This window comes from Fundulus heteroclitus, unplaced genomic scaffold, assembly GCF_011125445.2.
Source record: "Fundulus heteroclitus isolate FHET01 unplaced genomic scaffold, MU-UCD_Fhet_4.1 scaffold_71, whole genome shotgun sequence".
Lineage (NCBI taxonomy): Eukaryota > Metazoa > Chordata > Actinopteri > Cyprinodontiformes > Fundulidae > Fundulus > Fundulus heteroclitus.
This window is the reverse complement of record NW_023397154.1, coordinates 169973-313296: the sequence shown is the minus strand read 5'-3', so window position 1 is coordinate 313296 and position 143324 is coordinate 169973. Positions and strand designations below refer to the sequence as shown.

At 41.8% G+C, this 143324-nt stretch overlaps 5 protein-coding genes, 1 long non-coding RNA gene and 1 other non-coding gene across 13 annotated transcripts; 3 read left to right on the top strand and 4 right to left on the bottom strand.

Annotated features, from left to right (window-relative positions):
* Nucleotides 1–1886: 1886 nt before the first annotated feature.
* Nucleotides 1887–9593, bottom strand: LOC105919323 (CD276 antigen homolog). The gene is made up of 4 exons (XM_036133985.1): nucleotides 9500–9593; nucleotides 9321–9388; nucleotides 5108–5470; nucleotides 1887–4998 (listed from the first exon to the last, which is right to left on the bottom strand). The coding sequence occupies exons 2-4, from the start codon at nucleotides 9385–9387 to the stop codon at nucleotides 4796–4798; spliced, it is 633 nt and encodes a 210-aa protein (XP_035989878.1). The 5' UTR covers nucleotide 9388; nucleotides 9500–9593; the 3' UTR covers nucleotides 1887–4795.
* Nucleotides 9594–42871: 33278 nt separating this feature from the next.
* On the top strand, nucleotides 42872–58176 carry LOC105923669 (IgGFc-binding protein). The gene is made up of 14 exons (XM_036133959.1): nucleotides 42872–42938; nucleotides 43083–43212; nucleotides 46927–47182; nucleotides 47323–47479; nucleotides 47597–47684; nucleotides 47769–47831; nucleotides 47989–48185; nucleotides 48267–48401; nucleotides 48493–48680; nucleotides 50492–50643; nucleotides 52427–52672; nucleotides 52765–52927; nucleotides 53093–53176; nucleotides 57329–58176. The coding sequence occupies exons 1-13, from the start codon at nucleotides 42872–42874 to the stop codon at nucleotides 53174–53176; spliced, it is 1926 nt and encodes a 641-aa protein (XP_035989852.1). The 3' UTR covers nucleotides 57329–58176.
* A 4818-nt stretch (nucleotides 58177–62994) lies between these two features.
* LOC105919317 (axoneme-associated protein mst101(2)) lies at nucleotides 62995–86875 on the bottom strand. 6 transcript variants are annotated; one of them, XM_036133953.1, is made up of 13 exons: nucleotides 86736–86875; nucleotides 84689–84803; nucleotides 84544–84608; nucleotides 84316–84451; nucleotides 78197–79831; nucleotides 77878–78084; nucleotides 74350–75564; nucleotides 69596–69696; nucleotides 67284–69510; nucleotides 65781–65882; nucleotides 63936–64143; nucleotides 63671–63716; nucleotides 62995–63640 (listed from the first exon to the last, which is right to left on the bottom strand). In XM_036133953.1, the coding sequence occupies exons 2-12, from the start codon at nucleotides 84770–84772 to the stop codon at nucleotides 63697–63699; spliced, it is 6000 nt and encodes a 1999-aa protein (XP_035989846.1). In that variant the 5' UTR covers nucleotides 84773–84803; nucleotides 86736–86875; the 3' UTR covers nucleotides 62995–63640; nucleotides 63671–63696. The 6 variants fall into 6 exon arrangements, with proteins under 6 accessions (XP_035989846.1, XP_035989847.1, XP_035989850.1 ...); XM_036133954.1 differs by having other exon boundaries at nucleotides 62995–63716; nucleotides 67284–67638; nucleotides 67705–69510; XM_036133957.1 differs by having other exon boundaries at nucleotides 62995–63716; nucleotides 67284–68102; nucleotides 68553–69510.
* Nucleotides 86876–91339: 4464 nt separating this feature from the next.
* LOC118561774 lies at nucleotides 91340–93950 on the bottom strand. The gene is made up of 2 exons (XR_004930246.1): nucleotides 93889–93950; nucleotides 91340–91818 (listed from the first exon to the last, which is right to left on the bottom strand). It is a non-coding gene; the product is annotated as an uncharacterized LOC118561774 (long non-coding RNA).
* On the top strand, nucleotides 92010–92115 carry LOC118561791. The gene has a single exon (XR_004930260.1). It is a non-coding gene; the product is annotated as a U6 spliceosomal RNA (small nuclear RNA).
* A 4340-nt stretch (nucleotides 93951–98290) lies between the features above and the next one.
* Nucleotides 98291–104456, bottom strand: wdr55 (WD repeat domain 55). Its single transcript, XM_012854628.3, has 4 exons — nucleotides 103889–104456; nucleotides 101338–101444; nucleotides 99021–99290; nucleotides 98291–98954 (listed from the first exon to the last, which is right to left on the bottom strand). The coding sequence occupies exons 1-4, from the start codon at nucleotides 104438–104440 to the stop codon at nucleotides 98618–98620; spliced, it is 1266 nt and encodes a 421-aa protein (XP_012710082.3). The 5' UTR covers nucleotides 104441–104456; the 3' UTR covers nucleotides 98291–98617.
* Nucleotides 104457–105737: 1281 nt separating this feature from the next.
* Nucleotides 105738–132432, top strand: LOC105919319 (coiled-coil domain-containing protein 171). Of its 2 annotated transcripts, XM_036133986.1 has the most exons (22): nucleotides 105739–105808; nucleotides 107220–107353; nucleotides 109809–110043; nucleotides 111516–111636; nucleotides 111713–111861; nucleotides 113063–113209; nucleotides 113278–113370; nucleotides 114990–115150; nucleotides 115258–115396; nucleotides 119735–119908; nucleotides 120007–120096; nucleotides 120229–120387; nucleotides 120720–120863; nucleotides 120991–121158; nucleotides 124882–125356; nucleotides 128696–128809; nucleotides 128891–129033; nucleotides 129105–129248; nucleotides 129411–129581; nucleotides 130374–130519; nucleotides 130614–130715; nucleotides 132172–132432. In XM_036133986.1, exons 2-21 carry the CDS (start codon nucleotides 107241–107243, stop codon nucleotides 130669–130671), a joined length of 3144 nt encoding a protein of 1047 aa, XP_035989879.1. In that variant the 5' UTR covers nucleotides 105739–105808; nucleotides 107220–107240; the 3' UTR covers nucleotides 130672–130715; nucleotides 132172–132432. The 2 variants fall into 2 exon arrangements, with proteins under 2 accessions (XP_035989880.1, XP_035989879.1); XM_036133987.1 differs by lacking the exon at nucleotides 129411–129581 and having other exon boundaries at nucleotides 105738–105808.
* The last annotated feature ends 10892 nt before the right edge of the window (nucleotides 132433–143324 follow it).

Genomic DNA, 143324 nt, shown 5'->3' with positions numbered 1-143324 from the left:
CTGCGGTCCTTTGCCGCATGTCTCTCCCCCTCTTCCACCTCCTTCCTGTCAGCCTTCTGTGTTAAAAAGCGAGCCACTAGAGCTGTGAAAAAGCTCCAAAAAATATGTATCTGTTAAAGGTGCATATAGATGCAATGCTAAGCATCAATATGGGTTCCATGGAGCAGAAAATCTGATGTTTGCTTAACTATAAGTATTGGTGCAAAAAGTCCAACTTCAGAGACATATTATCAATCACCTTTTACTTATTATTGGAATGTGAATGAACATCCAAGCGTAGCTACAGGAATTTATGATGTAAAATAACAAAAGTGGACATTAAAATGAGTGCATTACCCACCTTGTGCTGTCCTCACACCACGTGACCATGTGCTGCTAGACAGCCAGCGAACAAAATGAAAGAAAAAAGTTCTCCGCACAAGGCTTTCTCTTCTTGTGTTCTCAGAAGAACTTTTATTTACGAATCTGGATTCCTTTTTTTATTGTAACTGAAATATACAGAAGAAGAAAAAATCACTGACCAATATCCATATAGCTTAGCTTTAGCACAATGAGACATTTTTAGCACAATGAGACATTTTTTTTCTACACCTTTTCCAAAATACTTTCAAACCATTTTAAGAGCAAAGCAATACTTACAGTGACGAATGTTTCCCAAAGCAGAAGCGAAGAACAAATCTACAGTCCAACAGGAGCATTTTCATGAGCACATTTTTGCGGAGAAAAAATACGTCAAAGATATTTTTGGAGGTGAGAGCACTCACTATCTCACATAAATCAGAAACAGATCTAACGAAGAAGAGATGTCTCACTCGGATTAAATATAAACCCCCAAACCGTTATAACCATTTTTTTACCATGAATGGAAACTAATTTTAAACTGTAAACTTGTTTTAAATCTTATTTATGTAATTTATTCATGCCATGAATTTCTACTGTCTTTTGACAAAAGGCAGAACACTCCTATAACAATTACCCTTGTATTGCTGTCTCTATAAAGTAGACAGTGTTATCAAAACGAATGATTAAAAAAACAGATTATAACAAATAATCCTAAAAATGCAATGTTCTTCTGTGTTTGTTGGGGCATTTGGTTAACAACTTGGTGTAGAACTGCCTCCAACCACAATCAAATCACTCTGTTTGGCGCCGTTTATCTGAATATATTTTGTTTTTGCCTTTTATTGACAGGCAAGAACGACAAGACAAGCTGAAATAAAAGTAGAAGTAATGAGACTATTTTAAAAATGTAAGAAGTAAAAGTAAGCTAAAAAATAATTACACCACCAAAGCATAAATAACCAAAATTTCTACTTAAGTAAGATTATTTGTACTTACACCTCTGGAACACACATATAGTAATAAATGAGCAAGCAAGCAATTTACCCTTCAAGAAAGCTTTTATTTAACTTTTTTTTTATTTAAAATTTTTTAGTGGAACAGATGACAAAAAAGCCTTTACCTCTAAAAACACCAAAAAGAAAACCTGTCTAACCCCAACAAGAGAAAAAAAAAAACACAATAAAAAGAGTCAAGCAATTCTCTGTGTTAGATTAAGGCAATATTTCTGATATAATGAAGAATATAGCGAATAATGTCTCAGGCTTAGACGGTTGATTTAGAGAAAGATGACAACAAGCTGAGTTTACATACAAACATGAGGAAAGTCTAGATTCTGAGCAGATATAGAAAGAGAAATTGGAATTTATGAAAAAAATGTAAGGACAGTTACCAAATTTTCCTCATAATGTTAAGAATTATCCTCATGTTTAAAATATTTTTCCGTAAAAAAAAAAAAATTGTTTTAGGCTCTTTAACCATTCATGCAAGCAGCATAAAATATAATTGATTTGCCAAGTCTGATCTGATGACTCTTGTGTTTTTTTTTTTTTTTTTGGACTCTTTATTCTTATGCTTCACCATAAAAAAATATTTTGCCCAAAAAGATAAGTGATAATGAAAACATGTCTTTCTACCACAAGAGGTACTGAAATCAAACACAGGAACAACAGCAGAGGGCGCTTTACAGCAAACACACCAGAGGAAGTAATATTTTACTAAGACTATTGTGTTTTTTCCCCTGTGTTTGTTATTGTACTACTCCTGTCTGCCACAAGGGGCGAATGTCTTGAAAAGTCTCGTTTTAACTATTTTACTAAACAATTTTAACTGGTATTAAGTTATTTGGGCTTTAGTTTTGTTTGGAACATAATATCACAAATTTTATTTAAGAATTTAACAACAGAGAAAGTGAGAAAAAAGGGGTTCTGGTGAGGGGGTGGCGTTTTTCATAAAGAAGCAGGAAAAAAACTATCCTTTATCCATTTCTCAGTAACCACAGATATAACAAAATTAAATAAGAAGCTTTAACAGGTAAAAGGGAAAAAAAAAACTAAATATTCAGTAAGCCTGTGTAAAAAAAAATATCTGATGGATTTTATTTAGAAAATTGTGTTATGGCTTTTAATCTCATAACATTTTAGAAGGCCAGCATTGAGTGAAAGGTTGATGTTTAAGTCACTGCCTGTTATGGCGAAAAGTAGAAATACCAAAACAAAACTTGGAAGATTCTGGGTGAAAGAAGAAAAAATATATATATTTATAAACGTTTTTGGTTTGTTCTTTGCTTTTCTTTCAGTATTAAAAAATATTGTTTTATAAAAACAAAAAGATATTTCAGAACAAAGTAATAAAAAAATAGTCATCTTAGGAAACAGAAGGCTAGGTTAAAAAAAATGGGGATAATTATCCGTTATGTTATTATGCCGTTCAGGACTTCAGCAAACATGAGGAACAGGTTTTGTTTTTTTTTTTAACCAAGAATCTTATGCTGAGTGCAACATTGTGTGTATGCTGTGAGTGTGTGAAACCAAGGTCAGATTCCTAGTTTAAGCACATAAAGCTGATCCTGAAAGGACTTAAAAACACAAATATAGTGAATTACAAGCACCACAATGTTAAAAAAAAATAGAAATAAATAGTTTGTTTTACTTGCTTCATCAGAATCAGACATACTTTAATAATCCCAGAGGGAAATTACTTTAATTACTTCATTTCTCACCCAAGAGAAGGAACATCCAAGGCAAACAGCATGGGACCACACAAAGAACCCTGGGGAATACCCCCCATACAGAAAGGGGATTGTGACATCACACTGCGGCTCAATGCCATGTTGGCTAAGCCAGCAGAATCAGGCTTCAATTACAGATGTAGATTCAATCATAAACAGAGCGAGGACTCTTTAGCCAAATCAAAAGTGCGTCAGTCGCCATGATGATAGCTGTCCGAATAATGCAGGCCTAGGCTTTTTTAGCCTAGGAACCCCACAACATCCCTTACCGGTGCCAAGAAGCCATGATCTCCCACAATCCTTTGCATGACATGACGTGTCAGCACAGCCCCCGCTCACGGAAATCAACATAAAAATGTCTGGAGAAAAATACGAACTTTATAGTTCTTGTTCAGAAGGCTGTAGGCCCAGATTTGACTCATCATTCCTCCCCATGATAGAGTTCTCACTGTTAACCTGGTGAAAGGTGAAGGAACAGGAGCTGGGAGCTAAAATTAGGGGTATTCAGATGAGCTTAAGATCCCAGCAGTAACCATAAGACATTGTTAGGCACCAGAAATGGGAATGAAACAGAGAAAATTGCTCAACTTTAACGTTATGTGGACAGTATATATATGCAGAATTTGCAATCACAAATCACAATCTATGACACAAAGTGTTATTGATGCCCCAGGTTTGACCACGTAAGAGTGTATTCGCACCTCTTGGCTTTTTTTTGTTGTTGCCTCACAACCCTGAATTAAAATGGATTGGGCAGGTTAGGGTTAGTTGGTACGTTTGCTGTGGTACCAGGTGGTTTCATTTGAAGACAGTGATGATGCTCCAGGGGAACATTGTCCCTAACTTGTCTGGGGAGCTCCTTGGTCTTCATGCTGTGATGCCTCTTTCTTAGTGGCCTTTCAGGATTATACTAACAAGTCATGTGACACTTAAGACACACAGCTGGACTTCATTTAATTAATTATGGTCCATTTGAAGGTAATTGGTTGGACAAGAACATTTTAGGGTCTTCATAGGAATTTTCTGTTTTTGTGTTTATTTGTCTTATTTTACGTCACCAAACTAGACAGTCTTGTGCAGATTCATCCAATGAACCAAGATTGAAATCATGTAAATTACAGATGGGAATGTAACAAAATAGGTAAAAAGCCAAGAGGGTTGGAAACCTTTGCAAGGCCCTGTGTGTCCTAGAAATGTTGTAAAATGCCCCCAGATTGGGGGAACTATTATACACAAAAGCATTCAGGAATCATCTAAATGACTGTTACATTAACACGAGCTCTTTAAGCAGAAATAAGTATAAAAAAATACGGCACTAGTAACAACTGTAAACAATAGGATCCCTCCTGGTCCGGAGGCTCTTATGGATAAAATTTAGCCACAATCACGGTTCATAACATCTCTAACAATAACAGCAATCATCCTCTTTGTTCCCCTCCCTCAGGGTCTCCACCACCTATAGACTTTTACGTAGCAGAGCTGACAGTAAGACCACGTCCATCCCAGAATGCAAAGCGGTGAGACATCTGTGCCCATCCCCATCACAAAGTAATACAAACTCAACAAAACTGAGAAACACCATTTTGAAAGCTGGGGATAGAATCGTCAAAGAAGAGCTTCTAATGTACCCAGTTTAACCCTTGAGAGAAACATGTTTCACAGAAGCTGAACGTAGAATAAAAAAAGACGAGGAACTCTACAGAACAGGTTCTCCATCACTGCAGTTCACTTAGAGATGGGCCGGTAGCTCATCATCAATAAAGACCTGAGAAACCTGCACGCGGTTAAAGCCAGCAGGGGAACAGTCACCGCAACGACTGGGAGCAAAAGGGGCAGATACTGCTGAATGTCTTCACCCTCATCTTCATCTTCCTCCTGGTATCTTCTTTGGTTGATCCAGATGTCATCATCGGTATCATGGATCTGATCTGCGGACCAGAGTCGGGGGTGATTATCAGCTGTCAGAGCGCTAAACGAAGAGGAATGTACATCTTTGTTCCACTCCCACACCACCATCCTGCCACGGGACAAGCTCACCTTCGCGGACCACTCTCAGCTTGATGATCAAATTGGGCTCAGAGATCAGAACGGCTCTCTTCTGACGGCTCGACACCGCCTGGACGACCCGACACTCGTACACGCCGCTGTCGTCGGTGGTGGAGTTCTTCAGGAGCAGAGACACCTCGCCCTCCTTCATCTCTTTATCCAGCAGGTCCACTCGGTCCTTAAAGGCCCGGTCCTGGAAGTCTGGATAGACGTGCTGATCTCTGTAGAGGAAGATGTAGGCCATCTTCTGGTCAGGTCGGCTCCACTCCAAATACTTGACCGGGTCTATCCGGTTGGGAGCTCGGCATGGCAGGGTGACGGTCCGTCCCTCCAGGACTTTGATGTGGATCTCAACTGAGGAAGGTGAAGAACACAGATGTAAATAGAACAAAATGTTGTTTCGTAAGCAGTGGCAAAATCAACAAAGTAATGAATCTACATCAAGTCCTGAAAGGGCTTAATGTATTTGCTGGTTAAAAGTTTATCATTTGTAACGGTAAAAACTTTTTTTCCCCAATTCTACTGAGATACAGATTAGTTATAAGTGGAACATTTGAGAACATTTGAGTCAGGGCTTAAAAAGACTGGAAAACTGGCCGAGATGATGAACGGTAAGCTTTGTTTTTTTTTTCCTGCGCGGCGATCATGGCAGCGTCGGCCGTTTTTTTTTTTGTTGTTGTTGTTTGCAATCACCGTCCAGGAATGGGTATATGTTTAATGTTTGTCTCATTTGAAATGTTTTTGAGTAAGCTATCCTGGTAGCAGGCTATCATGTTAGCGCCTGCTACCATGATAGCCTATATGCTGTCATGGTAGCAGGCGCTATTTTATTAACATGTCGGCCACCAAAATACTCTTACCTTGACTTGATGTCGCTGGAATTGGGTCAGGATGTTCTTCGGTTGGGCCCTTTCCTCCAACAAAATGCTTGCTACATATGTACTTGAATTTGGTAACTTTTTCCGGGTTGAACTGTTGTGTAGGCCGACCGCCCCGGTGTTCCAAGCGTACACATTTCTCCTTGGCAGTCTTGAAGAAAACATCCTTCATATACGGCCGATCAGCGTAACTCGAGTCGCTGTTGCACGTTCCATAGCAACAATGTTTAAAAACCATGGTCTTAGATTTGGAAAAAGCAGTCGTTTACCGAGTAAAACCTAGGCTAACGCACGTCTCTTACAGCGAAACAACAGCGGCTTTCTGGAGTTTGCCCCACTGCGTACCACGTGATGTGACGTCATCGTGACGTTGTGTTTCTAAAAATAGCTCGCGCGCGGTACCGCATTCTGATTTTAACCAGTAGATGGAGCACCAGATCAAGTCTACCTATACACTCCTGATCAAAATCTTAGGACCAGTTAAAAAAAATTGCATAAATTTACATTTTGCACTGTTGGCTGTTAAGAAGGCTCTAAACAGAGGTTCAAAATGCAAAGAGAAGAAATGGGAACAAGAGAGACCATAAGTTGTGAGCAGACAATTTATTAAAAAAAACAATTTATCTCAAGTAGGCTGTTCATTGGCTGATCAAAAGTTGAAAAAAACTCCTTAAACAGAAATTAAAGTGTCAAAAACTGACACGGAGGGCATCCACTGTCTGGAACAGATGTCCGTTGTTGTAAAGCTTCCTTGCCATCCATCCCAAAATGTTCTCAACTGATTTAAGATCAGGGGAACACGCAGGATGGTCCAGAAGGCTGGGAAAAAGTATTGGTCAGACGGGCATTGTTGTTCTGCAGAAAAAAAAGAAAGAAAAAAAACCCGGTCATCCCCACAAAGACGAGGGCTCTTTGTCATGAGGGACGCCCGCTGTTAGGCACCCTGCACAACCTGGAGATCCATTGTTTCATTAAAGGAAAAATCTCCCCAGACCATGATGATGGTGCCCCCTCCGACTTCCAACCTCCGCAGTGACGGCACGTTGTGATAGGCCTTGTTTATGCAGCTCAACAATCCGGCCATGTTCAAAGACGGTGAGATCTTCACAGCGTGATTACTCAACAGGAAATTACATGCAATCCACATTTTTGCACAGATTTTGGCTTTTAAAGGCTGTGGTCTTAAACTTTTGACTAAAACAGCCCATTTCTGTCAAATCGGGGGGGGGGGGTTTGTTTGTTTTTCAATAAATTGTCTGCTTACAACTTTTGGTCTCTTGTTCCCATTTCTTCTTTTCCTATTTTGACACTCGACGTAGAGCCTTCTTAAGAGCCAACAGTGCAAAATGGATCCAATTTTAGACGAAAGATGCATCAAGTAAGTGCATTTCCTTATCTATAAGCGTATAAAACATCCTCTGGGTTTTTTTTTTAAAACAAATACACTTACAATGCTCCATCTTGCTGCTTGTCCTGTTTGACAGGCAGCCTTTGCACCAGTGGAAATGACAGAACACTCCCCAAACAGGCAGGGCGTGCACTGTTGTTGACAGACACCTTTGTGAGTTCAGACGTGGCGAGTTTAAACCCGTAATTAGAGTGGCCCAGTCAAAGTGCAGAGAAAAATCCAACTGAGAATCTGTGGAAAGGCTCAGAAACCAAAAAATGGGCAAAAGTTACATATTACAGATGTTCAATGCTGGTGATAAAAAAAAGCTGAAACTGCAATTAAAAGGTGGCTCTGAAGAGGAACAAATGCATGCCACACTTTTCAGTTCTCAGTATTCATGGTGCACGAACAGTTTTACAAAGAACCGCACCGTATTGGGTCACAGCTGCTCTGAAACGTGCCTAAAGACGGACGAAAGCCGCTGGAAGTGAGAACGACTCAAACAGAGCTGGCAATCACGCCGTCTGTCCAGGAAATGAATAAAACAAAGAGCTGCGGTGGACGACAAGCACGTGGGGTAAGCGCTTGCCTCAGGGCAAGAGAAGATTTCCTGGAGAGAAAAAAAGAAATCTATCTAACCAGAAAGCCATCAACAAGCAGAAGAAATAATGGAGCAAGAACTGGAAAGGCGTCCATGCTCCAGGTGTCTCCTATCACAGCAGAGGTTCAGACCGGTAGACCTCTGGACATGTTTTCGTCTTTTACAGGGGGAGAAATATCAGGATGTCAGGTAGTGCTCAGTGTTAGAGCTGCAGGACATGTTGCAGATATAATATGTCTGAAATCTAAACATCCCAAAAAAGCATTGGGAACGATGGCATTGCCGACTGCCATAGAGTTTGCATGACCATAATGGAGTCAGCCTGCAGGACGGGTCCCTCTGCAGCAGATGCTCCTTCCTGATCCAGACCACCAGGAAGCAGGAAGAGCTGGAAGCCCTGATCCTGAGATAAACACCAGGATCAACGAGTTACAGCGGAGGGCTTTTATAGCTGAAAACCTAGGTTCACTGATATCCTCGGTTTGCATTGACTCATGTTGTTATTATTATGACATGTTCATGAAACATGCAACAAACAGTATTTTTAACTAGTATCCAGCCTTTGTCATGGTTGGGATAAACGTAATTTTGTATGAAAAAGGGTAATATCTGCTATATTAGATAGAATATTCTCATCCGAGTCAAAACTGTTTGTCTTGACAAAAAGTTTATGTTAACTGGCAGAAAACCAACTATTGCTGTAAAAACCTAACTTTCCACAGTAAAATAAAATAAAGGCTAGTTTTTTCTGCTGAATAAAAAGACTGTTAGAAGTCAGTTAGATGATATTTAGTAAACAGTAAGTTTCTGAATATAATGTGAAATGGAAATGCATTTAGGTCAGAGGCGGATATAAATGACTTCAGAATACCAGCTTCTGTTTTTGGAAGCAACACACCTGATCCTGGAGGTCATTTAGGAAGAAAACTAAAGCTGTAGCTCTGCTTTAAATAGTTTACTTTGTGTACAACCCCTCTGAAAACGTACCTGACAGAATAAACTGCACTTTGGTCACATATTATCCTTAAAAAATGTTTCACACAAGTATAACCCCCTGGAAACGATCAGGGATGTTATTTATAGAAGTATAGAGTGTAAATATTGTGATATCCGCTGATCAAAAATGATTATCCTGCAGTTTTTCATTGAAAATAACAAAACTCGCTGTGTTGTGATGTTGACAGCTTCCTTGCTGATGTAATTACACACACTGGCCACTATGAGCAGCATTGCTTTCAGCTCCCACGGATTTCCCACGGATAAAATGCTTATTTTTTTTCAATTCGAGTTTCAGATTATTCCATATAAGTGTACCGGAAATCGAGCGAAACTCACAGACTAGGGCTCCTACCAGCCGGGGTCCCGTACACATCAGGAGGAGGAAAACTGCGAGGCGCACCATCCTGAGGAAACAGAGACACGTCACACAGGTGGTTTCTGAACAAGAAGCAGATCTGCTCTGAAGAAAATAAAGCATTATGGGTTAGAAACACTTGTTTTCCCCACAAACTTACCTTTATGCAACACTATGCGCCTACGGAAACCAGCCAGACAAGGTGTTCAGGTGTAAAGCACACCTGCAGAGAGGGAGGAGCTACTGCTGCTGCTTTGAATGTCCGCTCACAACTCAGGAAATGCCCCTTCTGACAAAGAACGTCTCAAAAAACGTCACTAAAAGGCATTTCTGCTTCAAAATAACTAAGATAACGGCGACAAAGATTTAAATAAACGAATAAATAAAAGCTACGTTCATTTTTACGAGTTACTTTTAAAAAATTTAAACTACAAATCATTTTTTACACCCTTAGAAGCTGAAGCACTTCAGTTAAGTTAGTCATTTGTTGGTATATAAACTTTAATTACTCGATTAGAGGCAAAAGGCTCATAATAACCTGTTGGTATACATTTTCTTTGCATCTCACCCCTGGAGGATCAGTTTTAAATGAGGAATTAGGATATCCGGGGTACAGTGAACGCAGCATGGTGTCTATGTGTCTCTCTCGCTCTCTCTGTGAACTGTGGCCCAATAAACTTGCTCCTTTTTTTTCACCTGTAAAGAGCCGCACCCGCTCAGACGCCTTACCTGAGAGATGACGTCAGCGGTCCTGACTGAGTGACTGTCTCAGGTAAAAACTGGGAAAGTAAACATTGCCTTGTTAACACCGTCAGTTTGAAATGTAAATGTCCGTTAATGTTCTATTTTATCTTATTTTATTTTTATTTTATTTCATCTTATTTTTAACAGCGTGGCGGAAATTTGTTGTGTTACTTTATGTGACCGGAAGAGGACGCTGTGGAGCTGAGGGGACAACAACTTGTTTTTCTCTGAGCGCAGATCAGCTGGTTAAACATAAAAAAGTGACATTTTAGTGTCTTTTATGGAGAAAGAAAAAAAAAAAAAAAAAAAAAAAAAACTTTATCTGTTTGGCTTCAACAGAAACTACAACCCTGAGCACCACTCTACAGCTATGAAGCCAGTACTCTGGTCTGATTTCATTCATCATTATTAACGGCCAGAACCACACCTCAAATTCAGTAACTCTTATGCACTTTGATTTGTTCATGCATCCAACCACCATATATCTAAGTTTGTAATTTGTAATAAATGTATTGGTTGTTTTAAATGCACTTGTTCTATTTTTAAGCACACATATTTAGTTCACTTTTAGGTCACATTGTCTTTTTATTAACTCAGTTCTCATTGTGGTTTGTAATTATTATTAAATCTTGTTCCTTTAACCTGTTTCATCCTCTGTGGTCCCTGGGCGTTTGCCCTGACAAAGATGGCTGCCGGGCCTCAGATTTTCTTGAAAGAGGCCTTGTTTGACTGGACCACCAGCTCCTGCTGGAGAAGGGGAATGTATATTATATTGTGTTTAAGTAGTTTTTGTATTAATCTAAAGACTTAATATTTTTGATTTGCTGTCTTGTAGGATATATTATCAACAAACTTAACTGTACTGTGTAATTGTTGTATTGTGTTTAGTTAGCCCTATTGTGTCTTAATGGTCTGATCAGCCAATGAATCTATTACCTGGTTAGGTCAGTTATATTTTGTGCCATCAGTCTGTTGGTTTGTTCACATTCTTCAAGTTAAGTTCTGTCTCTTTGGCCTCTTTTGTGAATTTAATTCTGGGTTAAAATAAACAAAAGCTATTTTTCTAATAATTCCTGTGACTCCTCCTTCCATCACAATGGTAAAGCAGACATTGGGAATTTTGCTCAAATACAAACCAAGCATGTCAATCTGATACATAAATTGAAATGTTCTGAAATACTTTATTTCATTTCTTTGTTCTACACTTAAAGATAAAAAAAAAATCGGTCACACAGAACTTTAAAGGTTCCCAAGAATACGTAGACAGAAGAGCTGAGCGATTTATTTTTCCTAAGGGCCACATCAGGAACTGGGACTGTTGCAAAGGCCCCAAGCAATCATCTCATTCTCTTACTATTGTTTGCAGATTTTTTCTTTGATAACTCATGTCTTTAATATGTTTAAAAGTGCTTCTAACACACACACACACACACACACACACACACACACACACACACACACACACACACACACACACACACACACTAAAACGCAGAAACCATGCTGTGTTCAAAGTTCCCCGGATATCCTAATTCCTCCTTTAAAACTCATCCTCCAGGGTGAGATGCAGAGAAAATTTATACTGACAGTTTAGAAGGAGCCGTTTGCCACTAAGCGAGCAATTAAAGTTTATATACCGACAAGTGACTCACTTAACTGAAGTGCTTCAGCTTCTAAGGGTGTTAAATATTTTGTTTCGTTTAGATTTATTTAAAGTAAAAATAAACTTAGCTTTTATTCATTTATTTAGATATTTGTCGCCGTTATCTTTGTTACTTTTGAAGATTAAATGACTTTTAGTGACGTTTTCTCAGATGTTCTTTGTCAGAAGGGGTATTTCCACAGTTGTGAGCGGACATTGAAAGCAGCAGCAGCAGCTCCTCCCTCTCTGCAGGTGCGCTTTACACCTGAACACTTTGTCTGACTGGTTTCCTTCGGCGCACACTGTTGCATAAAGGTAAGTTTGTGGGAAAACAACGAGTGTTTCTAACCTATAATGCTTTATTTTCTTCAGACCAGATCTGCGTCCTGGGCCCAGAAACCACCTGTGTGATGTGTGTCTCTCCGTCTCCTCAGGATGGTGCGCCTCGCAGTTTTCCTCCTCCTGATGTGGACGGGACCCCGGCTGGTAGGAGCCCTAGTCTGTGAGTTTCCTTTGATTTCTGGTCAACTTGTATGAAATAATCTGAACCATGACTAAGAAAATAAGCGTTTTATCTGCGGGGAATCCGTGTGAGCTGAAACAATGCTGCTCATAGTGGCCAGTGTGGGTAATTACATCAGCTAGATAGGCGTACTTAATCACAACAGAGGGAAGTTTTTTTTTCAATGAAAATCTGCAGGATATTCATTTTTGATTTGCAGATATGACACAGTTTACATTTTATACATTTAAAAATAACATCCTGATCGGTTCCAGAAGGTTATACGTGTGTTAAACATATTCTTAAGGATGATATTTGACCAAAGTGCAGTTTATTCTGTTAGACACGTTTTCAGAGGGGTTGTACACAAAAATAAACTATTTCAAGCAGAACTATAACTTTAGTTTTTCTGCTAATGACCTCTAATGCTAATGACCTCCAGGATCAGGTGTGTTGCTTCCAAAAACAGAAGCTGGTATTCTGAAGTCATTTATATCTGACTCTGACCTACATGTATTCCCCCTTCACATTATATTCAGAAACTGCCATTAAATAATGGATGGCTTTTTCCTGTCTGGACTAAATATCAGCTAACTGACTTATAATAGTCTCTCATTCAGCAGAAAAACTAGCCTTTTTTTTATTTTACTGTTGAGCGTTACATTTTTCCAGCAACAGTCAATTTTCTGCCAGTAAACAGAAACTTTTTATTAAGACAAACAGTGTTGGCTCAGATTAGAATATTCTACTATAGCAGATATTCAATTCAATTTTATTTATATAGCGCCAAATCATGAAACATGTCATCTCAAGGCACTTTACAAAGTCAAGTTCAATCATATTATACAGATATGATCCCTTTTCATTCATGCTGTTTTTATCTAGGACACTAGATAAAAACAGTCGGTTTAATGTTTCATGAACATGTCCTAATAAAAATAATAAATCAGCTATTTTTTTTTTTTAGGTCCGAGCTTCATACATGGTTCAATACAAACCGAGGACATCAGTGAACCAGGTTTTCAGCTATAAAAGCCCTCTGCCGTAACTCCTTAATGCAGACGAGACGCACACGATCCTGGTGTTTATCTCAGGATCAGGGCTTCCAGCTCTTCCTGCTTCCTGATGGTCTGGATCAGGAAGGAGCATCTGCTGCAGAGGGACCCGTCCTTCAGAGATGTTACAGGTAAAAGTTTCTCCATTTCTTCTTCTTTCAATGCAGGTGTCAATGGAGTTGCAGCGTAGTCGTGACGGTTATCATCTAACATGTTGCTGGGTGTAGCATTAGCCTCGTTAGCATTCTCTGATGTTAGCCTGGGTTTAGAAGTTTCCAGTTCCCTCTTTGCTGAATTACAGTTTGGCGTTCAGTTGGAAACATCTTTATCACTATTGCAGTATTTTTTATTTTTTTAAAAACATGCTGTTAGAACAAGTGTATTTTCAAGGCTTTATTGTTTCAGGAGGTTTTGTGCAGACCTCGATAGGGTTAAAAAAAAACCCTGTAAATTAACTTTGATCTTTTAATTAAGCCTGCGGTTTTTAACTTAATTTACTGCAGACCAGCAGGCCAAGAGAATCTGGGCTGGGCCTCCCTAAAAATTAGGAAGTTGAATGCCATTTCAGACGATCCCTTCACATCAGAAACAACAAATGAGTAATTCAGGACTGACTCACAGAGGTAGTTATAAAACGCACTGCATAAACCCTTTGATTGTGGAAACAAACAACAGCAAATACAGCAACCACAGTCATACACATGTGTGTTGGTTAAAGCAGAAATAATAAAAAAAAATGCTGTATATAGGTAAGCAAGTCTAAGATAAAGATACCAAGCAGCAGCATTTTAAAGGAGGTGCAGACAGGTGTGCTGATTAGGTAACGTCAGATTGTCAACATGTCAGTCAGCTTTTATCAGTCATAACCCTTGAATTTATACCAAGATCCATGTAAGGAAGGGCAATCCAACTGGTCGTCCTCAGCTTTTTTTATTGGACATTTACATTACTCATAATCTAATAACAATGTACCTAATAAGGACAATATAAAAGTTTGCTGTTAAAAATATTCTATTTTTCCGATGAGCAGGCAGAGGTCAACTGTGAGGATTTCTGAGCTGGACTCTGTTTTTTCTAATAAACTCCTGTCAGTTTTATCAGAAGCAGTAAAGCCATTTCCATGTTTTATCCATGATCCATCGTTATAGCTGCTTATCCATGCAGGGCTGCTGGTGCCTATCTCCAGCAGTCATTGAGCGAGAGGCAGGTACTTTAGTCTCAGTTATTGGTGACTAGTTATTGACCTGAAAGCACACAATCAGTCTCCAATGGGATGTTTGTGTTGTTTGGTGTAGGGCTGTCACTTGACTCGTAAGATGTGAAATTGTCATTGATTTGCTTAATGTTCCATCAGTTTTGAAGCAATATTGGTCAATTTGTTCCCTATTTTCATAACTGTCAGATACATCTGTCACACACACAAACGTTGTCAAACAATTATGAACAAAATAAGCAAGAAGAAGTAAGAAGGTCAGTGGTAACTATGGTTACAAACAGCAGCAAATACAACAAAGGTAATTAACTTGAATTTATTGTAAGGAAGGGCAATTCAACCAGTCGGAGAGAAAGCCCATCCTCTGACTGCAAGAGACAGAGTTCACCATAATATAATGTAAAATAAACACATTGTTAATGCTTTGTTATAAATACTGTCAACAAGAAGAGTAACAATGAAATAAAGTTTTACTGCAGCTCACTGGTGGATTGTGCTGTTTTTAGAACAGGCTTGATTGCCCCACATGTGATCCTCAGGGGTTACTTGGTGACCCCTGATTTATATATTAATTGACACCATTTAGAATCCATCCATTGACAGTAATAGAAAATAACATTTCACTGGTTGGTAGGAACTTCAAGGCCAGGGTAAGCCTGGGGCTTTAGGGTTTTCCTCTTTCTATCTGCCAGAGGCCATTTGTGTAAAACAACCCGGGATAAATCGAACAATAGTGGTAGCAACTACGATGGTTATATAAATACAGAAGGCCTCCAGGAGCCTACAAAAATCAACTTTATTAAAAAACAGCATGGACATAAAGGACATGCAGATGCAGGAAAAGTCAGATTCCAAGACTAACGTAAGATTTATGTAACTAAAGTTGTTACAGTTGAAAATATGAAAACCGTTTAAATGTCTGCCTTGGGAGTTGTAGTTCGTTCTCTCCGGGTACTCTGGCTTCCTCCCACAGTCCAAAAACATGACTGTTAGGTTAACTGGCTTCTCTAAATTGTCCTTAGGTGTGAATGGTTGTTTGTCCTGTCTGTCTTTGTGTTGCCCTGCGACAGACTGGCTTCCTGTCCAGGGTGAACCCCGCCTCTCACCCAGTGAACGCTGGAGATAGGCACCAGCAACCCCTCACAACCCCGGATGGATAGATGGATGGATGGATGGATGGATGGATGGATGGATGAAGTTCCAGTTTAGATCTATGTGGAATTCAGCTATATGCAGCTCAACAGGCAGGAGAACAGCTGGTAGCTCTGAAACCATTAACATCACAGCTGGTCCTTCCTTCACTTCACAGCCCTGAGAAATCCCCCGGTAGAGCAGGATATCTTCCAGTGAAGTTCATTGTGTCCGTTTACGTAAGTTCTTTTAATTAGTCTCACAGTTTCGGTCTAACATATACCCGACATGTTTCAGAGGCAGGCATTCTTCTTTACAGGGTGTGATTAGATAGAACCCTGACAGCAGTAAAGATGACAGGCTGATGCCGCCTTTTGATGCTCCACCTAGAGACGCCTCTGATGAAGCTGTCATCTATCAGACAATGATGGATGATTGACATGAGAAACCTTCTACCATAAAGATCTTAACTTTAGACCAATAATTAAAGGAATGACCTGAAATACTCACCTCCATGATCATCCTCCTCTGGTCTATAGTCAGAGCAAACCTCTTCTGCACCAGGGGACTCTCTGCATCCATGAGCTTCCCAGGACATCAGCTTCTCTACAGCCCCCCACACATGCTCTTATAAGTAAGCACCACCAAATATATACGTAACTCTTCCTGGATGCCTCTGACTCAGCTCTATGTCTCCTCAACCTCCATAGAAACCTGATTACAGTAAAGCATAGCACTACATGATAATCAACTCTGGTATTTTCTTTTATTCTCAAAGATCCCGAATTCTAAAGAACACGCCATAGTTCAGGTCCAGAGTTTCATCAGAGCACATTTTTGCACAACCTGTTCACATTCCCAAGTGCTCTTTTCAATGTTCCTTGTTCAGTCACATACATCTAGAGACAATAAATCACCTGTCAGACTAATATTTACCTGCGTTCACCTGCAGGAATGTCTTCGACTGTCAACTCCTCTCTCTGCTGAGGATAAATTCAGGGACGGCAGCAGAGACGACCAGACAGCGCAGCACCCAGCGAGCCGAGAGGCCAGGAGACAGACCCGTCAGAGATCACCTGGAACAGCCTTCATCATCCTCATCCTCCTGTAGAGGGTAAGACCAGCTGCAGTTTTTGACCTTCTGCTGATGTTCTGCCTCAGATAACAAGATTATCACAGATTACAGAAAGAGTTAAAGAGGCAGAAACTAGCTTCTCTTTAGAAATGTAGAAACAAAACTCCTTCAAAGTTTCTGTTTTTCAATGATATATTGAAATATTTCTGTCATAATATTTCTGTCATAATTCAGTCATAATTTCATCTGCCAGTTAAATCATTGGTTTTAGTTCAGAAACGTCTGTCCTGCTCGCTTCTAGCTGACTGGCCACCTCCAATCTCTGCCTGTTTACTGTATTACCAGATATCTTTGTAATTTCACAGCTCATTTAAATTTTCATACACCTAAAGGAACATTCCCATGTCACAAAAGTTCAGTTGTGACATGGAAATGTTCCTTTAGGTGCTTCTCCTCAAACATGACACAAATAACCACCTTTTCTTTTTCTGGGCTACATACCAGCTCTGCACCTTGAGGCAGTTCTGCAGACTTCTGGTGAAATACAGAGATTGGGTGTAGTTAAACTATTAAAGAAGACATATTTGCCATTCCTAAATTATGTTCTTATACGCAGTAGAAAACAATAACACGTAGAAATAACTTTAAAGCAATCATGGCGTTACACAGCAAGACAAGAATCAAACAGGGAAAGTAAATCCAGTTAATTTCTAAACCACCTAAAAGGCAATATAGAAGAAAAACAGGTCTAGATTATAATCTATATGACATCAAATGAATCTAGTAAAACAGATAAAAATTCAGGTGGAAGCCTTTCAACAGCATTTTGGTTGTAATAAAATACACTAAAAGTCATTTTTTGTGTTAGTTCATCTGACCCTTGGATGAAAAGAAAACAGAGAGCGGAAATTTGATGAGATTAAAAACTGCAGATAATCCATTGAAATGATATATTGGAGAGTAGTAGGAGAATATATAGTGAGAAAATGTGTTCCATATGTCCTACAGCAGCCTATAGTTTATAGCTGCACAACTCCACATGTAGATCAGGATAACCTAAGCACCAGGAACTACGTTTTTTTTTTTTAATCCTAGTCTTAAAAGTAGACCACCTAATTGTCAGGGTTTTGTTTACCGATGAACTCAGGACGCACACACGGGACTAAAAGTTTGAGTCTTTATTGAAGGAAGTATGCTGGGTGGTGAGTGATGAAGACCGGAGGTTCAGGACTGCAGAAGGTCAGGGATGAATGTGATGGCAGGAGCTGACGACCCGGAGTGAGAGAGAGTCACGACTATCCAGGCAGCCGGGAATGCTCAGAACTGCTCGGCTAGCAGGCCCCGTAGCCACAGCAGGTTAGCAGTTCGTTTGCAGACACCAGGACACAGAGCTGAGCTTCTCGAGGGCGGCTAGTCAGGTTAGCAGAACTTGAGAGACACCAGGACACAGAGCTGAGCTTCTCCAGGGCGGCTAGTCAGGTTAGCAGAACTTAGGAGACACCAGAGCACAGAGCAGAGCCTTTCCAGGATGGCTAGTCCAGTTAGCAGTTCTCTGGAGACACCAGGACACAGAGCAGAACCTCTCCAGGGACAAACAGCAAAGTATGAGTCCATAGAAAACTGGCAGGACTAACCTAAAACAAATCTTCCAAGGCAAAACAGGGACTGGCATGGAGAGGTGTGGAATGATGACGGCCCAGTGCTGAACTGAAGGCAGAGGGAGGTTTAAATAGAGCACTAACAGGTGAAACAAGGGTCTGACTAATTAACTGGTAAATGATTATCAGGTGTGACTGACTGCTGAGGAGGTGAAGTGAAAATTGACAGAAAATAACTGATGACTGAAAACTAACAATAAATAAAGTCAAACCTAACCCAAAAGAGATGAAAAAATGAAAGTAACAGAAAAACAAAGCCAAACCAAAACTCAACCATGACACTAATGGAGATAAATTTAGAACTGGACCCAAGCGCAGAGCATAATAAAGGTAATGAAAAAAGTTTCATTGTAAACAAAAATGAAAACTTAGATAAAAGTGTCATATAAGGACATCATACAAGAAGCACAGGAATTGGACCGGGCATGAAAAGATTGTCAAACAGAGAAACAAGGAACATGGAACAGAACTGAGTCTACATGTGAAGGTAATCAGGGAGGATGAGGAACAGCAGAGAACAAAGAAAACAAGGGAGCTGAGGGGAGGAGAGCAATGACAGGACCTGAAGGAAAACACCTGGAAGGAATCTATCAGGAAAAGCAGAAAAGATACAAAGAATGAACTAAGAACATCATCCACAGAAGTATGAACTAAAATGGTAGAAACTAGAACAACATACACAGGCAAACGTTTACTGTATTAGAAAACAGCTTTTTGATTCCAATGGTAATAAAAATGTTAATACAGATTAATATGTTTGTGCACCTCACAGATCATAAGTGTCTATACATAGCAGAACACAATGTACGGTATGAACACTGCGTTCAGCTGAAAGTTACATGACCAGGATGAAGGTTTCCGTGTTCAGTCAGTTCTTTTGTGACACAGAAATGTTCTGTTAGGCGCTTCTCCTGGAACATTGTGACACAAATAATCGGCATTTCTTTTAATGTGTTTGTGGGCTACATGCCATCTAAACCCAGTATGGCTGTTTTCAGACTTCTGGTGAAACGTGGGTGTGGTTAAACTATTAAAGTTGAAATCTTTGACATTTGTTTTTCAAAATGACATTCTTAGATGCAGTAGAAAAACAGAACATGTAGAAATAATTTAAAAATTTTCGTAATATGACACAGCAAGACAAAACAACCAAACAACAGGACATCTAGTCAAGTCAATCCAGTTAATTTCTAAAGCCAGCTGAAGGCAATATAGAAGAGAAATGGAAGTAGATTATATTCTAAATGAATCGTGGAGCACTGACACGACAAAATAAAAGCCACCCCATCTTCAGAAACCATTAATCGAGTTTGGAATTAATTAATTATCATGAAACATTCAAATGTACTTTATTTTGAAAAAAACATGACTGCCATCTCTTTCCTGTCTGGCTGAAAACTGGCTACTGCAGCCACAGACATATATACGTAGACGCCTCATTGGGCGCCGGTTCGCACGTCGACGTCACCGCCATATTGTATGTGGCAGAAAGTACTAAACGTCTATGTTCGCTGTATATATGGTTTAGGTATTTGGAAAGAAAGATATACTGTAGATGGAGCTTATGTAATCTTGTAAATAAACATTGTGGTCTTCATTATTTTATAAATCCGTGTCGCATGTGAACCTTTTAAGATCTGGTATAGACACAAATTAGGAACAGACTTTTGGGCGGAGTAACAAAGAGATAAATTACTAATATAAGAAAAAATTCATAGGAGAATAAAGTAAAAAAAAAAAAAAGTGGTAACATTATGAAAAAAACGTCCTATAATGAGAATTAAGGGGGAACATGTCCAGAATACTCACAGTTTACAAAACTATTGTAACCCTTGAGTAATTCTTTATTCTTTACGATAGTAATATCAGGGGAATGAAGTGTGTGTGTGTGTGTGTGTGTGTGTGTGTGTGTGTGTGTGTGTGTGTGTGTGTGTGTGTGTGTGTGTGTGTGTGTGTATATATTTGTGTATAAATGTGTTTGTGTATATAGTAATAAATAAACTAGAATCGTTCAACTTCTGAAGAAGTTGAAAAAGGCGCCCGCCTGGTGGTGGGCATGATCGTCAAAGGCAAAGCTTCCGAGTTCCTTGGTCGTAGTCTCTCATCGCTTGGGGATTTTAAATCAAACCTTCTGAGTGAAAAGGATTTGTCTTCATCAAAACCTGCCGACCGGGAAAACTTTGCGTCTGCAGAGCTGCAAACTGCGTACTTCGATCTGAGACGCAGCTAATGACCTAATTGGCGACAGCCGACAGTCAACGTTTCCCATTCATTTGCTACGGTAGTCCTAAACCACTACTGACATAATACACTTTTTGGCCACAAGCGTCATTTTGGGGGCGTCGTTTCCACTTCTTTTCGTAGAGCCGTTTTTAATATAAGAAAAGGCAAAAACGGTCCAAACAAAAGGTCGTAGTGTTTACATTTGTAACCTCTGCCTTACATAAACACTAGCATTAAATCTTAATAAATAAAAGTATAGACAATTATTTCAGTAACTCAATTCAGTAAGTGAAATACACTATATACAGGAGTTTGACAATGAAACTGAAACACCTCTCATTTTAGTGTGGGAGGTTTCATGGCTTAATTGGACCAGCCTGGTGGATATTCATCATTAATTGCACATTGAACCAATAAGAGCAGAGTGTGAAGGTCCAATTAGCAGGGTAAGAGCACAGTTTTGCTCAAAATATTGCAATGCACACAACATTATGGGTGACATGGGTGAGTTCAAAAGAGGACAAATTGTTGGTGCACGTCTTGCTGGATGTGTCAAAACTTTCTTCAATTGAATAAAAACAAAACTGAAGTAATAATATTTGGACCAATAGAGGAGAGATCAAAAGTTAGCACACAGCTTCAGCTGCTTCAGCTAGGAACCACTGATCAGGCCTGAAACCTGGGAGTAGTGATGGACTCAGACCTGAACCTCCAAAAGCATTTACAGACAGTGACATGGTCGGCTTTCTATCACCTGAGGAACATTTCCAGGGTTAAAGGACTAATGTCTCAAAAGGATGTGGAAAAACTAAGCCATGCATTTATATTTAGTACAACTGATTACTGCAACGGTGTTTTCACAGGTTTGTCTAAAAAGTGGATCAGACAGCTGCAGCTGATCCAGAACGCTGCTGCCCGTGTCCTCACTAAGACTAAGAAAGTAGAGCACATAACCCCAGTTCTAAAGTCCTTACACTGGCTCCCTGTATCTCAGAGAATAGACTTTAAAATACTTCTGTTGGTCTATAAATCCCTGAATGGCTTAGCACCTAAATACATCACAGACTTGTTATCAGTGTATCAACCTTCCAGACCACTAAGGTCTTCTGGCTCCAGCCTGCTCTGCAGAACCAGAACCAGAATCAGACATGGAGAAGCAGCATTTAGTTCCTATGCTCCACTCATCTGGAACAAACTTCCAGAAAACTGTAAAAGTGCGGAAAACCTGAGTTCCTTTAAATCAAGATTAAAAACACATTTGTTTAAAATTGCCTTTGACTGTTCTAGTTAAACTGTTTTACTGTTTTTAATGTTCTTCTTTGTTTCTACATTCTATCTCTACTTGCTTTTATTCTATTTTCTATCTACATTTTATTCCTACTTGCGTTTATTTTGCTATATTTTAATCATGTAAAGCACTTTGTATTGTCTCTGTACTGAATTGTGCTATATAAATAAATTTCCCTTGCCTTGCCTTGCCTTGCGTCTGTGACCAAGACAGCAAGTGTTTGTGATGTATCAAGAGCCACGGTGTCCAGGGTAATGTGGACGAACCACATCCAACAGGATTAACTGTGGACGCACGAGGAAGCTGTCTGTAAGGGATGTTCGGGTGCTAACCAAGATTGTATCCAAAAAACATAAAACCACATAACTCTACTTATAACTAACTTTCTGAAATATAAACTAAAGGTCACCAATCAGTTCTAAAACATCTTTAGATGAACTCTTGTTGACCCCTGGAGTATGGAGGACCAAGTCTTCCATATTTAAAAAATAAATACAGAAATAAATTCTCTGGTATTTTCTTTTATTCTCATAGATCCCGACTTCTAAAGAACCCGCCATAGCTCAGGCCCAGAGTTTCATCAGAGCACATTTTTGCACAACCTGTTCACATTCCCAAGTGCTCTTTTCAATGTTCCTTGTTCAGTCACATACATCTAGAGACAATAAATCACCTGTCAGACTAATATTTACCTGCGTTCACCTGCAGGAATGTCTTCGACCGTCAACTCCTCTCTCTGCTGAGGAGTTGACCCCCCCGCCAAACTAGAGCCACCTGTGGGGGAAAGGGAGAGGAAAAAAGGACAGAGCCGGCAGCGACCTGCTCTGCAGTGCCTGCTGAGTCCTGACATACAGCTCATTTAAATGTTAATACAGATAAACAGGCACACGTTTACTGTATTACAAAACTGCTTTTTAATTCCAATGTTATACAGATTATGTTAATGTTAATACAGATTAATTTGTTTGTGCATCCCACAGGTCATAAGTGTCTGTACATAGCAGAACACAATTTTACAGTATGAACACTGCATTCAGCTGAAAGTTACATGATCAGGACAAAGGTTTCCGCGTTCAGTCAGTTCTTATGTGACACAGAAATGTTCTGTTAGGCGCTCCTCCTGGAATGTTATGACACAAATAATCGGCTTTTCTTTGTATGTGTTTCTGGGTTACATGCCATCTCAACCCCCTGAGGCGGTTTTTCAGACTTCTGGTGAAATGTGGGTGTAGTTAAACTGTTAAAGATGAAATCTTTGACATTCTTTTTCTAAATGATGATCTTATACCCAGTAAACAAAAAAGAGCATGTAGAAATGATTTAAAAATAATCATAATGTGACACAGCAAGACAACAACAATACAAAATCAGGGTATCTAGTCTTGTCAATCCAGTTCATTTGTAAAGCCACCCAGAGGCAATATACAAGAAAAATGCAGATTATATTCAAAATTAATCAATCAAGCAGACAAATTCAAATTCAGTTGGAAGAATTTCACCTGGATTTTGGTTGTAACAAAATACATGAAAATTTAGTTTATTGTGCTAGTTATTAAAAAAGTTGTCAAAGGAAACCCAGCCATTGACTGCAGCAATCCTCATATAGAGAATGCAGGTTTTTGCAGTGTGTATTTCATTGTGGAACAAAGTAAAAGCTGCTACATATTCAGAATAATTTTTTTTCAAGTATATGAGATATGTATATCCTATATTGTGTAATAGCCAACATATGCGCACTTATACTAATCATAGTTTGAGTTTGAAATCAACTAAATACCATAAAACGTTAAAATGTACTTTATTTTGAAAAACCAACATTGCCAGCTCTTTCCTGTCTGGCTGAAAAGCTGGCTGCTGCAGCCATAGACATCATATACGTAGATGCGCAGGTTTGCACGTCAACGCCACCGTCATATTGTATGTGGCAAAAAAAGTTTAGTTCTGTTGTAGTGAACGTGGATCAGAGAAGATGCCTCATTCCTGTGCTGCATGGAAATGTATTCTGGCTGATTTTACTACTTGTATCTGCCTTCTATAAACTAAGGCTGCACCATGTTGCAAAACTGGACACACTAAAGCTGCAGAGTGGTAACACACAACACTATGGGGTTCCATTAGTGCCAAAATTATGTTTATGCGTCTTCTGACGTGTTCATGTGTCCATGTATGTGTCTATGTAAGGTGTATATGTATCCTGCTTATGTAATGGAAGCTGCATAAATTATGTTTATGCGTCTTCTGACGTGTCCATGTATGTGTCTATGTAAGGTGTGTATGTATTGTTTATGTAATGGAAGCTGCATAAATTATGTTTATGCGTCTTCTGACGTGTTCATGTATGTGTCTATGTAAGGTGTATATGTATCGTGTTTATGTAATGGAAGCTGCATATGTCGTGTCCATATGCTGTGAGCTTATGTATTGTGTCTACATGAGGGATCAAGTGCATGGCATTTCTTCACTTTATGTTGTTTGAGCTCGTTGTTGAACCTGTAATCACGTGATCTCGGTTTGCTAGTTTCCTCTGCTGTTATACCTGTCATTACAATCTGTCATCTTCACCGTCATCTCCCTCTGCTGTTACAACCTGTCGTCTCCTCTGCTGTTACATCTGTTGTCTTCACCGTCATCTCCCTGTGCTGTTATACCTGTCGTTGCTACCTGTTGTCCCCGTTATCGGGCCGTGTTGTCACCTGACGTCGTCATGCACTGCTTTTACAGTTGGGTGGGTTCCTGCTGCCGTCAGCCTGTGCGGTTACCTTTATTTTATTCACATTTACTTTTTAAATCTTTAATGTCACAACAGTAATAACTCCCTCATTGTTCCCAATAAGCTCCGACAAACACCTTGGTTCGTCACTTACTGATCAATGCGGTCATACTAAAACTACGTACACGCTACTTCCGGTTCAACTGAGATTTCAAAATAAGAGTCTTGACACCAACGCCTCCTTTAGCTGCAAAGTTGAGTTTCAAAGCTATTAAAATGAGCACCACCATGCGTCTTGTATTTCATTTTAGAACTCAAGAGTTTTGCATTTAAAAAGGGATTTTCAACAATCCATACCAATAACTCATTATACTTTGTAAAAATGTTTCACATTCATATATATATAAAAAAATTAAGACAATTTTCAAAAGTTTGCAATGGTTTGTTTACTTTGAAATTGACCAACAAAACATTTCAAAGTGATATAAACACAGGAATGATGATACAGCATCTGGTAAGAAAAACACCAAAACTGTATAAATCCTAACTTTTACTGCTCAACTTGTCAATAGCTATATACTCAGATTAAACCAAATATAGGGGACTGCAAGATGCCACACTCCCATGTATCCGACAAAGATGTTGTATGTAGGGTGAACAGGCAGCCGCAGGATCACGCGTCCTCGCTATGCAAGAATTAAATCATTGGAGAGGTAGAAAAGCCAAGCAGTGGGATGTTGTCCATGCAAGAAATTCAAATTTGTCCCAGTCTCACCGGCCGTGTTCCCTGTGGAAGACATTTGAGAGAAAACTGCACATAAAAGTTGTAAAATTACTGCATTTTGTGGACTTCCTGATAGTAAAGAATTACAATAGTCCAGCCTTGAAGTAACAAATGCATGGACTAGTTTTTCAGCATCACTCCTGGACAGAATGTTTCTAATTTTGGCGATATTCCTGAGGTGAAAAAAGCAAACTCTGGAAACCTGTTTAATATGGGATTTAAATGACATGTCTTAGTCGAAAACACCAATTTTTTTACTTCACAACCAGAGGCCAAGTTTATGCCATCCCGATTGAGTGATTAATTAAGAAGTTTATTTTTTTGTGGACTCTGGTCCAAAGATTACAACTTCTGTCTCTGTGGTAACCCTCAAGTGAGTTTGAAGATTTATTATTAACATGAACAAACTGGAATCTGTCCGACAGATAGGATTTAAACCAGCCGAATGCTTTCCCCTTAATCCCTACAGTATGTTCAAGTCTTTGTAGGAGAATATTGTGATCAATAACAGCTATTTTAAAAGCCTGTGGTACATATCCATTCACCAAGGATAGATTAATCATGTCCAAAATAGGGCCACTGATCAACGGGAATACCTCCTTAAATAATTTGGTTGGGATTGGGTCTAACATACAGTACAGACCAAAAGTTTGGACCCACCTTCTCATTCAAAGAGTTTTCTTTATTTTCATGACTATGTAAATTGTAGATTCACACTGAAGGCATCAAAACTATAAATCAACACATGTGGAATTATATACTTAAAAAAGTGTGAAACAACTGAAAATATGTCTTATATTCTAGGTTCTTAAAGTTGCCACCCTTTTGCTTTGATTACTGCTTCGCACACTCTTGGCATTCTCTTGATGAGCTTCAAGAGGTAGTCACCTGAAATGGTCTTCACTTCACAGGTGTCCCCTGTCAGGTTTAAAAAGTGGGATTTCTTGCCTTATAAATGGGGTTGGGACCATCAGTTGTGTTGTGCAGAAGTCAGGTGGACACACAGCTGATAGTCCTACTGAATAGACTGTTAGAATTTGTATTATGGCAAGAAAAAAGCAGCTAAGTAAAGAAAAACGAGTGGCCATCATTACTTTAAGAAATGAAGGTCAGTCGGTCTGAAAAATTGGGAAAACTTTGAAAGTGTCCCCAAATGCAGTTCCAAAAACCATCAAGCGCTACAAACAAACTGGCTCACATGAGGAGCGCCCCAGGAAAGGAAGACCAAGAGTCACCTCTGCTGTGGAGGATAAGTTCATCCGAGTCACCAGCCTCAGAAATCGCAGGTTAACAGCAGCTTAGATTAGAGACCAGGGGCCCGTTCTTCGTACGTTGCTTAAAACATCCGAGATCAAATGACACATCCAAGATGATTTCATCCGGCTAATCATGATCCAGCTAATTGGGTTCTTCCAACACACCTGTTTATGATTAGTATAGCTGGATTGAGTTATCTGAGATAAACCTTTCAAAGTAAACTAAACTTCATAATAATATGGCCTGAACAAATCTTCTTACTGAATAAGATAAAAATAAAAAGCATATTTTCTGTTGTTTCACACTTTTTTGTTAAGTATATATTTCTACATGTGTTAATTCGTAGTTTTGATGCCTTTAATGTGAATCTTCAATTTCCATAGTCATGAAAATAAAGACAACTCTTTGAATGAGAAGGTGTCATGGTTTAAGTTGTCTGGCTTCTTTCTTGTTTTGTAGTTCACCCAGCTCTCCCTCCCACAGTCATTAGTCACACCTGTTGGTAATCAGTCAGATGCATTTCACCTCCTAGTCTCCCTATTTAAGCCTCCCTCTGTCTCACTCTTGTGCCGGTCCGACTTCAGTCACCACCTCCCATGCCAATCCACGTTTGCCTTTGAAGATTTGTTCCTCTCGAGTTAAGGTTAGTCTAGCCAGTCATTCTAAGGACTGTTACCCTCTGTGTTTCCCTGGAGAAGTTTCAGCTCTGTGTCTTGGCGTCTCTTCTGGACTGCTAACCTGACTAGCCGCCCAGGAGATGCGCTGCTCTGAACCACACTGTCTCCTAAGAACTGCTACTCGCACCTCTGTGCTTCCTGGCCACTTTGGTCGTTATGGACTCTAGCTCCGGGCCGTCAGCTCCTATCGTCACCTACACCTCTGATCCTCTGCAACCCTGACCCTCCGGACTTCATCATCCACCATCCAGTACCTCTTGTTAATAAACTCTTTAAAAACCTTCAGTCCAGTGTGCGCGTCCTGAGTACACCGGTAAACAAACATGACAGAAGGTGTGTCCAAACTTTGGGTCTGCACTGTACAGGTAGGTTTAAATGAAGCTAAAATTCTAAACAGTTCAAACACAGCGCAGGTTCTAAGGATTCCTCCAATGCTGCCTCACTTACTGAGGACGAGGTAATCATGTTTGGGAGGATGCCAATTATTTTATTTTTAATGGAATCAATTTTATTTATGAAGCATCCCATAAAGTGATTACTGCTAAGAGCTAAGGGAAAGGATGGATCAACAGAGCTATGACTCTGTAAATTTGGCAACTTTAATGAAGAGAAATCTAGGATTATTTTTAATCTCTTCAATTAATGATTAAAAATATGCTGCTCTAACTCAGTGAAGGGTCTTTTTATACAACAGTAGACTGTTTTTCTAGATCAGGTAGGATTCCTCATGGTGTGTAGAGCGCTATTTTCTCTTCAATTTCCTAACAATTTTTTTTTTTTTAACAAAAAGAACGCAGCTCTAAATTAAACCAGGGAGCCAGCTTCCTGTGAATAATCGCCTTCTTTTTCAAGGGAGATACACTGTAATGCAAAACGCAACGTATATAACTATTAGAAAGAAATTTACAGTTAAATAAATGAATCATTCTCATTTGTCATCCGGGATGGAAGTAACATTCCCTATAAACGATCGGTCCTCTCCATCAACATCTTAGTAAATTTTTTCTCTTTTCAAACCTAGAGGTACGATCCAGAACTACTTTGGTTCAGACTGTAGCTTGTACTTACTTCCTGGTTCCTGAGCCAATCATTTGAGAATTCCCAAAATAGTGCGCAGCATTTGGTATTTTATTTTGGCGAAAGAGCAGCAGCCTGCAAACATGGAAACCAGCAAAAGAAGCAGACCAGATTTAGAACAGAATAAAACATCTTATACCTGTATTGTGGAAGTAAAAATTCAGTGCAGTTTTACAGCACCAATCAACTGTTGAGTTAATGGCTAGTCTCCGTGAAAGGCATAGTGTATGTGTTGTTTGGGTTTTAACCATTAAGTTACTTAAAGCTCCTTTAAGTCTTTCATACAGTAGTTATGACATACCATCCGCCTCCATCAGCCAGTCATTCCAGAAGATCATCATCATCTGGGTTTCCACCCTCCTCTTGTTACTCCCTGGCAGAGAAAGTTGCACACAAATAAGATTTAGCATGACTTAAAAAGAGACAAAACTGACTGGTTTTACTTACAAGGCAGTATCTTAGCCTGAAATGTTTAATATAAGCAATTCTGGAATGATTACATAGTTGAACTAATTAATTAGGTTCACTATTTGGCAAGAAACAGTTTTTCTTGCCCACTCTTAATTCATAAACACTTATGAATGAGTTATAAGTTGTTTACTGCTTAACCAAAGCATGGTGTTGATATCATGACAATCATGAAGCAGGCCTGCTTTATGAAAGATGTGCAAAGCCTGATTGAGATCTATCCAAAACATTATGGGCTCTTTGGAAGTCAGTAGGGAAGGTTGATTCAAATTTCAAGAATAAATTTGATTCCAATTCTCAGGATTTAGAATAGATTATTTTCAATTTGATCTCAAATTAAATCTCTGGTATTAAAAAAATGTTTTTAGCTGTTAGTTATGCATTATATTGATACTAGTATCATTGTATTAACAATTAACTGCAAATTGATAAAGTAAAAGGAGTTAATGGCGGCCTTAAGGACCAAAGCCTCTCCCTGAATGTTGAGACATTTGTTTTCACAAACATGCTGTGGAGCAGAAAACCCAAACAGATCCAGGGTTGAAAATATAGACACCTGAGAATATCTACAGCTGCTATTTCTGTTTAATTCACTAATACTTTACTAAACCAAAATGAAAATAAATGTGAACACTAACCTAGCGTAATGTTAAAATTATGACATTAAAAATTCCCCCCCCCCCGGGCTGGAGTGTGAAGGCTCCAGTGAAGTATAGTGCGTCAATGCCTCCGACCACTAGGTGGAGATTGGCGCTTTGTTTTGTTTTTGCCCTGCTGAGGTCTCAGCGCAGAAGAAGTAGTAATAGCCTAACGCCGTTGTTAGGCTAAAGTCGGTTCTCTGTGTGCTCTACTGATAAAAAAAAACACAAAGTTACAGCTCCCACATAATTGGGCGTGGCGTGCTGTGAGCTCTCTGGGGACAATAGAATTCTGTAGGAAATGATGGGAATACTTTCTGGTCCTTTTCAAACTAATAAAGCACATTCAACGGCGACCTGGAAGTTATTCTGTTTGCGCATGCGCAAAGAAGCCGATGGTACATATCAGGTAGAGAGCGCGAGCGTGTCGCAGTGATTGGCATGTGAGAAATTGATAAGACAACCACTCCAGCCACAGTACCTCAGTAAGGAGATTGTACCTCGATTGATTGTACCTCGAAGCCGATAAAGATTGTGCTATGCCATTGAATTTTACAAATAGTGACTAAGCCCGGAAAAGCAGCACAAGTCTTAATATGCCACCCGATACATCCTGCTCTAGCCAGTTAGCAACACCCCTTCAAAAAAATGTCTGTACAACGCCATACTACTGCAAACCACACTCCTATCGTACTTTCAGTAAGCAAAAAAAAAAAAAAAACATAAAATAAAAAAGTTATAATTTTAGCCACAACTTTTTAAATACATTTATGTATCCTTGTTTTTTGTAACTGCCTAAGCTAACTGGTAATTCGGCTTTTTTATACGACGTGAATTAAAACACGAATATTTACATCACCTTTAATCATCAAATAAAATAACAATTGTCTGGAAAGTTTTTCATACCCAACTTTTGGTCTGACCTTCCTCTGCTGCGAAGATGAAGTCTGTTGAACAGCTGGTCTCCTCGGAATAGCGAGCACGGCTTTTTCACCACCATGTGCCGTTGTGTGGGTCTTCTTCTTCTTCTTCTTCTTCTTCTTCTTCTTCTCTTTTTTTAATGGCGGTTGGCAAACAACTTATAGGTGCATTACCGCCACCTTCCAGAATGGAGTATGGATCAGACAATATATTAGATTCTCTCTAAACACCCGTTCTTCTTAGAAAACTAAAAATACTCCCAAAAGCTACATCCCCAGATGACCTCTCAAACAATTCCCTTGTTTCTAATTTATTTTTATTCCTGCCTAATTCTCTACACAACATCTCTCTTTCTTGAGTATATTTATTACATTCTAAATAATTCTAAAATATGTTATGGGTCCTCTTCTTCGTGTTCTTGATGTTTTCATGGCGGTTGCAAATGAACAGCTTGGTACATTACCGCCACCAACCGGAAATTAGTGTGAATTAGGATGCGCAAGTTCATTCCAAAAACAACTACATTTATAGCAAACACAGATCTCAACAAATACCTCGAGCCAATGTCAGATGTGATTGTATTTAATATTTTAAATAAAACTTGTTTCTGTGGTGCTCATTTCCTGCAGAGCTACTCACCTATTACCTCTTCTATGGGTTTATCATATAATAAGCTGTTATGTAGGAGTTTTCTGAATGTATTTATTGGAAATACTGGAGGTTTCTTTAGGTTGTGTTTTCTTCCTGAAAGTAAGGGTAGCGTTTTACTAAGTATGGTGGAGTCTAAGCATGGGTTGTTCAAACTCTCTATTTTTTTTTCAGCGATAAAATATCCATCCATTTTCTGACCCGCTTAATCTCTCATGGGGTCGTGGGGGTTGCTGATGCCTATCTCCAGTGTTCACTGGGCGAGTGGCGGGGTAAACCCTGGACAGGTCGCCACCAGTCTGTCGTAGGGCAGCATATAGACAGACAGGACAAACAACCATTCATGCACACACTCACAGAACAATTTAGAGAGACCAATTATCCTAACAGTCATGTTTTTTGGACTGTGGGAGGAAGCCGGAGTACCTGGAGAGAACTCACGCATGCACAGGGAGAACATGCAAACTCCATGCAGAAAGACCCAGGGTTGGGCGATAAAATATATGCAATTTAAAATTAAATACATTAAAGCATGGTTTGGGAGCATCAGTGCCTCAAGAGGTTGGACTTCATCCTGTAACCAGTGGGTTGCTGGTTTTATATCTCTCTTCGTGCCCTCTAAGTGCCCCACCTAAAGACAATTACAAGGTCGGCTTTCTATCACCTGAGGAACATTTCCAGGATTAAAGGACTAATGTCTCAGAAGGATCTGGAAAAACTAATTCATGAGTTTATGTTTAGTAGAATTGATTATTGCAACGGTGTTTTCACAGGTTTGCCTAAAAAGTGGATCAGACAGCTGCAGCTGATCCAGAATGCTGCTGCCCGCGTCCTCACTAAGACTAAGAAAGACTTCAAAATCCTTCTGTTAGTCTATAAATCCCTGAATGGCTTAGCACCTAAATAAATCACAGACTTGTTATCAATGTATCAACCCTCCAGACCACTCAGGTCTTCTGGCTCCAGCCTATACCTAGAACCAGAACTAAACACGGAGAAGCAGCATTTAGTTCCTATGCTCTACTTATCTTGGGGTATCTTGGGGTCTTGTTCACGAATGTTCCTACCCTCATCTATGGTCACGAGCTTTGGGTTGTGACCGAAAGAACGAGATCCCGGATACAAGCGGCTGAAATGAGTTTTCTCCGTAGTGTGTCTGGGCTCTCCCTTAGAGATAGGGTGAGGAGCTCAGTCATCCGGGGAGGACTCAGAGTAGAGCCGCTGCTCCTCCACGTCGAGAGGAGCCAGTTGAGGTGGCTCGGGCATCTGGTTAGGATGCCTCCTGGACGCCTCCCTGGTGAGGTGTTCTGGGCACGTCCCACCGGGAGGAGGCCCAGGGGAAGACCCAGGACACGCTGGAGGGACTATGTCTCCCGGCTGGCCTGGGAACGCCTTGGGATTCCTCCTGAGGAGCTGGCCCAAGTGGCTGGGGAGAGGGACGTCTGGGCCTCCCTACTGAAGCTGCTACCCCCGCGACCCGACCCCGGATAAGCGGAAGAAGACGGACGGACGGACGGCTCTACTTATCTGGAACAAACTTCCAGAAAACTGTAAAAGTGCTGAAAGCCTGAGTTCTTTTAAATCAAGATTAAAAACACATTTGTTTAAAATTGCCTTTGACTGTTCTAGTTAAACTGTTCTACTGTTTTTAAAGTTCTTCTTTGTTTCTACATCCCTACTTGCTTTTATTTTATTTTCTATCTACATTTTATTCCTACTTGCTTTTATTTTGCTATATTTTAATCATGTAAAGCACTTTGCATTGTCTTTGTACTGAATTGTGCTATATAAATAAATTTGCCTTGCCTTGCCTAAGTGGATACGTGTGCAACCTACTGCTCCCTTTAAAGGGGGTGGGTTAAAATCCAAAGACTTTTTTCACCCAGAGGGACAATATTTCTTATAATGATATTTTCTGTCCACTGTATATTTAAGCATCATCAAATAAATATGAAAAGATGAGAAATTTAAAAATTACAAATTTGGTTGCGCTCATTTTAACAGCATTGAAGCTCAACTTTGAAGCAAAAGGAGGCGTTTGTGTCAAAGACTCTTATTTTGAAATTTCAGCTGAACCGGAAGTGGTGTGTACGTAGGTTTATCGTGACCGCACCGATCAGTAAGTGACGAACCAAGGTGTTTGCCGGAGCTTATTGGGAACAATCAGGGAGTTATTACTGTTGTGACATTAAAGATTAAAAATAAAGAGGAATAAAATAAAGGTAACCGCACAGGCAAACGGCAGCAGGAACCCACCCAACTGTGTAAAAGCAGTGCATGACGACGTCAGGTGACAACACGGCCCGATAACGGGGAGGACAGGTTGTAACGACAGGTTGTACTAGCAGAGGAGACGACAGGTAAAAACAGCAGAGTAGATGACAGGAATAACAGCACAAGGAGATGACGGGGAAACGACAGGTTGTAACAACAGTGAAGACGACAGGTTGCAACAGCAGAGGAGACGACAGGTAAAACAGCACAGGGAGATGACGGGGAAAACGACGGCAAACCGATATCACGTGATTACAGGTTCAACAACAAGGTCAAACAACATAAAGTGAAGAAATGCCATGCACTTGATCCCTCATGTAGACACAATACATATGCTCACAGCACATAGACACGACATAAGCAGCTTCCATTACATAAACACAATACATATACACCTTACATAGACACATACATGGACACATGAACACGTCAGAAGACGCATAAACATAATTTATGCAGCTTCCATTACATAAGCAGGATACATATACACCTTACATAGACACATACATGGACACATGAACACGTCAGAAGACGCATAAACATATTTCTGGCACAAATGGAACCCCATACAACACAGGCTGTGTGTGTGTGTGTGTGTGTGTGTGTGTGTGTGTGTGTGTGTGTGTGTGTGTGTGTGTGTGTGTGTGTGTGTGTTATGAATGTAAGGATCGATTTCTTAAATCTAAACATCGTGGTCTTCATTGTTTCATAAAACCGTGTCACATGTGAACCTTTAGGAACCGACTTTTTGGGGGGTATTAAAGAGGTAAAATTAATAATATGAGAAAAAAAGACCTAGGACAATAAAGTAAGAAAAAAAACACAAAAGTGGTAATATTATGAGAAAAACGTCATATTATCAGAATTAAGAAGGAACATTTCCAGAATAGTCACAGTTTGCAGAATTATTTCACTCCTGGAGTAATAGGGCCAGGTTAGATTATTTTAATTATTTTTATTCTTTAGGAGAATAAATTCAGGAGAATGAAGCTAAAAGGGTACAAAAATAAACTTGTAATATTACAAAAATAAAAATATTACGAATACAAACTATATTCTGAGATTAAAGTCCCTCTGATACTGTTTAAGTGACTGAGTAACTGCAGATTTGCCACATTTAACATGGCGGACGCTCTGACGCATCGGAGCATAGACAGAACCCACCCAACGACGCATCTACGTATATAATGTCTATGGCTGCAGCTACTGCTCAACCCATAGACATAAAGAGCAGACCCTGCATCGACCGCTTTCACCAATGGGCGCTGACGAGATTTGGGGGCTCTGCTCAGTGTAATGTGAATGAGCAGGCTCAGAATCAATTATAGCTCGCTGAATATTGAACTAATTTTCATGTTTTCCTATTTTTTTTTTTTTTATACTGAACACTTGAAAACTACAGGTATTATAACAAATGGTTCAGTGCATTTAAATATTCTTAGTGGGGTTGAAAGTAATGGAATATTCTGATTGTATGTATGTTGCAAAACACAGCAACTCATACATTATAATTTTGTATTACTATATAGACAAACACATTTATACATGTATACATAAATATATACATATTTAAATATATATATATATATTTATGTACATATATACACAAACACTATCGGCATCAATGTGTCGATGTTAATGACAAAGCCAATGACACCTGTAAAATTAAAAAGTTTTTTTTTACTCTGATCGTTGCCATGATCATAAGACGCCCCCAACTTTTGAATAAATAAAAACAAAGCAAGAGCGCAACTGGAAGAACTGGATTAACAACTCATGCAATACATAACAGTTTAAAACTTACCTGTAGTTTATGTTGTGTAATACTATTCCATACTATACATTTAGAAGACCAGGACACCCTAGGTCGCAGTTCAATGATCGACTTTGTTGTCGTTTCATCTGACCTGCGGCCGTATGTCTTGGACACTCGGGTAAAGAGAGGGGCGGAGCTCTCCACCGACCACTACCTGGTGGTGAGTTGGCTCCGATGGCGGGGGAGGAAGCCGGTCCGACCGGGCAGGCCCAAACGTACTGTGAGGGTTTGCTGGGAACGTCTGGCAGAGTCCCCTGTGAGGCGGAGCTTTAACTCCCACCTCCGGGAGAACTTTAAACACGTCCCGAGGGAGGCGGGGGACATTGAGTCTGAATGGACCATGTTCCGTGCCTCTATTGTTGAGGCGGCTAGTCGGAGCTGTGGCCGCAAGGTTGTCGGTGCATGTTGCGGCGGCAACCCTCGAACCCGCTGGTGGACACCAGCGGTGAGGGAAGCCGTCAAGCTGAAGAAGGAGTCCTACCGGGCTTTTTTGGCCTGTGGGACTCCGGAAGCAGCTGATGTGTACCGGCAGTCGAAGCGGCAGGCGGCTCGGCTGGTCGCCGAGGCAAAAACTCGGGCGTGGGAAGAGTTCGAAGAGGCCATGGAGAAAGACTTCCGTACGGCTTCGAAGCGATTCTGGTCCACTATCCGGCGTCTCAGGAGGGGGAAGCAGTGCAGTACCAACACTGTTTACAGTGGGGGTGGTGTGCTGCTGACCTCGACTCGGGACGTCATGCGTCGGTGGGTGGAATACTTCGAAGACCTCCTTAATCCAACCAACACGTCTTCCATTGAGGAAGCAGAGCCTGAGGACTCTGGGTCGGGTTCTCCCATCTCTGGGGCTGAGGTTGCCGAGGTTGTTAAAAAGCTCCTCGGTGGCAAGGCCCAGGGGGTGGATGAGATTCGCCCTGAGTACCTTAAGGCTCTGGATGTTGTGGGGCTGTGTTGGTTAACGCGGCTCTGCAACATTGCGTGGACATCGGGGGCAGTTCCCCTGGATTGGCAGACTGGGGTGGTGGTCCCCCTATTTAAAAAGGGGGACCGGAGGGTGTGTTCCAACTACAGGGGAATCACACTCTTAAGCCTCCCTGGTAAGGTCTATTCAGGGGTTCTGGAAAGGAGGGTCCGTCGGATAGTCGAATCTCGGATTCAGGAAGAGCAGTGTGGTTTTCGTCCTGGCCGTGGAACACTGGACCAGCTCTATACCCTCAGCAGGATTCTTGAGGGGGCATGGGAGTTTGCCCAACCAGTCTACATGTGCTTTGTGGATCTGGAGAAGGCATTCGACCGTGTCCCCCGGGGGATCCTGTGGGGGGTACTCCGGGAGTATGGAGTACCGGACCCTTTAATAAGGGCTGTCAGGTCTCTGTACGACCGGTGTCAGAGTCTGGTCCGCATTGCCGGCAGTAAGTCGGACTCGTTTCCGGTGAGAGTTGGACTCCGCCAAGGTTGCCCTTTATCACCGATTCTGTTCATAACTTTTATGGACAGAATTTCTAGGCGCAGCCAAGGTGTTGAGGGGATCCGTTTTGGTGGCCTTAGGATTGCGTCTCTGCTATTCACGGATGACGTGGTCCTATTGGCTTCATCAGGGCGTGATCTACAGCTCTCACTGGAGCGGTTCGCAGCCGAGTGCGAAGCGGCCGGGATGAAAATCAGTGCCTCCAAATCCGAGACCATGGTCTTGAACCGGAAAAGGATAGAGTGCCTTCTCCGGGTTGGGGAGGATGTCCTGCCCCTAGTGGAGGAGTTCAAGTATCTTGGGGTCTTGTTCACGAATGAGGGGAAGATGGAGCGGGAGATCGACAGGCGGATTGGTGCAGTGTCTGCTGTGAAGCGGGCGCTGTACCGATCCGTTGTGGTGAAGAGAGAGCTGAGCCAAAAGGCAAAGCCCTTGATTTACCGGTCGATCTACGTTCCTACCCTCATCTATGGTCACGAGCTTTGGGTCGTGACCGAAAGAACGAGATCCCGGATACAAGCGGCTGAAATGAGTTTTCTCCGTAGTGTGTCTGGGCTCTCCCTTAGAGAGGGTGAGGAGCTCAGTCATCCGGGGAGGACTCAGAGTAGAGCCGCTGCTCCTCCACGTCGAGAGGAGCCAGTTGGGGTGGCTCGGGCATCTGGTCAGGATGCCTCCTGGACGCCTCCCTGGTGAGGTGTTCGGGGCACCAACCGGGAGGAGGCCCAGGGGAAGACCCAGGACACGCTGGAGGGACTATGTCTCTCTGCTGGCCTGGGAACGCCTTGGGATTCCTCCTGAGGAGCTGGCCCAAGTGGCTGGAGAGAGGGACGTCTGGGCCTCCCTACTGAAGCTGCTACCCCCGCAACCCGATCCCGGATAAGCGGAAGAAGATGGATGGATGGATGGATGGATGGATAGATAGAACTGAACATCATATAAATTATCATTTTATTTTTATTATTGGGGATTTTGTCCCCAAACATATCATCTTAGTTCATCTTAGTTGTGAAAAGTTATCCCTCAAGCCCTGATGTCAAAAGTTGAAACAAAAAATATGACGCACAGTGCTGAGGCATCCTTCGTCTGTTCGGTTTAAACCAGCAGGATAGGGTAGCAGGTCGACCGCCCCAAGATGGCAGCTGTATTTTCTGTGCTGCAACAGTCTACTCGTATATAATGTCTATGGCTCCGCCTCCTATGCTCAGGAGGGCAGAAAAACCAGCGAGGACAGTCCAGTGTTTTGCCCATTTAGCGTCTTTGTTGCTATAACGACTTTTCAGACACCTCTAGCAATTTTTTTCAAAAAGTGACAAGCAGCAACGATTTCTAGTGACTTCTTTTGTTTTAATGGTGAATTTGTATTCCTCCCTCCCTCAGCTCTGTCTCACAGGCACACACAGTAGTCTTTTTTTGTGTCTGAAACTGTTCCACTAAAGTAATTCCCTGAATTTGATTGACACACAGCTTCAGTCACTTATTCACCTCATTCACTTTGTGATAACTGTCTTTTTTACGTACAGTTTGTTTTGTGTAGTGTGGCTTCAGGCAATGTATTAAAATTCATAAATTACTTTATTAAGGTAATTAGCAGTTTCAAAGACATTTAATCGCAATTTTAAAAACTGTTTTGTCTTGGTAAAAGCTCTCTTACCGCCTGGGTCCCAAATTTATGAAAAATGCGCAAATAAGATGATGCCAACCTCCCCCTCAAATAAACAAAACAAAAAGAAAAACAGATTGTGATGTAACCCCCCTTTAAAAAAATGCCATGGTTTATAACATTCCTAGAGGAAACCCTGGAATGCAAGTGGTGACAGTGGTGAGGAACAACTCCCTTTCAACAGGAAGAAACCTCCAGCAGAACCAGGCTCAGTGTGAGCAGCTGGCTGTCCTAACTGACTAGGAATTGGACACAGGAAATACAAACCCACCAGACCACAAGAGCTTTCTATGTTAACAGAAAAATAAACAGAATTAATGGCACCAGCTGCTCTATTGGTGGGTTCCTTTAGAAAGGAAACAACATCAAAGAGATAACTTTGAGCAAGGAGTAATATCTATAAAATGAAAAAACAGAATCTAAAACAATCAAAAACGGGTGAGAATAATAATTATCAGGAAATAACTAAAGCATGACCTGAAGAACAAAAGTGCAAAAAAACAACTTTTCTTTGATGTGAAAGTCATTCCTGCTGACACTAAGAAATGTTAATTTTGTTAGTAGAAATTGTTACTAAAGGAAAAATGTACATACCAAACCATCACTAGCTTCTGTTTTTCTAACAGCCAGAGACAGATAAGCCAGCTTCTCATGGGAGCTCATGGGATCCATTCTGATTCATCTAACATAACAACACCTAAAAATGTTTATTTTTTTAATTTTAAGTAATTAATGATCACTATTACTCGTTCAAAGTGTAAATGGACAGATAAATAGCGTTTTTCCAGTCATACTCACCACACAAAGCGGTTTACTCTATAACCACATTAACCCAATCACTCTCACTAACACACACATTCACACACTGATATGCAGTAGGCAACCTGGGGTTGAGTGCCTTAAGTGCCCTGGGGCACATCGCCATGTGACAGGGAATCAAACCCACAGCCTTCTGATTGTGAGATAACTGCTCTATCCACTGAGCCACAGCCATCCCTTGGGTGTATCTGTCCTCTGAGAAACCTTTCTGCTGAGTTATCCTGTGGGTGAATTAAAATGGTCAATTCAATTCAATTTTATTTATATAGCGCCAAATCATGAAACATGTCATCTCAAGGCACTTTACAAAATCAAGTTCAATCATATTATACAGATTGGGTCAGATTATACAGATTGGTCAAAAATGTCCTATATAAGGAAACCAGTTGATTGCATCAAAGTCCCGACAAGCAGCATTCACTCCTGGGGAAGCGTAGAGCCACAGGAAGAGTCATCTGCATTGTCCATGGCTTTGCTGCAATCCCTCATACTGAGCAAGCATGAAGCGACAGTGGGAAGAAAAACTCCCCATTAACGGGAAGGAAAACCTCCGGCAGAACCGGGCTCAGTATGAACGGTCATCTGCCTCGACCGACTGGGGTTACAGAAGACAGAACAGAGACACAACAAGAGAGACAAAAAAGCACAGAAGCACACATTGATCTAGTAATCTGTTCTACATTAGATGGTAGTAGCGGGTGAGCCGTCTTCTCTGGATGATGTCACAGTTAACAGAACATCAGACCAGGTGTACCTACTATGAAGAAAAAGAGAGAGAGCAAAAAGTTGATGATGTTTCTGTCTTCCAGCTCCGTGTCAGCTGACTGGCCTCCGCCAACATGCTCCGCCTCCTCTTCTACCTGTTTGCTGTGGTGGCGCTGGCAGGTACACACATGAAGGCTGTGATCTCTGATGGCCTCATTATTAGAAATGTGTGACAAACATATCTGAAGCCTTTGTGTATGTCTAAACTGAACAAAATGTCCCGACTGAATCTTCAGAACAGTTTATGAACGTTAACAACATGACTTTTGTTGAATAAACAGGACTGTTTGAAGTTCTGATGGAAGAAACAAGTTGATGTGATAACAGGTTGGTGACAGACTTTATGTCACTTCTCTCATGGGTCTCTTTGTCTTCAGGTGCTGCTCAACAGTTTACCGTTTCCTCAGAGTTCAACATCAGCTCGTGTCCCATCACGTATTTTGGACAGAAGTACCAACGTCTCTATGTGAGTAGCGTGGTGTAACTTAAATTCAGACAAAGATAACCTCAGTAAGTTAAACACGGTTCTCAAATGGTTGTTTCCTCTTTTGGGTTTAAAAAGAGACCCAGAACAACCTGACCCTATGGGGAAATGTAATTACTGCTGTAGCATTATAGACGCTAAGAAATATGACTTAATTATAATAAGTTGAGCTGAAAGGATGTTTTCTCCCACAGAGGATCCTGCTGTTATTAACAAAATGTCTCGGAAGTCTTTAGGATTTGTTTAGCTGTGTTCAGGATAGTGAATGTTTATAGTGAATACTACTAGTATCTGGTCTTAATGCTCGTTGGTGACCTTGAAGGAGAACACTGCATCATCTCTGTTATGGATCATGCCTGTCTCTCACATGGGAACAAAATGGATTGAAAGGATATAAAGTAATTTCTGGCTGGTTAATACAGACTGAAGAGGAGGAAGACAGTCAGACTGAGGGACACAGAACCAGCACCAAGCCAGAACCCAGAAACATCTCCAAATGTATAAGAATACAGATAAATAGAATAAACTAATAAACTAAACATAAAGAATAAACTAATGCAGTACCTTAGAGAACACAAACTTCAGGAAAATGGAGAAAACAGAAACAAGAGCAACCCAAACACCTGGAGAACATGACAACAGCTCTGTTTGATTCATCATCTTCCTCCAGTAATAGAGACCAGAACCCAGCATATCCAGAAAGATTGTTTTTAATCTGCTACAGTTTGGTTCAGCAGTCCAAGAGGGTCAAAGCCAGAGACGTTGACAGACCAGAGCCAGGAGAGTGATGGCCACCAAGTCTCCTTTCCAGCAGACCACAGCTGGGTCTTCAGATGTCCCCATGGGGACCATCATTGTCAGGATTGTCAGAACCACTGAGGTCCAAGAACAGCTTAGCAGCTCTCGTTTGGCAGTGAAGTAAGGCTCGGTTCCCTGAGTTTTATCCTGCTGCTGCAGAGGGTCAGGAATAATGGACCACAGGTGGATTTGGTTTATTATTTTTCTTCCAACCTCCTTTAAGCTCAGGTCAGTTAGCTGAAGTTTCACATGATGAATGAAAACCTGGATGTTACAGTTCAGGGATAGCCAGAGAAAATGGTAATTTTATGTAAACTCATGTTTTCCTCGCAGCACTTGCTGATTATTCTAGAGGATTTTAAGAATTTCTCTGGATAGATAGAAGATTTGAGTCTGGGCCTGTTTAATTAACTAAAGGATGAATAAAGTCAAAAGTTGATCCTTTGCCACTGAATCCACTCAGTCACACCTATATTGTTGGTTCACTGTATGGAAGCTGCAAGTGTTAAAGCTAAATTATTGTAATGAAATAAATCTTCCCAGCAGTGCTGTCCGTCCATCAGTCCATGGGGGTGGTTACATCCTGGACAGATCACCAGTCCATCTCAGGACATCAGCTACACACACAGGATGAACAACCATGTAACTCCTAAAGCCAATTAAGAGAGACCAATTAACCCAACAGTGATGTTTTCTGATGGTGGGAGGAACCAGGAGTACCTGGAGAGAACCCATTCATCAGGGGGAGAACATTAAAAGTCCTTCCAGACAGAAGCAGACAGGGATTTGAACCTTCTGGCTACAACACCAACAAGCGCTCTGTGATGGTGCAGTTGTCAGATTTTACTTTAACACGACTCAATCATTCCTGAGCAGAGTCCAGATTTGATTCAACTCAGTTTATCGTCATTTCTGTGTGAAAGTAAAACAGCAACATGAGTCTTGATGTTTTTCTGGGATCTTCAACAAGCAGCATTGACCTCTCAGACCTGATGTGTTTAATAAACTGATGTTCAGGTAGAGAGAATTACAGAAAATTATTCTTTCATATAAACGTTAATGCTGGGCTGTGTTTTCTGTTCTTGACTCTTCAGGTGAATTTCACAAGTGAAAACTTTGTGATCTGTTTCAACGGATTCTACGACCCTCAGAACAAAGGCAGCTGTGTGGTTGGACCAAAGGAGGAGGGCGCAGGGTTTGACATTTTAACTGGTGGGAAGGATTCTGAAGTAGAACAACTGATCCATCTGAATCTGCCAACCATTAACAACACCATGGAATGCTCTGTTTCCATAAATACTGATACGGTGAGTTTTTCATCATGAAGCCAAGTCTGCTTGCTGTTTATTAATCACTCAAAGAAAATTTAAACACTAAAGATAATGGAAAAATAACTACAGACCACTATTGTTATTCTAATATATTCTGTTGGATACAATAAAAGTATTTTTGGGAAGTTTTTGTCAAAGATTAAAACGTGCTGACAGTGTTCTTCTTACAGAATTCATATAATGTTGCCAACTTTGGATCAAAAACTGGTCTAGCTGTGCTCTCATCCACCTCGAATAAATTGGTAAGGAACTGTTATTAAAGTGTGAGCGAGACATAAAATCTCAGTGGATGAGGATTTTCTAGGTTCTGTTCAGCCCGTCTGATTTCTGTCATCAGGACAAGATGCTTGTTCTAACTCTGCTTGTTTTATGGCAGGTTGAGGTTCTGGTGGACGGTGTCAAAGTCGAGTCAATGAATCCATCGATCCCTTATGGAATTTTTGCAGCATTTGCAGACCTGACTGGCTGCAGACACTCGGGTTGGTGAAGCTCTCAACTCAAATGAAAAAAACTTCCTGATTCTGTTTAATTCTAATTTCACTTTATTTTTTGTCACAGAGAAAATGAAAGATAATGAAATCTGTGACCTTTTCAGCTCAGACGGATCTTCCTTCTTTTCTCAGGTGTCGTTTATAAACCAGGCGACACGGTGAGCTCTAATCCTGAAACCTGTGTCAATCTCACCTGTTCTGATGTTGGCGTCCTCCAGAAATCCAGCTGTGGGCCTCTGGAGCGTTGTCAAGGCAACGGCGTGTAAATATGACAGCTCTGTATTATTGTTATTTCAGGGAGGGAGTATGAACTGTAGACGGCCCCATGTGGTTCCAACCTGCAAGTCTTTCCTTAAATGAAGGGGTTTAATTCAAATCTCTATTATTACTCAGAATCTGTCATGGGTGTCACAGTTCTTGGTTTTAGTATTTAGTGTCTAGTTTTCCTCAGTTACACTTAGATTGTTTTTCTGGTTCCTTTGTTGTTCTCTCTCTCCTCAGTTTTCCTTCCTTCCTTTTCCACACCTTCCATCAATCAGTCAATTAACTCCTGCCATTATTCCAGCTCCTTTCCTCCCAATATTTAAGCTCCTCCCACTTTTCCTCTCTCTGCTGGGTTCTACTGTTGGTTCCAGTCACCTTGACTGATCGCGTCTTTGTTTAAACCCCAGGGGCCCGTTCTTCGTACGTCGCTAACTCAGTTAGCTGGATTTGATTTGGCATGATCTTGGATCATTTCGTTCTTCGAAACTCATCTTGGACTTGTTGTCATAGCAACATGTGCGCCAGCTTAAGCCTGCTCGAGAGCAGGCTTATTTCATGTAAACAGGATTAGATCGCAGCTTTATAAACGGAGGAGATAGGGAAGTCTGTCGTAGCCATGTCCATTTTTACGACAGCAACCTGTTGCGGAAGGTGCAAGAATAATTTGCAGTTTTTTTAATTAATCGCGTATTGCGCAATAGACAGGATCCTTTAGCGCAGCGCGGCAGTGTAATTGTAGAGAGATTTTTCTTGGTGGCTGTTATAAACAGACAAACATTTTAAAGTGGCTTTTTTAAATACAGTATAATAATTAAATTCAATTCAGTTCAATTTAATTTTATTTATATAGCGGCAATTCATGAAACATGTCAGCTCGAGGCACTTTACAAAGTCAAAATCAATCATATTATACAGATTGGTCAAAAATGTCATATATAAGGAAACCAGTTGATTGCATCAAAGTCCCAACAAGCAGCATTCACTCCTGGGGAACCGTAGAGCTACAGGGAGAGTCGTCTGCATTGTACATGGCTTTGCTGCAATCCCTCATACTGAGCAAGCATGAAGCGACAGTGGAAAGAAAAAACACTAAAGAAAAAAACACTAAAGGCTACCATTTTGTAGAATATTCTTTTTTTTTTTTTTTTTTGTAGAATATTCTTGTACTTCACTTTTACTTGTCCCCATGTTCTAGTGGGTCCCGTGGAGGCTCTGACATAAAAGAACAAAGTAAATATAAAATTATTAAAATGCAAAAATACATACTGTAGAAAGTGATAGAAACCTGTACCGTGGATAGTACTTGCGCATTAATTTGTCTGCTAGTTTTTGCAGCCCTCTCTCCTGGCTTTAGCAGACTTTGAGGGTTCCCTGTCATTTTTTTTTAATACTTTATTTTTGTCATACATTGAACAATTGGACCCCCCTTCAACAAAAATTACACAGCAACTAGTTTGACAGGAGCAGTTGAATATTAATTTAAAAATTACATTACTTATACAGTTGGTGTTAAGTTCTGATGAATCTTTTAAGACGCCTGACCAGTAGGGGGTGATCTTAGTTCATTCCCAGAAGACATGAATACGTCCTGCAGACACATTCCCACAGTTCCTCCAACATTTTGCCTTCTCAGTGTCGTTACAATGTTTACTTTTAATGTTAGGTGTAACAAAAAAACGCCCCATAGGTCACAACTTGACGTGTGGATCACAGAATTACAAATATTTAACCAAACATCCATCAGTTATTTTTATTTGAGCTTCTTTTTCCCATTTGACCTTAAGATATGTTGTATTACATTTTCTCTCGGTTTGTAGACATGAGTATAGTTTGGATATTTTTATTTTATTTATTTTTTGGGAGGTCTTCCGTTGCTGGAATCTAATAAGATTTTAAGTATACCTTTATCATCCTTCTCAAAAAATGTTATATTTTTATTGTAATTGTATCTTAGCTGAAGGTATCTAAAGAAATCCCATTTTCCAGATTATAGTTATCTTGAAATTGTTTAAAACTCTTTAATTCAGTATTGCTTGTAATCTTCCAGTAACTTGTTATACCTTTTTGTGACTACAGCCCTCTCTCCTGGCTTTAGCAGACTTTGAGGTGTTCCCTGTCGTTTTAATTAATGACTCAAATTCGGCATAACCTTCCATTAAAAGCTCGTGTTCTGCTTGAGAGAAAAACTGTGGGCGTTCTTTGGCCATGCTGAACAGCCAATAGCAGCGTTGCTGATCAATGTTTCTACTATCGATACATTTCCCCTTTTAAACAAACGCATGAACGCGCAGTTATCTCAGATAACTCAATCCAGCCATACTAATCATAAACAACAGGTGTGTTCAAAGAACCCAATTAGCCGGATCAGGATTAGCCGGATGAAATCATCTTGGATATCTCATTTGATCTCGGATGTTTTAAGCAACGTACGAAGAACGGACCCCTGGTCTACGTTTTTGTTTTTGCTCGTGCGTTTCTCTAGTGTTTCTAGAAAAGTTTTTGGCTTTTCAATAAACTTGTCCATAACGGCTCCCTGCTTTGTCTCTCTGCATTTGGGTCCTACGACAACCACTACCAGAACATGACAGAATCAGCTTTACTGGCCGAGTTTGTGACACAAACAGGGAATTTGACTTTGGTTCCACTTTAAAACATAAATATGTAAATTTTGTGGGTAGAAGGAGTACATTTTAAAATATATATTATTTTTACTGAAGAGACGTGATTTAATTAATGCGTATTATCATGTTTGTATGTCTACTTCCACAAGCTTCTCTCAATGATTTACTAGAATTTTGGCCCGTTTGTCCTGACAGAAGAGCTGAGACAGGTTTGTGGGCCTCATTGTTCCCACACAACTGACTCAGCTCCACAAAAACTGGAACGTTTGGATCTTTTTAGGACACGTGTCTGTGCGCTGATGCTTTCAACAGAAATTCAACCAATATCTGAACCAGAAATAACAGGAAAAGTCCTTCCAGATGCACAGCACAAAAAACCTGAAGAAAAAACTTTCAAAGTGATGATTAGAGGAGATTTAACCAGAAAAAGGAAGGAATCGGTTGTAAAAGCTGATGCCTCATGTGGTACTTGTTGAGGAAAATATCTTAGTTGTTATATTAATCAGGCAGTTGTATGGAGAATAACAGACAAACCTCCCAGGCTTAAGGTATGTCTCTCCTCTGTTGCTGGGTAAGATAACATGCATGGGTTGCATGGCAGGGGGTAGGTCACTTGGCTTGACCCTTTGCAGAGTAGAGGGGTCTCTTTGCTGTAAGAGCAGATCACACTCCTCCCAAGCATGGGAGGGACGCAGCCTTTAAAAGATGTATTCAGATTAGGGAAAGTTAGACAGAACTTTTTACATCTCCAGGATGTCAGCTGGTAAGGAATACAACAAAATGGTAATGTAAAATTCTGTCTCCGTTGTAATTCCTAATGAATTAAATATGCATATTACAATGTTTATCTCTGATCAATGTTTTTTCTCATTTACTGTCAAATCTTAAACCGGGGTAAAAATGGGCCTTCAGAGCGAAGCGGAATTAGGCCAGTACTATAAAATTAACACACTATAAGGGCTGAAATTGTTGGATTAATCATTATTGAATGAGCGTATCAGATGTTTAAACTGTATTACCAATATAAATTGACCTTCTAGTCATCTTCTCATTCACTGAGAGACCTCCCGTGTTCCTCCTGCCTCCACCAGCTGCTCCTCTGGCTCCCCGTTGGGCTCCAGCTGTACTGTGACGGGTCCCGCTGTCATCGGCTTCCAGGGCCAGCAGAGCTCTGTGAAGGATCGCTGTTCCTACTCCCTGCTGAGGATCCCATCGGTCCCAGGATTCCAGGTTCTGGCCCGCTTCCAGGAGCGGCGGCGTAGAGACGTGAGCTTCCTGGACAGCGTGACGCTGCGCCTGGACGGGCCGGGCGCTCACATTCACCTGAAACAAGGAGGCAGGGTTCTGGTGAGCCTCCTGCAGACGCAGCTCATCAATCAGGGAGCAGTTTGATCCTGACGCTGTCTCTGGTGTCAAACTCCCAGAGGTTGTTGTCATGGAAACAGTCAGTTTATGGGTTTAAATGTTTCCTCCACTCTGTCTCTCAGCTGGACGACTCGCCGCTGACCCTCAACAGCTCGGTTCAGACGGTTGGCGGTGTGAAGCTCTCTAAGGACCAAACTGGAGTCACCGCCAAGGTGTCGCTGTCCAACTTCACCGCTTCTGTCTTCTTTGACGGCTCCTCTGCACTGATCCACCTGGAAGGTACAGCTCGTCAGCAGAGTTTGGGTCATGATGGCTGTAAACTCTGCAGTCCTTGGGTCAGCTGTGTTCCTCCAGTTGACGCTGACTGGACTCTCATTGTGTCCTGAACCTGTCCAGGATCTGCTGGACAGTCTCTGCTGGGTCTGTGTGGAAGCTCCAGCAGCTCTGTGAGTGAGGAGAGGCTCTCTGAGGACAGCTCCACTAGGTAAGTCCTGCTGCTGCTGCTGCTGGATGAACAGACTACAGATTTACTCAGGAATCAGTCCTGACCTTGTGTGTCGCCCCCTAGCTGTGAGATGCAGTACTCCGATAGTAACGACAGCACCATCGACTGCACCAAGATGACTGAACGGTGAGCAGATGGACCAGAAACGTCTGTTTCTCTCTGATCTCTGTGGTCAACTACATGTTACACCTTTAACACCATGTGACGTCAGCCCTGGTAGCAGGTAAATCAACTTATTGATCATTTATTATCTCCCTGTTGTTTCTTTCTGCATGAGGAGCAGCTGTAACCTCCTGAAGGAGGCACCCTTCTCCTCTTGTCACATCGACCCAGAGCCCTTCATCACCGCCTGCACACACACTTTGTGCAGCTATCCTGATCTGGACGGCCTCAGGTGTCAGTTCCTGGAGGCCTACGCCAGAGCCTGCAGCCTGGAGAGCAACGGCACACTGGAGGACTGGAGGTCCAAGGCTGAGTGCTGTAAGACCTGACTCCCTCCATCCGTTCTGAAGAACCCTCCTGCTGCTTTTCACAATAACATATCAGAGTGTTGCTCTGCAGCGCCCCCTGGGGCCTTCTGCCAGGACAGGACCTGCAGCGATCATGAGTTCTGTGGAGAGAAGAGTGCTGGTGGAGAAAGTCGCTGCTTCTGTCAGGCCATTTTTGCCTCCAAGTACAGAGAGATCAAGTCTTTCGGTACGACGTCTGTGACAACATGAGACCAGGTCTGACTGGTTGGAGGAAACCCTCTAACTGAAGTTTTCCTCACCAACACTGTAACCTTCAGGTGATCCAGCCATCTGCAGCCAGAACTCTGCTTCTCTCACTCTGGTGGGTTGTCTCCTGGAGGACGAAGGCCTCGACTACTCTGCCTTGCAGCTCAAAGAGCCGACCTGCAAAGGTCAGATAGATGAGCGGACCCACATGGTGACTTTCAGCTTCAACAGCACCAACCTCTGTGGGACGGAGGTCACGGTGGGTTCTCTCCTCCAGATCTTTGCTTAGTCCACTCAGATATCCAATGTGGCGCTGAATTCTTAAAGGTATACAGCCATTATATGCCTATACTAAAATCCAGCGGATTATGATAAAATAAAGCTATATATTCCAATTGTCTGTCCAAATAGTGTTTTGATCCTTTATGAGCCTAAAAATAACCAGCGATGAGCAGATATAAACAGAGGTGGCGCCATCCACTGGCAGTACCGCAGAACTTTCAGAAAGCCATATGGTGGCTAATAAATCAATAATAAATAATGCAGAACCGATCATGAACCTTTAAAACGTCTCAAGTTAAAGGGGCAGCTTGGTGTGATCAAAGACCAACCTTTATTAATTAAATAAACCGATATACAGCAACTCTAAGAGCCTCATATCAGAACATCAAATAAAAATCCTGCTCATAAACAGAAACAGGGACACAGCCTCAGGGTAAGAACCGATCAATCGCTCTATTTAGAACTTTGTTTATACCTTAAACTGTAAAGGCCAAGAAGAGCATTGCAATAACTATAATCACTGTATAGGGTAGTTCACCCGTGACGTCACATGTGACGTCAGCGCTACATCCGGATCCCGCTGGTAGGCAAAAAACAGTACTGTTCTTGTCTACTACATGACAAAACGGATGAGTTAGAGTGTACTTTTAGTTCGTTTATTTTTGGAATCTAAACAATGCCTACGACTTGTTGTGCTCCCGGTTGCACACAGAGGCATTCCAAATTGTCGGATGTACGTTTCTGTTGTTTACCGATGGAGGAAGTACGAAGAAAGAAATGGATATTTTCAATGAAAAGAGCGCAGGCAGACCCTCCCAATGGACTGGGGGAGCCATCATACTACGACAGAATTTGCAGTCTACACTTCATCTCCGGTAAATACAACTTAATTCTGCTCTAGTCATTGTTCTACTTAAATAGCGGCTGAGGGGAGGTGGTGATCGCTACACGGGCCGGAGAAGCGGCAGCAGCAGCCCGTGAACGGCTGCTTCAGACAGTGGCGACTGCGTAAACACTACACGGGCCGCTTCTCCGGCCCGTGTAGCGATCGCCACCTCCCCTCCGCCCGTTCACGGGCGCTAGTATGTCTGTGTTTACGCTGCAATGTCGCCGACACCCCCACCCATTTTAACAAGACAAAAACACCAAAATAATCTGTAGTGAACAATGTTTTTTTATCCTACCGGGCGGGTCTTCCTCTGCTGAGACCCGGTCTGTGTCCAACGCCGCTTTCTGCTGTTACAGAAACATGTCTGAACATCCATCCATTTTCTGACCGCTTAATCCCTCATGGCGTCGCGGGGGTTGCTGGAGCCTATGTCCCGATATCAACCATCAACTTACTCTTAAAACGATCTTGTGATACGTTATCTAAAGAAGAAAAATACGTGGAGAACTCGTCGGTTTCTCTGTTTGCGTCCGCCATTGTTTTCGCCTTTTGCCTACCAGTCCGGCGCGCATGCGCGAAAAACCCGCATCAAAACCATAACAATGAACTACCCTATTAATAAGGACGTTTACCTTCAGTTCACTGGAAGAGGCTAAAAGCTGTTAGCTGCTTCTCTGTTTATCTCCTGCTGCACATGTGCAGTGTCCTACCTCTGTTTTATTATAAATAAACATGAAAGACTTTTTTACTAACCTACTGAGCAAAAACAAAGCGTAAAACAACAAAATATTAACTAATACGCCAGCAGGACGTGATAATCTTTCCTAAAAACTTTGTGTGCAACCAGAGAGAAAAAGTCAAATAATGTGCCTATGCACCTTCAATGTTTCTTTTTTCAGACCAGCAACAGCCAAACCATCTACAGGAACACCATCATGACACAGAACCTCTCTTCTGACGGCATTACTCGCCAAGACCAGGTCTACATCGACTTTTCCTGCATAGAGACCCTGCCGGACACAGAGACTGTGGCTTTCAGAATCAAAGACAGGTGGGTGCTCTGGTTGCTGACTTTACTTTGAATCATCAACAGGTAAACTTGTTTGTGGTTTCAGGTGTGGGAGAATTACTTAACTATTAACCTTATAAAAAGAAAGAAAGACTCAGAGAAAATGGCGTTCCTTTGTCTTAACAACGAGAATTCGTCTTTATTATGCCTAGAAACGTACAAAACGGGTTTCCGGAGCGAATTCTGACATTCAAATACAATGGTCGTCACTTTAAAGGCTCATAATGTGTGTGCGTTAAACACAAGTGTCTGTGTGTCTCCATTGGTGTGTGTGCGTTACACGCTATTGACGTCAATTGGCAACAGGGCTTAAATTCTGGGAAGTGTTTATCACGAAAAGTACAACAACAGAGCGATTAATTCCGCTACTTGACATATTTTGGAACCGTCCAGTTAAACAGATGTTTCCTCCTGCTCCCATCGGCGAGAGCCAGGGAAAAAAGGTCAAAATGACCCGAACTCCCATACAGGCTTGATGAAACCACAGAGAATCAAGCTGAGAAGATGTCAGTAAAACTTTTCCTAACCTAGAAAAGACGACAGATTGATGTAAATGAGTCCAGGTGAATCTCTCTGCGATTCAGGTCAATGTCATATTAAGACTTCTTCAGCATTTGGAGGTGAGTCTTCCTGGACGACCTGGACACCTGTGACAACAGCAGGACGTGAAATAGCAGATACTAGACTGACAGGTCCTCTCAGTAGCTGTGATTGGAGCAGATGAAGGCAGAACCCACGGTTTCAGGTGTGGCTCTCTGTTGGCTTAAGTGAGGCTTAAGTGAAGACTAAGGCTACGTTCACACTGCAATACGATCTTTTGCCCATATCCGTCTTTTTTACGCCAGTGTGAACGGCACAATTTCGATCTTTTCCCCTCCAAAAAAATCAGATTTGGCCCATTTTCATTTGTTGTATTGATTCGGATACGTATCGGATGCTTTCGAAGTGTCCACTGTCTTAACGCTCTTGTCACATTTTATCCGTCTTTCACGTCACTCTGTCTTTTACTACACGTCCACACTCACTAATAGCAGTTAGCGTAGCATTAAAGTTAATGGCTGATAATAGCTGCGCCGATTCTTCATACCTTTATTCGTCTTATGAAGTGGTCTTAATATTGTTGGCTCCCATTGCTTTCTAATAATAACAACGAGAGATGTTGGCTGGTGTCCGCGTCTTTAAGTTTGTTTTTTTTAACAAAACTTTATAGAAAGCTTCTAGATTGCCTTCACCATAACTTACACAAACAGTGCACTGCTGTGTGACGTCTTCTTCTGTTATCACTTTACGGTCTTTAACCGTTCAGACAGCGGTAGGATGTCGCTTTAAACAGTAGTATGAACGGCCACCTAAAAAAAAAAGAATCAGATTTTAGCAAAAAATCAGAACTGAGCATCAGGACCTGCAGTGTGAACGTAGGCTAAGATTCTGTGCCTTTGAGATGAGAGTGAAACTGAAGCTCCAGGGCTTTGAGGCAACGTTCAGGAACTCCTGAGCTTTTCTTTAGATGATCTTTGAGATCATGTGAAACAGGTGATGAACTACGTATTTTACCTTGAATACAGGTTTTAAATATAGTTACCAGTCACATTTTTGATTAAAATCCTAAGATATGGAGTATGTTGTGAGAAAACAGAGCTTGTTTTTATGCCTGGCTGTTTTACAGCAATAAAATATTAAAAGTGAAAAGTTCAAATTTCCTTAAAAACATCAGAAACCATGGGTTTGTACCAGGACTCATGCCCCCTGTGTGCATCCTCTGTAGCGCTGTGGTTCATGTCATCTCATCCGGACCTTGGAATTACTCTCTGACCATGAAGGCCTTCATGGACGCCGGCCGGACACAAGCTGTGGATTTGAACACCGAGGTACGGCTGAACCAGAAGATCTGGGTGGAGCTGGACACGGAGGGCCTGAATGAAGACCTGGTTGCTGTGGTAACCGACTCCTGCTGGGCGACAGACCGAGCGTCCCCCACTGCTGGACGTAGATATTACCTGATCAAGAACGCGTGAGGCTGTTCCCTGATATTTAACCATGAACAATCTTTCCAGTCGCTCTGATCTGAGCACCAAGATAATTGGTCTGGATGTTTGTGAGCAGCTGTCCAAACTCTGAGGACCAGACGGTGAAGGTGGAGAAAAACGGAGAGGGAACCTCCAACTTCTTCTCCTTCAACATGTTCCAGTTCTCTGGGAGCTCTGCTGAAGTCTACCTGCACTGTAAACTGCAGCTGTGTGTCAAACAGGGGAATGTCTGCATCCCGGTAAGACTTGATGTCAAACACAGCATGACAGATATTTTCTCCAAACCTGAATCTGTGACTGTTTTTAGTTAATAAAATAATTTACAAAAGTAAATGAGACAAAATTTCCACAGATTGCTGTCAGCAGCCTTAGTATAGAGAATGGACTCTGTCTTTATCTTGCAGACGTGTGACGGAGCTCGGAGACACAGATCAGTCAGGTCCAGACCTGGAGCTTCTGCCTTCATCAGCATGGCCTGGACCACCTAGGTAACACTCAGCCCTGCTACTGCAGGTTCTCATAATTAGTCCTTTTCACGTGCTGTTATATGGAGAGTCAGAACTGAGAAAATAAAGCAACAAAGAAGCATATTCAGCCTTTTAAACCTCTCTCCCAGTGGCTGTACGACATTTATAGCAGCACCACTCATTCACAATGGACTATAATTTTAGATTAAATTACATTTAACTACATTTTTAATATTGAGGACTTCTAGCATTTGCTTTCACCACAACACAAACAGTCCAGGCACTAACTAGAAAAAATTCTGAAGAAATTTAGCAAGGCGCCTGCCTCTTGGTGCATACTGTACCATCAAAAATACTACCAGGAAGTAACAGGAAGTTCCTACGGCCTTCACAGCCCTCACAGCAGCCGTTGAAAGGTGCCATGTTAAGTCAATGGACCTCCTAGGAGCCTCTTGCTAGCAGCGTTGTCATGGAGACTCACTGACAGCTGCAGCCCTCTCTGTCTGTAAAGGCAGAAGAACCCTGGCTAAGCAGAAGTTGGTAGGACCTTCCTAAAGCTACTTCTGGTTAGCAACATGCTAACAGTTAGCTGCTAGCATGGTTGTGTTCAGTATCACCGGGTGATGTTACTCTGTTAGTTTGGTTAAAATCCTGTACTGAGAAGTGCCTAAAAAGGGAGAAAATCCTAAAATTCACCAAATCTGTAAAGCAGAAGTTTGTACAAGCTTACTAGAGCTACTTCCGGTTAGCAACATGCTAACCGTTAGCCGCTAGCATGGTTGTGTACAGTATCACCGGGTAATTGTACTCTGTCAGTTTGGTCCAAATCCTGTACTGGGAAGTGTCTCAAAAAGGGGTGCCAATACTTAATGTCACCAAACGTGACCAAAGTTCATGGGTCAGATTGGCCTCCTTTAGCAACTCAGCCTCACCACATCTGGGCGCAGAACTCAACATTTGACCGAAATGGTCAGTAGCGCCATTTCCCACAGGTGGGTGGTGCTGTATTGGCCAATTGGGTCGTGTCTGGGCATCATGCCAGGTCCTGTTGGAAGCAAAGGCCCAATAGGAAAGCATGTGAAATACAAAATGGGCCAGAAAAGTCACACATGGCTGAAAGTCACTTACCTGACTCCGCCAGATAGATTTGCTCCGCATATCCATCTGGAAACCTTCCGTTGAAGTAATTTTGGGAAGGGGCGAAAATACTGGTTAGCTGATTGGCCTATGTTGGTGATAGACGGGCCAAATAAACCAATCAGATCAACGAAGCATATGACTCGTCAACATGCTTCGTCGTCGCGACGACGAAAACACAACCACAAGCCAAGCTACTCTTGCTGCTGCAGGTAAAGGCTCGTTAGCTCAGCAGAGAAATACTCTGTAATTCCGATAAAACTTGCTCGATAGCCACGCTAACGCTAGTTTCGTCGGCTGAAGCCGCCATGTTCATTAGACTGAACTGTCGCGCTTCTTGTTGCGTCACACCTCAACCCGCCTCAAAGCCAACGCTGATTGGACGTTCGTTTGGTGAACGGCTCCAAATTTTCTTTAACGGAGAGTAGCCAGACTGATCTGCGAGTGAAACCTTGAAAGCTCGCGAGATCAGAATGGTCTCACGAGGCTAGAAAGTCACTTGAAAATTTAAAAATGTCAAGGGGAAGTGACTGTGCGAATTTCAGATTTCTACATTAATCACAGCAACTGCAGTGAGCGTCGAAAGTTGCCATTCTATCTCAATGGAGCTTCTCCCTCTGGCCCTCAGAGTTCTGTCGTCATGGAAACTCACTCACACACCTGCAGCTGGCCCATCTACAGAAGTGCAGACACTTTGTGTCAGAGTCTGCCTATTGGATTATAATGGAGAACTTTGCCTCGAACAACGCTTCATATCTCCTGATCCGTAAATGGTAGAGACGTAATTTTTTTCTGCGTTTAGTTCGTAACGGATAGGGGAAAAAGACAAGCTATCGTTTTTTGCTGGAAAAAGTTTAATAAAAGCGTAGAAAATTATGATATATAGGAGATTTTTTTAGATTTTTAGAAATCCTCTAAACACGGCCCCGAACAAATCGCTGTAGCTCAAAAAGTTATAAGAGATATCATAATAATTCTTTCACCGTGAGTATCAGCAGGCTTTTGAGGACTATGGTGCTCAATTTTATGTTTGTACAAGAATCGGTGTAGGCACAGCGATGATGTAAAAAAGTGGATGATGTGGGAAAATGCAGCTCCAAAGCGTTTTTAGGATTTTCCACATTCGCTACTCCCGAACAAATTGTTCCTACGGAAAAACCGTAACAGTTATCCACAAAATTCCTTTTTTGTGAGTGCCAGAAGGGTTGGGACATTCATGTGTGAAAGTCTCATGTCTGTACATAAAACGGTTTAGGAGTAGCGATGATGCGAAAAATTTTCAAAACCGCTCCATAGAAAATGAATGGGGGAGGTTTCGGGTTTGTGTCGCTCTGAGGTGATTTGCGAAAAATCTATAAATGCCACACCAATGAGGGTTACATTTCCCGAATCCTGACAAAAATACCTACGTTTTGATGTATAATTTGTCTACGTAGAGTGAAAATTGAGCGAGTAAGGTCAAGTTGTTCGGAGTTTTGAAATCTTTAAAAAAGCTAGAGTGAGCCACTCTAGCGGTTGGAGAATTCCGTCATCTACTCTAGCGGTTGGAGAATTCCGTCATTGACTTTCATTGTAAACGATGATTTCGCTGATTTTTGGACATGAGCTTAGAGGAGTAACTGTGAAGAGACGATAAAAGATATCCACATTCCGTTTTCACTTCTGAGTAGTTCACAGATATATCTACAAACTGCAAGTTAAACGGTGTTTGTAGGTGAAAGCATGACGACACAGTACAGCGTTGAAAATGGTAATTTGGAGGTTTTTTTGAGGCTTTCTTTCTACCCGAAAGAGTACAGCACAGCACTGTCTCCTCATTGCAAATGCTATGGCAGGCGCCTAATAAAATGAAAACACATTTATACTTATTGGTTAATACAAAGATGAGTATTTCAAAACAGGCATTTTGAGCTGTGTGGTAAAAGAGCTCCACTTTAGCACATATGGCAAATTATGGAGGACAAAACCTACTTTGTTAGTGGAGTGGAGGTTTCTTTAGTTATTTCTTCTAGAAACACTAAGCAGTAGTGGGAATATACAGAAGCCAGTGTGTATCTCTATCATCTCCTGAAGGCAAAGCAGACCCCTGCACTGTCTCAGGATCATCTCTCGTTTTTGCTCAGAGGATTTTCTCGTAATTAAATCACAAAACATAAAGACACCACAGAAAATAAATTATTTTGCCACAAAAGGCTCATCTCATCTCACATCAAAACAAAAAATGACCCAAAATAACAGAACATTTCTATGTGAGACACCCAGCTAGTCGGCTGCTCGGTCAGCTCAATCTTCCACTAGATGTAGCTCATTGTGTTTATGTGCCGTTTTGTGTCCAGAGTCCAGACAGGCACTAACTGCTGTAAAATAGTGGCTCAATATTCTTAGTTAAAAACAAAAAATAATGGAAAGATGTCCAATGTGGTGAGATAAGGAGATTTTGCCCCTTTGTCATGTCCAGCTTCATGGCAACCAGAACGCTGCTCCAGCTTCCATAGTTGTGCCAAACATGACCAAAGGAGGCTTTATACCTATACATCCTCCCTTGACACCCAAAACGTGATGATTTATTTTATTGCTGTTCAGGTATCAGGTACAAACCAAACATGACAGAGGAACAGAAAGAGAATCAAAGAAAATCTACAGGTTTAAAACCCAACAACCAGCTACTACAAAAATAAAATAAAAATAACAGCCACCAAGGGGAAACTGAAACAATGCAAGCATGAACACTTGCAAAGAGAAAAAATAATGAAACACAAACAGCATCAACACCAGCAGCTTAGGCCCAGGAGATGAGAACTAGCCCATTATTAAAGTCTGTTTGATTTCCCACCAGCTAATGAGTTATTGTCAACTATTGTTTATAGATTATTCTTCTAAACTAATTAATTAGGATAAATGTTTGTGCCGCAGTCTAGGGTCAAGGTTCAGTGCTGAGTTAAATACTCAAAGTTAAAAGGTGCAAAGACGAGATGTTTGGGTGATTGGCTTTGGAGAAAAGACAACAGTAAAACTTTGGTTCTGTTGTGTTCTCAGGTTATTTTGACCTGGACAGACTGACGGGCTGCAGACGTTTGATTGGTTCTGATCCAGAGCCTGGATGTGTGGAGGTTGACTCAAACAGCCGCAGCGAGCTTCTGTTGGAGAGGAAGAGAGGACAGACCTGTCATCTTTGTCATGAGTCCAGAGCTGATGTTTTCATCTCTTATGAATGACTGGGTGTTTTAGGGCTACAGGTGATAATTAAAGGGAGATTAAAGGGCTTTCAGATTAGTTATTTTACTAGGGTAAATATTTTAATGGAGAATAATCATTGATTTTGTTGAAACTGTGTTGTGGTTGAGTTCATCATGACTTATAAAGAAGAAGACAACAACAACCTGAACATGAGGGATTAAAAGCTGCTACAGAGTTTCAACGCAGGCTGGAGGAAGTTTAGAACTGGAGCAGGAACACAGCTGAGCTCCAGCTATTTTCTATCTAGAAGGACTGAGGCTGAGTCTGCTTAGAATATCTCATTTACCAGCAGAAAATCTGCAGATCTTTAGGGTTTAGTGTAAGATGCTCTGTTATCCTCTGAAGCTAAAGCTGGTTTATGTGCTTCTATCTTTAGGAAACGGGTGAGAGAAACTACTACTCAGGGTTTATCTTGGTTCCATCAGGTCCTGATTTAATTTAATTTGATTCAGATCCTTCAGTGTCTTATTGTTTCAGAGGTTTTACTGTTCCCAGACATATCAGACAAATTACTATTACCTGAACTATTAAATCAGAATTTTAATCCTTGAATCAGGAGGATATTGCTTTGAAAAACAGAATGTGTACTGTAACGTTTAATTCACTGTTGAGGTTTCAGACAGCATAATAAAAGGTTTAAGCAGTTATTGTGTCACTCATTATTACCAGGCTCTTGCAGGGAGAAAGTCATGAACCTGCTTGTGAAGCTGGCAGAGGTCTGCTGGGTGCATCAGTCCATCTGGAGGCAGAGTACTGCAGCCAACCCTTCCTGTCCTAAAGGGACCCAGAAACTAAATGGATTAGCCATAAAACTCATCAGCAGGAAGCAACAAACTCTAAATCACAACATTTAAAAGAGAAATACATGGTGGGCCGGTCTCTGATGAGCAGAGGGTCAACCAGGAGCTCTGAAAGGTGATCAGGCCAGAGATCTCTCACTTCTTTCTAGCCCATCATATCAGACACTCTTGTTGAAGGCAGAAGGAAAAGTGTTTCATTAAAACTGAAAACGAGATGAAAAGACCAATAAAAGCTGACCTGTCCATAGTCTGGTACTAAGGTGTTCAGGTCTAAAACCTCAAACTATGAGGATGATTCCCTTTTTACATAAAAAACTGGATCCCATCAGAGAAATGTGACTTGAACCAAACCAGTACCGGTTAATTTAATCCCTATAAAACGATGAGCCAGCTAAAACAGAATCATGTGATTAATATGATCAAACGCAGCAGTAAGGCTAACAGCACAAGTCAACAAATAAAACCCAATGATACAGAACATTGGTGGCAGTCTCTCTTTTAATGATGCAACCAATCAGCTGGATTCTGGTTCTGGATATTCCAGCTGATTGGTTGTGCTCCTGATAAATCAACAGACAACATTTTGTTGCTTCTTTGGTGGATAAATATCCCAAAGACAGACTTTTAATAACGATAGAAATATAACAATTTGGGTAAATCTCTAAGATTTAAATATTTTTTCACCAAAATTTAAAAAAAAAAATGCAAACAATATAATAATCAAATTATCTTTATGTACTGTTTGATACTGTTAAAAACCTCTTAAACCTGTCTTTCTTTGAGGATAATTTCCAATAAATTTTTCAGCATTTATGTATTTTCTCCACACAAACTTGTAAAATCAAATTTCCTTCTATAACCTTTATTGTTACATCTCACAAGGGTTGGATTTAGGAAGTATAGGGGCCCTGAGCCAGAACCGGTTTTGGTTCCCTATCCACAGACCGGTGGACCTACATGTCTGCAGACACTGATCTCTGGTCAGTTTAAAACATACCCTGACGGTTCCATCATGCCACCTAAAACGCTGCAGGGAAAACGGACCAGAACCCTTCCATAAAATGTCTTCATACCTGCTGAAATAAAAATGACAGAACATGTTTTTATAACAAACTCAGGCCCGGTTGTGTTGCTGCAATGAAATCACTGAAATAAACCAAAAGCCAAGGAGGAGTAGACTTCATTGAAATCTTGATGTTTTCACATCTGGTTACTTGAACATTGTTTAAATTCATAATATTTCATCAGTATTAAAATGACTCAGCTGATGTGGGCCTATGAGTTCTTTCTAAAGTTTGGTCCAGCATCTCACTACTAAACATCATCTGATCTGCTTTTTCAATGTAATCTAAAATATGTCCAGGTTCTCATGTTTTCTGCCTCCATGTATGATTGTGTGCTGCCCCCTGCTGGCTGCTTCTTGTTATTACCTCACAGTCCACAGGCTTCAAAGGTCCTCTTCACAGTAAAGCTTGGACTGAGCAGGTTTCACCATAAAATAAAGAAAACAAGAATTCAGATGTTTTCAGATCAGATCAAATATACTTTAATAATCCCAGAGGGAAATTGCTGTTTCAGTACAACCTCCATAACAGAACATACATCACAAACATTTCAGGTGGAGACAATTTACTGAGGCCATGCTGCCAAGGACACCGCCTTTACACGGTGCCCACAGGGCGCTGCCATTGACTCTGTGGAAAGATAGTAGCCACGATATGAAGGGAGAGGGAAAAACACATATTTCACACTTTATCCTGTTAAAAGGATACAGTTTGAGATATCAAAAACCCCGGCACAAAAAAATTAGTTCAACAACTTTCACTCAGCAAGATATACAGTGTTAAATTATCAGATGATTTACACACATAGCATTAAGAGTACTCATGGTGTTATTTGACCTCATTCCTGTTAAAGTCAGTGATTCATGCCTGACTTTGCTTTGAAATCATGTGGAGCTGGCAACATGGCAACCAAGGATGGCAACTTAATTTATCTGAAGTTGGGAGATCTTATGAAATTGAAATATGTGGAATGAACAAATTAAGAAGATGCTGGACCTTTCAGGGATCTGAGCATTGGTGGCTTGTAAACAGGGGACGCTCAAAGAGGAAGAGATATAATTACAAATGCAGCATAAAAAATTATTACAGTTTTCAAATGCTCTGACAACCAGACACGTCCTGTGGTTTGGTTTAAATCAAATAAAAGTCTCAGGCCATAAGGACAGTCGTTATAGAGGGAAAAAAGGAGGTGGCTTCACATGTCCAGATGATGGCTTGAACAGAGCTCTGAATGACGATCAAAGCTGATATTACAATCAGAATTAACATCTTAAAAGCTGCTTTGATCAGATAGGCAGCTTTTAAGCTATCTTTATGAGATTGCTAGGGAGCCATCTAAACCCAATATATGAGTTAGCTGGTAGCTTTAAGGACATCATAAGGAGTCCATGGACTCTAAACCAAAGCCATTGCACGCCCATTTTTTTTTAGAGGGTAGCTTTACTGTGTCAAGACGAAGAGAAAAAAGAAAAAAAGTGTTCATCTTCATATAGCAGTGGGACTCGAAACCCGCTCTCCTAGATCCACCTGTCTTCTTTTGGGGGCTGGAACCGGGCTCCTCAGGAACCCTAGGTGATCACGGCATACTTAGACCCGCTTAAAATCAATCATCCTGAATCATTCCTCTGCACTTAAAATTTACAAAAAAACTGCTCACATAGGATCTGACATCAAAGGTCCAAGAGATTTAACAAAAAAAAAAGAGAAAATCTCACCTTATTTTCTTCGCAGCTGCTGCTGTGTTGTCATCTGGGCGGAATCACCATTTGTTACTGATTGATGACCTTGCTGCGGTCACCCCAGGTTCTTTTACTGAATCATGTGATATTTCTACTGTAGACTTCTGTAGGAGTAAAAAGACCCATGAAACCATAATTATATTTACCATATTTAATCTAAAAGGCAGAGAGACTTCAGTTCAGTACTGTTTGTCACACAACGCTGATGGGGACATTCTAAAAATGCTTAACGTGAAAAAGCTTAACGTGGCTTAAGGTAGGAAAACAACGAGGAATCATCACCAAATTTCGCATGGCCATATCTTGTCATGAAGACTTAAGCCTGTCAAAAAAAACGAAATCCAACGATTATAGAAGATATCTCACATTAACGTTTTCTTCTTCATTAGCGCCTATGGCGAGAAAAAGGCTTAACGTGGTTTAATGTACCTTATCAATGATCAACAAATTTCTCTTTCATATTGTGTTCGATATTTTTATAGTTTTATGTGCTTATGAAGAGCAATATGAGAGAGAAATTTGGTGATCACCGAACGTTGTTTAGGTACATTAAACCCCATTAAGTTTTTTCATATAGCCAGCCTCTATATACTTAATGTCATATAACGTCCATAATAATTGGACTTTGGTTTTGATTTTTTGATAGTTTCATGTGCTTAACAATATATGAGAGAAATTTAGTGATCACTGAGCGTTGTTTAGGTGCATTGAATTGCGTTAAGCTTTTTCCTTTGCCTCAATGAAGCAGAAACGCTTAATGTTAGATAACGTCCATAATAATTGGACTTTGGGTTTGACATTTTGACAGTTTTATGTGCTTATTAGGAGCAATATGAAAGAGAAATTTGGCGATGATTCCTCGTTGTTTTCCTACCTTCAGCCACGTTAAGCTTTTTCACGTTAAGCGTTTTAGAACGTCTGATGCCATTTCAGAGAGAGAGAGACTCAGATCGAGCCTCCCGTTCATCCTTTCACCCAGACCTAAATACTGCATTCAGATGGATTAAATCAAAATGCAGCAGCTTTTGGCAGAAATTACTAAACATAACGGTGGGATTGAAGGAAAAAAAAAAAGAAAAACAAATAAAAAGTTTAATATTTTAGTCTGGAAAATTGAAGTTTGAAAGTTGCAAGTCAACACTTTACCATCTGCGTTGGCAATCCCCTAACCTGACCCTAGCCAGATGAATTTCGCTCCGCCTAGCTCCACTCATCCATCTGGGACAGATCCATAGGAATGGCATTTCAGAAGGCTGGGCCTTATCAAAAATCCTTGCATATGATTGGAAAAGCCACTTGTCTGTCATCTTTATCGACGTGCTATTTCAACCACTCACACTGAAGCTAACCCGTGACGCTGATGAGAGCGACGCAGGAGAAAAACCAAACTTGCCAAATCCGGTCGGGAGAAGGGAGAAAACATGGTTTCCACCAACAAAAGCCTTCAGAGGCGTTCTCTGATGTTCTTTTAATGAAACAATATTAGGTAGATTGGACAACACGGAAGAAATAGCAGCATCAATGCTAACGCTTGCTTCCTCGATGCGAGCCGCCATTGCTATCAAAACAGTCTCACGTCATGGTCGCTTCTCCACTACGTCACATCTATGAAACTCCAGCCCTGCGTCCTGATTGGCCAGATCATAAATTTGGTTGGAGAAATCACTTTCTATGGGAGATGTGATGGATGTGAGTGAAGCTAGGCGGAGCGACATACATCTGGCGAGTCAGGTTAGACACCCCCCCCCCCCCCCGGTCTCCAAAACGACCCCCTCTGTGATGTCACCCTGGCACAGCGCCACCTCATATCCAGGGTTTAGATTTACCCACATGGTGACGCGTGATAAATAAGCACAAACATTTCAGTTACCGGGGGGATAAAATGTTTTATTTATTGAGGTATGCCTCCTTCCTGATCAGATGATTCTTGGTTAAATAAAAAGTTGAAATCTTCCAGGCTCTTGGACTTTAGTGTGAACAGTAAATGTTTGCAAAGACAGCAGGGAGCAGTTTAGCAGCACTCTGTGCAAAGAGGACATCCATTATGCAGAATAAGGCATCCGGCTGCCGCGTTTATGGAAAAAAACATTAGAAAAATGCAGATTTACAAACACGCACACAGGTAAAAACACCCCAACAGGTACAAGAGTAAAACTTTCCTGTACAGATTTATACAAAAGCAACAAGCAGAGAGGAGCTTCGTCTGCACCACCTTTCTACACGTTCGGGTTTAATGCTTTACGTTTCGACTCGCACACAGTGAAATATTAAAACTAAAAGGACAACTACATTTCCCATCAGCCCCTGTCTCGAGGAGCAGGGCTGGGAACAAACAGCACCAGAGGAGTTTAAGCAGGAGCTTCAGACAGGAGGTAAAATTAGCACCAGTAACTCAGTGTTTCAGGTTAATGCCCTGCAGTAGCTGACATAAAGAACTAAATAAACTAAAATAAAAAAAACGCTCCAACGTTCCGGTACGAGCGTCATGATGTCACACGTTGCCCGTCGGCAGGTAAACGCGCGGCTGAGTGGGACCCGCCCACAGTGACGGGTGGGTTCTGGTCTCAGGAGGAGTCCACTGGACCTGCAGACAGGAAGAAGCATAAATTAGCTCCTTTACATCTTCTTATTGATAATAAAGAGATTTTTAATGTTTAATGATGTTTAATAACCTGGACAATTTCCCTAGGAACCAACTGGGTTCCAAACTTGATCGACTAAGATCAGATTTATCATCAACGGTGCAGTTCTCCCTCACTGTTCTCTGTTCTTCAGCGTGATTCTCTGTGTGTTTTTTTTTTACCCTGGGTTTGCGCCTCCTTCTGCAGCGTCGCCATCCTAAGCTCGGCCCTCTGCGCCTCCTCCCTCTCCTTCTCCTCCAGCAGGGAGCGCAGGAAGGCGGCGCTCACCACCTCCTGCTCGCCCTCCCCGGCCAGGAAGGCGTTCCTGAAGCGGTTGTAGAGCATGGAGGCCTTGTCCATGACGGCCTGGCTGGCCCGGTAGTACCGCATCTAAACGAGCCGGGAGCAGAACGGTTAGAGGAGCCGCTGTGTTGCTCCTCTTTAGGGTCTAAAATAACAACTAACTACGATATATTTCAACCATAAATCACAATTTAATTTAGACTTTTCTCTGAGTTAACCACAACAAACAAAAATGGTGACAAAGATGACTATTTAGATCAGGGGTGTCCAACATACGGCCCGCGGGCCGGATTCGGCCCGCCGAACAATTTAGTCCGGCCCTTTGGCTAAATTGCATTATCATTATTAAAAAAAATGTATAGTGTCCTGTCTGGCAATGTGGCAATAACAATTAACTTGTCTTAATGCCAAAAAGAGCTCATCAGATTTGACTTTCACAAGAGGAGCAGTACTGCTTTTGCTGCTTGATTTATGAACGTTAATAGTTTTATTATGATTCATGCGGGGAATATCTCAAATGATATGGACACTACAATGGGAAAGTAGGAGAGGAAGAACAAGAAGAAAAAAAGAAAAGGTGGAAAAAAAGAGGAGATAAAAGGAAGAGAATGATAAAACAATTATTGAAAAAAAAAACATGTCCTTCGTTTAATTTAAAATCTGCAGTTCCTATATTGTCCGCGAGGGGCGCTGTGTTTTAATCAGCAGATTAAGCTTCAGCTGTGAGAAAAATTCAAATAATTTCTTAATTTTTATCTGTTTGATGTATTTTGTCATGCAGGACAGTGTTTTTAAGTTCCAAAAAATGTGAATAAATGTTTTTTCAACATTGTACAATCACTGTGATCAGTTCTTATGCATAATGCACAAGTAAATATTTAACTGAGTAAAAGTATTGTTGAAATTGCACATACTTTTCTTAAAAACGCTGAGGTAATTCATAATATATTGTGTAAAAGTGAAATTCATTTAATATAAAAATCAACAACAAGTCCACATTTATTAGTTCTATTTAATCTTGCAATGAGTTAACTCGTGTGGCCCTCTTGAGATCAGATTAAGCTGAATGCGGCCCCTAAACCAAAATGAGTTTGACACCCCTGATTTAGAAGAACTTATTATTATTATTCAAGACAATAACTTTGTGAGATGGACATCTTTCCTTGTTGAACATAAAGTGCAACCAACAAACCAGTTTATGTATTAAACAGCCTGACCGCTACTTAATGCTGTGGTGAGATTCCTGAAGTAAAACAAATTAGATTACCGTATTTTTCGGACTATAAGTGGCACTTTTTTTCATAGTTTGGCCAATCCTGCGACTTATAGTCAGGTGCGACTTGTATATAAATTTTAAATGGTAAATCATACTGAACAACGTGAACCAGGAAGTACCGTCTAATAGCCGCAAGACGGCGCTCTAAGCTTGTGAATACTATAAAATTACTTTAAAATGAATTAAAACATTAACTTATAAACACAGACTGAACACATGTAGATATGTTGTTTCAGTATCATTCACGCTGGAGAGCGTGGCGTCGCAGCAGCAGTAAGTTCATCAGTGCAGGAAGAAGAGACGGCATCTAAACCATGAGCACTCAGCTGCTTATTTTCATACCCTAGCCCACGTTAGAGGCTGAAAGCCAGCTGAACAAACTGTGATTAATAAATCGAGGATTTTTCCCTGTAATCCAGAAGCCAAACTCCCATAAACCCGCGTTTACCTTCCTGAGCGTGGCGACGAGCTCGGTGTGTCTCTGGGCGTGTTGGGACGTTAGATACAGCATGCTGAGCTGGTCCAACGCTGACAGACACTTCCTGATGTCCTGGAGACAGAAACAAGACCAAAGGCCAAGTTACTTTGGACTCAGAGGTGGGATATTAAATAAAAATAAATGGTAAAATTCTCCTCATGTATAAACCTGGCCAGCCAGACTGATAATGTGCATCATCACTACGTTCTGCCACTGCTAACATTGTATCTGTTGGCGTCAAGAAACTCTGCGAGCTGATTGGGCAAAGCGGCACCAAAGGTTGGTTTTAGCCAATCAGGGTATCAAATTGATTAACTACTGTAATTCTTTACTATCAGGAAGTCCACAAAATGCAGTTCAAAGCCTTCAGCTGATCCAAAATGCTGCAGCAAGAGTTCTGATGAAAATCAACAAGAGGGATCATATTTCTCCAATTTTAGCTTCCCTTCATTGGCTTCCTGTTAAATCAAGAACAGAATTTAAAATTCTCCTTCTAACGTATAAAGCCCTTAATAATCAAGCTCCATCATATATCAGAGCTCTGATTACCCCGTATGTTCCTAACAGAGCACTTCGCTCTCAGACTGCAGGTCTGCTGGTGGTTCCTAGAGTCTCTAAAAGTAGAATGGGAGGCAGATCCTTTAGCTATCAGGCTCCTCTCCTGTGGAACCAACTCCCAGTTTTGGTCCGTGAGGCAGACACCCCGTCTACTTTTAAGACTAGGCTTAAAACTTTTCTTTTTGACAAAGCTTATAGTTAGAGTGGCTCATGTTACCCTGAGCTATCTTTATAGTTTTACTGCTATAGGCTTAGGCTGCTGGAGGACATCAGGGTCTATTTCTCTCACTCTGCTGAGTTCTCCTACTGTTCTCCAATTTGCATTGTTTGTTGTTATTTCAGCTTTTAACTTTTTGTTCTCTGTCATTTTTTTCTTCATAGAAGGTACACCTGGTCTGGCGTTCTGTTAGCTGTGACATCATCAGGGGAGGCAGATCATCCTCTATTACCATCTAACATAGAAAGTACTCCTGGGTCAATGTGAGCTTCTGTGCTTTCTGTGTCTCTGCTCTGTCTTCTCTAAGCCCCAGTGGGTGGAGGCAGATGAGCGTTCACACTGAGCCTGGTTCTGGTTCTGCTGGAGGTTCTCCTCCCTGTTAAAGGGGAGTTTTCCTCTCCACTGTCGCTTCATGCATGCTCAGTATGAGGGATTGCTGCAAAGCCATCAACAATGCAGACGACTGTCCACTGTGGCTCTACGCTCTTTCAGGAGGAGTGAATGCTGCTTGGAGAGACTTGATGCAACCTGCTGGGTTTCCTTAGAGGAAACTTTCTGACCAACCTGGAGGATCTGATGGAGTCTGACTTTAGAAAGAACCTTCAGATGACATGTGTTTCATGAATTGGCGCTATATAAATAAACTGAATTAATATTTCTAACCATCTCAGCTGTTTAACTCTGTGTGTGTTTCTTACAGGCTTGTCTGTCTTCAGAGAGATCCGCAGCTCGCCGTTGATCCGGTGCAGAGTCGAGTCCGTCGGGGTTGGACTGGAACTCCTCTTGTGCGGTCCCGGCTCCTTCCTGGTTCTGCCATCTCCGTCAGCTTCCTCCTTCTCCTCGGCTTTGACCCGTAAACCGTCAGGAGGCGCCTCAGGTCGGCCTCTCCCCCTCTTCGTCTCCTCTTTACTCCGTCCTGGTCGGCCTGAAGTCGTTCTGCCCTCTTTTTTGTCGTCTTTCTTCCTCTGCTCCCGCGTTATTCTCATCAGCTTGGCTTCCTTCCCGCCTTCCTGCTCCTCCCGTTTTCCTGCCATCTTGCCTCCATCTTGGTTCTTCTTCTCTTCCTGTTTTTCTGTTTTCTCCTCCGTCTCAGAGCTACTTTTAGACTTAGCTTCAGACTTCTTCTTCTTCTCTTCCACCTTTTCTCTTTTCTCCATCCCACAAGTCTTTTTCATCTTCTCCTCCTCTATGCCTCCTACATTCTCCTCTTTCTTCTTCTTCTCCTCCTCTTTTTTCTTTTCCTCCAACCTAGAAGCCTTTTTCGCCTCCTTCTCCTCCTCCACGCCTCCCACACTCTCCTCCTTCTCCTCTTTTCCCCTTTTCTCCAACCTAGAAGCCTTTTTCGCCTCCTTCTCTATGCTTCCCACGTTCTCCTCTTTTTTCTTCTTCTCCTCCTCCTCTTTTTTCTTTTCCTCCAACCTAGAAGCCTTTTTCGCCTCCTTCTCCTCCTCCACGCCTCCCACACTCTCCTCCTTCTCCTCTTTTCCCCTTTTCTCCAACCTAGAAGCCTTTTTCGCCTCCTTCTCTATGCTTCCCACGTTCTCCTCTTTTTTCTTCTTCTCCTCCTCCTCTTTTTTCTTTTCCTCCAACCTAGAAGCCTTTTTCGCCTCCTTCTCCTCCTCTATGCCTCCCACATTCTCCTCTTTCTTCTTCTCCTCCTCTTTTCCCCTTTTCTCCAACCTGGAAGCCTTTTTCGACTCCTTCTCCTCCTCTATGCCTCCCACATTCTCCTCTTTCTTCTTCTCCTCCTCTTTTCCCCTTTTCTCCAACCTGGAAGCCTTTTTCGCCTCCTTCTCCTCCTCCACGCCTCCCACATTCTCCTCTTTCTTCTTCTCCTCCTCTTTTCCCCTTTTCTCCAACCTGGAAGCCTTTTTCGCCTCCTTCTCCTGCTCCACGCCTCCCACATTCTCCTCTTTCTTCTTCTCCTCCTCTTTTCCCCTTTTCTCCAACCTGGAAGCCTTTTTCGCCTCCTTCTCCTCCTCTATGCCTCCCACATTCTCCTCTTTCTTCTTCTCCTCCTCTTTTCCCCTTTTCTCCAACCTAGAAGCCTTTTTCGCCTCCTTCTCCTTCTCCACGCTTCCCACCTTCTCCTCCTTCTCATCTTTTCCCCTTTTCTCCAACCTTGAAGCCTTTTTCGCCTCCTTCTCCTCCTCCACGCCTCCCACACTCTCCTCCTTCTCATCTTTTCCCCTTTTCTCCAACCTAGAGGCCTTTTTCGCCTCCTTCTCCTCCTCTACGCCTCCCACATTCTCCTCTTTCTTCTTCTCCTCCTTCTCATCTTTTCCCCTTGTCGCCTCCTTCTTCCTCTCCTCCTCCTCACCGCCTGCCTTCGTCAGTCCTCCCATCCTCGTCTTCACCTGGATCTTCGTCCCCTGGCTGGCTTTCACGATCTTCCCGATTATTTTCCTCTGGTCTTTCTGCTGCTTGGCGTCCTCCTCTCCTTTTCTCTCATCCTTCCTCGCCTCCTCAGCCGACCCGCGGGGGGACATCTTTTGCTCCCTGCCACCCGTCTCCTCCTCTGCGATTGTCCTCGTTCCTCTCTCCGTCTCGTCTCCGCCTCTCTTCGTCTCAGCGCTCGTCTTTTGCTTGGACACCTTCTCTCCTCCCTTGCTTCTCTTGTCGTCATCGCTCCTCTCAGACGTCGGCTTCCTGGCGGCCATCTTGTCCTCCCTGGTGCGTTCGCTTGTCTTCTCCGCCTTTTGTCCGTCCCTCTTCTTCTCTAAACTCGTCCTCGGGTTGGACGGTCGCTCTTCTTTCTGGTCCCGGGTTCTCATTTCTTTATCTTTCTTCGGTTTCTCGTTCTTGCTCTCCGCCGCTGCTGACTTCCTGGTGGACATTTTTTCCGTCCTCTCTCCTTTGCGTTTGTCCTCTGGCTCGCCACGCCTGCCTGCCGTCTTCTTCTCAGCGCGCCTTCCTCCTGCGGCCCTGATTCAACCATAAAACCAAGACAGTGGAGTTAAGTCAGTGTGGGAGCGTGTCGGACTGACCACACGCGGTGCGTCTTTCTTACGGGGAGCCCTTCGCCATCTCCTTGGTCGTCTCCTTCGTCTTCAGCAGACCCCTCAGAGACTGAAGCAGACTCTCCCTGCGGGCCGCCAGCTGGTGGTGTCGCTGTTTGGGGAAAAGATGTTGAGTCTTTTTTAAAAACACTACAGATACTGTTTCACACAGGAAAATGATGAAGATGTGAGAGATTTCATCATTTATAGGAAATTTGCTGAAATACAGAAACGACTGAAACAATAACGACACCTTAACATAATAAAGTTCTTTTTTAGCCCAAATTTATGATTAGGTGCCTGCCTTGCATGTGCAATGAGGAGGCAGTGCTGTGCAAAGCACAGCACTGCCTCCCAATGCAAATGCATGGGCAGGGCCTATTACTATTCACCTCTAAACGGACTCTATCTTATTAGGCGCCTGCCATAGCATTTGCAATGAGGAGGCAGTGCTGTGCGAAGAAGAAGTAAATATTCTTTAATTCTTCTTCCGTCACGATTAATGCGGCCCGAACTGTAGCGTGCGCCCCCACAATATAGGTATCAAAACGTCCGGCTCGATTACGAGATGTGTGCTACTACTTTTATTGGGATTTCGAGTTACCATGGCAACAAAATTAGCAAAAAACCACCCCCAAAAAACCCCATAGGAATGAATGGAGTCGGGTAGAAAGAAAGCCTCAAAAAAGCCTCCAAATGACCATTTTCAACGCTGTACTGTGTCGTCATGCTTTCACCTACAAACACCGTTTAACTTCCAGTTTGTAGATATATCTGTGAACTACTCAGAAGTGAAAACGGGATGTGGATATCTTCAATCGTCCCTTTACAGTTACTCCTCAAAGCTCATGTCCAAAAATCAGCGAAATCATCGTTTACAATGAAAGTCAATGACGGAATTCTCCAACCGCTAGAGTAGCCCACTCTAGCTTTTTTAAAGATTTCAAAACTCCGAACAACTTGACCTTACTAGCTCAATTTTCACTCTATGTAGACTAATTATACATCAAAACGTAGGTATTTTTGTCAGGATTCGGGAAATGTAACCCTCATTGGTGTGGCATTTATAGATTTTTCGCAAATCACCTCAGACCGACACAAACCCGAAACCTCCCCCATTCATTTCCTATGGAGCGGTTTTGAAAAATGACGTCTAAAAATCCAAAACATCCCGTTTTCGCATCGTCGCTACTCCTAAACCATTTTATGTACAGGCATGAGGCACTTTCACAGATGAATGTCCCAACCCTTCTGGCTCTCACAAAAAATGAATTTTGTGGATAACTGTTACGGTTTTTCCGCAGGAACAATTTGCTCGGGAGTAGCGAATGTGCAAAATCCTAAAAACGCTTTGGAGCTGCATTTTCCCACATCATCCACTTTTTTACATCGTCGCTGTGTCTACACCGATTTTTGTACAACCATAAAAATGAGCTTCATGGTCCTCAAAAGCCTGCTGATACTCATGGTGAAAGAATTATTTTGATATCTCTTATACTTTTTGAGTTACAGCGATTTGTTCGGGACCCTTTTTAGAGGATTTCTGAAATTCCATAAAAATCCGTTTAGATCATAATTTTTTACGCCTTTATTAAACTTTTTCCAGCAAAAAATTATAGCTTTTCTTCTTCCCCTATCCGTTACGAACTAAACGCAGAAAAAATTACGTCCCTACCATTTACGGACCAGGAGATCTGAAGCGTTGTTTTGAGGCAAAGTTCTCCATTATGACCCAATAGGCAGACTCTGACGGTTAAGTGTCTGCACTTCTGTAGATGGGCCAGCTGCAGGTGTGTGAGTGAGTTTCCATGACGACGGAACTCTGAGGGCCAGAAGGAGAAGCTCCATTGGGATACAATGGCAACTTTCAAGGCCCGCTGCAGCGGCTATGATTAATGTAGAAATCTGAAATTCGCACAGTCACTTCCTCTTAACATTTTAAAATTTTCATGTGACTTTCAGGCATGTGTCACTTTTCCGTCCCATTTTGTATTTCACATGCCTTCCTATTGGGTCTTTGCTTCCAACAGGACCTGGAATGATAACCAGACACGACCCAATTGGCCAATACAGCACCACCCACCTGTGGGAAATGGTGCTACGCGTCATTTTGGTCAAATGTTGAGTTCTTGGCCCAGATGTGGTGAGGCTGAGTTGCTAAAGGAGGCCAATCTGACCCATGAACTTTGGTCACGTTTGGTGACATTAAGTATTGGCACCCCTTTTTGAGGCACTTCCCAGTACAGGATTTGGACCAAACTGACAGAGTACAATCACCCGGTGATACTGAACACAACCATGTTAGCGGCTAACTGTTAGCATGTTGCTAACCGGAAGTAGCTCTAGGAAGGTCTCACCAACTTCTGCTTCACAGAGTCTGTTCTTACTTTAGAGAGAAAGCTCCACAAGAAATTTGGTCTACTTCGCATAAAGCATCTCCAAGCTATGAGGTGTCAAACATCCAATGCTTTTCAATGGGGGACCAAACCCCTTATGGAAATTGCAGGCTTTGCATGCAAGAGGTCATGGGATCGAAACCCGGCGTGGGAGACTAAGATTTTTGTATTATAATCCCCACAGTGTGTATATCAAAACATGTGTGCTGATCCCATGAAGTATTTTTTTTGTACCACCCGCCATTTTGAGTTACCATGGCAACGTTATAAACAACATTTTTTCTCCCTATTTGAGGCTCATCCCAGTACAGGATTTGGACCAAACTAACAGAGTACAATCACCCAGTGATACCAAACACAACCATGTTAGCGGCTAATGGTTAGCATGTTTCTAACCGGAAGTAGCTCTAGGAAGCCTGTACAAACTTCTGCTTGACAGATTTTTTAGGCACTTCTCAGTACAGGATTTCAACCAAACTAACAGAGTAACATCACCCGGTGATACTGAACACAGCCATGCTAGCGGCTAACCGTTAGCATGTTGCTAACCGGAAATAGCTTTAGGAAGGTCCTATCAACTTCTGCTTAGCCAGAGTTCTTCTGCCTTTACAGACAGAGAGGGCTGTAGCTGTCAGTGAGTCTCCATGACAACGCTGCTAGCAAGAGGCTCCTAGGAGGTCCATTGACTTAACATGGCACCTTTCAACGGCCGCTGCGAGGGCTGTGAAGACCGTAGGAAGCTGAAATTTGCAGTGTTATTCCTGTTGCTATGTCTGACGGTACGGTACGCACCAAGTGGCAGGCGCCTTGCTAAATTTCTTCAGAAATTTTTCTAGTTGTTTTTATAGTTTTTCCCTAAAACGACTTAATAACTTTATGCTGTATTATTTTGTGTTTATTGAAAAACCTGAAAATAATGATGTTAGTCATAGGGATGCAAATTAATGACGAGTAACTCTACAGTTTTCTTTATAATCTTATCCATTGACTAATGACTGATTGATAGGCGGCCATTTTCTTAAAAACACTACTTTTCTCTTGTATCAAGAGGGTCTTAACATAAAAGGACTAATCTTCTTCTTTCTTTTTCTTACAAAATGCTGAATTTAAAAAAAAGGGACATCATTCATTATATTTACATCAGAAATGACAAAAATCACATGTGGGGTTCCCCAAGGGTCCATCCTGGGTCCCCTCCTCTTCAATATCTACATGCTCCCTCTAGCTCAGATCATAAAAAACAACATCAGCTACCATAACTATGCAGACGACACACAGCTTTACATCACCATGTCATCAGGTGACTATAAACAAGTTCAGGCACTGAGGAAATGTTTAGAAGAAATCAATGCCTGGATGTGCCTAAACTTTCTTCAATTGAATAAAAACAAAACTGAAGTAATAATATTTGGACCAATAGAGGAGAGATCAACAGTTAGCACACAGCTTCAGTCACTTCAGCTAAAAACCACTAATCAGGCCTGAAATCTGGGAGTAGTGATGGACTCAGACCTGAACCTTCAAAAGCATCTAAAGACAGTTACAAGGTCGGCTTTTTATCAACCGAGGAACATTTCTAGGATTAAAGGACTGATGTCTCAGCAGGATCTGGAAAAATTAATCCAATGCGTTTATATTTAGTAGAATTGATTACTGCAACGGTGTTTTCACAGGTCTGCCTAAAAAGTGGATCAGACAGCTGCAGCTGATCCAGAACGCTGCTGCCCGCGTCCTCACTAAGACTAAGAACGTAGAGAACATAGACCCGGTTCTGAAGTCCTCACTAAGACTAAGAACGTAGAGAACATGGACCCGGTTCTGAAGTCCTCACTAAGACTAAGAACGTAGAGAACATGGACCCGGTTCTGAAGTCCTCACTAAGACTAAGAAAGTAGAGCACATCACCCCAGTTCTAAAGTCCTTCCACTGGCTCCCTGTATCTCAGACAATAGACTTTAAAATCCTTTTGTTAGTCTATAAATCCCTGAATGGCTTAGCACCTAAATACATCACAGACTTGTTATCAGTGTATCAACCCTCCAGACCACTCAGGTCTTCTGGCTCCAGCCTGCTCGGCAGAACCAGAACCAGAACCAGACATGGAGAAGCAGCATTTAGTTCCTATGCTCCACTGATCTGGAACAAACTTCCAGAAAACTGTAAAAGTTCCTTTAAACCAAGATTAAAAACATTTGTTTTTATAATCTTCTCATATTGTATCTAACCTGCTGCTGTAATGTTCTCTGTAATGTTCTCTGTTCATCTGCAGCACGTCTTGTTACTCAGAAGTGTTTTATAAATAAACTCGCCTCAGAAACATTTTACCAGTGAAGCTGAATTAAAGGTCTAAAGGATAAAAGCAGCATCACCTCGTCTCCTTTCTCCTCACACTCCTCTCCTCCATCATCGCTCTCCTCCTCGTTCTCCTCCCTCTCGGCGTGTTTTCTTCTCTTCTGTACCTTCTGGTCTTCCTCCCCTCTCTTCCTCTTCATCCCCTGACTCTCCTCCCCCCTCCCCCGTCTCTCTCCTTCAGCGGCGTCTTTTGTCGTCTCCTGCTTCGTCTCCTTTTCTCTCGTCTGTCTCGCCCCTCTGACCTGAGGAATTGCTCCTGGTTCTGCTCTCTCCACTCTTTTCTTGTCGTCCGCCTTCTTCTGCTCCTTATTCTCACCTCTCCTGGTCTTCACCACGTCAGCCTCCTCCTCCCTCGTCTCCTTCTCTTTCTCCGTCCTCCTGCTCGTCGTTCCTTCTCCTTGTTCTCCACTTTTCTCCTCAGGTCTCTGGGTTTCGCTCTCCTCCGTCTCCTCTTCGTTTCTTACTTCTCTTTTGTCTCCCTGTTTCTCCCCCACTTTCTCCTCCGGTTTCTCAGCTGTCCTCGTTTTTAATCCCTCTGTTTTCCCCTCGTCCTTCTCTCCTCTCTCTGTCCCCTGGGTTTCGTCCTCAGGCGTGTCCTCCTCTTTCTCATTTCTCCTGGTCTTCACCTCCTCTGCTCCCTCATGGGTGGTCTCACTCATCTCCTCAGGTGTTACTTTCTTAGCTTCCTCCCTCTCCTTCTCAGCAGTCTCTTCTTTAGCCTTTCTTTCCGTTTTTTCCTCCCCTCTGTCACCTTTCTCCATCGTTATTCTCTCCATCTTTATTTCTGTGGCCTCCTTGTCTCTCTCAGACCTCCTCATCTTCATTCCTTCTCTTTTCTTGCCCTCCTTTCCCTCCTCTCTGTCGCCTCTCCTCGTCTTTCTTCTCCCCGTCTCCTCCTCTGATGTGTTCTCTCCCTCAGCTTTCCGGGTCTTCACTCTTTCGTTTTCCCCCTCATGTTTCTCCTCCTTTTGCTCCTCTTTCCTTGTTTTTCTTCCCTCCGTCTCCCTCCCAGCCGTCTCCTCCTGCTCCGTTCTCCTCGTCTTTATTCCCTCTCTTCTTGCCTCGGGTTTGTCGTCCTCCTTCTTTCTTTTTGACCTTCTGCTCTCAGGTCTCTGAGCCTCCTTCCTCTCCTCTTTCTCCTCTTTCTTCTTCCTCTTCACCTCCGGGGTCTCTTCTCTGTCCACTTCTTTCCTCCTCTTTCCAGAAGTTGCCACGTGGGGAACGTCACTGAGCTGCCAACAGAACAGAGAACCGCTGCGTTAGCTGGGAGCACAGAGAGACGTCCTGTAGAGGCCCGTGTCCCAGCGCCTCTTAGGAAGCCTCTGACGCTTGTTTTTAAATCTAAACCACACTTTGGTGGTTTTATTTAGCAGATTTTTATTCTGATAATTTATTTTATTCTGATACGTTCCTTATGGTCCTATCTGGATAAAACATTACCGTCTGTAGCCACTAGAGGGCTCCCTAGGCTTGTGGAAAGTATACGCTGCTCCTGTACTACTTAAAACTTAATTTAAACATTAACTTATAAACAACAAGGACTAAACACATGTTTCGCTGTTTCATTCTGCATTCATGGAGCAGAGCGTTGAGTGGTGCAGCTATAAGGACCCAGACTGCAACAGAACCCTGTTACCGGTGTGGGTACTAGATTGACTCGGGCGCTTCCTGATGATGTCATCATATGGCAAATCCACTCAAACAAACTACATTTGTTACAAATCAATTTTATTTTGTTAATTTACGGTTATTTTCCAGTAACTTAATCGAGACATGAAAACTTTTAACATATTTCTGGAATGCTTCTGTGGTAGTCTGACAATTTAATCGGTAATTTTGCCGGATCAAAGTAATATCTTAAGAGAAATTTCCTTACTCCAATTTTTTTTTAAAGTTGTGAAGGGAAAATAAACCATAAACTCTTTTAATTTTTAATAAAAGTCTGCAGCCATTTTAATTTAATCACGGCATTCATCACTTTAAAATAAATAATGTTTATTCCTCCTTTTTCTACTGATATTACTATGTCGTTCTTTCTGATCACATGTTTTTTATTATTCCAGATTAAATTGTAATGAATTTGATGAATTTTTTATTGTAGTATTTGGTATATTTAAGATAAATGCTGGATAAATTAATCTGGCTATCCCTTCCGTTTTTGTTAACAATATTCTTCCAAAAATTGAGCCAACTGTCAAATATTTGTTGATTTTTTTGTAAAATAGCTTGAATATTTGTTCTATTTCCAGTGTGGTCCTTGTTAATGATTACACCTAAATATTTCACCTCATTTTTATCAATTAAAGTGGGTTTATTATTGAATTGCTAAGATTTCACAATTTGAATTTGATGTTCATCTTTAAGCCTGAAGCTTTTGAGAAAAAAGAAACCGCTAAATTAACTAAATAAAATTGATTTGTTACAAATGCAGACCGCGGGCTCTACGTAGTTTGTTTGAGTTGCGTTGCCATAATGTGACGTCATCTGGAGGCGCAGGGACCATAGAGAATTTCTTCGTAAAATTTTACGTTCACAAACCACAATCCCACTCTTGAATAAAACCTACACCCCGCTATGATTACTTTAGTAAGTTGTCCAGACCAATTACAATGTTTTGCGCAATTGAGCAAACGTTAAACCAATCATGAATAGTGATGTCATCAGAAGGCGCAGGACCCGGTACCTACACCGGGCCGTCCGTGAAGCTAATAACAGCTAGCGCTAGCTTACATCGTGTCGAACTGTTAGCTTAGCACGTAGCACCGCTACGCTCGCACGTCTAATTCCAACGTAAGTTTGACAACTTTCAGCGTAAAAGGCCGATACGCTGGAACGCGCTGGACAGAACCTTGTCATTTGGAGTTGCTAATTTATCCCATTCATGTTCTCTGGTATGTTCCACGTTATTCAGCCGGATGTGGAGGCAGCTGCGTTATTTAATAAATTAGCTTACTTAGATTAAATGTCAGTTTTTAGTCTTGGATTGTGTGAAATAAATCTCTTAATAAAAGCATATATAGTCTGCGATGTATAGTCTGGTGCGACTTACACAGGAATAACATGTTTCTGAAAATGATTCATAGTCGATTGGTCACAGGTCGCCTCTGATCAAGAAACAACGCCATAGTCTGCTTTGCCTACAGGAGACTTTGCAGAGAAGGTCTACGCATTCCAGATATGTCCATAAAACAAGTCAGTTTTATTTTATCTGTCCAAGCAGTTTTCAATCTGTTGAAATTTCAGATGCTGCCATGAATGCATTGAGGTGTTGTGTTTGTAGCAACAATTGAGCAGGTGACGTTCTGTGCAACGTTGGCAACACCTGGTAAACTCCATTGGCAGAAAATATAGACAATTTAAAGCTAACGCCTCAAAGTCCATGGGTTTGATTCATTTGTCCTCAACAAAAAAAAAAAAAAAATACTGTAACTTTTTTAAATTTATTCAGGTCATCTTTTTCTCATAAATCATTTTAAAAGCAACATTTGTGAGGGAGCAAAAGGGTTTTTCATGACGCTGTGGTATCGTGACTGTGATGTGGTCACCTTTACGTCCGTGCCTCTGTTCCGGGTGGAAACGCGGCGTCCAGCTGCAGACCTTTCTGTGCCTGCAGACATGGTCGACGTTGCTGCAACTTCTTGGCCACTGCTGCTTGTTGCTTCCTGCTTAGCTGGACGTTTACCTGCAGGTCTCCCAACAGCAGGTTTTACATCAGAGGCAGACCCAACTGAGGAAGCTCTTCTTGATTTCACCTGAGGAAAAAAAACGTCCAACTGTAGATGCCACCGACTATTGCCAACTGAACGAGTTTGGCTCTAATCTGCCTCTACGTCATGGCAGACACGAGTAGTTTTGCATTCCTACCTCTCTTTTAATTTGTGAAGGAGTTTCCACTGCGGTTGAATCCTTGTCCAACGAACCAGCGCTCGCTGACCGTCTGCTTCTTGTAGCTGCAACAAGCCCTCCTGGTTCCTTAACTGGACTTGGATCTGCTGATTTATCTGGGGATAATCTGGATGCGGTTGTTGTAGCGGCAGGAGTTTCTTTAGCTTGTTGGGATTCTGTGGTTTTATCTGTAGCTAATCTAGACAACATTACCGTAGTGGCGCCACCTTCTTTAGGTTCTTTTCCTGCTTCAGATTCTGTTGGTTCCCCTGAAGCTAATCTAGGCGCCATTCTATGTTTGGACTCAGTTAATTTATCCAGAGCTAACCGTAACAATACTCTTGTAGCTGGGGCAGGTTCTGTAGGTCCTTTTTCCTGCTTAGAGTCTGTGTTTTTATCTGAAGTTGATCTAGATGATGTTCTTGAAGCTCCAACCTGCGCTGCGGTATCTTCGACATGTTTGTACTCTGGTAGTTTGTCCAGAGCTAACCTGGACAACACAATTGTAGCTGAGGGAGGTTCTGTAGTCTCTTTATACTGTGTAGAGCCTGTGTTTTTACCTGGAGCAGATCTAGAAAATGTTTTTGTATCTCCAACCTGTGCGGCAGTGTATTTACCATGTTTGGACTCTTTTGAGTTATCTGGAGCTAATCTAAAGGAGGTTCTTGTAGCTACAGTATCTTCACCATGTTTGGGCTCCGTTGCCTTGTCTGGACCTGATCTAGAAGAGGTTCTCGTAGCTCTAGCCTGCTCCGCAGTATGGTGATAATATTTGGACTCAGTTAATTTATCCAGAGATAACCTGGACAACACTATTGTAGCCGGGATGGGTTCTGTAATGCCTTTACCTCGTTTAGGGTCTGTGTTTTTATCTGTAACACATCTAGAAGCTGTTTTAGTAGCTGCAACCTGTGCTGCGGTATCTCCCCCACGTTTGGACTCTGTTGACTTATTTGGAGCCAATCTAGAGGGCCTTCTAGTAGGTTCAACCTGAGCAGCAGTATCTTTCACATGTTTGGGCTCTGTTATTTTATCTGGAACTAATCTAGATGATGTTCTTGTAGCTCTACCCTTCGCTGCAGTATCTTTAGCATGTTTGGACTTGATTGAATCATCTGGAGCCAATCTAGAGGGCCTTCTAGTAGGTTCAACCTGTGCTTCCGTATCTTCAACATGTTTGGACTCTGTTGACTTATTTGGAGCCAATCTAGAAGGCCTTCTAGTAGGACCATCCTGTGCTTCAGTATCTTCAACATGCTTGGACTCTGTTGATTTATCTGGAACTAATCTAGACGTTGCTCTTGTAGCTCCACCCTTCGCTGCAGTATCTTTAACATGTTTGGACTCGATTGATTCATCTGGGGCTAATCTAGAGGACGCTCTGGTAGGTCTCTCTAAGACTTCTTTCTCAGCCAAAACCCTATTGGGGGTACTTTTGGTCGAGGCAGGTTTAGTGTCGCGCTCAGACTTAGTGGGAGCAGAGGAACGTTTGGGTTTGCCAGCGGGAGTTTTGGTTGCAGGGACTTGTTTAGAAGATGTGGAAGGTGGTTTGGAGAGTGTGGACGAAGAAGCTGCTTTTGCTTCGGTTGTTTTAGTGCAGGTCTTTGCTGGAACCTGCGGAGAAGACGGAACAGAGTTCATCAGAACCCAAAGAGTAAGAACATTTCTTACAGGCATGTTTTAATAATATGTAGTTGTTTTGAAAGTGATCGGTGAACATTTACATCTTATTCCAGCCCAGAGAACACTGGAGGACTTGGAAAACAGACCATATGGATTTTCTGTTTGGAAATTTCACTTAAACTCATAAACACCACAATGCTGAAGTTGACTTTTTGACTTCTGACCTTGTAGTTTAAAGCTTTTTTTCACAGCCTTTTGGCATCGGAACCAACCTAGATTGGTCTATATCAAAATCAACACCGGGCTTCTCAGAAGTGGATGGGATCATCCTCCATGACTCAATACAGATTTCAAAGCAGTTTCTGACCTGTGATGCTATTTTATGTATAAAATACCATAAGAGTGGGCTACAGAACTTTGTTTGGCATCCTATAACACAGACCCAGTTTAAGACATTTATCTAAAACAGTCTAAAGGAAGCTGTGAAATGACCTTTATTGCTTTTGAAATAAAAAATAAATAAAAAATGTCAGTGAAAGTCAGGGTTTCAACTGCAAGAACCAGGACCAAATCAGAGAATCATGTGTGATGCAGCTCGAAGAAGGGGCACAGCCCATTAACCAGGTGGGTGGTGTGCGTCAAGCTAATAACAGCTAGCTTTAGCTTACCAACTATAGCTGACTATGAGGTGCACTTAAAAATCCTTAAAATGTTCTCAAAAATTTATGACGCGCCTCACGTCTGATTACCATTGTGCTTACTGATCGATTTATGTGATACAACGCGCTCAGGAATCTGTTAAAATGTGTAAGTACGACTTTGGTAAGCACTGTGTCACTACCTGATAGGACCCCTGAGCTGTCTACAAGACTGCCTGACTGTAATGTCTAAACTAGAAGTACATTCATGTAAGGTAGCCTGGAGTACACACTAGCAACAATAAACATAGTAAGTTAATTCAATATAAAAGTTACATTTATTTTGGTCTTATGTTAGAAACAGGGCAGTGACGGATAGAGAGCTGTGTTAAAGAGGAAACACACCGGGCGCGTTGCAAAGCAGCATACGCGCGTCCTACGCTTAGGTTAGCTTTTCATTTTAATCGGTCAAGAATCATAACGCTACATGACGGCTAAATTAGATTAAGGTTCTAATTTCAGACACGTAATCACTCCTGTTTGGCAGAGAATAAACGAGAAAACATCCTGTGTCAAAGTTCACTTCCTGAAGTATTCCAAAATTAAGAGTCGTCTAAAATAAAGTGCCATGAATTATATAGTTGTGACAAGCTAAAATATGTGATTTCTAATCAGATATGGTCAAGACATGGACTTTTAGGTGATCAAAACGTACAATATGTTACTGGTAATTTGTCTTTCTTTAATTACTTATGACAAAAGTTCTTCTCTCCACAGAATCACGCAGCCGTCTCAGAGCACTTTGTGGTAATAGTGCGTAAAGACAGAAGTGTTTGTCAGTGAAACTGATGCTTGTTGCAGTTGTGTTTTTCCATAAGGTCTGGAGTTACTCTGCATGTGTTAAAGTATAATGGTTATGACAGAATCAGTAGTGAATTTACTACTAAAAATGTGTCATTTGAGTCATTTCTGGTTAGTGTACTGTAGAGTATGTTGGCCATCTGAGAATAAATCCTCAGTATTATTATGATTATGTGTGTGTGTGTGGTTGTGAAAGGGAGAACTGCTCAGAAATGTTAATGTAAGCACTGGCACATATGGACAAAGTATAAACTAAACATCTAAAATGTATACAGGGTTTATACAGGAATTGCAGAGTTGAATTTAACACATTTTTTACTACATCTGCAATATTTTTTGCTCCCAACACAAAATGGAGAAGCAGCCTATTTTTGGAGGGCGGTGGATTCACAGCAATGACCCACGGAGGATGATGGCTCATCTCTCACCCATGACTAAACTTTATCCCACTTAGTTGAAGGTGTAACTGTGACTTTGTCTAGACCAAGACACACATAAACATTCCACACTCACTCCTAGAAGACTTAGGAAATTTGTTATTTTTTTAAGAATATAAACAAAATGCACAATGTTCCCAATAGAATATTGATAACACGGAAAATAACTAAATAATCAGCGGGAAGAACATCAAGCAGCTAACAAGCATCAAGCTGCAACGCAGATAACAGACAGCTGTGTGAAAAAGCCATTTAAATTTTAATCAGAGTGGTGAAACCTTTTTCTGTATAAGCTCAGCATCCATCAGATGATGACACGTCTGATTCACACCTTCTTTTTCGCAAAAATTTTAAAAGTATGCAGACAATAATGATGGATGGAAATACGGCTACAGACACACAGAGTGAAACACAAATATAATCAGAAAGAAAAAAAAGACAGACAGAAGACAAGCAAAGGATTGGTCTTGGAGGGGAGGGCAAAGATTTTCCTTCCACTTAACTTTCCATTACTACCACAGAATACAGCTTTATATGAGCAGCTAGCTTATGTCTCTCCATCTTTACCTTATTTATCCATCTTTATGTCTCCTTTAGTGTTTCCGTCTCTATCATGCATCTTGATACACGGTTATAATTTTGAAGGCCTCTTTTCTTTCCTACTTGTTGACTGAATGAAAATCTCTTTAAATCCAGATCTGCCAGAGTTTAGAATATTTTGAGCGTAACTTTCTTCAGTGTTTTATCTTATAATATTTGGGATCTATTTCTGATCCATTCATGTGGGTTACACAGATGTTTTTTGTTGTTGTTGCAAGGATAAAGCAGCGGTTTTCAGATTCTGGAAGGTGGCTTTTTGTTTCCAGCAGACAGACATTTGCTGATGTGCGACAACCAGAGCAAACTGTATTTTTGTTGTACACCTGATAATTACCATAGAATCGTTTACTTGTTGAGAACATGCGATATTGAGCGTTGTTTATGAATTAACTTTAAAAGTAGGGTAGACAGTTTCTCCAAGTCCCTTTTTGAACAACTGGCCATCTGACCTGCTCTTCCGCTTTTTAGAGGGATCACGGCTTAAAGAACTCCCAGATCTACTCTGGTTTTATTTATTTCTACTGAGGCCCTTCTCTTCTTCTCATAAACATAAACGCGGTTCACTACTTGGGACTCTCTGCCTTGTTCAAAGTATACGGTGAGAGCAGCGGAGCTACAATGAACGGCAAACCATCAAGCTAACCGCTAACCTAGCCGCTAAGTTAACCGCTAACCACTCTAGGGTAACGTAGATTTAAATAACACAGATATGTTTGTCAAAGCAGATAAAATATATGGGGACTGCCCGCTCTCTGTTCTGGTGAGAGCGTGGGAGTTTCCCTGTGTGTGAAGCTCCACATTTCAGACAAGGAGAGTTGACAGGAGCGACGTCGTCGAGACATAAATAGCCTAGGAGGCTATTTGCTGCTACTTAGGCTAATAATTTTAATAAAATTAACTCTGTACAGGTACAGATGTTTAATCATTCGTATAAGGGTCGCCTCCTTGCAGAATGGTGGGGAAACATTGGACAGGAGAGTGGAGACAGGTGGGGTGAAAGAGTGAGCTGTGGGGGAAGAAAATGGAGCTAAAGTTGTGAAAATGTATATTTATAGTTAAACGACCTAAAAAGAAAAAGTCAGCATCAATGGAAAAGTCAGAGTATACTGAAGGGCGGGCGAAAAATGTACTACCAAGTGAGGTTCTGTCTGTTACCTTTCACTGGCCTTAATTTGAGCTAATTTCGTTAACTACCACGCAGCAACCCTGGTGTCAACACAGGTACTCAAAAAAAATGAAAAACACAATGAATAATGAAATATTTAAATCAATATTGAATGAAATTGTGAGCCAAAGAATCTAATTTTTCCTGCGGAGGATGAGGAGAGCCCACCTGCCCCCGCCCATCCTCAAGACCTTCTACAGAAGCACCATAGAGAGCATTCTGACCAGCTGTCTCTCTGTGTGGTGTGGAGGCTGCAGTGCCTCCGACTGGAAGAACGTGAGGAGAGTGGTGAGGACAGCAGAAGGGATCATCGGGGCTCCTCTTCCCTCCATTAAGGACCTTTAATCACAGCGATGTGTGTCCTGAGCCCTTATCATCACAGACCCCTCACACCCCCACCATGGACTGTTCTCCCTGCTGCGCTCTGGGAAGAGATTCTGCAGCATCCGCTGCAGGTCCACTAGGTTCTGCAAAAGCCTTTTCCCTGCTGCCATCAGACTGTTGAACTGCTGAAGCTATAACTGGACTCCACATTTGTCCTGCATTGTTTACATTTCAATTGCTGTACTGTGAAATCACTGCTGCACTTTATCCTGAAACTATCCTGCAAAGTTACTTTATTCTGAAATCCACTGCAATTCTCAAGCTGTATGCAAACGAAATTTCGTTCTGTACGCACTCTGTGCATACAAAATGACAAATAAAGTTTGTCTAAGTCTAAAATCATCCTGGACAGGTTGGTAACGGCACCAGGCCTAACACAGACCGGCTCACCTTGAGTTTGCTGCCGATTCCGGGCGTGTTCTGGATCTCCCACATGCCCTCGGCGAAGCCTTTGATGCGGACGCCGCCGCCATACTTCAGCTTGTTGCCGACGTACGGGACGACGTTCTCGGGCGCGACGCAGCCTCTGGGGAGAGAGAGAGAGACGAACCACAGTTGGGTTTGAGGTGGCACAGAAACGCAGGCGGCTGATTGGCTGCTGGGGAGGGGGGAACGTACATCTGATGGGTCCCAAAAAAGTAGACCGGGACTCGCTTCCTGTACCCGTTGTCCGATTTACAAACCTGCGAACACACGGGAGGGTTAAAGCGAGCCGGTGCAGAACCGTGGCCTACAGTTACGGATGTTCGGTCGGCTCGTGTACCCTCGCAGGCCAGTGGGGAAAGCCTTTCATCTTGGCGAACACCAGGTCGCCGGGCTTGAGCTGATCGCCGAGTTTCCCGGACATCCTGCAGCTCCACAGCACAACTTAAAGACAGCTGAAGACGGACATCATATTAGTAATGATCACAGAAAAAACTGCCCGTTTCCCCCTGAAAAAGGACAAGAAATACTGGTCATAAACAGACAACTATTATTTGATTGGTGCTATAAGGGTGAATCATTGAAAATATGATTTAATTCTCCTGTTCATTCGGTTCAGGCCCTCATCTATAAATGCTCGGTCAACAGCTTGATGAGCTTTTTAGTTTCACAGAAATCAAAAAGGAAAGCACCAACTCTGCAGGTATTACATGTTTCTGGCCCTCTGAAAGCGGTAGTTCGTACATCAAAGATCGGTTCCTCATGATCCCATTGCTTTATCCAAAACAGGGGAGTAAACTCATTTCTATATGGGGACACTTTGGCATCATGAAGTCATTAAAGGGGCCGGTTAAACCTGTATAGATGATACTTTTGATTTGATTAGGGCTGGGCGATAAATTGATTTAATCGATTAATTCGAATTTGCAATTCTTTAAGATTTCATTTTTGGAAAATCTGGATTTTATCTTGCCAATACACTCATTGGGTTTCCATGAAGAGAACAGCATGTGATGCTGAATATATGTTTAGGCAAATGTATTGTCAAAATATTGTGGAAATAAAGTAGAAACTTTTTTTTTACCATAATACGAGGTACTTCATTTACTTATTTACTTTTTTTTAAACTTAGTTTGAAGTTCACAAGTGCAGTGAAGCCTGTTCTTAGCTCAATGTGTAATACAACTAGCAGCAAATGTTGTGTTATATTTTCATTGTTTATAATGGCACGGCTGCCATCTTGTTTTACAAGCATGTTTCACAGCTTGTTTTTAGTTGCATTTTGAATTCAGGGCAACTCCCTGACGAAATGCTTGACATAAAAGCAAGGTTTTAAAATAATTTCTTTAATTTCTTTTTATGAAACAAAAAGGAGGAAAAAAAATCGATTAATCGGATTTGGTATGATAAAATCGGAGATTTATTTTTTAATCCATATTGCCCAGCCCTAGATTTGATTTCACATGGAAGAATAGAAAATACACAGTAACAGTAAAGTAGCACCATTAGGCCCAATTTGAGTAGTTTATCTGTAAATAATTGGGGTGAGTTACACTTTAAACTCATCATTCTGCATCACTTTTTCCTCTTTTCTGACATTTCTGGGTTGTTTTAATGTGTTAAAGCTAATATCTAGTGGCAGGACGCAGTTACTACACAGCAATAAAAAATAAATCGACATTCGCTACAGGAGTAAGAGTGTTGGCCACTTTATACAATTTGAAAAGATATATGCCTCTACTTTATGACATGATATTAATTTTTTGACTGCTTATTACACATTTTAACGTACTTGATATTTTGAGACCATCCGTGCAGCAGTAAAACACTTTGCCCAGCTGTTGCTGTTGTTTTAAAATGTGCATTATGGACAAATCTGACATTTTTATCTCTCAACTAAAGTTTAGCTAGCACTGCTAACGCCACCGTTTACCGGGGTTCTGTTTTGTGAGCGGTTTCTGAAACCCTTCTAACAATTAAAACCATTTGCCTGATTTACCTAAACCTCAGGTAACCCACTACGTGACTCGTGGGTTTCAAGAATTAGCCGAAAATGTCTCGGTTCCAGTTAGCAAGCGCTTGCAGCCGTTGGTCGCGTCGCTTTAACGGCCACGCAAACGGCCCACGGACCGGCTGGAACCGGTTCTGACCGCCCCGGGTCCTTCGCCGCACCGAGCCTTTGACGATAATGAGCGTCTCGTGGAGGTTTTCGCTCTAACGCGGCGGTTTCACGTTCACTCGGGTCCACAGCACGTTCGCTCATTGTTTACAAACACAGCCGTAGCCGTAAGCTAGCGGCTGTGCTAATTATTAGCCGGTCTGCACAGGAAATGGCTTAAATCTTCCCTTCAGCCTCATAAACAGCTTACATTGTTGCCTCTGCTCACCTTCAACTAAAAGACGGTCCTCTTGAATCAACGGTTCATTTAAAAATAAAAGACCTCCTGTTACGAAGCTACATTCTGATGCTCGTCGCCATATTGGTCCACTTCATGTGACGTCATCACTGAAGGATTTCCCGCCATCTCAGACCGTACCAATCAGGAGTGAAAGTGGGGTGGTCCGTACCAAAGAGTAGACCCTGCATCCACCGCTCTCGCCTATAGGCGCTGACGAGATTTAGGGGCGCCATCTTGGGGCGGTCGACAACTCCGCTCAGTGTAATGTGTTAACCAGGTGCAGAATCAATTTTAGTCAACTATACTCACTGATTATTGAACGTTGTTTTTTATGAAAACTTTAAAGCTATAGCTATTATAACAAATGGTTCAGTGCATTTAAATGTTCTTAGTGTGGTTAAAAGTAATTGAATATTCTGACAGAATTTATATATGCTGCAAAACACAGCCACTCACACACACACAAATATATATATATATATATATATATATATATATATATATATATATATATATATATATATATATATATATATATATATATATATACATACACATATATATATATAAAATTATTTCCCAATGTCTATAGCTCTGATGCCCTCACGGAGTAGATGCAATTTTGGAGAGACTAAGTCACAAAAACTTAGACATGTAGACCTGTATTTCTCTATCTAATATTAGAAAAATCACATTCTAATATAAACAATATCTTTTAATCTTACTTGTGAAAAGTTATCCCTCGAGCCCTGACGTCAATAGTCCGTCGATTTAGAACAAAAATACACCGCACAGTGCTGAGATATCATTAGTGTGTTCAGCTTGAATCAGCAGGTTAGGGTAGCAGGTCAACCGCCCCAAGATGGCGGCTGTAATTCCTGCGCCGCGACAGTCAATGTGGGGTCTACTCTTATATTATGTCTATGGTCCGTACCATTCTTCGATAAAATTTGGAGGCTATTTATTTACAGTAAAAGCATTTAACCCAAGGGCGTAGGTTTGATTTGAACTTTGGTCGGGACACCTACAAACAAACCTTCCCTGGTCTGATGTCATTGGACCGTTTCGTCTGTCTAAAGAGAAAAGCAGTATTTCTTGCTACATTTATACAAATTTTATAACCACAACACACACACTAATGTTTAAAGCATCACCGGATCTGATGAATGTCGGATTGGGATTTTTTTTTTCCATTTGAACTAACAGCAACAGAGACAAACGGTAAATATGTGCCTATTAAACCAAATATAGTCACAATATGTCTGTTGTCTATCCTGTATTTTCTTTTGAAGATATAGAAATGCAGAGATAAACCCCACCCTTATTTTTTTATCTTAGATACTGTGTCTGCATCATAAAACACAGCAAAATTATACATTCAAGAGACTCCAAATAAGTTTATTGTATTTACTGACATTTACTGACATTTAAAATATAAAATTCAAACAACAAATGTACAACTGGGCTGTGGTTACTCTCTTTAGCCCATTTAATGTAATTTATCTTAACATTCCAAACACATTTCTTACATCATATATCTCAAGTTTAGATAATAGCTTCTCCTTACCTACATTGTGGCGGTTACAAGAAAATAAATTACAGTTAAATGTACAAGATATTTTGGACAAAATTTCTACTTCTGAGAATTTTTGTTATTTGATGAACTACCTTAAGAAAACAAAATTGATAGAAAGGATATTAGTTTATTTATGTAATTCTGGGCCGGATTTTAGCAGGGGCTTACCGGGGCTGCAGCCCGGGGCCCCGGCATTTCGGGGGCCCCGAAGGATGTTTTCTATTTTTGTGAACGGCCGGCACCACAGCGGCGCTTGGCTGCGCAAACCCCGCCCGCCCGCCGGCACCGCAACGGCGCTTGGCTGCGAGGGCCGATCGACGCCGCTTGCGGCTTTAACATCCTTCATATGCGGCCTATCAGCGTACCTCGAGTCGCTGTTGCACGTTCCATAACAACAATGTTTAAAAACCATGGTTAGTAGACATCTTAGACTTAGAAAAAAAAGTAGTTTTACTTTTTTAAAGTTTATCTGCTAAATGAAAGTAAAAATTTAAATGAGTGTAGATACAAAACAAAGATTGTGCATGTCTGCATTATAAGACAGGCTCAAAGTTTCAAACTTTGAGTATTGTTTTCTTATTTGGTTTGCGTTTGAGTAAATGTAGGTTGTGTTTGTGGTTCGAGTTCCTACAAAGAAGTTGAATGCAAAAGTGTCATTAATAAATGGAAATCTGTATTTTGTTCTTCATATTTTTCAAGATGTTCTCTGTAAAAACCTTGGTCTAGAAGATGAAAATTGTTCATCTGCACCCACCTCTGCTTTTATTGAGAACCGGGGGCTGTAAAAAATCCTTCAGAGGGCATATATATATATATATATATATATATATATATATATATATATATATATATATATATATATATATATATATATATATATATATATATATATATATATATATATATATATATATATATATATAGGGTAGTTCACGCGTGACGTCCCGCGTGACGTCAGCGATACATCCGGGTCCCGCGGGTAGGCAAAAACAGTACTGTTCTCGTCTACTACATGACAAAACGGGTGATTTAGAGCGTACTTTTAGTTTGTTTATTTTTGGAATCTAAACAATGCCTACGACTTGTTGTGCTCCCGGTTGCACACAGAGGCATTCCAAATCGTTGGATGTACGTTTCTGTCGTTTACCGAAGGAGGAAGGACGAAGAAAGAAATGGATATTTTCAATGAAAAGAGCGCAGGCAGACACTCCCAATGGACTGGGGGAGCCATCATACTACGACAGAATTTGCAGTCTACACTTCATCTCCGGTAAATACAACTTAATTCTGCTCTAGTCATTGTTCTACTTAAACAGCGGCGGAGGGGAGGTGGCGATCACTACACGGGCAAGAGAAGCGGTAGCAGCAGCAGCCGCTGCTGCTTCAGACAACTGCGGCAGAGCAGGCAGCGGCTGCTCTGCCAGTTCACGGGCTGCGGCAGCATAAGCCAGCGGCTGCTGCGTAAACACTACACGGGCCGGAGAAGCTGCTGCTAGCAGCGGCTTCTCCGGCCCGTGTAGTGTTTACGCAGCAGCAGCGGCTACAGCAGCTGCTGCTGCTATTACGCCCCCATTCACGGGCGCTAGTACTTCTGTGTTTACGCTGCAACGTTGCCGACACCGACACCCATTTTAACAAGACAAAAACACCTAAAAAATCCGTAGTGAAAAATGGTTTTTTTAACCTACCAGGCCTCTGCTGAAATGCGGCCTGTGTCCGACGCCGCTTTGTGCTGTTGCACAAACATGTGTGAACAACATCCATCCATCCATCCATTTTCTGACCGCTTAATCCCTCATGGCGTCGCAGGCGTTGCTGGAGCCTTTTTCCTGATATAAAATAATTGTAGCCGTCCAGTGGTTTCAGGGGCTTTCGTGCTCTCTTGTCCGTACTGGCCTACCGTGTTTATAAGGCAGCTGCATATGTCGCAGTACGGAACCCTTGGCCAGCATTTCACAGACTCGCTCCGTCCCTTCAGGCTTTTGCTGTGTGGATCTGGCAATCTGACACCATCAACCATCAACTTACTCTTAAAACGATCTTGTAGTACGTTATCTAAAGAAGAAAAATACGTGGAGAACTCGTCAGTTTCGCTGTTTGCGTCCGCCATTGTGTTCGCCTTTTGCCTACCAGTCCGGCGCGCATGCGCGAAAAACCCGCATCAAAACAATAACAATGAACTGGTCTATATATATAGACTCTAGCCCAGGGGCCCCCATCCTGACTCCAGCCCAGGGGCCCCCATCCTCCTAAATCCGGCCCTGATGTAATTAATATTATTATTTATATATTTTTCGGTGGGAGAATATATATGTAGCATCCCGATTCACACTCCACTCTAGTAGATGGCGGTAATGCACATCATTAAGTTGCTTGCCAACCGCCATAAAACAAGTACTGGTAGCCCTTCGTATGACTCTGTACCAATGAAGTAGCTCTCAGTGTCAAAAACAGCAAACAATGGAAATCTTCTGTGTTTACTGTTGCTCTACCGTTTCAGCTCAAAGCGTCTAATGGTCTAATAATTAAATGTTGCCTGATAGCTGAGTTATTTTGAATAAATAAATTAAACCTAGTTTCCCTGTAATTCTGTTCAGCTTGTGAACCAGGAGTCCTCCTTCCTCGGACCTCTGTAGCATCACTTCCTCTTCGTCTTCCTGTTCCTCTGATGTGACCCTGACACTTTAATAATAACTTCTATAAATACGGGTTTTAATCCACAAAAACCTCATTGGTTTTTTAATGCAAACCCCAGCTACCGCTTACTGCGATCATTTCTTAACTAATTTAGCCAGAATGAGTCACAATTAAGGCAACGGTGAAATTTATCAAGTTTGGCCACCAGGTGGCACCTTGGAGTTGAGATAGGAGGCTCTGACCGACCACCGAGGACATTTGCAGCTTCAGCTGTTTTTAATTCTAAATAAACAGATAAAGAGAAAAAAAAAACCTGATATAAAATGTTAAAACTGCTTGAGGCCTTTCATTTATTAAAAATGGAGACCACATCACAGAAGATGGTCAAACGGGGGAATTTTATTGTTAAAAATGTTTAAAAAGGACAATTCATTATTTCTATATATTTTAATATCAGAGGGGGTTATGGCTGGATAATTACAAGCTGATATATCAGCTTTGTAGCGCCGGCAGAGATGAGGAAGGAGCCTTTTCCTGCTTGTAGACTGAGCTGCACTTCCCTGCTTCGGCCACCAGAGGGCACCAGAGACCACGGTGAGGGGAACCGGCGTCAGGAATCGCTTTCCATTCAATGTTTCCTGGTCCAGAGGCTTCATCTGGGCCATCACTGCCAGGAGGTCCAAAAAACAAGGTTCTGAAGAACTACCCAGCCCGGGGACCCGTAGGTGGAGGCTTCCTACCTCTCCTTAAAGGCGATCAGACACCACAACAGCAGCCACTACGTCCCTTTTGTCCTCAGCCAGCCAATCGGGTGGTGTGCGTCTGTTTGTCCCATCATGCATCTGTGAATCTGTGGATCTGAAACAGTGAAATAAGATCAGATCTAGAGATAAAGCAGCCCAGAGTCCATCAGAACCAACAGTTGGGTCCAGGCTCAGATTCTGTGCCTGTGATGTCCTCTGATGAGTAACAGAGAGCATCTGCAGGACCAGAGGAGCAGTAGCTAGCAAGTGAGGACTATAAATACCTCTCTGGGACTTGTAGTTCTTGTCCTAGTTTACTAGGACATATACTAAAATTGGAACGATACAGAGAAGATTAGCATGGCCCCTGCGCAAGGATGACACGCAAATTCGTGAAGCGTTCCTCATTTTCATTTTTTTTTAAACCCACAAACCATAATAAACAGCAAAATAAGTTGTTTTACTAACCCCGGAAGTCGGCCCTCTACATCCGCTTTTCTCCTCTGCGCGCGACCACAGCCACTTCCGGTAGAGCTGCGCGTTCACAGCTGCGCCAGAAAAACTGCCTCGCTGAGGAGCTTTTTGCTTGGGATAAAGCCTGAAAAGCAGCAGCTTCCTGGCAGGAAGGGCAGAAACTCTCCCGGTTCCCCTGTTCAGACTCCTTCACATGTCCTAGTTTAGCTCCCGTTACACCGGAGGAATAACCGGTCCTCCTGTCAGCAGAGAGATCAGCTGATCAGCTGGAAAACGCCGAGATTTACTGAGAAAACGGAGATTTGCTGAATAAAATTCAGATTTACTGAATAAAATGGGAATGTATTGGAGGGAAAAAGAGCTTTACTGAGAGAAAAATAAGATTCTGAAAAAAGGGGAGCTGCTGCAGGAGGAGAACTGCTCCCGATGGCACCTTATTTATACATTTATCATTTAATTATAACATTTGTCTTCTAGTTTATAGAAATAACATGTAATCCACATTCATGTAAAGTCGGTTCAGTTTGACTCTAGACATTGATCATCGCAGCAGTTTAAGTTCAAGAACGGCAGAAAACAGAAAAGCTGCGGCGGAGACCCTGAAGTTGGTCTCCGATTTGGACTTTAGGTTCAACCAGCGGCTGATTTATCCGTCCTAAACAAACGGATCGGTTCTAATCAAAAATGCAATCCATAAAACTATAAAATGTCTGATGGGTGAAACGGAGCAAACATATTATTTACACAAATTAAGCTTTTACCGTGATAAAAAAAAGCGTCGGTCTGATGCTTGGTGCACTTGCCGAGAAAAGCCGGAGAAAAAAAAGCCGAGTCCTGCCGAAACTCCATAAATCGGAACAAATCCAGCCTTCTGATTGGTTCCAAAAGTCTGATTCTAAACTTGGAACAAATCCAGCCTTCTGATTGGACGGAGCGAGCGACCGCAGATTTAGAAAAAAAAAAAAAATCGGAACAAATCCACATCTAGGAATTGGAACATCATAAGGAAAATAATGCAACACAGGGGACGCAAAGGATGACACGCAAATTCGTGAAGCGTTCCTCGTTTTAATTGTTTAAAACCCACAAAAAAGATAAGTTCAAGCAGTTTAAGTTCAAGAACAGCAGGAAACAGAAAAGCTGCGGCGGAGACGCTGAAGTTGGCCTCCGAGTTGGACTTTCGGTTCAACAATTTAATTTGACGGAATCCTGTCGGCCTGACCAGAACCAGCGCTGAGAACCGACCAGAACCAGCGGCTGAGAACCGAACCCAGAGAACCAGCGACTGAGAACCGAACCCAGAGAACCAGAGCTGAGAACCGAACCCGGCTGGGAACACCTGCTTCACCACCGCTGCTGCCATCTTCCAGGCAGCCCGCCGTTTCTCCCTGGCTTCTTTTAGGGCATTATTGGTTCCGTTTAAACCCGTTTCCTTGTCAAATAAACCCCAGAACACATTAATCCCGCTCAGAACACCATTGGGTTTAGTCCTGGAACTAGAACCCAGCCGGTTCTGACCGGTTCTGACCAGCAGCTCAGGCTAACGGCTACAGCAGAACCGCATGAGCAACAAGCCGGAGAACAAACCGTGAAAAGCGGCTATTTACCGCCTGAAAGCCTCGCATTCAGAACCAGTCCGGGACTGAACCGAACCGCGGGGTTCTGCCGGGTTCTCCAGCCACACTGCGAGTCTAATAACGTAATTTCTTACCGGTAATTACACGTAGCTCTCCGCCTTCGGCTGCCAGGTGTCCAGGGTCTTAGAGCTTTCCGTGGACCGGAAGAAACGCGGCCTGTGATTGGTCCCCGGATACACCTTGTTAAAGGAGCGAGCTTTTGATTGGACGGAGCACACACGCTACAGCTCTACCTCAGAAAAACAACTTTTTACAAGGATTTGTGTGCATTAGTAATAAAACGATATTTACCAGAGTTAAGTACAGCATTATTATTTTGGTGCTATCTCTACAGAACCTGTCGTTCTGCAGGGTTAGCCAGCGAGGCGGTGTAGATTAATTAAAATCAGCACCTACCGTTTAATAAATTAAGCCTTCTGCGGGCAATGAGCAAAAACATCGTCCCTGCAGCATGAGGGCAGAGACCCCGGGGCTGTTGGTGCTTTCAAGGGTTATGAAGAAAAGGCTCTAAGAGAAAAGAAAGTTGCCAGGTTTGCTGCCAGTTGCTTAGAAAATGCACCAGAGGGTTCTGAGTGACGCTGAGATGACGCCCCCCCCCCAGCATGTTTTCAGATCAGATTAGACATGAAAACATTCCTTTCACATTTGAAAGACAAACTATGATTAATGTGTGCACAGAAATATGCAAAACTTAATTCTACACAACATTTAAAGAAATTTAATTTACCCTGGTCATTATTTCTTCTCTTTATTGCAAATTTCCTATTGGCTGAAAGGCAGAATTTACTCCTCTGAACTATTACATTGTGATTTGTGACCAGCACCTGGTCGACTCAAATTTCCCCAATAACGGATATGAACCAATGACATAATAATGAATTTACAACATTAATAAATTAACTCAAAAACCTCTGAACTGACTCCAAATCAGTCCAAATTATTTCCACAAAATAAAAATTAAAACCTTCTACTGGCATCACTGAACCTGAGCCAAATGGTTCTTTCAGTTCTCCAGGCTTCATTTGCACATGAAAGCAGCTACTGGCTGAATGTATAACCAGTCACCACTACAATGAATGAAGCTCGCCTCCATTTATGTCCTTAAGGGCCCTTGTGAATTATCATAATAACGTTAATGTTTCTTATGATTATCACATCTGTGGACTATTTTTTTTACATGTTCGGTGTATTTTATTCGAAAAAATTCAATTAAAATATGCACAACTATATACAGTGAACAAATGAAAATCCAAACCAGTTATTTTTTTAAATAAAAACTCTAAATATCATAAAACATGCAATCAACCAAAACCTAAGACTTTGATGAGTGAAGGAGGGCTGGGATGCTGTGGTCTGCACAATCTGGAGCTGTGTGCGTAGTTCCTGGTCTCCACCGTGGGGGAGCTGCTTCATCTCCAGGCCGGACGTTCTTCTCTGTGAAGGGGGGAGCGAGCTCTGGTAGCGACTCTATGAATCATTCAGCGTTAAAGCTGAAAACAGATTAACAACCTACTGTCTTCATAATCCACAAACATGCACCGGTTTCTAATAGATTAATGTCAAAATGTAACAAAAAACAAAGACGAGAAGATTAAATCAATTTGAGACACGTTTATTTAACAGACTGGTAGTTATAATAGGAATTATAATAACATTACACTGTCATAAACATGACATAACACCTGTTATGAACATAAATGACTCTTTGTGAATGTTTAGGACGGTTGTCATTAATTGTCATTCGGTAAATTATGACACAATTAAAGCAAAGTTGACATTGTTTAAAATGTCTTTGTTATGACAACTTGACATTAACAGAGACAAGGTTAAGTTAAGGGCTTGTCATAACAAAGACATTTTAAACAATGTCAACTTTGCTCCTCCTCCTCCTCCTGGGCACAACTGAGAAGAGGAGGTGGCAGCAAGCGTGGGCAGTGTTTAAAACGCTACCAACGCAGACTTAGCTCACATGTTCTGGTCGTGCTCTAAGCTGTAAGAGTTTTGGAAATTAATATTTAGGATTTTGAACGTTGCGTCTGGTCTACATCTAAAACCTGGTCCTTTAATGGCTATTTTTGGGGTTGATGCAGGGATTTCTAACCAGGCAAATGTTATTGCTTTTGCAACTCTGATCGCTCGAAGGAGAATACTTTTAGAATGGAAATCCCAATTTCCACCTAAGGCATCAATGTGACTTTCCGATATGATGATGTTCCTAAAAATTGAAAAAGTGAAATACTTTCTGAAAGGATCGACCAAGAAATTTTATAAAGTTTGGGGCCCTTTATTGGGTTATTTTGATAAACTTGTAACTCTCCCTTCTAACTAGCAAACAAGTCCATATGTAAAGTGTTCATTCTGGGATAACAACTTTTTTTTATTCCTCCCAATTTATTTATTTATTTCCTCTTTGCCAGCACAGGGATAGTTGGGGTTGGATGGGGTTTATAAGAATATAAAAATGTTGAAATGCTGCGTGGTTCTTGTTATATTATACACGGTCAAAGGAATCGTAATAACTGCTTGAACACTACAATGTGAATAGTATTGTACATCTGTTTTAACAACAATAAAAATATGAAAAAAAGTGTTTAAAACAGTAGATGTTAGGAGGGAAAATAGTTTTTAAAGACTGAAACTAACCGCTGGAGGCTTTGCCTGCCAGAAAAAAACATGTTTTTGCCCTTTGCTGCCTTGAAGCGCCCCTTGATCTGCCTTTCCTGATACCTGGAGAGGAGGAGGCGTGTGGAGGGAGGATGGTGGACTCCTCCTCTTCATCCTCCTCCTCCTCCAGCGAGGAAACAGCAGCGCTTTCATCTGGAGAGTCAGGCTCCACGCTGACGTCCTCAAACACGCTTCCTGTCTGCAGCCAGCAGGAACTCAAGTCTGATGAGTTCTCCTGTGATACAGCAGAACGCCCAGAGGAGACGTTAAAAAGCCTTTTCTCAAAGTTTGCATCTTTATAATTATTATTTTAGTTACCTGTACGCAGCAGGCTTGGTGAGATCCTACAGTTTTTCTCCCAAGCAGAACACGAGCTTTTAATGGAAGGTTATGCCGAATTTGAGTCATCAATTAAAATGACAGGGAACACCTCAAAGTCTGTTAAAGCCAGGAGAGAGGGCTGGCAAAAAGGAGCAGAAAAATTAATGTGTAAATACTGTCCATGGTAGATGTTTCTATCACTTTCTACAGTATGAATTTTTGCATTTTAATAATCTCATATTTACTTTGTTCTTTTATATCAGAGCCTCCACAGGACCCACTAGAACATGGGGACAAGTAAAAGTGAAATACAAGAATATTCTACAAAATGGTAGCCCTTAATTATTATACTTTATTTTAAAAAGGCACTTGTTATGTCAACAGATCCAATATCAGTGTCATTCCTTAGACACGGGAAGTAAAGGACGCGTGTAAACTGGGAATTTTACCAAAAAAATTCTTTATCCATAAAAAATGAAGTTCTTCCTTTTCCAAGTCATCCACAGTTTACACGATAAAACTGTATTGCTCCGTGGCTAGATAATCCATCCATAGTTTTTTCTAATACAACATACGGCTCGACAGGAAGCAAGCCTTTCAAAGTAAAACTAAACTTCACAATAAAATGGCCTGAACAAATCTTCTTACTGAATATGATAAAAATAAAAAGCAAACCATCATACAAATAACTTAAATATTTTAGATTTATGGTTCCAACATCACGTTTTCCTCTTTAAAAGTCACTGTTAAATGATGTGTTTGTCTGTTTATACCAGCCACCAAGAAAAATCTCTCTACAATTACACTGTTGCGCTGCGCTAAAGGATCATGTCTATTGCGCAATACGCAATTAATTCGAAAAACTCTGCAAATTATTATTGCATGAAATAAGCCTGCTCTCGAGCCCCAGCTCCTCCAGCAAAGTTATTTCTGATCATCAGCTGGTTGACCATCAGTTTATGCGTCCTAAACACAGATTTGATTCAGTATTGTGGGTTTACTGTTTAGCAGGTAAAGATAAAAATGTTTTTTAGGTTTCATAAATATGTAAAAACGTTGAATGTCTGCTGCCCACAAGTCTTTGCAGTGTGGGAACAAGTTTGGTCACCACTGGTTCGGATCAAAGTAATTTCATCTGTTAGAATGGCCTAGTCAAAGTCCAGACCTGAACTTATTAAGAATCTGCATTTAATCTGCCTTAAATTGAGGCGCTTGGCAAACAAACATGACAACATTTGTCTATATGGACAAAGCTGGTAAAAAATAACCCAAAAACACCTGCAGCTGTAACCCAGAAAGGCTGAATACAAACTTATCTGGGAAAATATTTTGAAAAGTTTTCCTTCCAAACCATATTTATGATGTACGTGTTTATTGGTCCAACATGCTGTGATGTTTGTAGATGTAATCTGGCAAAACGGGGAAGAGATCTACGGGTTTAAATGTTCCTTTAAGTTTTACTTTCTCTGTCACAGGGAATAATACCCAAGATTTAGAACTGATGCTGAACGTCAAAATGTTTTATTTTTTTTACTGCTCGACATCATTTACAAACGTTTTCTAACAGCCTAGAGAATATCTGAACATAAAAACATTCATCAGAGTCTCCCGTCTGCAGCAAAGCCACTCTGGCAGAGTCATTTATTCCCCGTATCTCACAGGAAGTCAGAGTATAAAGTTACTTATTCAGTTCTTTAGACGGAAGTTGAATCTTTTCTCGTAATGCATGGAGACGGGAACCAAGGTACCAACTCATGTTCTGCTCTAAGTTCTCCACACGCTCTGAGGAACCTTGACTTAATAATATGACAGCGTGTTTTAGTCACTCCCACTGTCGCTGTCTTCCTCCTCTTCTTCCTGTTCTTCTTCCTCTTCTTCTTTTTTCTCAGGTTCCTCTACAAGTCCAGAGAAGAAGTCGTTCTCGCCGAGGGCCTTCTTGGTGAGCGACTTCATCCGGCCGTCCTTCCTCTTCCTCTTGCGGTACTCGTTGACGGTCACCTTGGCCAAGCCGGAGATGTCCCAGAACTTGACGAGCTGGTCGTGGCCGCAGCTGAGCAGGAAGCGGGAGTCCCAGGACTTGGCGATCTCCTCCACGGGCTCGCCGACGTGCTGCCCGATGCAGCCGACCACCCGGTTGGGGAGCAGGTTGACGGCCCTGACAGGAGACATGGAGGTTAGCCAGGACCAGAGACCGTCGGTCACCAGACAGAACCCGACTGACCGGATGTAGCCGTCCATGGACGCCGTGCACATGATGTTGTCGGTGATTGGCGCGATGCAGTCCACCGACTCCGCCTTGACGGCGAAGCGGTCGCTGGTGGCCCCGAAGCCGTTCCAGTTGAAGATGTAGAGGGTCCCCTCGCTGGAGCCGCACACCACCTTCTTCCCCCGCTTCATCAGCGCCACCGAGGTCAGGTCGCCGCTCTGGAACTCCGACAGCAGCTCGAAGCGCCGCCGCTTCAGGTTGAAGACGCCCATGGTGCCGTCGCCGCTGCGGACCCAAGCAGCCGCACGAGACAAGAGAAGGCCTCCAGTTTTAGAGACTGAAACCCACAACAACATCTGAAACCCAACCCTGGAGAACTCGGTGATAAGACTTTCCAACAAGACTACATCCAGCATGTGAGATTAACCGTACAAAAGCAATTAACAGGCAACTATTACCCCGTTTACACTACCCCCTTTTTAACCGTGCCGAGCTCAGTAACCGAGATAACTATCGGGTGTAAATGGAACGCGAACTGAACTGAACCGAGCCAGACACAACCGAACCGCGCTAAATCTAGACCAGTTCCATGTGTGAGCTCGGCCCGGTTCATCAGTGGCTCGGTTCTCTGATAACAAAGAGCGCATGAGCAGACCCACTGAGCTATATAATACACTGGAGTGCTAATCACCGTCTGTTTGAACGAGTCGCTTTGAAGCCACCAGCCGCCATATTGGTACTCCCTATTTTCCCCCAGTAACTAGGGAATATGTGCGCTACAGCATCGAATAACGAGGATTTTCTCATGTTCAGGGGGGACTTAAAACTTTTAAAATGTCAGATGCCATATACTTTTATGTTATGTTCTAAAACTATCAAGTACTGAGAAAGTCATGTGCTGAAATATTTTGCATTTTATTTATTTATATATATATATATATATATAACATTTATAAATATATAAATAACAATATACAAAAACATTTATTTACATACATGTATACATATATATACATATATACATATACACATACTTATATATACACATATATATATATGTTTAATATGAATAACGTGTAAAATATTTCAGCACCTAATTTCCTAGTAGTTGATAGTGTTAGTACATCCACTGACTGTAGAATTACCTGTGAAACGTTTTCACACAGCCAGAAAACTGCTTGTTGTTGCAACCAAATCCTGTGGGATTCTGTGAGAGTAGGGAGTAGCAAGATGGCGGCCAGTGACTTCAGTTTATCGGCAAGATCAGCACTCCAGTGTATAATATAGCTCAGTGGGCAGACCGTCATCTACTTACAGCCAGCTGACATTTCAGACATTCATAAAAATACTAGCTGCCCTACCGTGACACAGAGATGATTCTACTTAGCAGTGTGATGAACCTCAACGTCTGTCGTTGTTTCCTGCGTCTGTAAATCCTTATTAGACGTTCGTTTGTCTTATCCACTTCCCAAATAGCAGACTCTCTCAAGTAAATTCACCAAAAGTTGCATCTTCGCCTGACTCTCAGCAAAAAGCAATTATAATCAAGGATAACTTCCTGAATGCCGCCATTTTGATTTGCTTGAATCCCTCCCTCAATTCTAGAGAGCAGTAGTACCGCAGATCGCCACTAGGAGGCAAAGAACCGTGCTAGCGTGACGTTTAAATGATCGTCAGAACCAAGCTCGGCACGGTTAACTGATCCAAGCTCAGTCCAAACTCGGCATGGATCAGTTCAACAAGGGTAGAGTGAATGGGGCTTAAGACTAGCCTCGTGAGACCATCCTGATCTCGCGAGCTTTCAAGGTTTCACTCGCAGATCAGTCTGGCTACCCTCCGTTAAAGAAAATTTGAAACAGTTCACCAAACGAACGTCCAATCAGCGTTGGCTTTGAGGCGGGTTGAGGTGTGACGCAACGAGAAGCGCGACAGTTCAGTCTAGAGAACATGGCGGCTTCAGCCGATGAAACTAGCGTTAGCGTGGCTATCGAGCAAGTTTTATCGGAACTACAGAGTATTTCTTCACTGAGAGAAGAGCAAAACGCTGCTCTGGAGGCTTTTCTCAGAGGAAAATATGTTTTTGCTCTTCTCCCGACTGGTTTCGGCAAGAGCTTGTGGTTGTGTTTTCGTCGTCGCTGTTAGTACGTCATATGCTTCGTTGATCTGATTGGTTTATTTGGCCCGTCTATCACCAACATAGGCCAATCAGCTAACCAGTATTTTCACCCCTTCCCAAAATTACTTCAACGGAAGGTTTCCAGATGGATATGCGGAGTCAGGTTAGCTTAAGACCGCAACAACAACCAAAAAGCCTAGGAGGTGTGCAGACTACCTGGCTGTGAGCAGTATCCTCTTGTTCTGGTCCACGGTTATGTCACTGATGTAATCGTCATGGTTCTTCATGTCCATGAAGGCTGTTCCCTTCCTCATGTCCCACACCTGGAGAGAAAACGCTCAGTTCAATTAACCTTCAACATGCTGTCCCAGTGTGGGTACGAATCCCTTCCACTGTAGTGAGCTACTCTGTAGAAAGTACTACTGGACCAGTGCATCTGTGCTGTTTTTGGTTCTCTGCTCTGGTTTCTAAAACCCCGCAGTCGGTCGGCGCAGACCCGGTTCTTTTTTTTTTTTTTTTTTCGGGAGACCCAGTTCTGTTGAAGGTTTCTTCCTTTCCACTGTCGCCACATGCTTAGCCTGGAAGAGAAGTTGCTGCCAAGGCAATGGCTGGATCAATCCGCTGGGCTTCTTCTTCTTCTTTTCTATTATGGCGGATCACAAGCAACTTTAAGGTGCACACCGCCACCTACTGTACATGAGTGTGTAGTAGCATTACTTCACATATATTAGATTCTATTTTTGAATTTTGTATTCTTAAGATAAATAAACAATGCTTTCCTTACGCTGGGCTTCTGCAGACAGAAACCTTTTTATAGACTAGCTGATACCGACTGAACGGCATTATAGCCTGAACCCAATTAGAATTCACGTACGGTAATTGAATTTTAATCTACCTGACAGGATTGACTTGAATATGTATTTCAAGAACCTTTCCTCCATTGGAAAGACATTTGTGTGGAATTGGTGCTTAATTTTTGCCTCTAAATTGCTCTGAGGTGTGAGCGTGAGCCTCCCAGGTAGTCTGCCCCATGTCCTGGTGTTACTGCTCACCTGTCCAGGCCAGGTGTTCCCCACCTGACAGCTGCAGATGCCCTCTAACCCCCCTGATTACCCCACACTGGTAAACGAGTATGACCAAAGAAGCAATCAATGCATATACCGTGCTGTGAAAAAGTATTTGCCCCCTTATGAAACCACTAGTGTTACGCTGCCAGTTATTCCTGCACTTTAAACCTGTGGTCCACCAGTATTTTTGTGAATTTATCAGACAAAGACAACCAGAGGAATCACAGAAACTATACAAACCAACCTTTGTGAAAAAAATTGTCCCCTGAACCTCGTCCTAGGCTATAAAGGTTTCCTCTATCCAATATTTTTGACAATATATTGTCCTAAACATACCGTATTTTTCAGACTATAAGGTGCACTTAAAATCCTTAAATGTTCTCAAAAATTGGCGGTGCGCCTTATAATCCGGTGGCAGATGATTACCGTTGTGCTTGCTGACTGATTTTATGTAGTACTATACGCTCAAAAATCTGTTTTATTAATCATTAATCTGAGCGAATAAAGTTTGACTGATTCATTAATCTGAGCAAATAAACTTGGACTGATTCATTAATCTGAGCAAATAAACTTGGACTGATTCATTAATCTGAGCGAATAAACTTTGACTGATTCATTAATCTGAGCGAATAAACTTTGACTGATTCATTAATCTGAGCAAATAAACGCTGACTGATTCATTAATCCAAGCGAATAAACTTTGATTCATTAATATGAGCAAAATTAATTATGACTTATTTAATCTGAGCGAATAAACTTTCACTGATTCATTAATCTGAGCGAATAAACTGACTGATTCATTAATCTGAGCGAATAAACTTTGACTGATTCATTAATCTGAGCAAATAAACGCTGACTGATTCATTAATCTGAGCAAATAAACGCTGACTGATTCATTAATCTGAGCGAATAAACGCTGACTGATTCATTAATCTGAGCGAATAAACTTGGATTGATTCATTAATCTGAGCTATAAACTTTGACTGATTCATTAATCTGCGCGGATACATTTTCACTGATTCATTAATCTGAGCAAATAAATTTGGATTGATTCATTAATCTGAGCTATAAACTTTGACTGATTCATTAATCTGCGCGGATACATTTTCACTGATTCATTAATCTGAGCGAATACATTTTGACTGATTCATTAATCTGAGCGAATAAACTTTAATTGATTCATTAACCTGAGCGAATAAACTTTGACTGATTCATTAATCTGAGCGAATAAACTTTGACTGATTCATTAATCTGAGCGAATAAACTTTGACTGATTCATTAATCTGAGCGAATAAACTTTGACTGATTCATTAATCTGAGCTATAAACTTTGACTGATTCATTAATCTGCGCGGATACATTTTCACTGATTCATTAATCTGAGCGACTAAACTTTGACTGATTCATTAATTTGAGTGAATAAACTTTAATTGATTCATTAATCTGAGCAAATAAATTTGGATTGATTCATTAATCTGAGCGATAAACTTTGACTGATTCATTCATCTGAGCGATACATTTTCACTGATTCATTAATCTGAGCACATAAACGTTGACTGATTCACTAATCTGAGCAGTTCCATAGTGATGAAGAAGACTGGATTCCAGGTAGGACAACCTCGCAGCAGCAGCTTCTATCATTAGGTTTAGGGGGAGAATACTTTTCCCCAGCACCGCCTACATGGTCCTTGGTGTCCAGACCTTCAGGGTGCCTCCGTCGTCTCCAGTTGCCAGGACGTTCTCGTCCACCAGGAGCAGGCTGTTGATGGGGGCTCCGTGGGCCCCCCGGATCCGGGACACCAGCTGGCCCCGCTCCACGTCCAGCAGGTGGACGGCCTTGTCCCGGGAGACGCTGTACAGCCGCAGCCCGTCGGCCGAGAAGCGCACCTGGCGGCAGGACTTCAGGTGGTGTCCGGAGGACCACAGCTCCCGGTTCTCCCCCTCCGTGCAGGAATAGGAGAACGCGTACACGTCCCCGTCCACGTCCCCGCAGACCAGCACGTCCCTGCTGGGGTGCACAGCCACCGTGTTGGCGATCGCCTCCAGCTGGATGTCCTGCGGGGTCTCCCGGATCTTTGGACCGGGAGGCTCCTCTTCCTCCTCCTCATCATCATCATCATCTTGTTCGGGTTTTTCCGACTCGGACTCGGACGTCTCGGAACCTTTAAGCGTCCCTGCAGGTTCTGTCTGGACACTTTCAGCGGGGTCTGTCTCTTCAGAAGTGGGTCCAACGTGTTCTGTGGACGCCGCCATGTTGTTTTGCTTTGTTTCTTCTTCTACAGAGAAATGTGCCGGCGTTCCCACAAACAACAACGGGCACACCGCCTCTAGTGGACATTCCAGGTACTACAACCAAAGTTAGTTTAAATAAACGTAGCTAAGCAAACTGAAATAAACATAAAATTAAGTTTACACTGCGAGAGTTGATAGTTTTATTTTATATGAGCGGCCAGAGATCAATAAAGCCTATCTTATCTTAGATAATTATTTAACATTGTTATTTTTTTAAATAAATCCCAACCTGCTGTCATTCTCATGAATATTCATAACTGATATAATGCTAAGACGTATTAAAGACATCACTTGTTCAGACTCAAACTCAGCATTATTGAGTTTGAAATGTAGTCATTCAGACAGTAGACCAAATATTTTGCTGGAAGTATTGCATACTTTGTTCAGTTTACAGAGTTTATGGGTGCCAACATATACTGGAGGAAGACTAAATGAGTTGGCTGATAAAATGTCAAGAAGGCAACACAGAGTAAGGTTAGTGTAACATTTAATGTTAGTAAATCAGAGGCAACAAGTAATATTAAATAAAAAAAATCACATGTTTTTGAGTCAAAAAAGAGCAGGAGAAATAAGAACTGTACAAAGTTGTAGAATCAGAATCAGAATCAAGTTTAATCGCCAAGTAGGTTTGCACATACAAGGAATTTGACTTGGTGATGATGGTGCAGACAAAAATAAGAATACAATAAAATAAAGTAAAATGGAATAAAATCAATATATATACAGAAGTAATATACATTCAGTAGACTGTGCGTTAATGTAACGCAGAAGCTTGTAAGTCCTGAACGGGGGGAGAGACAGTGTCCAGAGTCACAGGCGTCTCTTGAAAAGAGCAAAGATTAATTACAAGATAAAGATTTGGACATACAGGACTTTATTCTACATTATCCAGGAGACAAAAACATTATACAGGCAAATACAACATTTGTGGTGAAGAGGAAATGATAGAACATGTCAAACTGAAGTGTCAGAAACATGAGCATCAAAGGAGATTCGTGAGGATATAACATTAAAATTTAATTTGATGGATACATGGCAAATAAGTTTAGTGAGTAAACATATACACATAATAATTATATTTTTATGAAAGATAAATAGATTAATATAAGATGATTAAATTATACAAATAAAATATATTATGAATAAATTTAAAATCACGACCAACCTTACTCCACACCAGTCGGTGGCGGTAATGCGCACTTTAATGTTTTGGCCAACCGCCATAGGCAGCAGAAGAAGAAAGCCTCGCTTGTCAGAGAACCAATGCCGAAATGACGTAGGCGCGCTAAAGATGGCGTGAGTTTTAAACCGTCGCCGGGTGACGTTACAGTGAGTGATTGTGACTGCCGTTAAATTATCACCTCTAAATTTGTTTTTTAACCACCGGAAGTGGGTTTAGATCGTCTTATTTTTGGTAGAAAGTGTTGGAAGCGGCAAAAAATACGGTTTAATGTTCCAAACATCCACGAAAAGCTTTATTTGTTGTCGCTTTGATTTTACCACAGCTCCTCTCTGATTATATCTGCCGTGTTTTACTTATAGAAACATTAAACATCAAAATAATGTATTATTAGAGTCAATAAGCTGCGATGTGTTCGGGATGCATAAACGCTTCCAGGCGAGCAGCGAGGAGCCCCGACCTGCAGCTTTTCTAGCCGCTTTCAGCAGGTTTTCACCCGGATGTTTAAAGCGGAAACGGCGCCGAATTATCCAGCGGGTCAGAAATGTTCCGGAAAACCAGAGTTTGTTGTCCTGGAAAATTTATTACCCAAGTTATTCGACGATCGACCATTAATGGGCCGATTTGTGAAAGGAGATCGTCGCGGAGTGACGCCCGCTGTTGGCAGGGAAACAGCTGATCCTGGGACGGCCTCCAGGGGCTCTGGTGGCTGGCAACATAAACTAAACAACAGCTTAAACTTTGAATCTGTTTTAATAAAATAATAACTGGAGTTTATTATTTTTAGTAACGTGATTTTAGGCTCTGGAAGCTGATAATCAGACCCAGACTGTAGTTGATCGCTTTGGGAGTCATACAGATGTCAACAGAGAATAACAGAGAATAACAGAAATTAAGTTAAAAAACAGTACACTTACCTCAATAAAGAAGAAAATGTAACAAATTAATTAGAAATACGTGTCTTAGTTACTATTTCATCAGATATTCTTAGGATGTGCTGTTTAGGCCAGGATTATGAACGTAAACAAAGGACTGACTTTGGTTTTACAGGCTCACACAGCCTGCAGACCTTAAGCATAAAGAAATAAACTTTAGAGGAAATAAAATAAAGGGTTAAAGGAACGGTATCTGCATGTTTTTATAATGTATGTATAAAATTATTTGATTTATATAAGAGGAGGAAAGGGCAGACTGTGGATGGGCAGAGCTCACCAGTGTAGCTGACTCCTCAGTCTTTATGTCACTTTTCTATCCTAGATGGGCACAAACGGAAAACAGCTCATAGGCCACCTACACGGGGCAGGATTCAAACCCAAGACCCTCCTCCTGCAGCCCCACATGTGTTCAATCTACTTAATAACCCTTATGGTTTCTCATCTTAGTTTAAGATGCTTAGGAGATTGTTTCCTGCCGTTTTAAATAGCTGTAAAGCAAACTTCATCTTTATCTCACTGGTGACTTTAAGTCTACATTTTATAAAATGTCAGAACAGTAAAAGCCCAGTTACATGAGTGGAGTATCTGACTCCTTTCTCCTCCTCTCTTCAACATCCACCTGCAGGAGGAAGACCGTAGAGTCGACATGCAGCCGGGACCGGTGGACCGGAGCGGAGAGCCCGGCTGTGGCCGGACAGCGGAGCGGCGCAGGACCGACCGCAGGACCCGGACCCGCAGCTCCAAGGAGGAAACCTCAAGGTGAAGATGAAGCCAGGCTTAATTAACACATAAAACTCCTGCTTTTAAAATCAGATGTTTGGAACAGATGCTCTACACGACCTGATGCTGATGTCAGGAAACAGTTTAATTAGATAAAATAATCTAAACGTGGATTTATGGCTTAAATTAATTCAGTCATACGTTAAAAAAACTGTAATAAGAAACTACATGTTTTTAAAATTAAAACTATAAGGAAATGCAATTATTGTCAGAATATTGGACATTAACTGAAACATCTTTCTTTTAAATAATTATTCTAAATTAAAATGGTCTAACAACGACCAAAAACGGGTCGGTGTCAGCTTTATGTTTCGCTTTACAACCAACAAGCTGCACAGCAACAACAGAATAATTAATGGGAATAAAAAAGAAGAAAACACAGAAGACATAAATTAAATTCATTAGCTTAAATAAAATGGACTCTATTTAAAAAGCAAAGAGTAGAGGTGGATCTTTAAAAGCGCCTTCTGAGCAGCTTTTGTAGGAATCAGGAGATTATTCCATAGTTTTGGGGCTAAAACAGAGAAAACCGGATCACATCTACTGCTCTGGTTGCTCTAATAGCAACTGGTGGAATGACTCCTGTGTTTTTTAATGGAGTCATGTCAGATCCTTTAAATGTGATGAGTTAAGACTCCTAAAAAAACAGCAACAGAGTGTTGATATCGATTCGGTAACAAACAGGAAGGCAGAACAGGAGTTATGTTCCTGCAGACCAGCAGCAGCATTTTGTACAAAGCTGCTGTCGGTGAAGGGAAGACTAACCACAACAGACACAAAGGGAAGGACAATAATCTGATAAAATGTTTATAGACACACGGGTTAATCTTTCAACATCTTTAGGACGGAAATAAGGCTTTTAGGGATGCAAGTTATCGATTAATATGTTATGTATTATATGTATCGATCAACTACTGATTCATTGATAAGAGCCGATTTTCTTAAAAACTCTGGGTTTCTCTTGTATCAAGAGGGTCTTTCCATAACATAAAGGGCTAATTTGTTTACAATATGCTGAATTATAAAAGAGGCACATCATTAGATTAGTTTATTATGCTACCTGTATTAAATATTGACTGAATAAACAAAAAAAAAAAAAATAGTTTTTCTCACACATTATTAAACCAGGACAGATTTATAATATATAACAAAAAAGAACAGACGCAAATAAGTTGAATAAAATATATGAAACACTAATAATCCTCACAAAATTCCTCACCGTCAGCCGTAATATTGGCTTCATGTGTTTTTCTTTCATGTTATAATCTTTTGCGTAATGTCCTCCACCACGTCCTCGCCTTCTGAGCACATCTGTGAGTTTTGGTTGAGAAGTTGACTCCGCTCCGCCATGCAGCCTGGTTGAATAGGAGCTATATAGCTGTCATCTTAAGGAGCTTGTTAAGTGTTTATGTTTAGAAACAGAACCACATAAAAAACATTTTACATCCTTGTTGTCATTCAACAGTGTAAAAATGATCCCACGCCAGACTCTGTTCGAACCACTTCATGTTGCGTCTGCCATGACAGACGAGCTGCACTTTAGAATGACCAACAGCGCCCTCTGCTGGACGGCGGCCATACGACAACAGTGGAAGAAGGTCTAAACGAAGTTATCAGTTAATTGGATGGAACAAACTTTAGTCTAATTAAACATTAATTGACAATTAAGCGTGAATCGAATATTTGTTCGCATCCCCGGCTTTACTTTGGCAAGTGGAAAATTCAATTCAATTCAATGTTATTTACATAATGCCAATTCATGAAAATGAATCTTGACGACTGAAATGATTTGCTTTGAGAATCTGACAGTGCGGACAAAGAATATGCCAAGATTGCTGGTAGAAGAGTTATTGTTTGTCAGAAAGCGTTTAAGAATGGCTTTGGAAAATCTGATTTCCCACATTCACAATAACCTCAGTTTTATTATTGTCATTGAAGTGGATGAATTTGGAGCTCATCCAAGTCTAAAGCAGCTAAACCAGGTCTGATAACTGCTCCAAGGAGTTTTTAATAAACAGGCAGATGGATATGAATGTAATCAGCAAAGCAGCAGAAAGACAAGCTATATTTTCTAAAAAAAAAATATATATATATATATATAAAAATAGACCCCTGGGACGACGTATATAAAGAAAATTAGACTGGTCCTAGGATGGATCCTTGAGGAACTGCAAAAGTAAGAGGTTCTGCAGGTGAGGAATGAACATCTATCTGGGCTGAGAAGCTCCTTTTCATTAAGTTTAAGTCATTAAGTTAGACTTAAACCAAGTTAAACTTAAACTTAAATCACTGTACGCCCAGATGATGCTCAAGGACAGCAGGGCTTCCCTTACCTGCCGTTATCATCCGGTCATTAAAACCCACCTAGGAGAGCCGTGATCCTTTTTTTAAACCCGACTGAATTCTTTTGGTAAACACGGTCCCTTTTCTTCAGGACCCCAGTTATCTTGGACTCCACGAGTCGCCAGGAGAAGCCGGCGGCCGGCAGAGGAGGAGAAGAGAGGAAGAAGGAGGGAGGAGGAGACAGAGGAGCGATGGAGAGGAGTGTGGCGGTGAGGCGGGCGGCCTCGGTGGGAGCAGGAGGCGGCGAGGGGACCAGAGAGCTGAGGTGGAGGCTCAACCTGCTGGAGAAGGAGAAGCTGAAGCTGACATGCAGCCACAACCAGGAGGTGAGCCTGCAGCGCCCCCTAGGGGCTGAGCTACCCAGAGAGAACAGAAATAACGTTAAAAACCAGGGAGAAATGGATTTAATATGACCATAATTATAGGATAGATGTGTGAAAAATAAACTGCAGCATTTAAAATCTGTGTTTTATTAACAAAATGTTCTCTTCTGCTGCTGAAAAACAGCTAAATAATAAATGTGATGATTTTCACCGTCAGTAGACGCTGCTGCCACCTTTTCTCTGTGACTGGACTATATTCCTGGTTCTCTGTGTTTCCTTCTCATTCATCACAGAGAACTGGACGTATCAGCTCAACACTTTATTATATTTGTATTATTAGGCTTTTCTCTAATATCTATTATTGATATTTAGTTTAGATAAATAAAAAAATGTTTTATTCCAGCGGAATAATCTCACTTTGATAGTTCTCCAGGGTTTATTCCAAGCACATTTATCCAGTGGGGGGAAAAAACCACACGTAGAAATAAACGTTTTAAAGAGAAAAGCAACTAGCACAGGGTTCCCACGGGTCCTTGAAAGTTTGTGAATCTAAAAAAATAATTCAAGGCCCTTGAAAGTTCTTAAACAGCCAAAAAACCACCTTGTCCTTGAAAGTCCTTGAATTTTTTTGTGGGGTTGAAAGTTCACACGGATGACGACTCATGTCATTATTTTACTACCACACGATCTTTTAAAATTATGTTGATTCCGCAGACTTTTAATTTGCAAAAGTACGTTTGCTCTTCTTTGTTAGTTGCTAGGCTACGGTTTAGGCCTACGTGCGTCCAATAGGTTACATTCACACAGTGTTGCCAACTCAGCGACTTTGTCGCTATATTTAGCAACTTTTCAGAGTCAAAGTCAAAAACTAGCTTAATCAAAGATGAAAGTAAGTGAAACAAATTGATATAATTCTGAACATCTCAATGCTGCACTTTTTTCCATAAGATTCAATGAAACGGTAGACTAATGTACATCTTATATGTAATGTAGTATGGCATAGCCATGTACTGTGGATATAAATGTAGGCTATGAATATGATCAATATTAACGTAGGCTATAAATTAAGTCCACTTTCTTGCATTGCTTCTGACCCAACAACTTCTATGCCGTTTAGTCTTTTATTGAATTTGCATTGTATTAAAATATGATAACCTATTCAGCGGCCACAGTAGGTAAATGTGTGGTCCTTGAATTTTGAGGAAATTGGTCCTGGAAAGTCCTTGAAATGTCCTTGAATTTGATGTTCACCAAGGTGTGGGAACCCTGTCTTTTATTCCAGCAGAATAATCTCACTTTGATTATTCTCCAGGGTTTATTCCAAGCACATTTATCCAGTGGGGGAAAAAAAACACATGTAGAAATAAACATTTTAAAGAGAAAAGCAACTATTAGCAGCTCCAAGAAGCCCTTTAAAATAAATGTTTATCTTAAAAAGGCTGATCTGGGACTTATTTCCCTACCTGTGCTTCCAGGTGTGCTCGCTGCAGGCGGAGGTGGCCCGCCTCCGCTCCTCGGTGGAGCGCGGTGAGGCGCGGCGGGCGGAGCTGCAGTACCAGCTGGCTGCGAGCCGCAGGGACAGGTGCGCTCTGACAGGTGAGCCGGTCGCTCGCTCGGTGCGACCCGACTCCCGGGACTCTGACTCACCGTGTCGGGGTTTTCTGTCCGGCAGAGCGAGCGGCGGAGCTGCAGGAGGCGCTGCTGGTCAGCCAGCAGGCGAGGCAGGAGGAGCGGGGAGCCGCTCAGCAGGAGGTGGAGGAGCGCCAGCGGCTGATCCAGAACTTGAGCTCTGAGAAGCAGAGACTGACCCGACTGCTGCAGGTCTGACTCACTTTAGGACTCAGTCTGCCTTATGAGTCAGTGATGTCACCGCTCAGACGCCTCCTTCCCTTTGTCCTCCTCCTGATTGGCTGTTTTTAACCATTACTATTTTAACTTAGCTCCATTTATTGTTAAATTATTCTCCTAACCTTTATTCATTTTAACTTAGTTACATTTATTATTAAATTATTGCCTTAATTTGACCTTTATTCAGTCAGGACGTCCCTTGGGTTTGACGTTTCTTTTCTAACGGCGACTAGAGAGAAACAAGCTCGTTGCTGGAGCAGCGTTTGGCATAAACTTTAAAATATTGACATATTAAAATATTAAAACAGATCAGAGAACATTAATGATTCCAGCAGCCCGCTGAAGGACAGCAGTGGCACATTGTCCACAACAAAAAGTGTAACTTGACCCGCTGTTATTATATAGTTATTATTGTTTATTATAGTTAAAAAAACAACAACAAGCCTTTTAAAACGTCCTGACACCCACACGTCTATCCAAAGGTAAAAACAAACTTTATTTAATGTTTTATAGCCAGGTGAGGCGCCACTACACCAGGAACCTGCAACCTTTACCGTCTAAAGAACCTTTTTACCTTCAGTCCACCTGAATTAAACTAGTTCAGAGCCGCAAATGTTGCCTGGCCTTTTGAAAAAAGACAGCTTATAATTTAAGATAAAGATCTAATGTAGGAAATATGTTGTCATTGTCAAAGAAACGCCCTTTTATCTCTATTTTGAGGTTTAAAAAAAAAAGATGGACGAATATTGATTTAAAATTAAATATTACTGGCACTTTTAGCATCATTCTGTTGTGATAATTAAAAGCAATTATTCCAAGGAAAAAAAACTGCCAAGACCTACATTTATTATCATTATTACATTTAAATACCATAATAAAAATATAATGTGTAGCCAAAGTTATTAAGAGCCACTGATTACAGACCCCTATGAGAAAAGGCTCTTAAAGAGACAGTACCCATAAATACAGAGAAGTTAATAAGGACTGAGTTTGAGTAAAGTTTATCATCTTTTATTAGTGGGATTTAACCACAAAGATAAACAGCAGTTAAATAAACATTTAACTAATAAAATTAAGACTTTTAAAGCTTTATCGCCGTCTGGTGCTCATAGTTTAGCCATAAAGGCCTCATAATATGGAGCAACATCTGTCTAATCCCGTTTTCCTCCTCCAGGACCAGGAGGCGGCTCTGGAGGAGTCCAGGAGGAAGACGGCGGAGGAGCAGCGGGAGCGTCAGCAGGAGGCGGAGGTGAGCCGGCGCCGAGCCGCCCAGCTGGAGGACCTGGAGGAGAGGCTGGAGCGGAGCTGCAGGGAGAAGGAGGTGAGACGTTAGGGTTAGCGTTGCCTTACGCTGAGGAGGTGAAGAAACTACTTCCTGTTTGTGTCCAGCTGGCAGGTCAGAGGGCGGAGGCTCTGGAGTCCAGCCTGGAGGCGGAGCGAGCGGCTCACCTGGAGTCCAGACACGACGTCCAGGTCCTCCAGGTAAGAGACAGAGACTCAGCGTCCAGGTGAAAGACTTTACCTGGAGGCTGGAGGCTGAGCTGCTTCCTCTGGTTGTTACTAAGCAACATTCTGTTTAACTAGGAACATAAAATAATAAGAGTGATATAAACTTAAACACTGCGTTGTGATTGGTTGGGAAAAAACTAATAAAAATCACGCTGTTAACCGCTAATTTACTGGCTTTATCTCAAATACACGTTTTTTCTTTCTGTTTAACTAAGAACGTAAAATAAAAACAATTATATAAACTTAAACCTCCCCTGCTCCTGCTGGTTTCACTGGTGGAGATAGGGGCAGAGTTTCTCCGTCACACTGAGGCGGTTCAGGATTATCGCTTAAAGTAGAGCTGGACCATGTAGAGAAAAGCATATCAATAAAATATAAATCATATTGATTGATATAAATTATTAGCAACAAATTTAAAACCTTTACTTTAGGTGCAGCCCTGGACATTTTATGCTATTATTACATTAAGAATAAAAACACTGAATTCAAACTCAACCCTTTGTTCAACCAACTTTTTACTAAAACTACAAGTTTTTAAAAAAGAAAAAAGTACGCGTGCTTTCTGACCTCTGTGAAGGGGGCGGAGCTTAGTTCCTGGGTTTGTGTTGTGATTGGTTGGGAGGATGTAATATTAACCTAAAATGCAAAAAGAAGGAAAACTTTTATTCTGTTGAACTTTTTATTTACCTTTTTTCTGCCATTAATATGCGTCTATGGATCGATTTATATTGTTATAGAATTATCGTCCAGCCCTCAGTTAAAATCACCCAATAGAACAATTTAGTCTGGCCCGGTGGCTAAATGCATTATCATTATTAAAAAAAAAAAATCCCCCCCCCAATCCCCCCCCCCCCCCCCCCCCCCCCCCCAGTGTCCTGTCTGGCAATGTGGCAATACTAATTGTTGTCTTAATGCCAAAAAGAGCTCATCAGATTTGACTTTCACAAGTGGAGCATTACTGCTTTTGCCATAGTGCTCCGCTTGATTTATGAATGTGAATAGTTTTATTATGATTCATGCGAGGAATATCTCAAATGATATGGACACTACAATGGGAAAGTAGGAGAGGAAAGGAAGAACAAGAAGAAAAGAACAAACGGTGAAATAAAGAGGAGATAAAAGGGAGATAATGATAAAACAATTATTGAAAAAAAAACATGTACTTCGTTTAATTGAAAATATGCAGTTCCTATATTGTCCACGAGGGGCGCTGTGTTGAATAAATGTTTTTCAACATTGTACAATCACTGTGATCAGTTCTTATGCATAATGCACAAGTAAATGTTTAACTGAGTAAAAGTATTGTTGAAATTGCACATACTTTTCTTAAAAACGCTGGATTATTCATAATATATTGTGTAAAAGTAAACTTAATTTAATATAAAAATCAACAACAAGTCCACATTTATTAGTTCTATTTAACCTTGCAATGAGTTTACTTGTGTGGCCCTCTTGAGATCAGATTAAGCTGAATGCGGCCCCTAAACCAAAATTAGTTTGACACCCCTGCTTTAGATGCACAGTAGTTTCTGACTTTATAAGGTCATACAGAGGAAGTCTAACTCATCTGATGACGTCTCCCCCCTCCTCAGGTGAGGACCAGGGACCTGGAGGCGGCGCTGGCGGTGGAGCGGTGCGGCCAGCAGGAGGCGCAGCGGAGCCTGGAGCTGCTGCGATCCAGCTTCAGCGAGCTGGAGAGGCTTTACAGCCTGGAGGCGGAGAGGAGGGGGTCCGCTGAGCGCGCCCTGGAGCGGTGAGCGAGCCGGCAGGGAGGCGCCGCTCTGAGCAGAACCTCCTGCAGCCTTCAAACGGTGCTTCCTACTGCCGTCATGGCGTGATGACGTGTTCATGTTCACGCAGGCTGCAGGAGGAGTTCAGTCTCTACAAGTCTGAGGCCGCTGTGGCCCTGGAAACCGAGAGGAAGGCGACCTTTGACCTCTCCAAGCGGCTGGAGGAGGAGGAGAGCCGGCACGGCGGCACGCGGACGCTGCTGCAGCAGGTGAGGCTGGTAGGACCAGAAAACGGCGGGAGAGGATTAGAAGAGAGAGAAGATTTGAGAGAGAGAGAGAGTCACGGGGAGGAGAGAAGTAAGGGGGAGGGTAGAGGGAGAGAGGGCGGTAGAGGGGAGAGAGAGAGAGAGGGAGAGAGAGAGAGGGAGAGAGAGAGAGAGAGAGAGGAGAGGAAGAGAGAGAGAGAGAGAGACACACCACACACACAGAGAGAGAGAGAGAGAGAGAGAGAGAGAGATAGAGAGAGAGATGAGAGAGATAGAGAGAGAGAGAGAGAGAGGGATAGAGAGAGGGATAGAGATATAGATAGAGAGAGATAGAGAGATAGAGATAGGAGAGAGGTAGAAGAGAGAGGGAGAGATAGAGAGAGATAGAGAGATAGAGATTAGGAGAGAGATGATAGAGGGAGGAGATAGATATGGTCGGGATATAGAGAGAGATATAGAGAGAGATATATGATAGAGAGGAGAGAGAGAGAGATGATATAGAGAGGGTAGAGATAGAGAGAGAGAGGATAGAGAGAGATATGAGGATAGAGAGAATAGATATATATATATATATATAAGATAGATATAGAGATTATATATATAATATATATATCATATATTATATATATATATGTATGTATTATTGGCCACGACAATATATATACATACATATATATATATATATAGATAGATAATATATATATATATATATTATAAATATATATGTATGTGATAGATATATATATATAGGTATGGATATATATAGATGTATGTATATATATATATATATATATAGGTATATATATATATAGAGATATGATAGATATGTATATATATATATATATATGGATATATATATATGGACATAATATGTATGTATATATGTATATATATATATGTATGTATATATATATATATATATATATATATATTATGTATATATATGTATATAATATATATATATATATAGATATGTATATATAGGTAATATATATATATATATAGGTGTTATATATATATATGTATATATATATATATATATATATATATATATATATGTATGTATATATATATATATATATAGTATGTATATATCTAATATATATATGTATATATATATATATGTATATATATATATATATAGTATATATGTATGATATATATATATATATGTATGTATATATGTATGTATATATGTATGTATATATATATATGTATGTATATATATATATATATGTAGGTATATAGATATTATAGATGTATATATATATTAGATGGAGTAGAGAGATAGAGAGAGTAGGGAATAGGAGAGATAGATATAGGTATAGTAGATAAGTATATATAGGATATATAGTATATATATAGATAGGGATAGATAGTAGAGAGATAGGGATAGAGATAGTATATATAGATATATAGAGATATAGAGAGAGATATATATATAGAGAGTATATGAGATATAGATAGAGGTATAGAGAGAGATATGATATAGATATAGATATAGTAGATATCATACATAGATATAAGAGGGATAGATTAGAGATAGATATAGAGATATATATATATATAGATAGAGAGATATATAGTATATATAGAGATGGATATAGATATATATATATATATATATAGAGTATATAGAGGGATATAATATATAGTATGTATATAGGTATGTATATATATATATGTATATATATATATAGATATATATAATATAGAGAGATATAATAGATAGATAGAGTTATAATAGAGATAGTATATATGTATGTGGATGGATAGAGTATATAGGTATAGAGTATAGATATAGATAGAGAGAGAGAGAGATATACATATATATAGATGATATAGTAGGTATATATATAGATAGAGATATATATGTATATATGTATGGATATATATATATATATATATATATAATATATGTATGTATATATTATATATATATATGTATGTATATATATATGTATGGGAGTATATATATATATATATAGTATGTATGTAATATATATATATGATATATATAGGTGTGTGGTGTATGTATATGTATATATAGTGTGTGTGTGTGTGGTGTGGTATGTATCATATATATATATATATATATATATATATATATATATATATATATAATATATATATATATATATATATATATATATATATATATAATTTGTGTGTGTGTATGTGTTATGAATATAAGGATCAATTTGTTAAATCTAAACATTGTGTTCTTCATTATTTCATAAAACCGTGTCACATGTGAACCTTTAGGAACAGACTTTTTGGGGGGAGTATTAAAGAGGTAAAATTAATAATAAGAGAAAAAAAGTCCTAGGTCAATAAAGTAAAAAAAAAACAAACAGAAAAGTGATAATGTTATGAGAAAAACGTCATATTATGAGAATTAAGGGGGAACATTTCCAGAATAGTCACAGTTTGCAGAACTGACGCATCGCAGCAGAGGCAGAACCCGCCCAATGACGCGTCTACTCTTATATTATGTCTATGATTGGCTGATCAGAACGGACCAGAAACCAGGAAGTTCTGCTGAGACTCAGTTTACGTTCTGCCTCAGTTCGACTGTGCTGCTAAAACATCATTTAAAGGCGTTGGGGGCGGAGCCTAAAGGCCAGCCATAACGCGAGGCGTTGGGGGCGGAGCCTAAAGACCGCCATTAACGCGAGGCTTTGGGGGCGGAGCCTAAAGGCCGCCATAACGCGAGGCGTTGGGGGCGGAGCCTAAAGGCCGCCATAACGCGAGGCGCTGGGGGCGGAGCCTAAAGGCCGCCATAACGCGAGGCGCTGGGGGCGGAGCCTAAAGGCTGCCATAACGCGAGGCGCTGGGGGCGGAGCCTAAAGGCCGCCATAACGCGAGGCGTTGGGGGCGGAGCCTAAAGGCCGCCATTAACGCGAGGCGTTGGGGGCGGAGCCTAAAGGCCGCCATTAACGCGAGGCATTGGGGGCGGAGCCTAAAGGCCGCCATAACGCGAGGCGTTGGGGGCGGAGCCTAAAGGCCGCCATAACGCGAGGCGCTGGGGGCGGAGCCTAAAGGCCGCCATAACGCGAGGCGCTGGGGGCGGAGCCTAAAGGCCGCCATAACGCGAGGCGCTGGGGGCGGAGCCTAAAGGCCGCCATAACGCGAGGCGCTGGGGGCGGAGCCTAAAGGCCGCCATAACGCGAGGCGCTGGGGGCGGAGCCTAAAGGCCGCCATAACGCGAGGCGCTGGGGGCGGAGCCTAAAGGCCAGCCATAACGCGAGGCGTTGGGGGCGGAGCCTAAAGACCGCCATTAACGCGAGGCTTTGGGGGCGGAGCCTAAAGGCCGCCATAACGCGAGGCGTTGGGGGCGGAGCCTAAAGGCCGCCATAACGCGAGGCGCTGGGGGCGGAGCCTAAAGGCCGCCATAACGCGAGGCGCTGGGGGCGGAGCCTAAAGGCTGCCATAACGCGAGGCGCTGGGGGCGGAGCCTAAAGGCCGCCATAACGCGAGGCGTTGGGGGCGGAGCCTAAAGGCCGCCATTAACGCGAGGCGTTGGGGGCGGAGCCTAAAGGCCGCCATTAACGCGAGGCATTGGGGGCGGAGCCTAAAGGCCGCCATAACGCGAGGCGCTGGGGGCGGAGCCTAAAGGCCGCCATAACGCGAGGCGCTGGGGGCGGAGCCTAAAGGCCGCCATAACGCGAGGCGTTGGGGGCGGAGCCTAAAGGCCGCCATTAACGCGAGGCTTTGGGGGCGGAGCCTAAAGGCCGCCATAACGCGAGGCGCTGGGGGCGGAGCCTAAAGGCCGCCATAACGCGAGGCGCTGGGGGCGGAGCCTAAAGGCTGCCATAACGCGAGGCGCTGGGGGCGGAGCCTAAAGGCTGCCATAACGCGCGGCGCTGGGGGCGGAGCCTAAAGGCCGCCATAACGCGAGGCGCTGGGGGCGGAGCCTAAAGGCCGCCATAACGCGAGGCGCTGGGGGCGGAGCCTAAAGGCTGCCATAACGCGAGGCGCTGGGGGCGGAGCCTAAAGGCCGGCATAACGCGAGGCGCTGGGGGCGGAGCCTAAAGGCTGCCATAACGCGAGGCGCTGGGGGCGGAGCCTAAAGGCCGGCATAACGCGAGGCGCTGGGGGCGGAGCCTAAAGGCTGCCATAACGCGAGGCGCTGGGGGCGGAGCCTAAAGGCCGCCATAACGCGAGGCGCTGGGGGCGGAGCCTAAAGGCTGCCATTAACGCGAGGCGCTGGGGGCGGAGCCTAAAGGCCGGCATAACGCGAGGCGCTGGGGGCGGAGCCTAAAGGCCGCCATAACGCAAGGCGTTGGGGGCGGAGCCTAAAGGCCGCCATAACACAGTCTGCTGTTCTCCTGTGTTCAGGCAGCTGAGCGGCAGGCGCAGGCAGACGAGGCCTTCAGGGACACCCTGCAGCGGGTCTCCGGCCTGCTGCCGCCTGCAAAGCATGATGGGAAGCCGAGTCCTGGTGAGGTGCTGCAGCAGCTGGAGGCGACTCTGAGCGCCAACCAGCGCCGCCTGGAGGAGTCCACCCAGCAGGTACCGCCCGGTTCCCTCCTAGCAACCCGCCGCTGTCCTCTCAGGAACTCAGCTCCGGTTCTGGTCTCGGTTCCCCCCCCCCCCCCCCCCCCCCATAGGTCGGGGTTCTGCTGGACGCGTCCCAGAAGCTGCAGGAGGAGAACCGGCTTCTCCAGCGGCTGGTTTCAGATCAGCAGGAGCAAGCCGAGGTAAGAGCAGAACCTCAGCTCGGGATTTGAACCGGCAACCTGGGAACGTCTGATCACATTTACCGTGTTCTACCGACTATAAATCCTTAAACCTTCTCAGAAAAGAACGGTTCTGACTCTCTGACCCGGCAGGAGGCCCGGCGGGCGCTGGTCCAGCTGCAGGAGGAGGCGGCGGCGCTGCGGCTGCAGAGCTCTGATTGGTCGGCGCAGAAGAAGGAGCTGCAGGAGGAGCTGCAGCGAGAGAAGGAGGAGAGGAACCAGGAGGTCCAGGAGGTCCGGAAGGAGGCGGAGGTGATTCTGCTTCTACTCTCTGTCTGGCTCCAGGAACACCTGAGAGCGGGTTCTCCTGGTTCCACTGGTTCCACTGGTTCTCCTGGTTCTCCTGGGTTCTGTAGGTTCTCCTGGTTCTGTAGGTTCCACTGGTTCTGTAGGTTCTCCTGGTTCCACTGGTTCTCCTGGTTCTGTAGGTTCTCCTGGTTCTGTAGGTTCTGCTGGTTCTCCTGGTACCACTGGTTCTCCTGGTTCTGTAGGTTCTCCTGGTTCTCCTGTTTCTGTAGGTTCTCCTGGTTCCACTGGTTCTCCTGGTTCTGCTGCTCACTCACCTCTCTCTGGTTCCACCTCAGGCCCGTCTGCTCTTCCTGCACCGCCTGCACCAGCGCCTGCTGCCCCGCGGCATTCTGGGAGATGTGAGCTGGGCGGAGCTGTGTGAGGCGGTGACCCAGCGGGTGGAGGAGTTGACCTCTGACCTGCAGAAGGCCGAGGACCAGGTGAGACCTGCTGGTGTTCAGCTCCTTCAGCTCCGCGGCGTCCCAGCATGCCGCGGGGCTCTGACCGGCGCGGCGTCCCAGCATGCCGCGGGGCTCTCACCGGCGCGGCGCTCCCTCCTCTGTGCAGGTGGCCGTGCTGCAGGAGGCGTGCAGCAGGAGGAGCGCCTGCGTGCGTCAGCTGCAGCGCAGCCAGCAGGGCGTGCTGGCTCGCCTGGAGGAGAGCGTGAGGAGCAGGGAGGAGGCCTGGAGCCGCCGGCACGCGCTGGCTGTGGTCCAGCTGCAGAGCCAGCTGCAGGTGAGGGGGGGGGGGCTTCATGAGCTACATCAGTGTTTTAATGCAGAGGCAGTCTGGAAGGAGTTTAATAATCCGTCACTTTGTTCCAGTTTCATTCAGCTTCACCATCAGTTTAAAGTTTAAAGAGTGTCCAGCAGGGGGCGCTCACACCTGATTCAACATGAGAAACAGGAGAGGGAGGGAAGTTTGATAAACTTCTTAATTTCAGCCCCAGTTCTGATCATTATTGTTATTTTTTTTAACTTTATTTTTAGTTGTTGAACAGGAACAAACATGCAGTAGACTAAGTAATGTGATTTACATTAATTTACTGGTCTGAACGGCCAGAATACAGAGAAGACAGAAGAGGCAGAAATACACTGCAAAAAGGCAACTAAGAGTAAAATGTTATTTAAACGAGTATATTTGTCCTGGATTTGAGCAGCTAAATAAACTATTTACCAGTGGAATGAGTAGTTTACCCCTAAAATAAGATAATTAGACATCCTGCTCTTGAAAAAAAATGTATTTTAAGTGCAGACATCTTATTCCATTGACAACTAGTCTTATTTAGCTGCTCAAATCAATGAAAAATACTCATTTCAAGAACATTTTACTTACTTTTAGTAAATAGTTTCCAGTGTATTTCAAATTCAAAATGAGAGATTGTTACAAGTCTTTGAGCTCTGCAGGAAAAGGGAACTAAAAGTAAATAAAATCTTATTGAAATTACTTTATTTGTCCTTGATTAGAGCAGATAAGTAAATATTTCTGCACTTAAAATAGGAACAACTCATCTCCATCATCTTATTTCAATTGAGTATATCTAATTATCTAATTTTAGGGGTAAAAATACTCATTCCATGGGCAGATAATCGTATTTAGCTGCTAAAATAAAGGACAAATAAGGCAGATAATCGTATTTAGCTGCTAAAATAAAGGACAAATAAGGCAGATAATCATATTTAGCTGCTAAAATAAAGGAGAAATAAGGCAGATAATCGTATTTAGCTGCTAAAATAAAGGAGAAATAAGGCAGATAATCGTATTTAGCTGCTAAAATAAAGGACAAATAAGGCAGATAATCGTATTTAGCTGCTAAAATAAAGGACAAATAAGGCAGATAATCGTATTTAGCTGCTAAAATAAAGGACAAATAAGGCAGATAATTGTATTTAGCTGCTAAAATAAAGGACAAATAAAGCATATGATCGTATTTAGCTGCTAAAATAAAGGACAAATAAGGCAGATAATCGTATTTAGCTGCTAAAATAAAGGACAAATAAGGCAGATAATCGTATTTAGCTGCTAAAATAAAGGACAAATAAGGCAGATAATCGTATTTAGCTGCTAAAATAAAGGACAAATAAAGCAGATAATCATATTTAGCTGCTAAAATAAAGGACATATAAGGCAGATAATCATATTTAGCTGCTAAAATAAAGGACAAATAAAGCAGATAATCGTATTTAGCTGCTAAAATAAAGGACATATAAGGCAGATAATCGTATTTAGCTGCTAAAATAAAGGACAAATAAAGCAGATAATCGTATTTAGCTGCTAAAATAAAGGACAAATAAAGCAGATAATCGTATTTAGCTGCTAAAATAAAGGACAAATAAAGCAGATAATCGTATTTAGCTGCTAAAATAAAGGACAAATAAAGCAGATAATCGTATTTAGCTGCTAAAATAAAGGACAAATAAGGCAGATAATCGTATTTAGCTGCTAAAATGAAGGACAAATAAGGCAGATAATCGTATTTAGCTGCTAAAATAAAGGACAAATAAAGCAGATAATCGTATTTAGCTGCTAAAATAAAGGACAAATAAGGCAGATAATCGTATTTAGCTGCTAAAATAAAGGACAAATAAGGCAGATAATCATATTTAGCTGCTAAAATAAAGGACAAATAAGGCAGATAATCGTATTCAGCTGCTAAAATAAAGGACAAATAAGGCAGATAATCGTATTCAGCTGCTAAAATAAAGGACAAATAAAGCAGATAATTGTATTTAGCTGCTAAAATAAAGGACAAATAAAGCATATAATCGTATTTAGCTGCTAAAATAAAGGACAAATAAGGCAGATAATCGTATTTAGCTGCTAAAATAAAGGACAAATAAGGCAGATAATTGTATTTAGCTGCTAAAATAAAGGACAAATAAAGCATATGATCGTATTTAGCTGCTAAAATAAAGGACAAATAAGGCAGATAATCGTATTTAGCTGCTAAAATAAAGGACAAATAAGGCAGATAATCGTATTTAGCTGCTAAAATAAAGGACAAATAAGGCAGATAATCGTATTTAGCTGCTAAAATAAAGGACAAATAAAGCAGATAATCATATTTAGCTGCTAAAATAAAGGACATATAAGGCAGATAATCATATTTAGCTGCTAAAATAAAGGACAAATAAAGCAGATAATCGTATTTAGCTGCTAAAATAAAGGACATATAAGGCAGATAATCGTATTTAGCTGCTAAAATAAAGGACAAATAAAGCAGATAATCGTATTTAGCTGCTAAAATAAAGGACAAATAAAGCAGATAATCGTATTTAGCTGCTAAAATAAAGGACAAATAAAGCAGATAATCGTATTTAGCTGCTAAAATAAAGGACAAATAAGGCAGATAATCGTATTTAGCTGCTAAAATAAAGGACAAATAAGGCAGATAATCGTATTTAGCTGCTAAAATAAAGGACAAATAAGGCAGATAATCGTATTTAGCTGCTAAAATAAAGGACAAATAAGGCAGATAATCGTATTTAGCTGCTAAAATAAAGGACAAATAAGGCAGATAATCGTATTTAGCTGCTAAAATAAAGGAGAAATAAGGCAGATAATCGTATTTAGCTGCTAAAATAAAGGACAAATAAGGCAGATAATCGTATTTAGCTGCTAAAATAAAGGACAAATAAGGCAGATAATCGTATTTAGCTGCTAAAATAAAGGACAAATAAGGCAGATAATTGTATTTAGCTGCTAAAATAAAGGACAAATAAAGCAGATAATCGTATTTAGCTGCTAAAATAAAGGACAAATAAAGCAGATAATCGTATTTAGCTGCTAAAATAAAGGACAAATAAAGCAGATAATCGTATTTAGCTGCTAAAATAAAGGACAAATAAGGCAGATAATCGTATTTAGCTGCTAAAATAAAGGAGAAATAAGGCAGATAATCGTATTTAGCTGCTAAAATAAAGGACAAATAAAGCAGATAATCGTATTTAGCTGCTAAAATAAAGGACAAATAAAGCAGATAATCGTATTTAGCTGCTAATAAAGGACAAATAAAGCAGATAATCGTATTTAGCTGCTAAAATAAAGGACAAATAAAGCAGATAATCGTATTTAGCTGCTAAAATAAAGGACAAATAAAGCAGATAATCGTATTTAGCTGCTAATAAAGGACAAATAAAGCAGATAATCGTATTTAGCTGCTAAAATAAAGGACAAATAAAGCAGATAATCGTATTTAGCTGCTAAAATAAAGGACAAATAAAGCAGATAATCGTATTTAGCTGCTAAAATAAAGGACAAATAAAGCAGATAATCGTATTTAGCTGCTAAAATAAAGGACAAATAAAGCAGATAATCGTATTTAGCTGCTAAAATAAAGGACAAATAAGGCAGATAATCGTATTTAGCTGCTAAAATAAAGGACAAATAAGGCAGATAATAAACGTGTGATTCAGCGAAGCCTCCATGGAGCTTCTCTCTCCTCTCTGGCTCTTCCAGCTCTGTCGCTCTCAGTGCGACTCCCAGCGGGACCGCGCCTCCTCTCTGGAGCGCCGCTGCTCCTCGCTGACCTCCGACCTCTCCCGGCTGCAGGGCCTCCTGTCAGGGAGCCGGCGGGAGGCGTCGGCCTCCCTCCTGGCCTGCGCCCTGCTGGGCGGAGCGCTGAGGCACGCCCGGCGCTGCGTGGCCGCCCTGTCCCAGCAGAAGGCTCTGCTCCGCCGGCAGCTGGCCGAGAGGGAGCTGCTGGAGCAGGAGGTCAGGAGGCTGGCCGACGCCCTGGGAGGCCAGGAGGAGGAGGAGGAGGAGGAGGAGAGGAGGAGGAAGACGAGGAGGAGGTGGAGGAAGGGTGTGTGTGCGGTGCTGGCTCTGCAGAGGTGGACGGCTCTGAGCAGGAGGACGGCGGCCTTGTTTCAGCTGGAGAGGAGCGGAGGCAGCGTGGCCGTCTGTGGAGACCCGACTACGGCAAGCCTGAAGGGTCAGTGTCTCACCTGCAGCACCAAGGTCCCGGGTTCAAATCCTGCCTCTTCCCGCATGTTCTCCCTTTGCCAGCCTGGGTTCTCCCCAGGTACTCCAGCTCCCCTGAGACCCTACAACCATAGATAATAATAATAATAATAATAATAATAATAATAATAATAATAGGTGGATGGATTTAATCAGATTAAACTATCCCTAAAAATATTTCTGTTTAAAAATACTATAAATGCTGCATATGTAGAGGTGCTGTAGGGCTTAAAAATAAAATCTCAGCTTTTATTACACCAAATCTGATTAAACCATTTATTTTGCTCTTTTTTTGTTTCACACATTTTCTTTAAATAAATGAGTTTAAAAGCTTTCATTTTGTCCGGGAGTTGACCTGAACTCAACGTGCAGCTAAATCCATTTTATATATAAAAAATTATATCTAATTTAAAATATCTATTGGTTTTACACAATGAGCTTCACCTGTGAACTTCAAACTAACTTGAAAAATGAGTAAATCTGCCTCATATTATGGTAAAAAAAAATATTTTGACAATATATTCTCCTAAACATACATGCAGCATTGCTGCTTTTCCCTTCATGAAAGCCCAATGGGTGCCTTGGCAAAATAAAATGCAGATTTTCAAAAAAATTAAATCTCAAAAATAAATAAATTCAAATTAATCGACTTATCACCAAGCCTAAGGTCTTGTTAAACTGATTTTCTAAGTATTTGGTGGAATAATAATAATAATAATAATAATAATAATAATACAGGACTGTCTCAGAAAATTAGAATATTGTGATAAAGGTCTTTATTTTCTGTAATGCAATTAAAAAACATGAAGTGTCATACATTCTGGATTCATTACAAATCAACTGAAATATCGCAAGCCTTTTATTGTTTTAATATAGCTGATTATTTTAGCGTACAGCTGAAGAAAACTCAAAAATCCTATCTCAAAGTATCAGAATATTTCCTCAGACCAAGTAAAAAAAAAAAATTATAACAGCAAAACAAAATCAAACATTTGAAAATGCCCATTAATGCAATCCTGTAGGTGGATGGATTTAATCAGATTAAACTATCCCTAAAAATATTTCTGTTTAAAAATACTATAAATGCTGCGTATGTAGAGGTGCTGTAGGGCTTAAAAATAAAATATCAGCTTTTATTACACCAAATCTGATTAATATATTTCTTTTTCTCCTTTTTTGTTTCACAAAAAAAAAATTTAGGACATTATTATAAAAACTTGCTTTCATGTCAAGCATTTTGTCCGGGAGTTGACCTGAACTGAAGGTGCAGCTAAATCCAAGCTGTGAAACAAGATGGCAGCCCTGGCGTGTTAACAATGAAAATATAAAAAAAAGAAAATATATTTATTTATTCATTTGGTGGAATAGCCACGTTATTTGATCACTCTGAACTCAGTAAGTTTGCAACATTCACAAATTTCTATTAATTAAAGCATATATTGGTCAAAATGACACAAGTAAACACAGAATACAAGTGAAGGGTTTTATTATTAAAGGTGCATAGCCACGTTATTTGACTTTTTTATTTATACGTCAGCAGCTCACTCTGGTTACATAAAAAGATGTTATGAAAGATTATCAGGTCCTGCTGGCGTATCAGTTATTATTTTGGTGTTTTAGGCTTAATTTTTTCTCAATTTGCTAGTAAATAAAGCCTTTCGTGTTTGTTTACGATTTTAACGGAAGTACAACACAAGGTTAAAACAAGGAAGCGGCTATTAGCATCTCCAGGTGAAACAATGAAAAAAGGTCCAAGATTCAGTGAAAAAATTGTTAAAATAATATGATTCCAAGAGGGAAACGCCTGAAAAGTCTCTGGGAGTCCAGTCTGAACTTTGATGTTCTCTGAATCAGACGCTAAACCTGCCGAGGCTCAGATGTTCTGATTTGAGGCTCTTAAACTTGCTGTAGATCCGTTTATTTACCATAACAATTTTATTTATGACGCACTTTAAACACCCATAGGACCAAAGTGCTGTACACCATCATAAGATACAAAATTATCAATCATAAAGCATTAAGACAAATTGTATATAAATAGTAGTAATAAAATTAAAGAACGTGGAACACAGTAAATTAAAGTCAACATCTCAGATTGTGTCAAAAGAAAATAGATGAGTCTTCAGAAGGGATTTAAAATCAGAAGGTGAAGAGGTCTGTTGTGCAATTATACACTATTTAATCTTATGTTATTGTTTCATAAATAACTCTCTGTCTGTTAAGTATTGTCTGGTGATGATCAGCTCTTAAGCTGATATCAAGACAACGGTTGAAAGGGATGAATTCGAGCACTAGCGATCTTTTAACAGCAAAACCTGCACACACATAGAATAAAGGAGTGACAACTTCTTTTCAAGTTCAAGAATTTAATAACAGAAATAAAATGAACATCCAGAGAACATCACTATGTAATGCTGTTTACCTGAATTAACACAATATTTTGGTTAATAAATCCTCTCTACTAGGCTAGTGAAACTTAACTAAACTACTAAGCAAAATGAAGATAAAAAGAAGCTAAGCTAAGGAACTATTTACATGCAAAAACAAACAAAAGACAAACAAGAGTGGTTGAAACGACCGAGTTTGTTAATGCGATTCTCCCTCCGGGCGCATGGGGTCGCTATGGCAACTCGGTGGCTAAGAGGTTACAACATAAAGTTGCCGAAATTGCCTTGAAAATCGGCATTAATATACCATATTGATGCGGGAATAAGGCTTATAACACCATCGGAGGATGGCAGAGCAGAACAGTTACGCTTTATGCTTTAAAACGGACTCCTTTGTAGGGGTCCGAAACCGGATGTTAGCAAGGCTAATAGCAGTTTGGCTAGCGCGACCTACCGGTTAGCCCTTTGTTCTAAACACCACGGTTTACAAACATTTTCGCAATAAACCTTTTTCTTCACCCTCAGACCGCTGCCCAAACCTGTCCTTTTCAGTTCTGTTCAGTTTGGCCATTCACGGAAGCGGCGTTGAAGGAGGAAGTTGTTGGTTTCTTCTTGGCAGGCTAGCGTTTAGCCCTGCAGCATGACGTGGCTAATCACAGCGTGGGGAGGGAATGGAGGCCTGGTCTGAGCACGTTCTCTGAACCGGTGGCAGTCCGATTTGAGCAGATTTCCTCAGAATTCCACATCTTTCCGCTCCACCTTGGCTCGCTACCTTTAAGCTTTGTAATCTGGGTCAAATACGTCTCCGGTTTCCTTACACCAGTGAGTGAGAGGCAGTACTGCCACCTGTAGGCGAGGCTAGCAATGACTTTTCATCCTGACGTTTTTAGATGAAAACACTTTTCATTTTTAATCTTGTCCAGATGAGAACGGTGAAGGCGCTGAAGGCGTTTGTGCCCGCTGGCTTCGCTCTAAAAGTCTTCCCTCCGTCGTTCTGTCCTCCATGGCCGACCTGCAGGGGGCGCTAGCTAACACAGGTAGCTAAACGTGCGTTTCTACGAGCTATCGACGCTCTGGAGCGTTCTCCATACGACCCGTCCTGCTGTCTGTCTCCGCAGCCTCGTCTCCTCCAGACGTGATCTCAGCTGCTCGCTCAGGCTTGTCCCGCCTCCTGGATCACCTCCTGGACCAATCAGATCCCAGCGTTCCCCGTGGTTCAGCTGAGGAGAAGCTCATCCAGGACAGGCAGACCAGTCTGAAGGTAACTCACACAGCCATGTCCTCGTTTAATCCCCCCCCCGTCCCCTGCTGACCACATGTCCCCCCCACCAGGCGCTGGTGTCCGGCCTCCAGCAGCACTTCCTGGATTTCAGCCAACGGCTGCACTCCGCCGAGGTGGAGAGGCGGAGCCTGCGGCTGGAGGTGGCCAATCTGAAGAAAGGGCTGCAGCAGGAGAGGGCGGAGCTTAACCGGACGGTGAGATTCACAGATGTGTGCTGCTTATGTCTTTTTTCAGGTTGTTTTGTGGATTTTATTCCAGAACAACAAATAAAAAAAAAAAAAAAAAAAGAGTTTCAGCCCTGAAAAGGCAGCGTCCCGTTTAACTCTCTCCTCCTGGTGGGTTGCTCTGGTGCTCAGGTGCCGTGGGAGCGCTTCCAGAGCGCCTGTGAGGAGCTGCAGCAGGCCCTGAACAGGGAGCAGGAGGCGCAGGAGCTGATCCAGGAGCAGTCGGCCCGGCTGCAGGCGCTGCAGCAGCGAGCCGACAGACACTGCTCCAGACAAAGCGCCACGCTGAGCCAAACCAGACAGGTCCGCCGGCTGCTAGCATGTTTACACAAACCTGGCTTTGGCAGTTACCTGACTCCGCCAGATAGATTTGCTCCGCATATCCATCTGGAAACATTCCGTTGAAGTAATTTTGGGAAGGGGCGAAAATACTGGTTAGCTGATTGGCCTATGTTGGTGATAGACGGGCCAAATGAACCAATCAGATTCGTCGTCGCTCGTAACAGAGCGACGACGAAAACACAACCACAAGCCAAGCTACTCTTGCTGCTGCAGGTAAAGGCTCGTTAGCTCAGCAAAGAAATACTCTGTAATTCCGATAAAACTTGCTCGATAGCCACGCTAACGCTAGTTTCATCGGCTGAAGCCGCCATGTTCTTTAGACTGAACTGTCGCGCTTCCCGTTGCGTCACACCTCAACCCGCCTCAAAGCCAACGCTGATTGGACGTTCGTTTGGTGAACGGCTCCAAATTTTCTTCAACGGAGGGTAGCCAGACTGATCTGCGAGTGAAACCTTGAAAGCTCGCGAGATCAGGATGGTCTCACGAGGCTACTTTGGCAGTGGAAGGGTGGCAAATATTGTGTCAGGAAGGGGAAAAAACAAAAAATATGTGTTACGTTGTTGTTTTTTTACTGGAAATAAAGGAATCCTGGCCTGCTGTTACTCAATCTAAGGTATTTCTAGTCTATGAATCTGTGATTTACTGACTATCATTGCCTGATTTACGACCATAAAGCAGACGTAAAAAGCCTGAACTCTTAGTTTTCTCTGTTTTAATCTCAGTGACCACGTTTTCCTCTGCGTCTCTCTGCAGGCGCTGTCGGAGGTGCGGCAGCAGCTGAGTAGGAAGGAGCGCTCCCTGAGAATTCTGGGTAAGCACATGTCGGGCGTCCAGAAGGAGAGGAGGCAGCTGGAGGAGAAGCTGCAGAGAGCGGAGGAGCAGCTGAGGGAGAACGTCAGGTAACTCCGTACGGATCGTCTCTGCTAAACTAACGTAAAGCGTTTCTTCTAATGTCACGTTTTAAGCTGATCTGGTCATGAACACTGTCTGCAGAGCTTTCCCTCCGCCGTCTCCCAGCTCCAGGAAGTCTCCGCCCACCGCGGTCATGTGACCGCTCTGAGCAGCCAGCAGCAGGAAAGCAGCGCCTACGTTCCTGTAGGGAACCCGGTTCTCCTCTCTCTCTCTCTCTGAAGACGTCTTTGTCCTTGATTTGAGCAGAAATAAGATTATCTGCCGGAGGAACGACTGTTTTACCCCTAAAATAAGAAAAATAGATAAACTGACATGAAATAAGACCATGGAGACGAGTTGATCCTGTTTTAGTAATAATAATCTTATTACTTTGCTGTTGAAATCAAGGATAAAAACACTAATTTAAAGAAAATTTTACTTCAGTTCCCTTCAGTCACGTTGTTAAACTTAAACCTGTTTTACCACTTCCTTCCTTCCTTCCTTCCTTCCTTCCTTCCTTCCTTCCTTCCTTCCTTCCTTCCTTCCTTCCTTCCTTCCTTCCTTCCTTCCTTCCTTCCTTCCTTCCTTCCTTCCTTCCTCTTCTCTCCATCTTTGCTTCCTTCTTTCTTCTCTCACTTCTTTCCTTCCTTCCTGCTTTCCTTCGTTCCTTCCTTCTTTCATTCCTTCCTATCTTCTTTCCTTCCTTCCTTCCTTCCTCTTCTCTCCATCTCTTGCTTCCTTCCTTCTTTCCATCCTTCCTTCTTCCTTCCTTCCTTCCTTCCTTCTTTTCCTTATTCTCTCCATCTCTTGCTTCTTTCCTTCCTTCCTTCCCTCTTCTCTCCATCTCTTGCTTCCTTCCTTCTTTCATTCCTTCCTCCCTTGCTTTCTATCTTCTTTCCTTCCTTTCCTTATTCTCTCCATTTATTGCTTCTTTCTTTACTTCCTTCCTTCCTAACTTCCTTCCTTCCTCTTCTCTCCATCTTTGCTTCCTTCCTTCTTCTCTTACTTCTTTCCTACCTTCCTGCTTTCCTTCGTTCCTTCTTTCTTCTCTCCATCTCTTGCTTCCTTCCTCACTTCCTCCCTTCTTTCTTTTCTTCCTTCCTTCCTTCTTCTCTCCATCTCTTGCTTCCTTCCTACTTTCATTCTTTCCTCCCTTGCTTCCTATCTTCTTTCCTTCCTTTCCTTATTCTCTCCATTTATTGCTTCCTTCCTTCCCTCCCTCCTTCCTTCCTCACTTCCTCCCTCCCTCCCTTCCTTCTTTCTTTCCTTCCTTTCTTCTTCTCCATGTCTTCCTTCCTTCTTCTCCATCTCTTCCTTCCTTCCTTCCGTCCGTCCTTCCTCCCTTCCTTCCTTCCTTCCTTCCTTCCTTCCTTCCTTCCTTTTCTCCATGTCTTGTTTTTCTTCCTCACTTCTCCATTCCTTCCTTCCTTCCTTCCTTCCTTCCTTCCTTCCTTCCTTCCTTCCTTCCTTCCTTCTATTTATTTTTTGTAGGTAAAATCTGGTAAATTTCTGGGTTTTTATGCCATTTATCACCAGATTTAAAGGTTTTCTTCGTCCTGAACATATTAAACTGGGACATTTTGAACATAAACCAGTTTTTATGATAACCTCTTCAGTCCAGCGAAGCATTTATTTCATCTTTCCTGAATCTCTGTCTCAGGAGGAGCTTCATCCTGATGAGGAGAAAGCTGCCGGTCCAGAGACGTCTGGAGGGACGTGGAGACGTCCACCAGCTTCACCGGTCCTCCCAGCTGGCTGCTGACCAGATAGAGGAGCCTAAACTGCTCCATCAGGAGCCATGAAGGTCTCTGCTGGTTCTGTTCTGACTCGTGTCGCTCCAGAACTTTTTATTGTTCTTATTTAAATCTCACTGTAGTCTCCTGCTGTGGTTTATGACCAGAAATAAACACATTTACCAGGAAATAACCCCTGATTCAGAACCACGAGCACACCCCCCACCCAGAAAATGTCAGAAATTCACCAAACTGGTGAAACCAGAACCAGAACCAGCGTCTTCCTGCCATCAGGGGGAGAAACAAGGCAAAGCAGTGGATGGAGGAAGGAGATAAAGTCCAGAGAGGCGTCAGACGAGCCTGAGACTACAAATAAAATCATTCCAATCTGTTGCTTTTTTCCTACTCAGCGCTAATAGAAACATCCATATATGATATTTAAGGTAGGTAATATAAAACTGGGCTGAGAAAAGAAGAAGAATGAAAAATATTCCCAGGTGGTCCCATCAGAACCGCCGGAAGGGTTGGATACGACGCGGAGGGCGACAACAACAAATCATCTACTCAGAAAATCAAAGAAGCGCCTTTAAATTCTGCTGAATCAGCACGTTGTGCGCCAACGAAGCCCCACAGCAGCTTCTGAGTCTAAGAAGAATCCCGTCTGCTGCCGGCGCCGCAGGCCCAGACGTTCCAGCTGCCACAGAGGGACAGAAGGAAAAGTGCTGACTCGGCTGAACGCCGCTTTGCTTCACTTCTCTGTTTCTGAGCCTCACCTGAACAACAGGTTTGTTCTCTTCTGTCTGAATCACGGGAATTAATGAGATGAAGGCTGAAAACGCCCAAGAAGATGTTAGATTATACCTAAAGGCAGCTGGTGAGGCGCTGGGCTCCATAAAAGAGCTAAAGCGGTCCAAATTGGTCCTTTTCTTTCTAACATCAACTGGCCCGGCTGTGGGATTTACTTTAGTCCACCGATGGTTGGATCTTTATATTCAGACTTTCCTGTTTGATCCTGGTTATTAATCAGAGCAACATTTCAGCTAAAGTGGGTCATTCTTACGGTGGAAAGCTGTCTGAAGAAGCCCAGCCGAGCTTCAACTCTGCAGCGATCCCTCCTGCTGCTCAAGTACGCGGCGACAGTGGGCAGCTGGTCGGCTCCAGCTGTTGCCTCAAATATTAAAGCAACATATTGATGGGACTCCCGAGGTAGAACGCTGGCTGTGCAGAACCAACCGGGCTCTTTGTGGTGGTTTTAGGGAACCAAAGTAATGAATATTCCAACCCACGTGTCAAACTCAAGGTCCGCGGGCTGGAACCGGCCCGTCAAGGCATTTTATCCGGCCCTCAAGAGCCAAAAAAGACATATCGTGTCATAAAGTGGAGGAAAATATCCTCTTAAATTGTATAAATGGCTAAAACTGTCTCCTGTAGCAAATGTTGATTTTCTTTTTTACTGTAGTAACAGCATCCTGCCACTAGGTGTCAGTTTTCCCACAACACATTAAAACAACCCAGAAATGTCCAAAAAGAAAAGTTTAAAGTGTAACTCACCTAAATAACTACTTTTTTAGCAGATAAACTGGGCCTAAGGTGCTACTTTTATGTTTCTGTGCATTATTTTTTTACATTTTATTCATTTATTTTATAGAAATGAGTTTGACAGCCCTGACTTAGATGTATTTGAATTATTGGAGGACAATTTGGTTTATTTTATTAAGAAAATTTAGGTGAGTCTATATTTTTAAACACCAGATAAAGACCATATAATATAGTGATTTTTTTATTGTAGTAACAGCATCCTGCCACTAGGTGTCAGTTTTTCCCTCAACACATTAAAACAACCCAGAAATGTCCAAAAGAGAAGAAGTTTAAAGTGTAACTCACCTAAATAACAACTTTTTAGCAGATAAACTGTATAAACTGGGCCTAAGGTGCTACTTTTATGTTTCTGTGCATTATCTTTTACATTTTATTCATTTATTTTATAGAAATGAGGTTGACAGCCCTGACTTAGATGTATTTGAACTATTGGAGGACAATTTGGTTTATTTTATTAAATTAATTTTATTAAATTTAATTAAAATTTAGGTGAGTCTATATTTTTAAACACCAGATAAAGACCATATAATATAGTGATTTTTTTATTGTAGTAACAGCATCCTGCCACTAGGTGTCAGTTTTTCCCTCAACACATTAAAACAACCCAGAAATGTCCAAAAGAGAAGAAGTTTAAAGTGTAACTCACCTAAATAACAACTTTTTAGCAGATAAACTGTATAAACTGGGCCTAAGGTGCTACTTTTATGTTTCAGGGCATAATCTTTTACATTTTATTCATTTATTTTATAGAAATGAGTTTGACAGCCCTGACTTAGATGTATTTGAACTATTGGAGGACAATTTGGTTTATTTTATTAAATTAATTTTATTAAATTTAATTAAAATTTAGGTGAGTCTATATTTTTAAACACCAGATAAAGAACATATAGTGATTTTTTTTTTTACTGTAGTAACAGCATCCTGCCACTAGGTGTCAGTTTTCCCTCAACACATTAAAACAACCCAGAAATGTCCAGAAAAGAGAGAAAGTGATGCAGAATGATGAGTTTAAAGTGTAACTCACCCCAAAATCAACTTTATAGCAGATTAACTATACAAATCGGACCTAATGGTGCTACTTTAATGTTATGGTGTATTTTCTATTCTATGTGAAATCAAATTAAATTAAATCAAAAGTGTCATCTATACAGGTTTAACCGGCCCTTTTAATGACTTTATGACGCCAAAGTGTTCCCATATCAAAATACGTTTACTCCCCTGGTCTAACCCCTCAAAAGCATGTTTGGTGGTTTGAGGCTAGTTTTTTTTATTCAGGTGTAATTTAACAGCTTTGTTTAATGAGAAACAAGAGGTTCTGCTACCTTTGCAGATATGAGGATGCATGTGAGTCAACTTGACCTTCCTTTACTCTGAAAGCTGCACAGCCAAACCTGAGCAGGTAACCTGGCAGAAACGGACCAGAACCGTTCTCCGTTCACAGCTTTAGAGCTGAGAGGCTCCCAGAGGAGGAAAACTAGCCGGACAGCTTCTTGGTGCTTTGGAGCGAAGCTTGTCGCGCTTTCCTCCAGAGGTTTAATCAGCAGGATTAAAGCTGTTAAGGTCTCCTCAGTCCTGCTGTCACCAGCAGGGTTTAGACCCGGCAGGCGCTAACGCCCATTCAGCCTGCTTCAGTCAGGCTGTCTGAGCTTAAGTACGTACACGGGGACGGCTGACCGTCTCCTCCTCCTCCCTTTAGACCACATCCGCTCACTCCTTCCCACACAACTCTGTCGTCCTCTCACAAACAGCAGATTAGGTCCTAATTCCTGACGAGGCAGCGGCAGCTTCCTCTGCTGACTAGCCTACAGGCCCAGTGACACGTCTGAAGGGTGAAAAAAAGCAGATAATCCTGAAACAAAGTGGAGCCGGCGGCAGTAAAAGGACGGCTTACACCAGCTGCCTCAGCGCTGCCTTTATGGAGAGACAGCCAGAGGACGCCTCCTCCTGAACCTCCTGGCCTCGGCTTCGTCTGAGCGGAGGACCAGCACTCAGGTCCATGTCCTGTCCTCCAGGGCATCGACCCTGCAGAGCCTCGGCCTGGAGGAGAACACCTGGAGAACACCTGGAGAACACCTCCAGGTCTTCAAGCGTTTCTCTGGATGGTCCTGGCTCTTCTCAGAGGCTCTCAGCTCCTGGGTTTCCTGCAGGATTCAGGTCTGAGGACCTAACAGACATGTCTGGTGATTTGATTTATGTTTTAAGTCGTCTATCTTGAATCATTTCCCTTTAGGAAGACCAGATGATGACCAGTTATTGCAGGGTTCCTGCGGATCCTTAAAAAGTCTTAAAAGGCATTCTGTAATATAAAACTAAGGCCTTAATTGGCATTAAAATGTCTTAAATCAATCTTTCTTAGGTCTTAAAATTGTTACCAGGTCATAAATAGGATTTTATTTTTGTAATCCTTACCAAACAGTAAAATAATTGATAAATTATATATTTTTTTAAATTTACCGAACAGCTCAATGTAACCATTATTGGTTCCGTCCCGATAGCGGAACCAATAAAAACTGTTGCAGCCGGACCATAGCTATAAAAAAGAGTTGGCACTGATTTATAGTTTTTTTTAGTAGGGAACAAAACAAAGTTTGTGAATTCAGTTCAGTAGTTGTTAAATATATATCTGTAATTTGCGTTTTTCTTTTAGCTTTCGTCCTATATGGAATGTTTTTCAAAATCTTTAACATGTCTACTGAGCCAGAAAGTAATGGTTTATGTTAAAATAAACATTTGGGTGAAGTTGTCGCATCCAGGTTTATCTTGTTTATCGTGAAGTTGGTCTTAACTTTTTATTTCAAGTGGCATTAAAAAGTCTTAAAAAGTCTTGAATTTAACTTGCCTTATGCTGTAGGAACCCTGTATTGGGTTTGTGGCTCCGTTCTGATGCCTTTTGGTCGAGAAGCTAATGAGGGAGTTTTGTTCCATTGTTGTGAGCAAAAAACATGATTTGTAAATAAATGGATGAACTTATATATCACTTTTCCAGACATACTGACCACTCAAGGCGCTGTACACTAGAGCCACATTCACCCAATCGCTGCACACATTCATACACCGACACACAGCTCGGTAGAAAACTTGGGGTTAAATGCCTTGCCCTAAGGCACATTGACAAGGGTAAGTTGGAATTGAACTCACAACCTTCTGATTGCAAGACTCAAGCTGCAATCGCTGCACAAATAGAGATATGAAGAAAGAAATTAAACTTTGAAAAAACGTTGTGATCAAAAAAGGATTTGAGAGTAACTTTGCTATTTTCTCAAATTTTACTTAAAAAAAACAAAAACTTTTTAATAAAAAATTTAAATTTCTCTTTTTCATATTAAGTCTTACGTAATATATGCTTTTCAAATTGCGTTTAACGGATCACGTTCTCGCTGGTTTCCGTGAGGTGGGCGGTGCTGATACGTCATGTGACGCAAAGGATTGTGGGATATCTTAAGGCTTCTTAGCGCTGGTAAGGGATACCATGAGGTTCCTAGGCTAAAGTAGCTACGTGAGGAAGCATACAGGCTCCTTGTCCTGCCTCCTTCCTCACTGACTGCACTATTCGGACGGCACTGATCATGGCGACCGCTGACGCACTTCCGCTTTGGCTAAAGAGTCCTTACTCTATAATAAGGTGACAGACTTCTGTAATTTTTTTTTTTTTTTTTTTTATTTCCTTTATTTAACCAGGTAAACCCCGTTGAGATCTAGATCTCATTTTCACAGGGGACCTGGGCAGAAATCTGCAAAAACACTACAACCTGATTACAAAAATAAAACCAATTAATACATATGCACAAATATAAAACAATAAAAACAATTTAAAAGCAGTGACACTGTTTCATAAAAGCTTGTTGTCTATCTTTAGGAGCCAACACACTGAATGCTTTCTGTCCTTTATCAGTTTGAACACGAGGAACATGTAGAAGGATAAAGTCATTTGAGCGTAAAGCATGTGAACTACTAGATCTATGCAAAAGAGAGCTTAAGTAAGTTGGTGTTAGTCCAAGTAGAGATTTATATATCAGTATCATCAAATGATTGTTTCTCCGAACACTTAAAGGAGGCCAATCAGCTTTTGCATACAAATCAAAATGATGTATCAAACGTCTACTCCCAGTTATAAACCTTAAAGCACAATGATAAACAGTATTCAAAGATTTCAGACATTTGGTTGAAGCATTTATATATAAAACATCTCCATAATCCAGAAGTGGCAGGAATGTAATGTCCGACTCAGCTCTTCTAGGACCGGAGAAATAAACGGGAATAAGGGACATTTCCAGGGACAGGTCATCCAAAACGGGGACTGTCCCTGTTAATCGGGGACGTCTGGTCACATTGCTCTAAAGGATGCACCCATGTGCCAAAACAAACTTGCTGAATAACTCTGACGGAAATATCCGGTTCTGCTAATAATGGTGGCAATAGCTTATTAAAGCTTTCCAGATTAAAGGTTGGATACTTTCACCGTTTCTCAGTTTGTGCTCACTGGATTTAAGGGGTTTTAACGTATAAACAGACTTGATGGTTTTAGCTCATGCTTTGTACAGCGGCGTCCCATTTAAACTCTGAGATGTCCAGCTTTATGCTTTAAATGTAGAACATATTTACTCCCACCAAGGAGTGATGGCTAATGTGAAAAGGGTCCTTTCAGACCCGCCGCTGCGAGGATGAAGGACTTTAATCCCTCGTCTCAAACCAACAGGATTAAAAAAAAATCTTTGTGCTCCTCCGGCATCACTTGATCTCCTCTGCGTTCAAACTTCTCGGTCATTAATAAAAGAGTCAAATTAAATCTGGAGCGCCGGAGCCAAACAGGAGTACAAAAGGAATAACTTGAAAGGTGTCAGCGTCCTGTTTTTGTTCTGGCTGTCCCCCGGTGAACGGCGTTTCCTTCAGAAACGTCTCTTTTCCGTCTCGGAGTCCTCCCTGCCTGCTGCTCCGGTTGTACCTGTGACGGCGCACACATCTCAGCTGAAGACACGCCGCAGACCCACACTTCCCCCAGCAGTGACTGACTCGCAGCCAAGTTGGCCTCGCTACAGAGAGAAAGCAGAGCGGTGACACAGATAGAGCGGGGCCGGGCTAGGGGACTGCAGGGGGGGGGATGGGAAGGCAGGCTAAGTGCCCCTTTAATATCTGCCGCAGAAACACACTCGGAGTGTTTAGTCGTGGAAAATTCAGCTGAAGCTGTCGCTTGAGGCGACAAATGACAAAAGTGACGGGCAGGGAGAAGGTCCTGCCAGCAGAGGAGGCGACGCGCGGCCCTCTGTGGTCCTCCATGAGCAGATGGTGAAGGCTTTTAAATCAGGAAAAGTTTAGTTATAGAGCGGCCGTCACAGACAGCGAGGGTCACAAAGTGGTTTACAGAAGAGCATAATTATACTATAAGACCAAACAATTAAAAAAACAGGAAAATATAAAACATCATACAGAGGTAGAGTTAAAGAAGAACAGCCGACACACCGGAGTTGGTAAAAAGTGACAAAGATTTGTTTTTAGATTGCTCTTTTTTACATTGGTCTTTATTATATTAAGTTTTACGAATTATATGATTTTCAATTTGAGTTTTATGGATCGTGTTCTCTTTACATTGACCAATAACAATGTCGTTGCTAATGTCTACCAATAGAAATGGTCTGCGCTCGTCATGCCAGAGCAAATCCACTGCCAGGAATGAAGAGAGCAAGATCTTAAAAACACAGTTTGAAAAGAATTCACAAAACTCATCTGAAAAAGACTTTATATATATATATTTTTTGAAAATATAAAGTCTGAGAAAGTTACTCTCAAAACCTGTTTTTTTGATTAAGAAGTTTTTCAAAGTTTAATCTCCGGATTGCATTTTTTAAATTTCTATTTACAAAGAATTCTGTGGATACTCTCAGATCCACAGAATCAAGAGAACATAGTGGGAGATCCTTCCAGAACCTTGGTGTGAGGGACCATGACATGGCTCTGATCCAATGTCCTGGGAGAAGGGATACAGGGACACATCAGGGCTCTGATGCATAAGGGAGCCTGACCATGGAGAGCTTTAAAAGTCAGCACCAGGATTTTAAAATTAAAGTAAAATGAGCCATTCTGTTGTTGCCCTGGCCGCTGCAAATTAAAGCTGAAAGCGCCTGTGTCTCCCTGAAACTTTCCTGTCATCTTTTTGTCCGGGTTCTGAAGGGACCCTGTTTAGAAGTTCTGTTTGGGTTTCTGGTTCTTTCTTTTGTCAAATTATTGAAAGGTTCCAGGCCCTTAAACAAGGATGGCAAACCAAAGAGAACACCAGAGTTTCATGGGTGTTTTACTGTACGTAGGTACTACCTCAGCATCTTTGACTTCATGTTTTCACCCAAAATTCAAAATATGAATGTACTTTTTTTAGTCTCACAAAATCTACTGTCCATGACTATTAGTGTATTGTAACTATAGTGCCAAAAGTATCGTCTGGCTCTAGACATCCCTAATCCGTTGGGTTTGAGGCGATGCTAGCCCTTTGCAGCAACAACAGCTTCAACTCCTCTGGAAACGTTTTCTGAAACATTTAGGATGAGGTCAGACACTGATTTCTGACGAGAAACGCCATGCTTGGAGTTTACCATCTAATTTATACCATGGGTTCTGTTAGAACCAGCCGGGTTCTCCCACTGTGCCAACCCGTTACGGACAGTAACGCTGGAAGGGAAGTGGCCGTCTCCAAACTGCTCCAAACAAAGTTGGGTATGAAATTGTCCAAACAACCGTCTTGGTTTCCCAAGAGTTCCTCCACCAAACTGTTCGCTTGACACAATGCGTTCAGGCAGGTTTTGTTCTTCTTGCTACTGATGACCCAAAATAACAGTTCAAACCAGATATTTACGTACGTTCTAGAAAAAAAACAACTTTTTGTTTTTACATTAAAGCAAATGAAACTTTTACTTCGCAGCAAGAGGGTCCTGGGTTCAAACCTTGGCCTGGGGTCTCTGTGTGGAGTTTGTATCTTCTCCCTGTTCATGCCTGGTTGCTCTCCTGGTACTCTGGTTTCCTCCCACAGGTCACAGGAAGCATCACTGTTGATTGACCCCGCCTCTGAAGATAGACGCTGTCCCCCTGCATGGACAAGTGTTGACAATGGGTGTATGGTAAGGTCACATCATGGAACGGAAGCTAGTTAGGGACCTCCACACCTCCGGTTCTACCTTGGGAACCATTGCCAGATGACTAAAGGCCTCGTTCATCTGTTCTAACTATATGCTCGTAGAAACATCATGGGAAGTCCCGCCCTCATATCAACCTGGAGAGATGGGTTCTGTATCTCAGAGATGAACATTTTCATGGTAATAGATGAGTGAGTCAACTCCAAGGAGACGCTAAAGACCTTCTGATGACGGTGCTGAAGCTGCTAATACAGCATCTTTGTCCTCAGGGAAACAAGATGCATGTCGGTATGAGGGATTGCTGCAAAGCCATCAACAATGCAGACGACTGTCCACTGTGGCTCTACGCTCTTTCAGGAGGAGTGAATGCTGCTTGTCGGGACTTTGATGCAATCAACTGGGTTTCCTTATATAGGAAATTTTTTGACCAGTCTGTATAATTTGTCCCAATCTGTATAATCTGACCCAATCTGTATAATCTGATTCAATTTGACTTTGTAAAGTGCCTTGAGATGACACGTTTCATGAATTGGCGCTACACTGCAAAAACGGAACTTAAAATAAGTAAAATGTTCTTAAAATTTGTGTATTTGTCCTTGATTTGAGCAGGTAAATAAGATTGTTTGCCAATGGAATAAGATTTTTGCACGTAAAATAGGAACTACTCATCTCCATCACTTTATTTCAAGTGCAGGATGTCTAATTATCTTATTTTGGGGGTCAAAATACTCGTTCCATTGGCAAAGAATCTTTTTTACCTGCTCAAATCTAGGACAAATACACTAACTTTAAGAACATTTTACTTATTTTTAGACCCGTTTTTGCAGTGTATATAAATAAAATTGAATTGAATTGAAAAGACCTGGGCTGAAAGGCCGCTCAGGGAGGAAGAAGCCATTACTACAAAAGCTTGGAAAAAGCCAGATTACAGTTCGTAAATGTCCTCAGGGTCAGACTTTCATTTTTGTAGACGTGTGTTGTGGTCTGATGGGATTAACAATGAACTGTTTGGTCATAATGAGCTTCATTACATCTGGAGGGAAAGAGTGAGGCTGCAGCCTGAGAGCACCATCACTACTGAGAAGCATGAAGGTGGCAGCATCATGTATCGTGTTTTAGGTACCGGAGTGACTGATGCACCTCACAAAAACGATGGTTAATGAGGAAAAAACATCACATGGACGTAGTGAAGCAACATGTAAAGACATCAGCCTGCAGGGTAAATAATGGACACAAATGGACAATGTCCCAGAGCTCGCCTCCAACATAGTCACAAAATGTCTTAAGGTCGTCACCATCCCCTGATCTGATGTCCAGACCTGAAAAAGTGTGTTTGAACAAGTCAGCCTGCAGACCTGACCCAGCTACACCAGTTCTGTCAGCAGGAATGGGCCAAAGATTCTGCAAACTCAGCAAATTAAAGCTCTGACCTAACAGAGGAACTCCTGAGCCTGAGTCAGAGAGGTTAAATATTTTGAAGCTTTCTCTGATGATCAGTTCCTTCAAGACAATCTAATAAATTTACATCAGATGTATCAAAGTCTGAACATTCTCATTGTTTTGTTCCTTTTAAGATCGAAACTGTTGGTGAAAAAGAAACAACTTGTAAGATGTTCTCCTTCCTTAAACACCATCAGTGCCTGTTTCAGAGTTTATCAGCGGGCCGAGCCAACAGGACACACACTCCCGCTCCACCAGGGTGGTGGGAAGGTGGTACCGCGGCTGCGTTTGAAGACGCTCTGCTCCTAAACTGTGTCAGCGAGCTAACAGGACGGTATCGTCTGATATTCTAATTAGTGCTACATCAAAACAGGAAGGAGGTCTAGCAGGTCCCTGAGGACAGAATGCCTGTCCAACAGCGCCGGTGTCTGTGTGTGTGTGTTTACACCTCGTAACTCTGAAACCAGGAACTTTCCAGGTCATCTCTGCTCATTTCTGCTCTGGAGTCTCTTCCCAGAGGAAACTAGATTATACAATAAAACAGAGATTCACCAGGAAGCTTTCTGCAGTTAAACTGGGATGGAGGGAAGGAGGGAGGGGTGGATGGATGGAGGGATGGTTAATGGATGGATGGAAGGATGATAGATGGATGGTGAACGGATGGATGGATGGTTATTGGATGAACGGAGGGAACCATGGATGGAGGACGGGGAGGGAGGGAGGGATGGATGGATGGATGGATGGATGGATGGATGGATGGAGGAGGGATGGTTAATGGATGGGTGGATGGTGAACGGATGGAGGGATGGATGGATGGAGGAGGGATGGTGAACGGATGGAAGGATGGATGGTTAATGGATAGATGGATGGAGGAGGGATGGTTAATGGATGGATGGATGGTGAACGGATGGAGGGATGGATGG

Excerpts from the sequence above, each read along its gene's own strand:
- LOC105919323 (XM_036133985.1), bottom strand. The coding sequence starts at position 9,387 with ATGGTGCGCCTCGCAGTTTTCCTCCTCCTGATGTGTACGGGACCCCGG. Across the intron at positions 5,471-9,320 it reads GCTGGTAGGAGCCCTAGTCT|TTGAGATCCACATCAAAGTC; the intron begins GTGAGTTTCGCT and ends CACCTTCCTCAG. Across the intron at positions 4,999-5,107 it reads GCTGAGAGTGGTCCGCGAAG|ATCAGATCCATGATACCGAT; the intron begins GTGAGCTTGTCC and ends TCTGGTCCGCAG.
- LOC105923669 (XM_036133959.1), top strand. The coding sequence starts at position 42,872 with ATGAATCCATCGATCCCTTATGGAATTTTTGCAGCATTTGCAGACCTG. Across the intron at positions 42,939-43,082 it reads GACTGGCTGCAGACACTCGG|GTGTCGTTTATAAACCAGGC; the intron begins GTTGGTGAAGCT and ends TTCTTTTCTCAG. Across the intron at positions 47,832-47,988 it reads TGCACCAAGATGACTGAACG|CTGTAACCTCCTGAAGGAGG; the intron begins GTGAGCAGATGG and ends CATGAGGAGCAG.
- LOC105919317 (XM_036133952.1), bottom strand. The coding sequence starts at position 84,772 with ATGTCCGGGAAACTCGGCGATCAGCTCAAGCCCGGCGACCTGGTGTTC. Across the intron at positions 75,565-77,877 it reads ACAGAGGCACGGACGTAAAG|CTCAGTGACGTTCCCCACGT; the intron begins GTGACCACATCA and ends TTCTGTTGGCAG. Across the intron at positions 64,144-65,780 it reads TCGTCGCCACGCTCAGGAAG|ATGCGGTACTACCGGGCCAG; the intron begins GTAAACGCGGGT and ends CGGCTCGTTTAG.
- wdr55 (XM_012854628.3), bottom strand. The coding sequence starts at position 104,440 with ATGGCGGCGTCCACAGAACACGTTGGACCCACTTCTGAAGAGACAGAC. Across the intron at positions 101,445-103,888 it reads ACGACGGAGGCACCCTGAAG|GTGTGGGACATGAGGAAGGG; the intron begins GTCTGGACACCA and ends TTTTCTCTCCAG. Across the intron at positions 98,955-99,020 it reads TCCATGGACGGCTACATCCG|GGCCGTCAACCTGCTCCCCA; the intron begins GTCAGTCGGGTT and ends GTCTCCTGTCAG.
- LOC105919319 (XM_036133986.1), top strand. The coding sequence starts at position 107,241 with ATGCAGCCGGGACCGGTGGACCGGAGCGGAGAGCCCGGCTGTGGCCGG. Across the intron at positions 113,210-113,277 it reads GGAGCTGCAGGGAGAAGGAG|CTGGCAGGTCAGAGGGCGGA; the intron begins GTGAGACGTTAG and ends GTTTGTGTCCAG. Across the intron at positions 129,249-129,410 it reads GGGCGGAGCTTAACCGGACG|GTGCCGTGGGAGCGCTTCCA; the intron begins GTGAGATTCACA and ends TCTGGTGCTCAG.